Genomic DNA, 144,179 nt, shown 5'->3' on the forward strand with positions numbered 1-144,179 from the left:
GTAAATAGAGTACAATCTTTAAAAATTGTGAATCACTATGTTGTACACCTGAAACATAGGGTAAATCAACTATACCTCAATAAAATGTAAAACAAATGAACGAGCATAACAAAACAGAAATAGAACATATATACAGAGAACAAACAGGTGTTTGCCAGAGGGAATGGCCTAGGGAGATGAAAGAAATAGGTAAGTGAGATTAAGAGGTACAAATTTCACAAGAACAACAACAACAACAACAACAAAGAGAAAAAAATAAAATAAAATAATAATAAAAAAAAAGAGGTACAAATTTCCAGTTGCAAAGGAAATGAGACATGGATAGGAAATGTGCAGTGTGTGGAATATAGCCAATAACTATGTAATATCTTTCATGACATTGTAGCTAGACTTATTTTGCTGATCACTTTGAAATGTATCACCAAAGAAATATCAAATCACTATGTTGTGTTTCAGGAGCTAATATAAAGTTGTAGGTCAATTATATTTCAAAAACAAATAAACAAACTCATCAGGGGGGGGGGGGGGGAAGATTTGTGGTTACCAGAGGTTGGAGGTAGAGAGGGGAAAGGAAGGAGGAACTAGATAAAGACAGTCAAAAGATACAAACTTCTAGTTACAAGATAAATAAGTACTAGGGATATAACTTATAACATAATAAGTATAAGTAACACTGCTGTATATCAAATACAAAAGTTATTAAAAGAGTAAATCCTAAGAGTTTACATCACAAGAATAGAAAAGTTTTTTTTTCTATTTCTTTAATTTTGTACCTGTATGAGAGGAATGGATGTTCACTAAACTTCTTGTGATACTCACCTCATGATGTATGTCAATCAAATTATTATTATATACACCTTAAACTTACATGGTATCATATGTTAAATATATCTCAATAAAATTGGAAGAAAAAGAAACCACTATGAGATGTCATTTAGAATGGCCATCACCAAAAGAGAAAAGATAACAATTGCTCCCATGGATGTGGAGGAAAGGGAACCCTTGTGCTCTGTTGGTGGGATTGTAAACTGATACAGCTGGTATGGAAAATAGTATGGAGAATACTAAAAAGAAAAAAAATTTTTAAATAGAACTAGTAGGCGTTCCCTGGTGCCCTGGTGATTAATGATTCGGCATTGCTACTGTTGTGGCTTGAAGTCCATTCCTGGCCTGGGAACTTCAGAATGCCATGGGCATGGCCAAAAAGAAAAATAGAAGGACTGTACAACCCAGCAGTTCTACGTCTGGGAATATATCCAAGGAAAATTAAAACACTAGTTCAAAAAATATCTGCATGCCATGTTCATAGCAGCAGTATTTACCATAGCTAAAACATGGAAGCAACCTAATGTCCACCACTAGACAAAGGTTAAAGAAGTCATGATGTACATATATGCAATGGAATATTATTCAGCCATGAAAAATGAGGAAATCCTACCATTTGCAATAACATGGATGCACAGTGAAGGCATTATACTGAGTAAAATAAGTCAGCCAGAGAAAGACTAATAGTGCACGATCTTGCTTATATGTGGAATGTGGAATCTTCTGAAAAAAACAACAAACACATAGAAAAAGAAATCAGAAAATAAAATAAATAAATAAATAAAACCCAGGATTCCTAAAAAAAAAAAAAAAGAAAAGAAATCAGGGAGTTCCCACTGGGGCACAGCAGGAATGAATCCAACTAGTATCCATGAGGATGTAGGTTTGATCCCTGGCCTCATTCAGTGGGTTAAGGAGCCAGCATTACTGTGAGCTGTGGTGTAGGTTGCAGATGCAGCTCAGATCCCACGTTGCTGTGGCTGTGGTGTAGGCAGGCAGCTGTAGCTCCAATTTGACCCCTAGCCTGGGAACTTCCACATGCTGCAGGTGCAGTCCTATAAAAAAAGAAAAGAAAAGAAATCAGACTTGTGGTTACCATAGGTGGAGGTTCAGGTAAAAGGAAATTTTAGGAAGGTGGTAAAAAGGTACAAACTTCCGGTTATACAATAAATAAGTACTAGGGATGCAATGTGCAACATAATGACTATAATTAGCACCGCTTCCCTATGATATATAAGAAAGTTGTTAAAAGTGAATCCTATGAGTTCTCATCACAAAAAAGAATTTTTCCCTTTCTTTTTTTTCTCTTCTTATTGTATCTTTGTGAGAAGATGGATATTAGCTGTAGTAATCATTTCACAACACATGCAAATCAAACGATCATGAAGTATGCCTAAAACTTACACAGTAATAAATGTCAATCATTTCTCAATAAAACCAGAAAAAATTAGCATCATTTAGCTTTGTAAGAAATGGCAGAGGCAAACTTAATAATGGCTTTCAGTCTTGAAAGGGTTTTTGCCAAAAGTAGTAATAAATAATTCTGAATCTCTCGTGGGTGCAGAACAAGTGCTCAGTGCAGAAAATACACCTGTTACTTTTCCTTATGACCCTTTGCACAAAATAGTCTGATGTCCTTATCTGCAGTTTTCTTTATCCATACATTAGCTAATGTTTATTGGCCTTTTTAATGTAAGGATATTTGTGATGAAAGAGTAAATCCTATTCTGCTTCCCTCTTCTACTACTGTATTATGAAACACAGAGATAATTATAACGCATGTGGGTATGTGAGCTCTCTGCTGAAAGCCTGCATTTTCACGGTCAGGAGGACCCTTGTTAAAGGCCATCTCTAGCACTAAAAAGAGAGTTTAGGCTGACACCTCCCATACCAGACCTTCCCTCTTGACTTATGAGAAGGTTGACTAAGCCACACCCCAATAGGGAGAGCTTGAGAAGACTTTCCTCTTTTTACTCAGGATTATGAAGAGGAAGAGTCCACACCCCCATCATACTGGAAGAGAAGAAAAAGGAATACTTCCCTTTCATTCAAGTCATTAAGACTACCAACAGTCCTCACTGACTAGTGGAAGAAAACAGGCACTGGTCAAAGGTGGCTGCATAAAATACTACAGTGCATAATATGTGTCAGCCTTCACAGAAAGCATTACTCACATTATTGCTTCCAGTCCTGTCAATAAAACCTTATCAAGTAGATACTACTCTCATTTTATTACCGATGAGAAAGCTGAGACTCAAAATGGCTAAGTAACTTGCTCCAAGTCACAGCCAGAAAGAATTTCAGCTGAAATTCAAGGGCATGTTTGTCTTCTTAACTGCACCATACAGGCCCCCTCGTTCAGAAGGACTCTAATCAGAACCCTAGATCAAGGAAGCTACTAGAGCAGGACCCAGGCTCTAGGTGCCTGCATTCAGGGGCCAGCATGTACCAGCTCTCACAGAAAGGAAGCAGCACTTGGTTATCATGACTTCCAACAGCAAAGCAGAGACTAAAAAGCAAGTGTTTAACTATCCTTGCCTGAGGCCCCCTGCAAAATCCAAATCTAGGTAAGCAGGTCAGAGTGAAGAATTAAAAACCCTAGCACTAGGATCCTGGATGAGAAGAAAGCATGGAGTGGCCCAAGCTAAGTATTGCAGAGGGCAAGATTCAGGCTGACTCAAGGCTTAAGCCAACTAAGTGGAAGAGTTCCCACTGTGGCATGGTAGGTTAAGGATCCGACAGCAGCGGCTTGGGTCATGGCAGTGGTTTGATCCCACCCAGTGCAGTGAGTTAAAGGATCCAACACTGTGGGTTAAAAGATCTGGCATTGCAAAAAAAAAAAAAAAAAAAAAAAAAGATCTGGCATTGCTGCAGCTGTGGAATAGGTTTTGGCTGAAGCTCAGATTCCAATCCCTGGCCTGGGAACTTCCATATGCCTGGGGTATGGCCACCAAAATAAGAAAAAAGGAAAGGAAAGGAATGGAAAGAAAAGGAAAGGGAAGGGAAGTAAAGTGAAGCAAAGTGAAGGAAAGAGGGAAGGAACGATGGATGGAAGAAAAAGAGGAGTAGAACTGAGTTTAGACCTGTTTGGATCAGCATAAAAGACTATTTAAAAATAGAGGATATACACAGGGTAGTGACATTGGGCAGGACTGACTCATTATCCCAAGGACAGGGCCTTTCTTAAAGCTCTCACTTTAAGTCACTATTATATGTGGGTGAATAGGGCCAAGCCAGTGTGTTTAGCTATCAAATCAAGAAAAGGTTCTGTGTATGCCCATAAGAGCGGAAGGCTGGGTCTTTCATATAGGCATATTAGTTCTAATAGAGCTAATGTAACCATAAAAGATAAGACATAATAACCTGCACCATTTAGGGTAAAGGTACAAATAGTGTTAAGATAGATAGATAGATAGATAGACAGACAGACAGACAGACAGACAGTCAGACATAGCTGCAAACCCAAATGCAAGAGTACTAGGTTTCTTGCCCAATAGTTGCATCCATCCTCCACTCCTTAGTCTTTGTATATTTTCAGTTCAGAGCTCTGAACATATTGACGCCATCTTCCCTGCCAATAGGATTTTATTTATACCCTACATGCCTTCAACTGGAAAGAACGCTGAAGGATTTCTTCTGTTCAGTAGGTTGACTTCATTTTAGGTGTTAGTAGGAATACCTTTTATCCAAAGAAGTACACCTGGAAGAACAAAGTAAGCTTTGTTCCTCATCTGAACAAACAAGTCCTGTAAAATAATTTATTTTTGCTTTTCAGTTTATAAAACTTAACATTACCCTTCTCTTTTAAAGTGAATATTTTTTGAAGCCACAGCCATTGCAGCTAGTATGATGCAAGTTTATAGGATATGGGTGTGGAGTTTAAATGGAAGCCTTACCTCTGTTATCTCACTGTGCTCAGGCCAGGACAAGGAAGCAATAAACTCAGAAACTTATTTATCTAACAAGAGCTGGCTTTGAATTTATTATTGAGAATAATTATAGGGAGTTCCTATTGGGGCTCAGCAGTAATGAACCCAGCAGGTATCCACAAGGATGCAGGTTCAATCCCCTGCCTCACTCAGTGGGTTAAGGAACTGGTGTTGCCATGAGCTGTAGTATACATCGCAAATGCAGCTTAGATCCTACATGGCTGTGGCTGTGGTGTAGGCCAGCAGCTGCAGCTCCCATTCAATCCCTAGCCTGGGAACTTCCATATGCTGCAAGCATAGCCCTAAAAAAGAAAAAAAAAAAAGAGAGAGAGAGAGAATATTTATAATGCTTTAGTCTTGAAGATTATATATTTCCTATTTCCACCATAAATGTGCTTTATTTACTTTTATAAAGGTTAATTAGATCAACAAATGAATATATGAGTTCTTACTAACTATAAAGCACTATACTCAGCATTATAAAAAATGCATTATTCACTCATATTTCTGGCAAAAACTATCAATATTATAAAAGTTAAAAATTAATATCCTAGAGTGCCCTTGTGCTGCAGTGAGTTAAGGATCTGGCATTATCACGGCAGCACTTGATTTGCTGCTGTGGTACAGGTTTGCTTCCCAGCTCCGGAACTTCCACAGGCAGAGGGCATAGCCAAAAAAAAAAAAAAAAAAAGAGCCTATCCTTTAATTAGTAATTGAATTTCTAGGAAATCATATTACAAATTCATTAGTACCCATATGTAAAATTGTGTATATGACATTATTCACACAACAGTACTTGAAACAGCTAAAGATTAGTGCTGTTGATCATCAGTAAGAATTGGTTAAATAAATCAAACAATAGACAAGCCATGGAAGCAGCTTAAGTGTCCATAGATAGATGAATGGATAAAGAAAATGTGGTATATATACACAATGGGATATTATTCAGCCAAAAAATAGGAATGAAATCTTGTCATTTGCAGTGACATGATTGGACCTTGAGGGGATTATACTAAGTTAAATAAGTCAGACGGAGAAAGAAAAATACCATATGCTCTCATGGAGTCTAAAAACAAAAACAAAACAAGCTCATTGACACAGAGAACAGATTGGTGTTTTCCAGGGGGAGGGGTAAGGGTGGAAAAAAGGGGTGAAGAAGGTTAAAACGTACACATTTCTAGTTACAAAATAAATAAGTCACTGGAATATAATGTTCAGCATGGTGACTATAGTTAATAATACTGTATTACATATATGAAAGTTGCTAAGAAATTAGATCTTAAGAGTTCTTAGCACAAGAAAAAAAACTTTGTAACTATGGTGATGAATGTTTACTAAAATTATTGTGGTCATCATTTCAGTACATACAAATTTCGAATCATTATGTTGTACATTTGAAACTAATATATCATTATATTTCAATTAAGAAGAGAAAATAAATGGAGTTACGATTGTTCATGAGGTTAAAAAAAATGAGAGTGCCCTTCCTGTACTGACTAGAAACTTTGCCAAGATATAATGTTAAATGAAACAAGAAAGACTCAGGACAATCTGGATATTATGTTATTATTTGTGTTATATATGATATATTTGATAAGATGCAAAAGAAACTGATAACAATGGTTGTCTTCTGGAAGAAAATTGGACCACAAGCTTTTGACTGGATCCGGGGATATAATGTCCAAGTGGCTAAGATCATAGTTCTCATTATATAGTAGAGTTATTTTTTCTACTGAAAAGTAACAGAGGTTTTATTTCTATTCATGTCTCTCATATGTTTTTAGATGTGGGAAACCCCAATTTACTTTCCAGGCAATTGACAATTTATCCAGTCTTTGAATGGCTTCCAGGTCCTTTCCAATTTGGGCAAAATCCATGTGGTCACTAAAAGAAACCATTCCCTTCATGTTTGCATGTGTATCCTGTCAATTTTGCTGAGAACAATATTTTGTAAAATTAAATGTAATTTGTATGTTTTTCAAGGTTAAAATGTGATGGAAAGTAGATTGCCTGAGAGAAAACAAGACTGCAAATAAGAAGAATGAGGAGTTCCCATCGTGGCTCAGTGGTTAATGAATCCACTAGGAACCATGAGGTTGTGGGTTCAATCCCTGGCCTCGCTCAGTGGGTTAAGGATCCAGCATCACCATGAGTTGTGGTGTACGTCACAGACATGGCTTGGATCCTGCATTGCTGTGGCTCTGGCATAGGCCGGTGGCTGCAGCTCTGATTGGACCCCTAGCCTGGGAACCTCCCTATGCCGCAAGTGGGGCCCTAGAAAAGACAAAAAGACAAAAAATAAATAAAATAAAATAAAACAAAACAAAACAAAACAAATAGGATGAGCAAAAGAAAAGGAGTCAGAAAAGAATGGGTTAAAACCAATGATTAAGTTAGTTAAGGCCTGAAATAAGAAGGATTACATGTAGGCATTAAGAAACTAAAAAGCCATTAAAAACTAGTTTTAAATATTCCTTTGTGAAGAGGCAGGAGAGATTTAACACTGTAGGATATTAGCTTGTTTGTCTTTTTTTTTTTTTTTTAGGGCCACATCTGCGACATATGGAGGTTCCCAGGCTAGGGGCTAAATCAGAGCTGTAGCAGCTGGGCTATGCCACAGCCACAGCAACACGGGATCCGAGCCGTGTCTGCGACCTACACCATAGCTCAGGGCAACGCCGGATCCTTAACTCACTGAGCAAGGCTAGGGATCAAACCAGCATCCTCATGGATGGTAGTCAGTTTCGTTAACCACTGAGCCAAAACAGGAACTCCGGATGTTAGCTTGTTTGAGTTTTGTTTTGAGCTCCAGGGCATTCATCTTAAAATAGAGTATGTATCCTGTGGAGGAAACAAATTTATCCATTGGGGATACCAGATGACATGAGAATTTTTATATTTTTAGTTCAATTTTTGGATGTTTAATTATTTACAAAATATATCCTTTCAGTTATACATACTTCTTAGACACACACACACACACACACACACACACACACACTGAGATATTGGACTCTCAATCTTTCTTTGGGGGACATGACCAAAAAGGTTGGAGATATCTGGGCCCCTGCTCCAGACTAAGAATGAGAGAAGCCAAATAAGAATCTTGGACATTTTAGGAAGCCAGGCACAAATTCTAAGCCAAGCAGAATTCTATGGCTTTGATCATAATATAGTAAATTACACATGTTTATGTCCTGAAAACTCTGCGTACATTAGTGTTGTGGGTTTGCTTGCTTTGTTTGTTTTTACCCTAAGCAAACTTAGTATTATCCTGGTGGTAATTTGGGATCCAGGAACTTCAGGGAAAAGATCGAAGAAACAAGAACTGTACTCGATATTTTAGCCCCAAAGGAAAGACCATCTTCAATGTCTAAGGAAACAGAAGAAATTTGGTAGAAAAACAAGGAATATATTCTAATAGTTCCACTCACATTTCATGATTTATTCCATCAAAAATATTTATGGGGGTACTTCTACTTCCACCAAGATGGAATAACTGATAGCAGACTTGTTTTTCCACCGTAAACAACTGGAAAAGTGAACAAAAATATAAGAAACAACTGTTTTTAGACCGAATACAACAGACATTGCAGGACTTTCAGCACTGAGAAAAGAGAACAAAAGGAAGTGAGCCCTATGATCACTTCAGCTTTCTGTCTATAGGCATTTTCTAGTTCACAGCATAAGGAGAGGGGTCTGACCAGAGAACAAAAGGAGCAAGGACATAAAGAGAGAAGCATTCAAGGAAGTTGATGAAATGGCATCATCAGTTTAGCAGTGGGAAAGTCATAATATATAAAATCATTTCTTTAACAAATTATAGCACAAAATAAAGTCATATATGCATACATGTATTACAATAACAATGTCATTTTTGCTCATGTGAATTCTCACATACTTTCTGGAATGAGAGATAAAAGCACGGATTATACCCTCAGTTTATGTGGTTTTCATACTTGTGAATGTCACCCATTATGTATGTTGTGAAAAATCACTCTAAAAGACGATTTTTTTTTAATATTTTTAGGGCTGCACCCATGGCATATGGATATTCCCAGGATAGGGGCCGAATTGGAGCTGCAGCTGCCAGCCTACACCACAGGCAGATCTGAACAACGTCTGTGACCTACACCACAGCTCACAGCAAGGCTGGATCCTTAAACCATTGACTGAGTGGGGCCAGGGATCAAACACACATCCTCATACATACTAGTTAGGTTCATTACCACTGAGCCAGAAAGGGAACTACTGAAAGATGATTTGTAATGACTATAAAATATATCATCCTGAGTTCCCCTTGTGGCTCAGTGGGTTAAGAATCCAATACAGTGTCCATGAGGATGTGGGTTTGATCCCTGGTCTCAGACACAGCTCAGATCCTGTGTTGCTGTGGCTGTGGCATAGGCCAGCAGCTGCAGCTCCAATTCACCCCTAGCCTAGGAACTTCAATATGCTACTCGGCCCTAAAAAGAGTAAAACAAAAGGAAAAAAGAGAGAGAGAGAAAAGGAATCAGGATGTGACTAGCATTCATGAGGGGGAGCTGTTAAAGAGGAAAGGAACTCACACCCTGGGAAGCCACCTAACCAACGGGGAGATTGGCTGAGACAGAGTGACCTCAAAGTCACAGAGAAAAGCACAGCAGTTGGAATGAGGAGAGCAAAGCAGAGTGAGAGCTGCACAAATAATCTGCACCACTGCCTCTGGACACCACAGCCTGAGACACTTGGGCGGGAGTCTGGGTGCTGAGACTCAAGCTCTGGAGGTCTGTTCTGGGGAGAGGACTAGGGTTGGCTATGTGGAGACAGACTTAGGGGCTTGGGAATAGAGTGCCCCAAGCAGCAGAGCTGAGCACCACAGCTGAAGGAACTTGTGAGGAAGTCTGGGCCCACAGGAAAAGCAAGGCATCATTGTTGGGAAGGGTGAGAGGAAGAGGGGTGGACCACCATAGAAATACCTTTCCTTGCACATGCGCAAACTTTCAGAGGATGGGGTGCTACAGGTGGCAAGATGCCACTTGCAAGGGCTATGGGGGAAACGGCAACTCTTGTGTGGACTACACATGGCTGGGCACCTCTTGTGTGGGTTAAGGCCAGCACGGTGCTAAGCGTGATGCAGTGCCTCTGGTGTGATATACAGATGGTAGGGCGAAACCACAACAGTCATCTCAGACACCAGAGATGGGCATTTTCTGCCAACACTAGGGGGGTCTGTGAATAGGCTCCAGGTCCCTGAGAGGTCCATAAACAAGATGGCTTTGCAACTGAGCACCATCCATTGTTGGTCTCACTCCCCTGAGTACCCCTCCCACCAGCTGCTGTCATTGCCAAATGCTCCAGGCACCACCAACACCTGCCTGATGATTGTCACTCCCCATGGCCCTGCAGCTAGGAGCTGCATGCACCACCTTCCCATGGGTCCTTGTCACTGTCAAGGGCCCAGCAACCAAGCACTAGCTACTGGAACTGTCCATTACCTCCATCTGCCTGGAGGCATGCACAACATTCTAAAAATAAAAAGCAAGCTCTGGGAGTTCCCTTTGTGGATCAGCAGTTGATGAAAACAATTAGGATCCATGAGGATGCAGGTTTTATCCCTGGCCTCAAACAGTGGTTGAAGATCTGGTATTTTCTGAGCTGTCGTGTAGGCCAGCAGCTGTAGCTCTGATTAGACCCCTAGCCTGGGAACATCCATATGTTCTGGGTGTGGCCCCAAAAAGAAAAAAAGTAAGCTCTCACAAAATACCCAGCTCACAAAAAGCAAGCACTCACATATATACACAGACTTCCAAGACTACAGGAGTTGTTTTCCATAAACTCACAGAATAATAAAAATATAAGGAAAATGAAGAAGCTCAGGAACAAATCCCAGTTAAAAGAACAAGATGGAGTTCCTGATGTGGCTTAGCAGAAACGAATCTGACTGGTAACCATGAATGCAGGTTCAATTCCTGGCCTCACTCAGTGGGTTAAGGATCCAGCGTTATTGTGAGCTGTGGTGTAGGCTGCAGATGTAGCTCAGATCCCATGTTGCTGTGGCTGTGGCGTAGGCTGGTGGCTACAGCTCCGATTTGACCCCTGGCATGAGAACTTCTATATGCCAAGGGTGTGACCCTAAAGAGGCCAAAAAAAAAAAAAAAAACAGGAGAATTCATCTGAAGGAGCAAACAACAGGCACTGCATTGAAAAGGGAGATAGTGAAAATACTGAAGGAATTACAAGCGAATATGAAGGAATTGAGTGAATATGAACAGTAAGATTACTTTAGAAAGGAACTAGAAAATATAAGGAGGAACCAAGAAAAAATAGAAAATTCATTTGCAGAGATGCAAGCTGAATTAAAGGCAATGAAGAACAGAGTGAATAATACAGAGGAATGTATTAGTGACTTGGAAGATAGAATAGTGGAATTCACCCAATCAGGACAGCAGACAGAAAAACAAATGAAAAAACATAAAAGCAATATGAGAGATCTATGGGATTAATATATTAAAGTGGGCCAATCTATGCATAATAGGGATTCCAGAAGGAGAAGAAAAAGAAAGGGGGATTGAAAATGTATTTGGAGAAATTATGTCTGAAAACTTTCCAAATCTAAAGGAAATAGATATCAAGATACAGGAAGCTCAGAGGGCCCCAAATGAGTTGAACCCAAACAGGCCCACACAAAGACATATTATAATAAAAAGGGCAAAAGTTAAAGATAAAGAGAGGATTCGAAAGGCATCAGGAGAAAAACAAAGAGTTAATTATAAGGGAACCCCCATAAGGCTATCAGCTGATTTCTCTACAGAAACACTGCAGGTCAGAAGAGAGTGGCAAGATATATTCAAAGTTCTAATAGGGAATATTTGCAGCCTAGCATGCTCTACCCAGCAATAATATCATTTAAAATAGAAGGAGAAATAAATATTTTCTCTAATATACAAAAACTCAAAGAGTACAGCCATACTAAACCCATTCTAAATGAAATACTGAAAGAACTCCTCTAAATTAAAAAAAAAAGTAAGAAGAAATAGGATGGAGGAAATCACAATTGGAAAGCAATCACTTAAATAAGCCAGTACACAGATGTAAAAGGGGAAAAAAAAGAAAGAAAACCTACTGTAAAAGCAATAATAAACAAGGAATAGCAAAAGGACAAACATGAAGATGTTGAAAAATGACATCAATATCATAAAATGTGGGGAAAGAAAGTATGAAAATCTAGACTCCTTTTTTTTTTAATAATGCATTTGAGCCTAAATGACACTCAGATTAATGCAAGAAGGTAAAGGAAGGGGTTAACATACTTGAAACACAGGGAAACCACAAATCAAAACCAAACACCACATCCACAAAAACTGAAAAGAAGAGGACACAAGCATAAAATAAAAGGAAATCATCCAAAAAAAGAAGGCAAAAAATAGAAATATGCAATCGACTGGAAAAAAAGGTTTAAAATGGCAATAGACACATATCTATCAACAATTACCTTAAATGTCAATGGACTGAATGCTCTAATCAAAAGACATAGACTAGTAGATAGGATAAAAAAGCAAGAGCCTACAATCTGCTGCCTACAAAAGACTCACCTTAGGGCAAAGGACACATATAAATTGAAAGTGAGGTGATAGAAAAAGAAATTTCATGTGAAAGGAAAAGACAGGACAGCAGGAGTTGCAACACTCATATCAGATAAAATAGACTGTAAAACAGAGGCCATCAATCAAATGCTGAGCAATCTTCAACCAAATGGACTGGAAACTTTCAAAAAGATATCCTACTCCAGAAGACAAAGAGGAGGCCACATCCAGAGGTAGGAGGGCAATTACATGATGTAAGCAACCACAAACCTCCCAGGTGGGAAGCCCCACTGACTGGAAAGTAAATGTATCACAGAGACACACCTACAGGAGTGAGAGTTCTGAGCCCCACATCAAGTTCCCACACCTAGGGATCTGGAATTGGGAGAAAGAGCCCCCAGAGCATCTGGCATTGAAGGCCAGTGGGGCTTGTGTGCAGGACCACCACAAGACTGGAGGAAATGGAGACATGATTCCAAAAAGGCACACATAGACTTTCATGTGCACTGGGTCCCAGGGCAAAGCAAACTCTCCATAGGAATCTGGGTCAGACCTGACTGCAGTTCTAGGAGGACCTCCTGGGAAAACAGGGGGTGAATGTGGCTTGTTGTGGGAGAAGGACACTGGAAGAAAAGCTCTTGGGAATATTCATCAGCCTGCGTTTCTCTGGAGGTGGCTATTTTAGGAAACTCTGGCCCCATCCATCAGTGATGAGAAGCCCCAGGTCAAACAACAATCCAGGTGGGATCACAGCCCCGCCCATCAGTGAACAGACTGCCTAAAGACCCCCCAGGCACACAGCCACCTCTAATCCCATCCAGAGACAAAGCCCCACCCACCAGAAGGATAGGAATCAGCTCCATCTACCAGTGGGTGGGCATCAGGCCCTCCCATCAGGAAGGCTACAGCAAGCCCCTGTACCAACTTCAGCCCCAAGGGGTGCAGACACCAGAAGTTAGAGAAGCTACAACTCTATTATCTGTAAAAAGGTGTGGTACCAAAAACCTATAAAAATGAAAAGACAGAGAACTATAACCCAGATAAGGGAGAAAGAAAGAACCCAGAAAAACAGCTAAGTAATCAGGAGATTCTCAGCCTCCAGGAAAATGACTTTAGACTGTTGATGCTGAAGATGATGCAAGACTGAAAGACATTGGAAATAAACTGGAGGCAAAGATGCATAGTTTACAGGAAACACTGAGCAACGAGATACAAGATATAAAAGTTAAGCAAGAAGAGATGCAAAGTACAATAACGGAAATAAAAAATTCATTGGAAGCAGCCAACAGCAGAATACAGGAGGCAGAAGAACAAATAAGTGAGGTGGAGGACAGACTACTGGAAATCACTGATGTGAAACAAAAAAGAGAAAAAAGATTGAAAAAAAAATGAAGAGAATCTCAGAGAACTCTGGGACAATGTTAAATGCACAAACATCTGTATTATACGGGTGCCAGAAGGAGAAGAGAGAGAGAAAGGGACAGAAAAAAACATTCCAAGAGATAATAGCCAAAAAATTCCCTAACATGGGAAAGGAACCACTCACTCAAATCCAGGAAGCACAATGAGTACCATATAAAATAAACCCAAGGAGGAACACCCCAAGACACATATTAATCAAACTGACCAAAATTAAAGACAAAGAGAAGATATTGAAAGCAGCTAGGGAAAAGAAACAAATAACATAAAAAGGAACCCCGATAAGGGTATCAGCAGATTTTTCAGCAGAAAATCTGCAGACCATGATATATTTAACATGATGAAAGGAAAAAAGCTCCAACCAAGATTACTCTACACAGCAAGGCTCTCATTCAGATTTGAAGGAGAAATCAAAACCTTTATAGATAAGCAAAAGCTAAGAGAATTCAGCAACACTAAACCAGCTTTACAACAATACTAAAGGAACTTCTCCAGGCAGAAAAGACAGCAATCAGAAACAAAAATACAACAAATGACAAGGCTTACCAGTAAAGGTATATATGCAGTAAAGATAAGAAATCATCCATGCACAATTATGCCACCAAAATCAAAAATCTTGAGAAGAGGAGGATACAAATGCAGGACAATAGAGATGCACTTGCAATTAAGAGACCAACAACTTAAAACAGGCTCCTACATATATAGACTTTTATATCAAAACCTCAGAGTAACTGCAAACCAAAAATCTATAATTGATACACAAACAAATAAGAAAAATCAACTCAAATACAACACGAAAGATAGTCATCAAACCACAAGAGGAGAGAACAAGAGAAGGGAAGAAAAAAGGGCAACAAAAACAAATCCAATGCAATTAATAAAATGGCAATAGGAACATATATATCAATAATTACCTTAAATGTTAATGGACTAAATGCCCCAACCAAAAGACATAGACTGGCTGAATGGATACAAAAACAAGACTCATATATATGCTGTCTTCAAGAGACCCACTTCACTTCTAGGGACACATACAAATTGAAAGTGAGAAGATGGAAGAAAATATTCCATGCAAACGGGGATCAAAAGAAAGCTGGAGCAGCAATACTCACAACAGACAAAATAGACCTTAAAATGAAGAATACTTTAAGAGACAAGGAAGATCACCACATAATGATCAAAGGATAAAGCCAAGAAGAAGATATAACAATTTTAAATGTTTACGCACCAAACAAAGGATCACCACAATATATAAGGCAGCTGCTAACAACCTTAAAAAGACAAATTGACAATAATACAATAATAGTGGGGGACTTTAACACCTCACTTACAGCAATGGACAGTTCATCCAGGCAGAAAATCAATAAGGAAACACAGGCCCTGAATGAATCATTAGACCAGATGGATTTATTAGATATTTATAGGACATTCCATCCAAAAGCAACAGAATACACATTCTTCTCAAGTGCACATGGAACACTCTCTAAGATTGATCACATCCTAGGCTACAAATCCAATCTTGGTAACCTTAAGAAAACTGAAATCATATCAAGCATCTTTTCTGACCACAACACTATACAATTGGAAATCAACAACAAGAAAAACACTGCAAAAAACACAAACATGTGGAGACTAAACAACATGCTACTAAACAACCAATAGATCACTGAAGAAATCAAAGAGGAAATTAAAACATATCTAGAAGCAAAGGACAGCGAAGATATGACACTCCAAAACCTATGGGATGCAGCAAAAGCCATTCTAAGAGGAACATTTATAGCAATACAAGCCCACCTCAGGAAAAAAGAAAAAGCTCAAATAAACAAGCTAACTTTACATCTAAAGCAGCTCGAGAGAGAAGAACAGACAAGACCTAAAGTTAGCAGAAGGAAAGAAATCATAAAGATCAGAGCAGAAATCAGTGAAATAGAAACAAAGAAAACCATAGAAAAGATCAATAAAACAAAAAGCTGGTTCTTTGAAAAGATCAACAAAATTGATAAACACTTTGCCAGACTTATCAAGAAAAAAAGAGAGAGGACTTAAATCAATAAAATTAGAAATGAAAAAGGAGATGTTACAACAGACATCACAGAAATACAAAGGGTCATAAAGGACTACTACATGCAACTATACGCCAATAAAACAGAAAACGTAGAAGAAATGGACAAATTCTTAGAAAAGTACAATCTTCCAAGACTAAACCAAGATGAAATAGAAAAGATGAAAGGACCAATTACAAGAACTCAAATTGAAACCGTAATTTAAAAACTTCCAACAAACAAAAGTCCAGGACCATATGGCTTCATAAGCGAATCTTATCAAACATTTAGAGAAGAGCTAACACCTATCCTTCTCAAACTATTCCAAAAAACCTCAGAGGAAGGGACAATCCCGAACACACTCTATGAGGCCACTATCACCCTGATACCAAAACCAGACAAAGATACCACAAAAAAAGAAAACTAGGAGTTCCCATCATGGTGCAGTGGTTAACGAATCTGACTAGGAACCATGAGGTTGTGGGTTCGATCCCTGGCCTCGCTTAGTGGGTTAAGGATCCAGCGTTGCCGTGAGCTGTGGTTTAGGTTGCAGACGCGGCTTGGATCCCAAGTTACTGTGGCTCTGGTGTAGACTGGCAGCTACAGCTCCGATTAGACCCCTAGCCTTGGAACCTCCATATGCCACGGGAGTGGCCCAAGAAATGTCAAAAAGACAAAAACAAACAAACAAACAAAAACAAAAAAAGAAATTTTTTTTATGTTCATCAATTTCATTGATGAACATACATGTAAAAATCCTCAACAAAATACTAGCAAACCAAATCCAACAATACATTAAAAGGATTGTCCATCATGATCAAGTGAGATTTATCCCACGGATGCAAGGATTCTTGATATCCACAAATCAATAAATGTAATACACCACATTAACAAACTGAAGAATAAAAATGATATGATCCTCTCAATAGACAAAGAAAAAGCCTTTGACAAAATCCAACACCCATTTAGGATAAAAACCCCTCAGCAAGTGCACATAGAGGGAACCTACCTCAACATAATAAAGGCCATATATGACAAACCCACAGCTAACATCATTCTCAATGGTGAAAAGCTGAAAGAATTCCTGCTAAGATCAGGAACAAGACATGGATGTCCACTCTCACCACTACTCTTAACATAGATTTGGAAGTCCTAGCCACAGCAATCAGAGAGGAAAAAGAAATAAAAGGAATCCAAAATGGAATGGAAGATGTAAAACTATCACTATTTGCAGATGACATGATACTATACCTAGAGAATCTAAAGACTCTACCAGAAAATTGTTAGAGCTCATCAATGAATTTGGCAATGTCACAGGATACAAAAGTAATACACATAAATTGATAGCATTTCTATATACTAACAATGAAAGATCAGAAAGAGAAATTAAGGAAGCAATCCTGTTTACCATAACATCCAAAAGAATAAAATACCTAGCCTAGGAGTAAACCTACCTAAAGAGACAAAAGACCTCTACTCTGAAACTATAAGACACTGATGAAAGAAATCAAAGATGAAACACATAGATGGAAAGACATATCATGCTCTTGGATTGGAAGAATCAATATCATCAAAATGACTATACTACCCAAGGCAATCTACAGATTCCATACAATCCCTATCAAATTACCAAGGACATTTTTTCACAGAACTGGAACAAAATATTTTAAAGTTTGTTTGGAAGCACAAAAGACCCGGATCCACTTTTTTACAACAGTAAAACCAAAAATAAACAAATGGGACCTAATTAAACTTAAAATTTTCTGCACAGCAAAGGAAACCCTAAACAAAACAAAAACATGACCCACAGAATGGGAGAAAACCTTTGCAATTGATGCAGAAGACAAGGGATTAATTTCCAAAATTTATTAACACCTCCTACTGCTCCATACCAAGAAACAAACAACCCCATCAAAAAATTGGCAGAAGATGCAAAGAAGACATAATGGATGGCCAAAAAACACATGAAAAGATGTTCAACATCACTCATTATTAGAGAAATGCAGATCAAAATCACTATGAGGTACCACCTTACACCAGCCAGAATGGCCATCATCAAAAAGTCTACAAACAATAAGTGCTGGAGAGCATGTGGAAAAAAAGGAACCCTATGACACTATTGGTGGGATTGTAAATTGGTGCAACCACTGTGGAAAATACTATGGAGATTCCTCAGAAAATGAGAAATAGAACTACCATTTGATCCAGGAATCCCACTCCTGGGCATCTACCCAGAGAAAACCATGACTCGAAAAGACACATGTATTCCAATGTTCATGGCAGCAGTATTTTCAATAGCCAAGACGTGGAAACAACTTTATAAAGTTTATAAAGATATAAAGAAGGAACCACAACAAGACAGGTAGGAGGGGGAGTGCCCACTATGGTGCAGTGGGTTAATGATCTGGCATGACTCTGGATGCCCTGGTTTGATCCCTAGCCTGCTGCAGTGTGTTAATGACCCAGTGTTGCCACAACTGTGGTGTACCTTGCAGCTCTGGCTCCAATTCAATCCCTGGCCTGGGAATTTCCATATGCCACAGGGGAGGCTGAAAAAGAACAATGACAACAACAAAATAAAAGGCAGGAGGGGCAAAGATGTGGTAGAATTAAGACCCACACCCCCCAGAGTAGGTAAAATACAAAAAAGAGGATAATCACAATTGCATAAGTTCTCCCCCAAAAGCAAGGGGTCCAAATTCCACATCAAGCTCTAGCCTGGGGGTTTTGCATCAGGAAGATGAGTCCCAAGGACATCTGGCTTTGAAGGTTGGGAGGGGCTTTACATATGGGAGATCTAGAGGACTATGGAAAACAGAGACTCCACTCTTAAAGGATACATACAAAATTTCATGAAATTCTCACATGCTTGAGACCCAGCACAGAGGGAGTAATCTGAAAGAAGATTAAGTGATAAAGAAGAATGTATCAGCAAACTAGAAGACAGAGTGGTGGGATTCACCCAAGCTGATCAGAAAAAATAAAAAAAGAATTTTTAAAATGAGGATAGTTTCCTATGTCTATGAGTCTGTTTCTGTTTTGTACATTGGTTCATTTGTTCATATTCTAGATTCCAAAAGGGACAGAGTGGGACGGACTGGGAAGCTGGGGTTAGTAGATGAAAATGATTACCTTTACAATAGACAGACAATGAGGTCCTACTACATAACACAGGGAACTACATCCAATCTGGGATAACCATGTTAGAAAGTACTATTTAAAACAGAATATACATATATATACACACATATATATCTGTGTATATATATTCATATATATATATGAATGAGTCACTTTGCTGTATAGAAGATTTTGTGATGATACTGTAAATCAACTATACGTTAAAAAAGTTTTTTTAATGAGAACAGTTTGAGACCTCTGGGATAATATTAAGCATCCTAACATTCACATTGCAGGGGAACCAGAATGAGGGGAAAAAATGGGTCAGAGAACTTACTTGAAATAATAGCTGAAAACTATTCCTGTTGCGAGTTCCTGTTGTGGCAAACTGAAAATGAATCTGACTAGGAACCATGAGGTTGCAGGTTTGATCCCTGACCTCACTCAGTGGGTTAAGGATCCGGCATTGCTGTGAGCTGTGGTGTAGGTCACATGTGCAGCTCAGATCTGGCGTTGCTATGGCTGTGGCGTAGACCAGATCTAGCTGTCTCCAATTAGACTCCCAGCCTGGGAACCTCCATATGCCATAGGTGCAGCCCTAAAAAGCAGGGGGAAAAAATGCAAAGAACTCATTAAATTCAACATCAAAAAAACAAAGAAGCCAATTAAAATGGGAAAAAGACATGAATAGACACTTTTCTAAAGAAAACATACAGATGGCTAATAAACACATGAAAAGATGCTCAACATCACTAACCATCAGGGAAATTCACATCAAAACCACAATGAGATATCACCTCACACCTGTTAGAATGGCTATTATCCAAAAGATAAGAAATAACAAGTGTTGCTGAAAATGTGGAGAAAAGGGAACCCTTGCACGCTGTCAGTGGGAATGTAAATTGGTGCAGACGCTATGGAAAATAGTATGGAGGAGACTCAAAAAATTAAAAATGGAACCACCATATGATCCAGGAATTCCACTCCCGGGTATTTTTCCAAATAGAAGGAAAACACTAACTCAAAAAAATATATGCACCCTTATGTCCATTGTAGCATCATTTATAATAGCCAAGATATGGAAGCAACCTAAGTACACATGGATAGATGAATGGATAGAAAAAACTGTGCCATTTATTTAATAATAAATTTATATATTAATTTAATAATAAATTATTATCCTTAAATAATTAAATATTAAATTAAAATATATATTAACCATAAAAAAGAATAAAATTATATATATATATATATGCCACAAAAATGAATAAAATCTTGTCATTTGTAACAACATACATAGACCTATAGGGTATTAAGCTAAGTAACATAAATCAAAGAGAGAGCGATAAATATGATTTCACTTTTATGTGGAATCTAAAAGACTAGACAAATGAATAAATATAATAAACAGAGACAGACTCATACATACAGAGGACAAGCAGGTGGTTGGTAGAGGGGAGAAAAGAGACGGGATAAGTGAAATAGGTGAGGGAGATTAAGAGGTGCAAACTTCCAGTTACAAAATTAATGAGTCACAGTCACAAAATGTACAATGTGAGGAATACCGTCAATAATGTTATGGTAACTAGACTTATTGTGGTGATAATTCTGAAATGTATAGAAATATCAGATGACTCTGTTGTGCACCAGGAACTAACAGAGTGTTATAGGTCAACTGTATTTCAATAAAAAGAGAGAAAATTAGGCTGAGACAAGAGGCATCTAAACCAGGGCTTATGGTCACCTACTTACAAGATGAAATCTTAAGTGTGTAGTGTAAAATAATATAAAGCAGTCCATGGGGAAGGTGTCTCAACTGGTGTATGTAGTTGGTCACAATCTGACACCAACAAAATTGTCCCTGTTTCCCACTACCTTAAATCTTCCTTAAACTCCATGCTTGGAGAAGAGTTTCATAAAATACATAATGGGAAGAGGGGCATGAGTATATACAATTTCCTCTGGTTTCAGGGAAAATATCTCTGATTATACAGAAGAATCATTCGCACTTGATTTTACTGTTGGTGAGATGCTTCCAGTTTGGTCTCTCACACATGGACACCTATGAATGAGATCACTGGGGACTAAAACTAAACATTTCTGCAAATATGATCCATGTTTCATTGGATAAGCGTCACTTGCTAAATCTTCATTTTTCAAATGTTACCATGAAACAATGTGACTCTAATTATAGCCATTGATTTAAACTGGGTTCTACTATTTAATCAAACCAATAGGGGAGGAGATAGATGGACATGCTTTTGATCTCTTCTCTAGTGCAGCAGCTTAAATAATGAAGATAAAGTTAAGAAATAATAAATGAGACCTTTGACTAATGTCATAGTAAGCAGGCATGTCAGAATTTTAGAGCTGAATGGGATTTTAGAGATAACCTAATCTAACCCCTTAAACTGTAGGGTGAGGACACCAAGGAGTATAATGTTAAGTGGCTTATCTAAGGGGAATAGCTAGTGGAAGCTGAGCTGAGACAACTACCCACGTCTCTGACTCTAGTCCAGGGCTCTTTGTACCACAAATCAAAACCACATTTTGTGGTTGTTGCAAGGATGAAGGAAGTGACATTTGACTTTTCTATTTGGGGCAAGAAAATGTAAGTTATTTGTTCCCATTATAATATTATGGAAGAATAGTGAGAGAGAAGATGTTTCCAAACTTGCTTCTCATTAGATAATTGACTGGTACTTAACAAAAGAACCACGTAAACCCTATACTGAAAACACTGAAAAGAACAATACAAAAATAGGTTGAATTGAAATGGAAACACTCTACAAAATGTAGACTGATTATTGTTTTACTTCTTCTCTAGCAGAGACACAAATTCAGTTGGCCTTGACAGAAGGACAACAGTGAGTTGATTGATTAGTTTGTCCACTATGTCAGAGAGGACCAGAAAATTACTAAGGTTACTTGAGAAATAGAATTCCAAAATTATCTTAGCTGAAGACATTACCTTTTTGAACTAAGCTTTTCAAAATACAAATCTCCACCATTCTGTTTCTGGAAGACAAGCTCACTTTGCTCATCGCACTGTCAAGCAAATAAGCAGCCGGTATGGCTTGCCAATCACCCTTGAAGCATGATCCTAGCAAACAGCCTGTGCAATGAAATGTTGCTAAAGGCTGCACCAGCTATCACCAAACGCAGAGTAGAAAAGGAGGGTGTTTGTGAAAAGATTACTTGAGGGAAAAAAAATTCAGTGCAGCACTCGTGAAGGAAGACACAATTGCAGATCAAAAGGGGAAGAAGTACTTGAATCCTTCAATCCAGGATCCCTTTAACTCCATGCCTCTCTCACCCCTCTTCCACAAGGGGTGTCCTTCTCTTGTCATATTCTCCACAATGTTTCTCACAGCCCCATGCTGACCTGCATGTTCCTGGAACAATAACCTTGGGGTCATCTTTGCTCCAAGGCTCTGGGGTAGCAAAGGACCCCAGGTCAGAAAGAAGAAGTTGGTGAAGAACAGGATTATGCAGAGAAACATGACTTCATAAGCAATCTCATCTCCTTTAGGGCAAGGATCTCTCTGTGGTCCACAACTGTGTCTAAGCTATTAGAACAGTGTCTGATTCGGCAAATACTTCTAGTAAAAATTTAAGTGAACAAACTTCTGAGTCTTTAACACAACAGAACATGGAAAATTGCTTTCCCATCATCACTGGGCTCCTTTCTTCTTGCTCCCAGGTTTTCATCAAAATTTTGGTCATACCGTATGCTTCCCAGGAAATAATAATTTCCAGTCTATTCTGATCACTCTAGCCATCCTTGGTGGCCAAGCCTACAGCAGTCCTCTGAGGCCTCCAGTTGGCGCTGAGGCACTACTCTGGCTCAAATGGGGCAGAGGAACCTTTGATAAGGCCAGGAACCCTGGCCTCAGGTGCCTCAGGACCATTTCTTTGAGTCCAGGAAGCAATGCACCACTCTCCTGCCCAAACTGGGAGCCCTTGTTAATAAGGAGAATCCTCTCTTTCTCTTCTGCTTCTCCAAGCTTACATCCTCAAATTTGAGTCTTTCTCTAAGTTTTGAACCTTTGGAAATAAAAGCCACAAAAATTGCAGATTTGCACTTCTTCCTGACTTCCTCCAGGTGCTGACACACAGAACTTTCCATCAGCTTAAGTGGATAGAATGGAAAAGGGCAGAGGAAAATTGTTAAAAACCCATAAATATCTTAAAATATTATCCAGGCACACTGGTATGAGAGCAGGTGCATATTAAATCATTAAAGTTACTGAGAACCGTAAAAGTTATTCCACTAACTACAAAAGTAGCATAAAACAAAGAATGAACAGCTGCTTGTGTTCTTCTCTAAACTCCAATACAGAAAGAAAAGGCACATTTAGTAACAGGTTTTTTGGTTGTTTTTTTTGTTTCTGTTTTTGTTTTTTGTTGGTTTTTTTTTTTTTTTTTTTTGGTCTAACATCCTCCTACAACCCACAGCTTAAAAGAAACTAATCTCTTCTGGAAAAATGTCTGGATGTGAAGATGACCACCAATTCAAAAAACATCAGAGCAACTTCAATAAAAGGATACAGATTAGGTTGCAAGGCACTTGACCTACATAAATGTATACTGTTAATCAAATTTAATGGCCTTTCTTATGAGGAGAATGAGCCCTTATTAATTTTACATTTTAATATATGTCAGGAGCATGATAACTAGGATAATAAAAACAGCTTTCTCATATCTCACCTAATGCACAGAAAACTTCCTGGAAGAATCTGTTTGCAGTGAAAGGGGAGGGATTGGCTTGCAGGTAAAGGTGGGCAAGGGTGGGAGGATTCTTTAGATTTATGGCACTTGAGGAATATTGGCAACAGTGAAGACATGAGAGAGGATGAAATTATAAGGCACACTGCCTTATTAATTTTTTTTTTTTTTTGGTCTTTTTGCCTTTTCTAGGGCCGCTCCCTCGGCATATGGAGGTTCCCAGGCTAGGGGTCTAATCGGAGCTGTAGCCACTGGCCTACATCAGAGCCACAGCAGCGCCAGATCCCAGCAGCGTCTTCGACCTACACCACAGCTCACAGCAACGCCGGGTCCTTAACCCACTGAGCAAGGGGAGGGATTGAACCCATGACCTCATGGTTCCTAGTCGGGTTCGTTAACCACTGCGCCACTATGGGAACTCCTGCCTTATTAATTATTATGCAGACAACAAAGGCTCAAAACAGCCTTTAGAAATCATTCTCTTCTCAAGAAGTAGGAAACTGAAATGAAAATACTTTATTCAGAAAGAAGGCCATTGCTAAATCCTGAAAGTGACTTACAATTTCTACTTCCTGCTCCTAGCCACTCCTTTTTGCATCCTATGTCACCACTTATGTCCCAGAACAAACCTATACTTCCAGTCTCCAGGGGGAAAAAGGAAACATAAGTAAGAATACTATTTTGTAGTGATTATGATCAGAATTCCTCCTCAGGCTGCTTCCTGCTGTCATTTTGCCATGCCCTTTAGATAAGTTCACATTTTAGCCCCAGGCAGATCTCTGCTGTAATCAGAATATGTATCATGCCACAGAGACACACTAGAGAATTAAGTAGGAGTGCCTAACTGTTAACTGCTGGGCTTACTTTGTGAGAGACACTATTAAGTTTTACTCCTTTTGTGCCTTTTAAATGCTACTGTATTTATAATTGCTTACATTTAAAAAATCAAACTACATAAAACAGAGATCTTTTCAAAGTAAATATTTATATGGCACTTTGTCTCAGGAAAGAGTGATTGTGAAGTATATGTGCCCCTAATTCAAGGTCAGCTAACTTCAAGTTATCACAGTGGAGATAAAACATATTTTCTAAAATGCTTTTTAACACTTTTAAGCCAAAAAACAAACAAAAGACATCAAGAATCAACTTGTTGACTTTTCCTTAACTCAAGTTCCAGTGTCATAAAATTTTAGCCATGTATATAATTCTAAAGGTTTAGGAGTTCCTGCTGTGGCACATCAGAAAGGTATCCGACTAGTATCCATGGGGATGTGGGCTCTATCTCTGGCCTTGCTCAGCAGGTTAAGGATCCGATCGGGCATTGCCATAAGTTGTGGCGCAGGCCGGCAGCTGTAGCTCCAATTGGACCCCTAGTCTGAGAACTTCCATACGCTGCAGGTATAGCCCTAAAAAGAAAAAAAAAAATCTAAAGGTTTAAAAGTCCCACCTTCTTTAATTGGATCCATTTTTTGGACAAAGCTTCATTTTTTCCTTTTGACCTTTCCATTTGTCCTTTTGGCAAATTACAAAAAGTAAATAACTTACTGTCATTGAGTCACAATCAAGTCTCAGGTAGCACCTGCTCTACTATTACCTTCTCTACCAGACTTCATTATCTGTTCATGAAATACAACTAAATTTAGGAAGAGACCTAGCCAAGACATGGGAGAAACCTAGATGTCCATCAATAGATGAATGGATAAATAAGATGTGTTTTAGGAGTTCCTATTGTGTCTGCGCAGGTTAAGAACCTGATTAGCATCCATGAGGATGTGGATTCGATCCCTGGACTCCTTCAGTGGGTTAAGGATCTGGTGTTGCTGCAAGCTGCGATGTAGGTCACAGATGCAGCTTGGATCTGGCATTGCTATGCCTGTGGCGTAGGCCCCAGCTGTAGCTCTGATTCCACCCCTGGCCTGGGAACTTCCATATGCCACAGGTGTGGCCCTAAAAAGAAACTTAAAAATAAATAAATAACACACCCAAAAAGGAAAATGTGCTTTAAATATTCCACTATATATATGTGTGTGTAAAATGAAATAATGCTATTTGCAGAAACATGGATGGATTATCTAATCGAAGTAAGCCAAAGACAAATATCACTTATATGTGTAATCTAAAATTTAAAGAAAGATACAAATGAACTTATTTGCAAAACAGGAATCAACCCACAGACACAGAAAACAAACTTAGCATAACCAAAAGGCAAGGGTGGGAGGAGATAAATTAGGAGTTTGGGATTAACACGTATACACTACTGCATATAAAAGAGATAATTAACAAGGACTTACTGCATAGCACAGGGAACTACACCCAATATTTTGTAACAAAATCTATAAGGGAAAGGAATTTGAAAAAGTACATAGATAGAGACATAGATAGAGTTTAATTGAATCACTGTGCTGTACACCTGAAACTAATACAACATTGAATCAACTATAATTTTAAAAAAGACATCAAGCAGAACTCAAATCACCATAAATTCTAATCTCAAGTAAAATTTTTCTGTTTTTCAGCATCCACAAAATTTTTCCACTAAGCATAGGCCATTAAGTAATGGTGAAGCAGGTACATAGTTCTATAAGAAGTATGATTTCCTGAACTAACGTATCTATAAAAGCTACAGATAGATACCTGCCATATTAACCAGAAACCTCAAAAATGTTATACTCTTTGAAAATGTTCAAATCTTCCTGTGTTTGGTACTAAATAATAAGCACCATGTGCTGTGTGCTCAGAATTTCCTGCTACCTATGCTGAAATATGTCCCTAATCAAGGTGGTATGATTTTTGTGGGGTTTTTTTTTTTTTTTTTCCTCCAGGAGACTTGATCTTGATTTTATTTATTTTGTTCCCAGCCCTGTTGAGGGAGATCAGCATATTCTGGCCTAAAGGGGAGGATGGCAATGCCAGCAGTGACCCAGGCTCTGCCTGCCCCCTGCGCCCCCAGGGACCCAGAGCCTAAGCAGGGAAGTGGCATTCTCCCACCTGTCCTGCCCAGAACTGGATCTGAGCTCAGACCCAGATATTCTCTCCTCATTATCCTTAGATTCCTTAGCTGAAAAAAGACCTGGAACTCTTGTCCAGGCAACTGACCAGAGCAGAAGTTGAGGGTCTGAGCCATCAGTGTGCACATAATAGATGCACCCCTTTATGCACTCCATTGCTGCTGGGCATGCTTGCCCCTGCCTCCTGCAGCTAAACTGGTTATGATGCCAAATGTTAAGATACTTTGAACAGCAACATAAGAGTTAGAACATATCCTGCTTATTTTCTTCAGGACTAGATGAAACTGTAAATATTTTTTAACCTAGTATCTTTTGAGGCAGGAAGACAATGTTAGACATTCAATGAATTATATTCAATGTACTTTAAAATAACACTGTAATTGACAGGATGAAGGTATAAGATACAAAATCTTGTGTATGAGCCTGCCTTTTCCAAACAAACTTTTTTCTGCAACCTACACCACAGCTCACAGCAATGCAAGATCCTTAACCACAGAGCAAGCCCAGGGATCGAACCCTCATCTTCATGGATACTAGTCGGGTTCATTAACCACTAAGCCAAGACAGGAACTCTTTTTTTTTTTTTTTAAACACTTTTTTTTTTTTCTGAAAAATGTTTCTACCTTCAAGTGTTCATTTTCTTGAGGAAAACGCTATTTTCACTTTCATTATCAAGATTCAATTTGGCCCTTGCTAACACTAAATTAAATCATTCAGTTTATGTGCTTTGGGGAAAACAATGGTGGGATTTAGGATTATGTTACATAGCCTGTTGAATAAGTATCTAAAAATCCTATTGAAGTTACTCTTTGGCAATGAGAAACTCATTTCTCTGATTAATTACACATGCAAAGAAACTAATTTTTCAGTTTTGTAATGAAACTAATATTTCATTTTGTTAAGTGACCTCATGATGTAAGGAACTACAAAGGTCCTGTAGGGAATGGTTCAGAGCATGGCCCACATGCCTACTTTAGGATCAAGGCACTCAGTTCCCGGCTGCTGAGGGGCTTCACAGATGGACCCTCTTCTGTATCTTGCTCTCTGCCAAAGTCTTGCCCAGGGCATCCCACATTTAAGGACTCATCAATAACAGGGTGCAAAAGTCTGCCCCCTTGCCTCCATTTGGGATGACACTGAAAGGACATCTCAGCTCCAAAGGCCTCAATCACAAACTGTTTACAGGTCAACTCCTTCGGCCCAACCCTGCATCCATCACTCCATTAACAGATACTGCTGCCGAGAGCACACTCCAATAATTCTCCTGGACACAAATCTCCCACTGGAGTCTCTTTCCCAGGGAACTGGAAGTAAGACAGCTGGAACTGAAAGTGGTCCTAAAAATTAGATTCTAAAATGGAGTTTTGGAATTGGATCCCTTCCAGTTAGCTGGTGAATGGGGCACTGGCTTTCTGCCTTTAATTTATTAACCTTCATCTCATTATGGCTTGGACAAGACCGCCATCTCCTGGAGAAATAGTGAATCAGTATTCGCTGGGTGCTTTTATCCCCTATTCAGAACTGCGAAACTGAAAGCGTCTCAACGCCAACTCCATCTCGCTCCATGAAGTTAAACCAATTCCTAACCCCTCACAACCTCTCTGGACAAAATTTTGCACAGAACCAAGATTTCAAAGAACTTGTGCATCATAACATTTTACATGAACATTTAAGCAAAAGCCAACATTTTAGAACACTTACTATGTGCCAAGTACCTTACTTTTTAATCCTCACAACAGCTCTCTTAGGAAGGAACTATTATCATAAACATATCCGCGTTAAGAGGTAGTTTAAGGTACCTGGCCTTTAAGCGGAAACCCCACCCAGGCAGTTAGAACGGCTACCGTACAGAAAACGCACGCTCTGTAACTAAGTAACCACCGTGCCCAATGCGGGCATGCGCAGAAAAAACACGGAAGCATATTGTAGAAACAGTAGGACGCTGGCGCTGAAGGCTGAGTTGGGTATCTAAGGTCCCAGCATCCCCTTCGCGCCTCCGCCAAGATGGCAGCGCCCATGTTGCGGCGCGTTTCCCGCGGCCGGTGGCTTGGTACCCCAGGCCGGTCAGGAGTCTTGCCACTAGGGCTCCGTAAGGCCCACTCGGGCGCTCAGGGGTTGCTGGCGGTGCAGAAGGCTCGGGGTCTATTCAAGGAATTCTTCCCTGAAAGGGGTACAAAGACAGAGCTCCCAGAGCTCTTCGACCGTGGCTTGGCGGGCACCGTTCCTCAGACCATCTATTGCGGTTTCGACCCCACAGCTGACTCGCTTCATGTGGGGCATCTGCTGGCGCTTTTGGGCCTGTTTCATTTCCAGCGAGCCGGCCACAATGTGATTGCGCTGGTGGGAGGTGCCACGGCGCGCCTGGGAGACCCCAGCGGCCGCACCAAGGAGCGGGAGGCGCTGGACGCCGAGCGCGTGCAAAGCAACGCGCTCGCCTTGCGCCAGGGACTACAAGCCCTGGCGGCTAATCACCAGCAGCTTTTCACTAACGGGCGAAGCTGGGGCAGCTTCACGGTGCTGGATAACTCGGCCTGGTACCAGAAGCAGCACCTAGTGGACTTCCTGGCGACCGTGGGCGGCCACTTTCGCATGGGCACGCTGCTTAGCCGGCTGAGCGTGCAAAGCCGGCTCAAGAGCCCCGAAGGCATGAGTTTGGCCGAGTTTTTATACCAGGTGCTCCAAGCCTACGATTTCTACTATCTGTTCCAGCATTATGGATGCCGGGTCCAGCTGGGTGGAGCTGATCAGCTGGGCAATATCATGTCCGGTTACGAGTTCATCCACAAGTAAGCGCCTCTAGAGGAGAAAAATCCTAGAACAAGTAATGCACACACGAGCATAACCTGTAATGCATTGTCAGGATTGTGGAGTGATGCTCTTCGTTCCAGCCCTTGTTGATTTTATCTTCATTAAGGGGGATAAACTTAGTATCTCTGGCTAATGGAACTAAGGGGCTGAAATAATGGTATTAGGTGTGGGACATATTCCGGAGCTCTGCAGGATATAGACCACTGGTCAGGGTTTGGATTTTATCTGCTTCTCCTAAGAAGCTTTTCCTGTGTTTCTGATTTGAAAGACTGCTTTTCTTTGTGTATACTTAAACGTGACTGGGCCTCCTCGAGTAGTCTCTGCTTTTGCTCACCACCTTCTGTGAAGCTACATGTTAGTCATTGTAACGTGACTAAATGTTAGGCATTTCAAAAAAAAAAAAATTCAACACCAAATATTTGGAAAATAATGTAGATTTCAATGGCATTTTCCTGAGAGAGATGAATTATAGGACTAGTTCAGGTGCCACTCATTTTAAAAGTCCCTTTAAAACACCTCCTTAGTCTCTGCCTTGTACCTGTCCTCTCACCTCTTTCCACCCAGCCTTTAAAAATTTCTAGGCGGTAGTTATGCAGCTGTTGCCCTTGGCTTGCCCAGAGTCACTGGTTCATTTGCAGTTCAGAATGACAAAGGCCAAAATAGAGTGCTGTGAAAGCAGCGTGATGAACAAGAATCCAGGTTTAGGAAGTCAAGGAAGTTTTCTTAAAGCAAGATAGACTGAAGAGTGACCAAAAGTGATTAGCAGAACCTACCACCACCTGATCTTGAAGCACGTAATAAAGTTCTCTATGCATAGGGTGACTGGAGAAGATGTATTTGGCATCTCTGTTCCTCTGATTACAAGTACAACTGGAGCAAAACTGGGAAAGTCTGCTGGCAATGCTGTTTGGCTAAACAGAGAGAAGACATCTCCGTTTGAATTGTATCAATTTTTTGTCAGACTGCAAGATAATTTGGTAGAAAGGTGAGTTCTTAATTGTTTGCTGAGAAAAATGTAATAATGTTCATGATGTAATTTTAGCCATAGACTCTCTCTGTGCCTTCAACCCTTCATAGTTTTTTGTTTTAACTTAGATTCTCCTTAAGTCATAAACCAGTACATCATAGGACATTGTAGTTTTAACTGTTTTAAACACCTTAGGACGTTGTAGTTTTAACTGTTTTAAACACCTTTTGTTGGTTAAAGCAGAAAACCACTGTGGTTGCTAGATAACTTAGAGGCAAGTTTGTGATCTACATCTAACAAGTACTTAGGACGTTATTGTTTGCATATTCTAATTTTTTACTCCTTTCATCTTTTTTTTTTTGTCTTTTTTGCCATTTCTTGGGCTGCTCCCACAGCATATGGAGGTTCCCAGGCTAGGGGTCGAATCGGAGCTGTAGCCACCGGCAACGCTGGATCCTTAACCCACTGAGCAAGGCCAGGGATCGAACCCGCAACCTCATCGTTCCTAGTCGGATTCGTTAACCACTGAGCCACGACAGGAACTCCTACTCCTTTCATCTTAAACTTGACTAACTCTTTTTTTAGCTTTGTCTCTAAATTTCCTTTTCTTTAACGTAAAAGGTCCTTTTGAAGATCCTTATTGTAAGGCGGGTGTGGAGAAAAAGAGAACTTTGGTCAGGCAAAGAGAAGGAAATTTACTCAAGGGAAAAAGAGGGTGACCAACCTTTGTGGGCTAGTCCCCTGCCCTTCTGGCGGGTCCTTCTTATACCCCTTGGATGGAAAATTGAATCCCCTGAAGGGGGGTTGGTTTATCTTTAGCTGCAGCTGGACTCTGGTGGTCGTAGTCTTGAGAAAGCCAGAGGTGTCCCACTGTAGCGTGGTTTTCTAGTCTTGGGAGAGTAGCCGCTAGTGGCATAAACAGGATGTTGCTTGAGCAAGGTGGTCAGTCTCATGGGTCACTGTGACCTCATGCTTTATTTGTGAGGTTGGCACAATGAGCCATTTTAACAATGAGCCCCCATGTAGCCCCTAACACTTACTAAAAATGATTTTCTCAAAAAAAAAAAAAAAAAAAAGTTCTCATCGTGGCTTGGTGGCTAACGAATCTGACTAGCATCCATGAGGATGCAGGTTCTGTCCCTGGCCTTGCTCAGTGGCTTAAGGATCCAGCGTTGCAGTAAGCTGTGGTGTAGGCCAGCAGCTACATCTCTGATTGGACCTCTGGCCTGGGAACCTCTATATGCTGCAAGTGCAGCCCTAAAAGCCACAAAAAAGAAAAAGATTTTCTCATTAATTTGCAGTATCTTAAACTCTTGGAAGAATATAAGTTAATGAGAAGTACGCCTGCAACAAAGAAAATTAACTTTTTCGAAAAAGTATCATTTTGACATAACTATCATCAAAATAATCTAGGAATAATTTTTTTTTTTTTGTCTTTTCTAGGGCCGCATCCATGGCTTATGGAGGTTCCCAGACTAGGGATCTAATTGGAGTTGTAGCTGCCGGCCTACGCCAGAGCCACAGCAACTCGGGATCTGAGCCTCGTCTGCAACCTATGCCACAGCTCATGGCAATGCCAGATCCTTAACCCACAGAGCGAGGCCAGAGATCAAACCTGCAACCTTGTCGTTCCTAGTCGGCCTTGTTAACCACTGAGCCATGACGGGAACTCCTTAAAATTTTTTAAATGTCTAAGACTTTCCTGCAGAACACTAAAATTATTATTAAACAAAAATAAAGACCTACGTGAATGGAATGATCTCTTGGAGGGTCAAAGCTTGAGAATTGCCAGAGGTGACCAGAAATGGGATTTGGATGTGTGTTTAATAGTTGGTATATAGGATATAAAGACCCAGGGGGTGAAAATTAAGCAAGGTGATGGCCTGAGGCAACAATTCAGTCCATTTTGGGATGACTTGCCTGAGAGTAATTTAAGGCGTGTCTCTCTTTGAGGAGGCTAATAATGCTTAATGAGGCCAGCTGCCCAGGGCTATAGCCTGGATGGAAATTCAGAAGAATATTATGTTGGAGAGTCTATTGTTTAGTCTATGGAGAGGTAAAGGGGTCAGAATCAATAATGTCTGGCAATCCAAAGGAAATGAGAGCAAGTTCAGTGAGGAAAAAGAGTTGTAAGTAAGTCTTGATGATTATGAAAGCCAATCTGCAGGCCCCAGGAAGAAGGGGCAGCAGTTGATGAAATCCACCTGCCAGTGAGCATGGCTGGTCTCCGGAGAGCCTCCACTGTTTTGTTTGGGAGCAGAGAATACAATCGTCTGTCACAACTTTGGCTGCTGCTGAGGAGATGGGGAGTCCCCTCACTTGAGTCCAAGCTGTTACGATATGAATTCCTTAGTGACCCAAGGTTGGGCCCATTTCTCAGCTGGTAGGTGGGCTCTGGGGTGGGCAGAATGTGGCGGGCTGACTGCAGGAGTCTGTAGTACTGCCGAAAATGGTTTCCAGCATAGAGCAGGTAATGTGAGCAGAAACGTGAGTAGCAATGATAGGAACTGGGGACTTGTTCCTTGTCTGGGGCAAACGGGCTTGTCTTGTAAGAGAAAATTGTCCCTTAGCCACTGGCCAGACCAAACTGCAGTCCTGGCCATTGCCAACTGTTCTGTAAGTCTCAGCCTGCTAATAGTGATTCCATCAGCTAGAGATGCCTAGGGGTACTCACTGGGGCCCATGCTATGGTAGGAGCCGCCATAGACATTTCTGGACAGTGCTGTGGCTAGACCAGCCCTTGCTCTTGTTATGATTGCAAGATACACCTCGGTAGTAATCATCACGGAACTTTTAAAAAATAAGGTTTATACTCACGGGCACATGGCACTCTAAGGGCTACATAGTGAGGTTATGGATGGAGAGGGAGAAAGTGAGCATGGACCCAGGGCTCTGCCTTTATTGGGGTACCTACGATTTCAAAGGTTCATTCTTCACTGGCTAATTTAAAACATAAGAGCAAGAATTAGGGAGTGGGAAGGAGAAGAGGGGTCACTCCAGTGGCCAGTTATCTGGTTACCCAGGGTTTTTTGAAGGGGCACCTTCATGGGGGGGCGGGGGCAGCATGTTTCCTTATCTAGTTGGTTTGCTACTAGCTCTGTCATATAGCTGCCTGTATGTTTCTTTGAGATGGATGTCTTTGAAAGGGGTACCTTGGTCGTCAAAAACTTAATGTCAGGCGCTTTCAGTGCATTATCGGACCACTTGGAAAAATATGTCACTGTGCCTACTCAGACTGAATGTGCACATTACCTGTGCTCAGCAGTCCCTCCCTGGGCACATCCCTGACAGATGAGTAAACGTGTGCACCAAGAGAAATATATGACAATAGTCAAGGCAGCGCTCACTGTCCAAGAGTAGGAACACAGACATCCACGCTAGAATAAATAAACACATCATGAAATGTTCATAACATGGAATGCTGTCCTCAGCAGCCGTACACACAGCAACATGGGTGAATCTCCAACATAGTGATGTGCCAGAGTACCCAAACAAAAATATATTTTACATGATTCTGTTTATATAAAATCTAAATAAAAAGAGGCAAAGCTGAGTGATGCTCTTTTGGGAGGCATGCTGAGATAGTAAAAATATAAAGAAAAACAGGAAAGTGATTACCATGAGAGTCAGAAGTTTGAGGGACTGAGAGGATGTTCCTTGGCTATGAGCAGTGTTACATATCTAGACAGGTGATGGTTGTGCAGATGTTTGCTTTATGCTTCATTAAGCTACATGTCTGTGATCTATGTACTTGACAACACTTTACACCAAAAATATGATTTCAAGAGGATACATATAAGATATGTCTGTCTTTAAATTATACAATAATTTTTATTGGTGGGTACATACACAGAAAACAAAAGAAGGATGGTCACAAATTTGGATTAGTAGTTGTCTCTGGGGCAGGAAGACAAATATGTATGATGGGGATGGGGCCTTCATCTATGTCTTTTAAAATAAGACTCTGGGAGTTGCTACTGTGGCTTAACAGTAACAAACCTGAGTAGTATCCATGAGGTTGCGAGTTTGATCCCTGGCCTTGCTCAGTCGGTGGGTTAAGGATCTGGTGTTGCAGCGAGCTGTGGTTGTAGGTCGCAGACGCAGCTGGGATCTGGCAGTGCTATCTATGGCTGTGGTATAGGCTGGCAGCTAAAGCTCCAACCTGACCCCTAGCCTGGAAACCTCCATATTCGGTGGGTACGGTCCTAAATTAAAAAATAAAATAAGACTTGTAAACAAAGGTAGCAAAATAGTAACATCTTCAGTCAGGGTGGAGTGTGTCTGTCATATTATTTTTGGTACATTTCTGCATGTTTGTTATTTTCTTTTTTTCCATAATATTTATTGAGTCTTTTGATCATGAACTTTTTTAACTGTTATTTTTTTAAATTCAATGAATTTTATTATATTTATAGTTGTACAACCATCATCACAACCTAAATTTAGAATATTTCTATCCCAAACCCCCAGTCCCAGTGCCCCCCGCCAGCCTGTCTCCTTTGGTAACCGTAAGTTTTTCAAGGTCCATGAGTGTATTTCTGTTCTGCAAGTAAGTTCATTGTATCCTTTTTTTTAGATTCCATATATAAGTGATAGCATAGGATATTTGTGTCTCACTGTCTTACCTCACTTTAGCATGGTAATTTCTAGGTCCATCCATGTTGCTACAAATGCCATTATTTCATTCCCTTGTATGGCTGAGTAATATTCCATTGTGTATATGTACTACTGTTATTTTCATAATTAAAAGTACATTTAAAAGTAAACACAATGTTCTTTAAAGGGTAAGGGAGATAGAGATAAAAATTAGGTATGTTCTGTAAATCTAACAGGTTTGTTTTTTGGTCCTGAAGGTACCTGAAGCTCTTCACTTTTCTACCCCTTCCAGAGATTGACCACATAATGCAACTGCATGTCAAAGAGCCAGAAAAGCGGGGTCCCCAGAAACGACTTGCTGCAGAAGTAACAAAGCTTGTTCATGGACGAGAAGGGCTAGACTCTGCTAAAAGGTGGCCTTTTAAACTAATTAACATTCGATTAAGTTAGTTAAGACACTGGAAAACATTTGGAGATAGACTATTTTAGAGTTTTCTTTTACCACTAACAAAGACTCAATATTAACTGCTTTACAATAGCCTCTATTTATTGGAAAGAAAGATTATCCTGAATTACACTTATAAATTATACAAGATAGATGTTGCTGTTTCAAAAACCTTCTATTTAGAACATAGTAAGTGCCTCATAATTGGTTATTGGGTGTTAGAACATATATGTGAGTAAACACTCACATGGGGCGGCTCTCAAAATGTGTTTTTCAGGTGTACACAAGCCCTTTATCATAGCAGCATAGACGCACTGGAGGTCATGTCTGATCAAGAGTTAAAAGAGTTGTTTAAAGAAGCTTCGTTTTCTGAATTAGTACTTGATCCTGGAACAAGCGTCCTAGATACGTGCCGCAAAGCAAATGCCATTCCAGATGGCCCCCGAGGGTAAGATTATTTAACTTATAGGTTCACAGTTCATTCAGCATTAAATGTTATAATGCACAGCATGTTTCTAGAGAGGATGTCTTCCTGATGATGCTGTCTCATTCCTTGTAGCATTTAGATTAGTCTGAGAGTAAAGTAAAAACAGATTGCTGAAAATATATTTTCTGTAAAGTCTAGTATTACTGTACTCCCTTATTAAGTCTAACCTGGTCAGTGTTTTCTCCAGCATTGGAAAGGGCTTGCATTTAAGGGACCACTAATGGGAGTTTCCTGGTGGCTCGGAGAGTTATGGATCAGGTATTGTCACTGCTCTGGCGAAGGAAGATTTGATCCCTGGCTCACAAACTTCCACATGCCACAGATGTGGCCAAAAAAATTAATAAGGGACCACTATTGTACAAATACACTGGGATCAGTCAGCTCAGAGACGGTCACAATTTAAGATCACAAGAACAGAGGCCTAAGAAAACAGATTCATACAACCCCTCATTGTCTGCATCCTCTTGTGCAACCTATTTAAAATGTTACCTGAGTTTCTTAAATCTGCTCCTTTAGAACATTAAAGAGGAGGCAGAATTTAGTAAACATGAAGATACAGTTCAGTGCTAAATGGTTTCAACTGGAGAATCTCTGAAATTTAAATATAATGATGTATCTATAATATTGGGACTGTCAACAGTGATTGGATGTGTCTAGTTACTAAACATTTCTATTTTTAGGTATCGGATGATAACAGAAGGTGGAGTCAGTATTAATCACAGACAAGTAACAAATCCTGAGAGTGTTTTAGTTGTTGGACAACATATTCTTAAGAATGGACTTTCATTACTTAAAATAGGAAAAAGGAATTTCTACATTATAAAATGGCTTCAGCTATGATGAAAAATCCTTCTGGTGGTTCAAACTTATCCATCATTCATTCTCAAGACCTACATATCTATACCTTCACTTATGCAAATCAAAAGCAGAGAATGGAGTATACTCTGGGCCTCTCACAGTGTGAGTAATTTCATTATTTATATAGGTTATGTTTGTGTAACAATGGGGTATTTTATTTCCTCATCTTTAAACTTCAACAACTACCACAGAAAAACATGATTTACGGGGTTAATCTCTTTTAATAATTATACTTCATGAAAAACTAAATGCTGTCTGTCCTATCCTACCCTTCTTGCTCTCTTGGAAATGTGGAGGAACAGTGCTCGCTTCGGCAGCACATATACTAAAATTGGAACGATACAGGGAAATGTGGAGGAACAGTGAAAAAGACGTAGTATAAGGAATTGTGGATACTTTACAATCAGGTGTATATCTCACTGGATTTTGTTGTTGTTGAGGAAGCAACTACAGTTCTCCATAAAAGAGAAAAGTTAGAGGAAGCTACAGTTGGCATTTAAAAATTACAGTAGAAATAATTTCAAAGCGAAGAATCAATACTTTTCATTGTTTCTAATTTAATTTTCCAGTCCCTTGCCTGTTTCCACATAATTTAGTTTACCCATAGCCTTGTTTTTTGTACTCAGTGAAAAAGGTAGCAATGTCCTATAAATTTATCAACTTTTATATTAAATTTCAACTTCTGTCCAGCAGATTGCAACTTGAGATGAACCAAAAAGTTAAGTAACCAACAAGATAAAATAGAGATGAATACACTAAATATCCAGTCATATGGGAGTATCAACAGGTTTTCTTGTAAAGGAAGTTTTTAGGTCAAATTTCAGGTCAAAATTTATAATGTGATTATATTCTAAACGCATTTTAGAAGATTTGGAATCAAGACTTGGTTAAATTAATCTCTGTATTAGGCAGAGAACTCCAGATTCTCCAGAACTTATTTCTAACATCTAAAAAATCAAGGTAATAGCACCCCTATTTCCCATGACAATCAAGTGAAAAACAAACATATACACAGTCAGATTTGTTCTAGAAAATCTTATCGGCAGCAAAGCACAGCTTTAGAGTTCAAACTCTAGCTTTTTGCTACCTGGGTTACTTAGAGCAATTCATTATCTTCATGCAAAATGGAGATATAATAATGCCTCAGTCAGTTACTAAAATCTAAAAGGAAAAAGGTCATAAAACTTTCATACAGCATAAGCTGTCTTGCTATGTTTCAAAGTAGATTTATTTGTTGAAAATATATGGTTTATCTAAACCTTCTTCTGGGAATAAAGTCAGGAAAAATTAATTTACTGACAAACTCTAATGTCACTTCATACCAGCAATTTTATTTACATAGTAAGAACATACAAGTATCCATTATAAATGTCAGAGATCATTTCTACATTTCAGAACTTCACTCAGTTTGAGGGACAACAAAAGGAGATTTTCTCTTTTCATACCTATTTTGCCTTTGTTTTTCTTATACATGGTGTGTAGTACTAGCAAGTGCATTACCATAGCAGGTAATGTTTTCAGTCTGAAATTTGCTGGAGAAAGGTGCATTATAAGTCCCCCGCCCCTTACAAATTAAAAAAGCTAGAATAGAATGGTAGTCATCTGGTCTGAAATAAATAAATCATGGATGGCTATAATTTCAGAACTGATGTTTAATGATGGTAGAGTAATTTTAAAGTGTTCTGACAAACTTTTGGAAGCATGTATTCTATGAAGATGGTTCTGCCAACAGATTCAAAGTAGTACCATATCAATATTAGTCTGACTCTGGTTCGAGATCAGTTGCTGAGCCTGTTGCTTAGTAAATGGGTGCCATTAATTAAAGGTAACAGACATATTCATATTGTTCCTGCCAGTAGTCCTGCATAAATGTCACAACTTAAAAATACATTTTAATATCTGCAATATATAATTTATCTTAAAATTTATAATGTAATTCATGTAAGAATCACCTGGGGAATTTTAGTAAAATGTGTTTATATTCTAAACTTTACTCTTAACCCCCTGAAAGCCTTTAGGAGTTATGTGTGTGTTTGGATGTTTTTCTTTACATAATAAAGCTCCACTGTTTTATACCTCTATTGTATTTTGTTAGTGTGAAGCAAAAGTAACTATTACCAACTAATACTTATAGAAAGGAAATACACTTCAAAAATCAGCACAGTATTTGGTTTTAAGTCCCATCTCCAAGTGAATCCTGAAGCATGGTTTCAGTGCCCCAATTTAAAATGTATCTGAATTATTACTATTATATTTGAAAACAAGGGGAATTTACTAGGACTTTTGAAAACTAAAAGAAAATGGTCATTACCAAGCCTTACTAGATGATCAAGTCTAGATGGGTCATTTTTAATGGAAGAAAGCATAATTCATGCCTCAAGGTTTAAGTAAGATCAAAGAAGACATTTTAGTTTTTAACGCACTAGGGCAATGTGGACCCAGAAGTGGAAGGACTGTGTAGCTATACTTTATGCACACCACATCACTGTCAGGGTTACAGATCCTCTTGTGTGTTCAGCTTTTTTACTAACATATCAAAGGCTGCAGAGAAGCTCAATAAAATTAAATCAAAGGACAGGTGGAATAGTGACTACATGAGTAACTGTCAGCCCACCTCTTTCAAAGCCAGATCAGTTTATATGGTGCATGCATTATAGTTGTATGAAATGGTGTCTTGGTGCATTCTTCTCGAAGGACTACAGCAGCAGCCTTAAGATTACTAGCGGATTACACAGGTCGTCGTATCCACAAACTGCTTGTATAACTAGAACTATTAACAGTTCTTCTTTAAGTTCAAATGAAATTGTCACAAGACAGACTTGATGTATTTTATATATACCAGGAAATTTTAGAAACAGCCATTTATTATTTGAATTAAATGTGTGATTTGTTCAGCAATACAGCGTACAATTTTCAGTTTATAGCCAGTCTTCACATGAGCAGATTCATACCATTGCAATCACAGGGGTTTATAAATAAAATTCTACTCAAGTAGGCAGTAACTAGCAAGTCAGCAAAGTCTTGGTATTATATAGTTCTCTTCACCAAAGATGAGTCTCTCGGATTTCAGCAATAATTTGACTGGCTCCTTGTAATGCCTGCATTAAAGAAGATGATACAAATTATAAATGCTTAAGTTATAATATCAAGGCATATCAAAGAATCTGAATTAATGTAGGATAACCTCTCCACTTTATATGTGGTTGATTTATACTAACCGGTATCTTCTCTGAAATTTGAATCTAAACAACTGCCAACAGAAAAAAAGATTAGCCATCATACAAAGACATATATATCTGAGGATCAGAATGCATTTTAAATAAATGTTTATACCTGCAACCCAAGAAAATTTTTAAAAATTCACAGTAATACCTTCAGCATATCAGCTGCTTCTTTCCTGCGCTGTGCCATGTCTTCAGATTCAGTCAGAAGATCATCCAATAAGGACGATTTATACAGCTGTCCTACTAACTCACTCTGAAGAGTATCTTTCACATGATTAACCAAAAAATGCATCACTGCCTTTGGTACACTGTAAAACAAACAAAAAAAATCAGATTATCCATTTGATTTAGAATAAAAACGTAAATTTTTAAAATTATGTATTATTTTCAAAACAGATTATGGAATCAACCAGCAGTATTCTAGTCTGATTTATAAAACATAGTACTAACCTGTCTTGAATATTCTTTCTGACAATAAGAAAATATGACTTGATGAGTCGTTCAATAACCTCACAATCTCTCTGTTCACGGGCAGATAGTTTTCGTGCAACAGGAACTGGCTAAATGGGGTGAGAGGCAGAAGAAAGGTACTTTTGTGCCATTTTGAAATTACAACACTTAACATTCAAAAGTTCAATAAGTTTTTGAGATGTCAGTTCTTTTAGTCTTTTAAAGTGTCTTCCTGGTAATATGGTTATTTGTCTGTGTTTCTGTGGCTTACCACATCCAACAAATTCACAGCATGGCCTTTTTGTGGACTGGCGGGCATGATTGGAATTGGTTTTGATTTCTCCTCAGCTAGCAACTCTTCAGCTTTTGAAGTTTTCAGCATTCCTCTCCAGTTGCCTGTTGTTGGTTCCTGAACACCATCTCCAACCCCACCACCTCCAGATGTGACCTGAAAAAAAAAAATGTTCCAAAACCTATACCAACCATATCAAACTGACACTAACTAAACAAAGTTAATTTTCTTTGACAGTAGTCAAGGAGAATACACCTTCAGTACCCCTCTGCTATTCAGACAGAGAGTCAGAAAGAGATGATGGGTGGCCTATATAACTAAAACTCTGAGCTGTCTAAGTAAGAGGTACCATTGTAAATCGTTTGCAAGGCCTCAGCCAGTATATTTAAATTTCCTTTTTGCTTTTTTTTTTAGGGCCTCACCTACAGCACATGGAACTTCCCAGGCTAGGGGATCGAACTGGAGCTGTAGCTGTCAGCCACAGCAACTCAGGATCTGAGCCATGTCTACAACCTTCACCCACAGCTCATGGCAACACCAGATCCTTAGCCCACTGAGCAAGGCCAGGGGTTGAACCCATGTCCTCATGGATACTGGTCGGGTTTGTTAATGCTAAGCCACAACGGGAACTCCTAAAATTCCTTTTTTATTATTTGCTAACTTTTCAAACTTTGTCTTCTTCTCCAACCTAACACTAGAGACTGTGGGAGAAATATAAGCTGCCCTTTAAAACAAGATTGCGCACTAAAAGCACAAGGAAAAAAAGAACTGCTATTCACATTACTTCAAAGTAACTTTAAACACTGTTGAACTATGATGTCTGAAAGTTCTATGAACTCATGTCTCCAAAAATATATAATTTCTCAGGTCAGTTTATGTTCCTAATAGTCAATGCCATAGGATAAAAGTAGGAACTCTTTAATAACAGAAACAAGAACATACTCATGATTCTTAGGCTGACACTGATTTTAAGCTGCCTAAAATGTGGAATATGACAAACACAACATCAATTCCCTCAATGTCTATACCCTTGAGAAGGAATCTTCAGAGAGAAATCTAGCACCACCATTAATCACAAGTGCTTTCTGCACCTTCTTTTTTAGGGTATTTGTTAGTCTTGATTTCTAAAAGAAAAATGACTGTTTAGGATAATGGGGAAAACAGTAATTCATCAATAATTGAGATGTCTTTGAGATCTTAAAAATCTGGAGGTCCCATCATGGCTCAGTGGTTAACAAATCTGACTAGGAACCATGAGGTTGAGGGTTCAATCCCTGGCCTTGCTCAGTGGGTTAAGGATCCGGCATTGCCGTGAGCTGTGGTGTGGGTTGCAGACAAGGCTCAGATCCAGTGTTGCTGTGGCTCTGACGTAGGCTGGTGGCTACAGCTCCGATTTGACTCCTAGCCTGGGAACCTCCATATGCTACAGGAGCGGCCCAAGAAATGGCAAAAAGACCAAAAAAAAAAAAGATTCTAAAAATCTAAAATGGAGATTAAATGGCATCCAAAGTTATAGGTAGAAATAAAAGTAGCAGAGAGGGTTAAGCAACTGCTAAAAGATGTTCTGGTATCATTCTGAATCAAAACACTGGCCAAAATATTTGTCTCTACAATGTAGTTAAGATGAGGTATATCAAAATATAGGCAGTATATTTATATACTACTTTTTAAATGAGTAATTTTTAAATGCTTGTTAATTATAAATGAATGATAGATCATAGGAAATGTTAAGGAGAGTGAGCAAATTCAGGGTGATGCTATGAGTGAAATAAAATGTAAGCAGTGATTTAGATGGTTCTCTTACGATCTGAACACAGTGGGCTGAGAGAAGATAAGACATTTATTGGGTTTTATTTGATTGAATTTCAAATCTGGACAATAAATAAGGAGAGGAGCTAAATGGCAGAAAAACTAAAAATAAGAATGGGTCTGATTAATTTACAGATTATTTAATTTTTTCCTTAAAAGGTTATTAAGAATTAGCAACAGTCTTAAACTCTCAGTCCCCCGGTTTGTTTTGAAATTGCTTAAGCTGTTGAGGCACATGTTAAGCTACATATTTAGGGTGACAAATGCAAACTGAATGAAAGCATAAGAAAGAAGCATGAGAGGCCTGATTATCCATTAGTACTGGGCAGATCTCAGAATCTTTAAAGAGGAAAAGTCCAAAAGTACAATTTCCATTTCTGGAATCTTAATTCTCTACCAAAGTATTAAATTCACAACTATTCTTAAAGGTGATAGAAAACACTGAGAAAGCCTATTGTTAATAACTATTTCAAACAATGTTGAAACTAGAATTAATAAATCCATCTTAGAAGGGTTAAAGAAACATTAAAAACATAACACAGACAACAAGAGATTGATGCACTGTTACAAACAAGTTCTTCAATGGTTTTGAAGACAATGTTTCAGTGAGAACCAACATTTTCATTCTGAAGCAAGACTCACATTTTTAGTTTCTCTTCTGCTGTCCTGAATTAACTGTTAAAAGATACGTTAAAACATGCGGTTTAACAAGCAAAATTTAAATATTAATGACGATATTCAAAAAGGGCAGGATAATTTCCTCTTTAAATTCGTTTTCTGTGTGCATCTTCTATATTGCAAGCAAAAGTATGCCCACAATAATTTATAAGTATACACTGTTAAATGATTTTAAATTTCTATTAGATTGTAATCTGACCTCAGCACAACATCCTACATTAATATTCACTATTCAGCGTATAATTCCCAGATGATTATGTTGCACCAAACTAGGCATGCAGGCTTAGATTAAGAATCAGAACAGACCTTGCCATCAGCCTCAGCAGAAGCAGCAGGGGAGGGCTCCTGGGAGGCAGGTGCCAAAGCACTTGGAACTTTAGAAGACTAAAGGCAAAAAATGCAGGGAAAAAAAAATCAAGGATGCCAAAGATGCATTCAGAAACATTCTATAAGTATGAATTTTCCCCTCTGTATCAAAATGGTAAAATAACACGAAAAACAAAAGTAATCATGGGATATAAAATTAATGTATATTTTGCCTTATTTCCTATATTATTGTCACCTTTGTTTAAGGCTTTCTTACAATGAATTCCTAAGAAAACTTCAAAAACTTCATTTTGATTTTTGAAATTTGATAGAATCTTTTCTGGTAAAGAATTCAAGATAACAGATTTTTATACACCCAAAAATGTTAATATATGCAACTATTACAAGTAACTAAAACCTGTTGTGTACATACTGTCATCTTCCCTCTCCAAGAAAACCTTGTTATACTTGTTATTAGTAATTTTAGCTAATTTTACAAGGTAATGATAATGTGGCATATGTAAGTTCCCAGGCTAGGTGTCGAATCAGAGCTGCAGCTGCAGCTACAGCCTCTGCCTCAGCCACAGCAATGCCAGATCCAAGCCACCCCTGAGACCTACATCCCAACTTGCAGCAACACTGGATTCTTAACCCACTGAGCAAGGCCAGAGAGCAAACCCACATCGTCACAAGACACTATGTCGGGTTCTTAACCCTGTTGAGCCACAACAGAACTCCTAAGTAATTTTTTAAAGAGCCTTGATACGTAAACATCCAACTTTAAGCTTTCATTCCATGTATTCAAAAAGTATTTTATCTTTAAATTACTTGCAGCCTATTTTTAAAACTTGCATTTTACTCAAACAGTGAAATAGTGCCAATGGCATATTAAAGGGAGAAAAAGAAAAAATTACTCCTAGAACTGAGTAATATTCTGAGGCTTACCAATGCATCTTTACATACTGGGAATATGCTTTTAAAACATTGTTTTTTACCTTGTCTCGTGATACAGCTGAAGGTAATTCTCTTGCTAGCCTGTTTCTTCTTTGTTCCTATAAAACACAACCAGTCAGAAGATTAGTGATTATCAGAGCATAGAGATATAAGCCTACTAAAAAAAAAATATTCAGCTTAATTGAAAGGTGTGGAATAACTTACAGTATATCCTCTCATTGTTGGGACTCATGCCATAATTACATTTTTAAACAAACAAGAAATCATTTAACCCAATGCTTCTCAATCTTTTTCTGCCCCCAACACACCTGAAGAATACAATACAACATCAGTAACAGTGGCTTCTTGTACGAGGGATTCCCAAACGAGGGGCAGTGGACCAACAGCATCTCTGCCTCTCTCACTAAATTAAGAATCACTAATTTAAATGTTCCCACATAGAAATGTACATAAGCCTTCAGCATACCATAAACAATTTTAAGTACACAAACCACAGAAAACTTAAAAGCCTTTAAAAGTCATTCTAATCTGTACACTTCCGTTAAATTCACACAAAACCGTAATTTTAAGAAATATCTGTGAGAATATTGTTTTCTTTATTATAAGCTACCTCCAGGAAATAAATGTAGTGTTGAAAAGTGACAGTCCTTTTTGTAACCTGGCTAATTTAACAGACCTGCTCACTCTTGTAATTTGCTAACATTAGCAATATAACTCTGGTGTGGAGCTAAAGAAACTATAATAAATTCAAATCCATAGGTTCTGAATACCTAGGATTTTCAAACACCATGATAGGTGCAAGACTGAAAATACAGAAGGATGCAGGTGTTAACAGTGGTTCTCTCACAGGCAGCACCAAATACAATAGAATAAGATTTCGTGAACACTCAAATTAGAAAAAAAAAAAAATGTAACAAAGCTTCACCGTGATGTTTATGTGTAAGAAAACTTTTAAACAGAAAATCTGACCCACTTTTCATTTATCCAGTGATTAAAAAATATAGCCGGTGATAAAAGTATGTGGATTTTAACAATCTCCAGGATAAACAGCATTTAAATATACATTTTGAAGAACACAAAGCAAAAGATAGAGAAATCTTGGGCCAGAAATTCTCACCCTAGGAGTTCCTGTTGTGGCTCAGGGGAAACAAATCTGACTAGCATCCATGAGGACACAGATCTGATCCCTGGCCTCGCTCAGTGGGTTAAGGATCAGGCGTTGCTGGGAGCTGTGGTGTAGGTCGAAGAAGTGGCTTGGATCTGGCATGGCTGTGACTGTGGCATAGGCCAGCAGCTACAGCTCCAATTCAACCCCTAGCCTGGGAATCTCAATATGCCATGGGTGATGTAGCCTCAAAAGACACACACACACACAAGAAAAAGAAATTCTCACCCTTGTCTGTTACTATTTATAACCTTGGCTGTCCCTAAGACCTGTCTTTGGGAAGGTAACCAACTCTAAGGCATGGTTTCCTAGTCTGTTAACATTATTTACTGTCATAGGGTTGCTGTAAAGATTAAATGAGAATATGTACATAAAGTTCTTTGACAAAGAGCCATTAAAACCAGAGATACAGAGTTCCCGTCGTGGTGCAGTGGTTAACGAATCCGACTAGGAACCATGAGGTTGCGGGTTCGATCCCTGCCCTTGCTCAGTGGGTCAAGGTTCCAGCGTTGCCGTGAGCTGTGGTGTAGGTCGCAGACGCGGCTCGGATCCTGCGTTGCTGTGGCTCTGGCGTAGGCTGGCAGCTACAGCTCCGATTCGACCCCTAGCCCGGGAACCTCCATATGCCACAGGAGCGGCCCAAGAAATGGCAAAAAGACAAAAAAAAAAAAACCAGAGATACATTCATTTGTAAGAAAAATACTGATATGAAATCGTAAGTGACTTTGTCAATATTACAAAAACTGTTTCAGACATAAATTTTCCATGAAGTTTCAGTGTTACAAGAATGAAATCCTTACCCGAAGACAGTGTCTACCTACTAATTTTTAACATAATAACTTACCTAGTCCATTTTCTGAGTGTTGGTTTTTTGTTTTTTTTTTTTTTTTTTTTTTTGCTTTTAGAGGCCACACTTGTGGCATATGGAAGTTCCCAAGCTAGAGGTCAAATCAGAGCTATAGCCTCCAGCCTACACCACAGCCACATCAATGTAGGATCCAAGCTGCATCTACCAACCACACCACAGCTCACGGCAACACCGGATCTTCAACCCAATGAGCGAGGCCAGGGATCAAACCTGCACCCTCATGGACACTAGTCGAATTCGTTTCCACTTAGCCATGATGGGAACTCCCCCATTTTCTGAGTGTTTTAAAGTGCATTACTCATACACATTTTGGAATTTTTTTCTGGCAATAGAAGTCACTTCAACTATGTAGCTAAAAAATAGTTCCTAGGAGTTCCCGTAGTGGAGTGGCCCAAGAAATGGCAAAAAGACAAAAAAAAAAAAAAAAGTTCCTAATACTGTTAAAGAGAAGGTACTTTTTTCCTCTAACTGTGCCAGGCAAAATAAGCACTAAAGTAACAGCTATTATCAGCTGTGGGTTTCAGGTTCCTCATCTGTTTAACCAAAATCCTGGTCCCAGGGTCTCTTCTAGTTCCCAAATTCCATGTTTACAATTTTATACCCCATATGCTTAAGAAAGATATTTGATGTAGAAAGGGACTCTTAAGTCTTACTGGCTAAGGAGCAGCAGTAAAATGTACTGTTTGGATAAAAGTGGCAAAGAAAAAAACTGCATCCAGATAAATGGCTCTCTCCAGCCTTGGCTTCACCAATCTGCAGCATAAACTTCAAATGGCAAAAAAAAAAAAAAATGATCCATGAAATGCAGCAACCACAGCAGTGGTGAAAACATTACTCTGTTTTCCAAAATTTACTATAATTAGGTAATTCCTGGACTGTTTCTTTCACAGCTTTCAGAGACAAATGAAACCAATTTTAAACATCCACTTGGTTTTACATATTTCAGTCTAAATGCACTGCAATGACAATTACTGAAATGGAGCCAGGCAATTCTTCAACACTAAATCAATGTGACCCATATCCTCTGAGTTACAGTTTCACAAGCAGAAAATCAGAATCACCTCCAGGTGGTTTTGAAAATTAAACTTAAGAAAACAATGTAATGCCTTCAGCATGCTTCTTGGCATGTAACAGACAATAATATGGTACATGTATGTCTTAGAGTTATCTCTTGCTCAGTAAATTTGATATAATTAAATTAAAACAGATTTTCTCTCTCAAAATACAAATATGAACTGTATTTACCTCTATATTATTGTTCATTAACCCACAAGCATCAGCAAAGTCTGGATGTTTTGTGTTGATATAAGCCAATTCAATTGCCACTAAGTTATGTACCTAGAAAAAAAAAACAAAATTAAGCTATATTAAAAAAAAATGCCAACCTAATTTTACTTTAGAAAACATAAACTTATTAAACAGATAAATTTAAAAGACAGTATAGGAAACTGACCCCTAAATACTTGATAATTATAATCCAAAGGATAAATCTTGTAACCCAGGAATAATTTGCTCTGTCTTTTGAATTATTTATATTTCAGCTAAATGGATTTCTGATTTTAAAGTAGTTATAAGTATTTTGTAAGGAAAAAAAAAGTTATCCACCTGATGCATAGCTAACTTCCAAGGCTTTATTCCACTTTGCTATTAAAACCTTAGATCATCCACTATTCCAAATCAAATGTTGAGGTTCAACGATAAAACATTTCATAATCAGATATACATCAAAGATGTTAACTTCATTTGGGTAAAGGATACATTTAAAGACCTAAGATAATAACTGATTAGCCTTAATTATGAAACAAGTACCTCCTTCAAATTTTTAATTGGGGCAGCAATCAAAAAATTGAGGAGTTCCCATCATGGCTCAGTGGTAACAAATCCACTAGTATCCATGAGGATGCGGGTTCAATCCCTGGCCCCACTCAGTGGGTTAAGGATCCAGCACTGCTGTGAGCTGTGGTATAGGCTGCAGACACGGCTCGGATCCCGTGTTGCTGTGGCTGTGGCATAGGCCAGCAGCTGCACCTCCAATTCAACACCTAGCCTGGGAACTTCCACATGCCATGGGTGTGGCCCTAAAAAAGGGGGGGAAAAAAAAGGAAAGTTGAAATTCATTTCTCCAGCATTGTCTCTTGGAGAGCTTAAACTAACTCCTTTATCTGCTCTGTCCTGACAAATCTCAGGTATCAGAACAGCCCTAAAAGATCAAGAACCAATGAAAATGATCTATTTAAATGAAATTCAGTTGATTCTGTGATATCAGTGGGTAAAATCTAAGATCAGGCTAACCATGTTCTTACTCATTTCAATCCGGGGCTTATGCTTGCTAGGGAAACAGCTAAACAGCAACACTTACATTCTATACTTCCAAAGATGGTTTTGAACTCTTTAAGTAAATATCCATTGGGGCTCACCATCCTGAGCCAAGGACCCAAATGCACTTTCAGAGGTCAGAAAGAAAAAAAAAACAAAAACAAAAACAACCAGCCAACAATCAGAGGCATAAGGACAATTTCAAATGCTTATCCCATATTTCTGCCCATTTCAGGACTTTTTATCTTTAAGGACAGCAACCATGGTATTATAATATTAGATCATCAAACAAGCAAACTGTACAAATGGCCAAATTGCCCTTATGTACATCAGAGTTAAAGAGCTTGCTATCTAGGAGTTCCCGTCATGGCTCAGTGGTTATCGAATCCGACTAGGAACCATGAGATTGCGGGTTTGATCTCTGGCCTCACTCAGCGGGTTAAGGATCCAGCATTGCTGTGAGCTGTGGCATAGGCCGGTGGCTACAGTTCCCTAACCTGGGAACCTCCATGTGCCATAGGTACAGTCCTAGAAAAGGAAAAAAAAAAAGCTTGCTATCTAAAGGCACAGTTTACTGGATTAGAAGATAAAACTAATTTTGCATTAGGTCAATGCTGCTATGTAGTCGAGCAAAGCTATTCACAATCCTTAACGATAATTCCATTTTCAGGAAAATTGGTGGCCGCAGACTAATAATGATTAAATATGAAGAAAAAAGCATTTTATACCATAATTAATGAAGTTTCCTTTGAAATAAGACAAACTCATTTCTTTTTCTTCCCAATACAATGGTAAATATTATGCCTAACTCTAAAGTAATCAGAAAGCTGTCCAAAGTAACTTTTATTAACAGTATTATAATGATGATTTGTGAAATAACAGCTTACCATTTCATTTGTAACAGGCAACCGTTTACGAAGAAGACAAGTCACGACTTCAACTATGGCATCATGAAGTTTAGGGAACCTCAACAACTCCTATATATGATGGAAGAAAGAAACAGTCTATGCTGTTTAAAGGAAGATTAATCACTGAAATACTGAATCAGATTTGGAAGCTACATTTAACTATATTATTTCAAATTACTTTTATAAGGGAATTGCAGACTTTTAACTTTTAGCCTATTTTCTAGATTTCCTCCTACTCCAAGAAACCACCACCTCATGTTTTTTACTACTTAATCTGAAACCTGTTCGATTTCGCAATTACCTGTGTGCTGTAATTGCTACAGTGCTGAATGATCCTTTGCATTTCCTCATGAACCAGTTCCACACAACGGAGGCTGGGCTCTTCCAGACGTTTGATTTGCCGTTTGACCAGTAACTCAAATGAAACTTCAGGCACAAACAAAGCAGGACGAGGACCCTAAAAAAAAAAAAAAAAAATTGTGCGCTCTTATAGCTATATATAATTTTGGTCCTTCCCTAAGGGTTAAATAAGTCACATTTTGGGTATTTTTCATGAGAAGTACTTCCTAATTTCAAGAATGAGAGCAAAATAAACTGTTCAATTTGCTTAAAAAAAGATATATGGGTTAAAAAAATCTTTTAACCTCATTCAAAAAATTCTAAAAGTTAAGCATACTTACAGTTGCATTTCTAATGGCAGTCAAAATGTCAATAGTGTTAAGGCCACCTAGTGGATCAACGGATTCCAAGGTTCGCCCAAAAGTCTCATGGAAAATATAACATATTCTAGCACCACCACATCTGAAAAGCAATGAAGTAATATGTTAAAAGGGAAAGAAGCTACAAATTAGAAGTCTTGCTGTGAGCTTCAAGCTGGTAATTGTTTATTAGACAATTACATTTAGACCATATCCATGTATTCTTAATTTAACTCCAATATGAAAGTTTCTCTAATTGTTTTTTAATGGGAAAGGAGTCATTTCACAAAAGGCATTCATGTATGCGCATGCACACACAACAGAGTAACTGTTCCATCAGAAAACATCAGTTAACTAAGAAGTACTGAACATTTTTCTCTGCCCTAGTTTTCTTCAACTAGACTACGAACTCCTAAAGGATAAAAAATGGAGTTCCCGTCATGGCTCAGTAGAAACAAATCTGACTAGTAATCATGAGATTGCGGGTTCGATCCCTAGCCTTGCTTACTGGGTTAAGGATCCAGTGTTGCCGTAAGCTGTGGTGTAGGTTGCAGAGGCAGCTCGGATCTGATGTTGCTGTGGCTGTAGCGGTGGAGCAGGCTGGCGCCTACAGCTCCAATTGAACCCCTTAGCCTGAGCTCTTCCATGTGCCACAGTGCGGCCCTAAAAAGCAAAAAAAAAAAAAAAAGGATAAAAAACAGTCTTATTTCTATTTATTCACAATCCAGAGTAGAGATCAGCCAACTTTTCTGTAAAAGGCCATTTACAATTAAAACTTGTAAACATTTACAATTAAAACTTTTCAGTTCATACATTCTCTGTCAAAACCAGCCAATTCTGCCACTGAGCACAAACGCAACCACAGATAATATGTAAATAAATAAGCATGTTCCAATAAAACTTATGCACACTAAAGTCTAAATTTTATATAATTTTCGCATTATGAAATATTCTTTGAGGAGTTCCTATCATGGTGCAGTGGTTGACGAATCTGACTAGGAACCATGAGGTTAAAGGTTCGATCCCTGGCCTTGCTCAGTGGGTTAAGGATCTGGCATTGCCGTGGGCTGTGGTGTAGATTGCAGACACGGCTCGGATCCCACGTTGCTGTGGCTCTGGCGTAGGCCAGTGGCTACAGCTCCGATTCGACCCCTAGCCTGGGAACCTCCATATGCCGCAGGTGCGGCCCTAGAAAAGGCAAAAAGACAAAAAAAATAAATAAAAAATATTCTTTGAATTTGTTTCAACCATTTAAAACTGCAAAAACCATTCTTAGGCAATGGGCTGCAGTTTGCCCAGCCCTGCTTTAAATAAATTAAATGCCTGGGCCTAACATACTGGGCACCTTGTGTTTCCTATCTTACTGACTAGAAACTCGGTATTATCTTTTTTTTTTTTCAAGTCCAAATGAATTCTACAAATACTTTTTTGTCTCCCCAATTCTATCAGTTCCTCTCTATTTTCACCATCACTATTCATTACTTCTTTTACAGTAGTCTATAGAAGCATAAGTCACTTAACATTATGCTAAATGAAATAAGCCAGACACATAAGGACAAATACTGTATGATGCTCCTTATATGAAATATCTAGAACAGAGGAATTCATAGAAACAAAGTAAGAGGTTACCAGGGGCTAGGGGAAGAGGGGAACATAGAGATATTGCTTACTGGATATGGAGTTTCTGTCGGGGTGATAAAAAATTTAGGAAACATACTATTTGATGGTTGTACAATATTGTGACTATAATTAATGCTATGGCATTATATTTAAAAATAGTTAAAATTACCAGTAATTGGTCTTCTCCAAATAATTTCCATAATGACTAGAATTATCCTAAAATGGGTTACTCCTGTGACCAAGTGTTTAATTTTTTTACAGCAGGGAGTTCTTCAAATTATGAAGATATTAGACTTTCCATAGTCTTGTTCTTAGACACCCTTTCTGCCTTGCCTCCTGTAGCATCCTATCACTGTACCTGCCATTCTCCAAATTCATCCTGCATTATTCTTTGCTGTTTCAAAGCTTAAAATACCCTTCTACTTACTGCCTTCCCACATTCTATTCAGAGCGCAACCCAAACGCATTCCTAACTATAGAACTCTCCCAATTCTTGAAAGAAATGTAAATGATCTCTCTTCAATGTTCTCATAAGGCTTGATTAGGTAATTACAAAGATATTTGCTTAATTAACTATGTATAAAACTGTCCATATATGGTATGTGCACTTTCCTGAATATGTATTATATTTAATAAGAAGTATTTAAATAAAAATTACATGTTTGGCCACCTAATCAAGCCTCATGTTACCATGACCTACTTTAGCCACTGAGCTCTTTAAAGGTTCACCTTAGTAATCTTTACTTCTCTTAATATGCCATACATATAATAACCAATCAGTAATTACTTTGCTAAATATTCTAATGAGTTAACTCACATAGAAGGCAACCCGGGTCACATCAAGGTACATAGAACAGTACACACATGTATACGCACATATGCATGCGTGCATGCAAACACACACACACACACACACACACACACACACACACAAGTATAACTGGTAAAATCTGAATAAGCTCTGTGGATTGTACCAATGTCCATTTTCTTGCTGTTACTGTACTATAGTTATGCAAAATGTCAGTACCAGGGGAGGTGGGGTGAAGAGTGAACAGGACCTCCCTGCACCTTTATTTACAACTTCCTAGAAGTCTATAACTATTTTCTAAAACAAAGAGTTTTTTTTTTTTAAGGTGAGAGTTTAGAGAAATAGATATTCTTATATACCGCTAATAAAAAACACAATCTACTAATAATATAGCAGTAGACATTGAGGAAGTTATAGACCCTTTGATCTAGTAATTCCACTTCTAGAAATTTACCGTAACTGTTTACTTGGATACAGGCCCCAAAGATAGCCCATCACAGCACTGTTTATATTCGCGTACAAATGAAGCAAACTACCAATAGTAGGGACTGGTTCAACAAATAAAAGTATATATCTAAAACGTAAAATTATACATAAATCTTAAAATTGAGAATACAAATATATAATTACTACTAGTTGTTTGTGACATGTTGATTTGAAGAAACAATTCCATAGCATCTGCTTTTTAAAGATACGTACTACAGGAATTTATAATATGTTTAATAGATGCATAGAAAATGTTTAGGTTAATGCCAAAGTAACAGGGCTTATTTCTGGATGATGGAATTACAAGTAAATTTGTCCTTATGATTTACTTTTTTTACTTGCATTTTTGTATTTTTTCATGAATTATATGTTAAAGAAACAGCGAACATTTAAAAAGTTAAATTATGAAATTTTTATAAATGCTTATCAATTAAAGTCTTACTTAAAAAACTGAAACTTTTATCATACTTTTACAGTTTATAAACCATTTTAAACACATATCAGACATCATCAATCATTTCTACAATGTGATATTCCCGTTTTACAGATAAATCACAATGAGATAATCTCAGAGTAAAAGTCACTGTAACAAAATAAAGTAACCCATCAATCCAGGTAATCAAATCCATAGGGAAATTTCTTACTTACAGCTCTGAAGTTTCAATATATTTTGCAGTTCCTTCAATAGTGTTACAATATTCTGTGGCAAATTTGGTGATAAGCTGGAGTAAAGTAGCACTTTTATCATCCACAGGTTCACCATAGCTATTTAAGAGAGACTGATACTGAGCAGCAAGAACATTTATTCTCGTTTTCAGCTCTGGTAAGCAATCTCTGATGTGATGCATCAGTAACCTAAAAAGGTTAGAAAGAAAGGATTTTAAAGTAAAACTGTATTTTGAAGACCCAAGCAGTCAAATTTTTAAAATGTAAATAATGGGAAAACACGTCAAACAATCTGTTTTGGTGGGAAATAATGAAGTCTTAGACTAGAGGCAGATACTTAAGTCTGAAAAAAATGACATGAAAGAAACCATCTTGGTAAATGCTTTTTAAAGTTGCCTTCAACCCATCAAATTGTAGCAACTGCTAGAAAACTAAACATAAATTGAAAACATTTTTATATTATTACAATTACATCAAAGAAAGTAAGCTACTCAATCCAACTCTACCTACATAATTTTGTTTTCTGACTTATCTTTTACAATGGGTACACAGCACAGAGAAACTCAATCTTGTTAATATCCATGTCCTTCAGCCTATAATCTATTTAGGGAATAAACCAAAAGTAAAAGAAAACAGCTTTTACTTCAGTCATTCATATATTATCTAGAAAGGTCTTCTATTCCTGCTGCCATCAGTGGGTATTCAGAATTCAAGGTAAATAGGTTAAATTATTTTTATGAAAAGGAATAGAAGACATCTTAAATTAGGAATAGATTGTGAAAATTATGAATTTTAATTTAGTTCCAAAATCCAAAATGGAAATGAAGTTATCTGCCATCTAGCTTTATCATCAGGAATAAAACGACTATCAAGAATTTCATCATTTAAGGCATTTTAAAATTCACTTGAGCATTCCTAGATTATTCAATGATTTAATGCCAACCACTTCAATAAAAATAGATTATCTACATTTATAAGAACCTATTACACAAGAAGCAAAAAATGAAATTTTGCAAAAAATGAAAATTTGCGTTTTCATGTAAGGAAGTGATAATCAAATGTCTCAGACACCTACTGGCAAGCCAAAAACATCTCATTTTCCAAAAGGTAAAAAATGTTACCTGTTTAAAGTCCTAGCAAGATACTTTGTTCCATTTCTGTTAGCCAGAGATGGGTATTTCTTTTGAAGGAAAGCATATTCATCACGGATTGAATCAGTTACACTCTTCTTATTGTTAATATCTAGCTGGCTCCTAAGATTGGAAAAAAAGAAAAAAGAAAAAACTGTTCAACTCAAGTCAGCTATGGTCCTCTAAGTACTTTAGATGGTGATGGTGACGATGATAATGAAAGCCTAAAACTGATGACGATGATGGCGGCAACCAGGCACTGTCTATAATGCTTGACATGGCTTGTTTTATTTAACAATAATGATATGAAATAAGTATTATCCCATTTTACAGCAAAATAACTAAGGCCCAGGGAGATTAACTAACTTACCCAAGGTCATATATTAAGTAGTTCAGCTAAGATTCAAACTGTGTGACTTTTAAGTAAGCATTGCCTGAATAGTTTAGGTCTCATTATTACCATTAACTACAGTCAAAAGCAGTACTCTTAAGTAACAGGGATAGACAAGTGAAAAAAATATGTCTTAAACAACTGTATATTTTTCCATAGGCAGGCTAAATTCAACAGTAGCCATCTACAAATAAACAGTTTAAACCAGCTGTTTGCCTGAAAAGAGAGATAGTGAGAATTTTAAAAATTTAAAAAAAAAAAAAAGTAGGGTTGAGGGAGAAGACACGTAAATAGAAGCAGACAATTATAAAGACATCACTTAGCAACATTTTCATTTTAAAAAGTCTGAATCTCAAAAATTTAGGTGTCACTTAAACCTACATTATACTTAGTTTGTGGATGAACTAGGGCTAGAACCCAGATCTCATGACAGTTAACAGTGCTTCCTATTTTATAAAGCCTTTGGACTAAGAGAGCTCTTCACTTGGATCTGGCTCTGCTTTCACCAGCCATGCGACTTAGGTATAAATATATAACTTAGTAAGTTTTGTAATTATAAAACAGACTAATGTACATAACTCACAGGGATGTTTTAAGGGGTCAAAGACACCATTTGCAAATTTCGCATAATAGAGTGTCTAAAACATAATTAGATACTCAATACCAGTTAGTTTCCTTTCCACAATTTTTAATTCCAGCTACTCATAATTAGGATACCTTTAATAAAATTTCTCCAACTCACATTCTGCCAATTATATAGAATTACTAATGTGAGAAGCTAAACTGATTAAAATCCTACCACCTTAACAACTCTCTCTTGATTGAGTGCAAATTAAATAATACTTTTTTTTAAATCCAGTGCCTTCATACATAATAGAGAAGAAATTTTCAAGCCTGGCTATTAAGTTTTCTTCCATTTTGTGGCACTGCTTACTTTAGAAATATTTTCTATTTAAAAGTATCTACAGGAGGCTTTAGTGAACATCTACAGGAGGCTTTTCTCCCTTTGCATCAATGAATTCTTCAGCAATACCAAGATTATAATAACATGAACACTATATTATAGTGTTCCATTATATTATAATAACAGAACACTATCACATTTCAGACTGATTCAAAAAATTCAGATTTGCTTTTTTGCTTTTTTTTGTTCTTTGGCTGTGTCCACGGCATACAGAAGTTCCCAGCCTAGGTATCAAACCCACACCACAGCAGCAACCTAAGCCAGGTCCTTAACCCACTGCACCACAAGGGAACTCCAAAAAAAAAATTCAGTTTTCCTTTGAAATGAGAATGTTACAATTCTTATTCCATTCTTGATTGCTAACCTGTTAACTACTCCAATTATTCCAAGTTTGACTGGTATAACCCTTCCCATTAATACATCCATGGCATCAGTACCCGCATCCATGAGATCAAGTTTAGTGATTACAGCTAGGGTTCTGCGACCTGGTAAATGCAAAAAAGAAAAGAAACGACCCATTAAATTAAGCTATTAAGTATTAATAAAGGACAATCCTAATCTAAAATCCTACCTAACATTACCTCTGCCATTATTTTGGTAATGTTTTCCTTTGCTTACACATACTTTTTTAAATTAATTTTAATAATCGTATTTAATTTTTAAAATGTAACTTTTAATTCGCTCTTTTTGGGCTAACTTTTCTATTAGCATTTTAAAATTCACTCATGTATGGTATACAGGTCCATGAGTTTTGACAAACACAAAGGTATGTCACCACTTCCTCAAGATGAAACAGGTCCATTATCCCTCTGGCAAAATTTTCTTGTAACTACCCAAACTTGTTTTCCGTTCCTAGCTTGGCCTTTTCCAGAATTCTATATAAAATGTAATCATATACATAGCATTTTTTTAATCGTAAAAGTTTTAATTTATTTAACATATTCTACCGATAGAAATAGATATATCCTGTTAAATTTTTTTTTCAGGCATAGTTTTTATGTTCCAGTCTTGAGTACAAAGTTTTCAGTTGTTTCGACTAGTCAAAGTTTTCAACTGATTAAATAAGTCCCACCAACATTGTGGAGCATAATCTGCTTTACTCAAAGTCTACTGATTTAAATATTAATCACATCTAAAAAATACCTTCCCAGCAACATTTGGACTGAATTTGACCAAACAACTGGGTACTATGTAGCCAGTTAAGTTGATACCTAAACTTAACCATCACACAGTCCCTGTAATTATTTTGATGGTCTTGCGCTGTACAATGAGTTTGGCTTCTTTCACTTAGCATAATGCATTTGAAAGTCATCCATGTTGTTGCAAATATCAATGGTTCATTCCTTTTTATTGCTGAATAGTGTTCCATGGTATGAATACATTATAGTTTGGTTTTTCATTCCCCATTTGAGAAATATCTGTGTTGTTTTCAGTTTTAGGAGATTAAGAACAAAGCTAGTACAGATATTTGCATAAAGGTTTTTATATAAACATAGGTTTTCATTTAACATGGGTAAATACCTATGAGTGGAACTACTGATTTAACTTCTTTAAAAAGCTGTTTCCCAAAATGGTTATACCATTCCCATCAGCAATATATGAAAGCTCCAGCTGCTCTGCATAGTGTTCAATTTTACATATGACATTTTTCACTTATAAGCACTTTTCTGTTTTGGTCCTAATCTACAAAGTCATCCTTTTTAATGATTTCATCATGTTCTATTATTATCTTATCATTCCTACTGTGGGCCATATATTAGGTTGATTCTAATTTTTTTTATAAATAATACTGGATTGGATTATTTTCTTACACTACATTACTAGATTAATATTACTAGATCAAAAGTATGATTATATTTATGGCTCAAGGGTAAGTTTAAAATAGAATTGATGCATATAGAATTCTTAACAGTTTAATAAAAATAAAATTTAAATAAACCTTTCAATATAGTTTCTTTTAATCTAACTAAAATGAGCATTAATTCCTCATGTAATACATACATAAAACAACTTGAAATGATAAAAAAAAAAAAAAGTGTTTTACGAAATGACCTAGGAGTTCCCGTTGTAACTCAGCAATAACGAACCCGACTAATATACATGAGGATGCAGGTTCGATCCCTGGCCCTACTCAGTGGGTTGGGGATCTGGCATTGCTGTGAGCTGTGGCATAGGTTTCAGACACGGCTTGGTTCTAGCATTGCTGTGGCTGTGGTATAGGCTGGCAGCTCTAAGTCCCAATTCAACCCCTACCTGGGGAACTCCCATATGCCACACTTGCAGCCATAATAAATAAATAATTAACTAATTAACTAATTAAAAAATAAAGAGAGAGAGAAAAGAAAAGAAATGACACAGCCTGCAGACCCTCAATACTCAGGTGAAAAAAAAAATGGCTTCTGTATGGAGCAAAGCATACATTCATTAGCAGCAATAATAACTTACAAGTTGGCATCTGACATATACTAAGAGATGCACACCACAGCATTAGCGAAGTATCATATACTGACCCACAGTATGAACTATTTTTCTAAGGACTGGCTCTGCCTTAAACCTATCTAAATGTTTTCTAACTCTGAAGAATGTAGATACCATAATTATCTCTTATACTATAATAATCTACAATGATTACCTAAGATAAGTTACTCTTAGAAATCAGCCATTCAAAACCGAAATCATTTTATGTGTAAAAGCAAGAAACTCTTTGCAAACCATCTTATTATTTTAAAATCATTAGGTAGTCAGTACAAATATGAACATCATGAGAAGTATTTTTGCCTAGCCCGTACAGCAATTTATCCATTAAAACTTTATTTTCAATCAAAATTTGTTTGATATTGTATTAAAATAGAAGAGAATTATTTTTAAAATGTGTCAAAAGCTAAAGATATTCTTTTTAAAATTAAAACCCCTCCTTTACCATTATGAACCAAGCATCGCATTAGATATTAACATCTGTCCTTACCATCTGGATCTACCTCTCTTGAAATTTTAAGTGCCTCTGATGTTGCCATATCTGTATTAGCAGCAGTGACAGCGAGGATAATGGAATTGGGATTACTGATGAATCGAAGAATGAGCTCTCTGATTTGAAGCTCAATATCCTTAGGTTGATCACCTACAGGCACCTGAACCAAACAGAGATGATCAAGGAACTAGTGATAAAAACCAACTCAGCTTCCCCAACCCCATTTCCATTTACAGATGGAAAACAGGAAAAATGGAGACTAAGGGATACTTAGGTTAAATGTTATACTTTTAAATTATTGTTTTAAATTGGATTATGCTTTTAAGTTGGGTAATCAGGGGAACCTCACCCAGATAAAGACATCTGAGAGAAGGACTGGAAACTGAAAGAGATAAGGGAGATGTACATGCAGATATCTGGGGGAAGAACACTCCAGTAAAGGGAACAAAATGGCAGAAGACTAGAGCAGGAGTTAGAAGAATAATAGAGATAGACTGAGTAGATATTTTAGATCTCTTTAAAAACTTAAGCTTTTACTTGGAGTGAAATGAGAAACCACTGGAAAGATTTTGAGCCAAGGAAAGATGCAATCTAATTTTCACTTTAATAATATCACTCTGGCTGCCTAGTTAATAAATTATGAGGAAGACCCCTTAGGAGATTACGGGGGTAATCCAGCTGAGATGATAGTGGCTAGCTCAAGATGGTGCCTATGAATTTGTAAGACATGACAGAGTTCCAGATATACAGGCACACCTTGTCTTACTGCACTTTGCTTTATTGCACTTCACAGATATCACACTTTTTGCAAACTGAAGGTTTGTGGCAATCTTGTAACAAGAAAGTCTATTGGTGTCAATTTTTCCAAAAGTATTTGCTTGCTTTGTGTCTCGGTATCACATTTTAGTAATTCTTGAAATATTTCAAACCTACCAGCAAAAAGATTACATACGATTCCCTGAAGGCTCACATGATGATTAGCATTTTTTAGCATAAAGTATTTCTCAATTAAGTATTTTTAGCAATTAAGTATTTCTAACATTGTTTGTTAGACTTAATGCTATTGCACACTTAACAGTTGACTATTGACTATTGTACAGGTGACCCTTGAACAACACAGGGTTAGGGGTACTGACCCCTTATGGAATCGAAAAATCTGCTTTTGACTCCTCAAAAACTTAACTACCAATAGCCTCCTGCTGACTGGAAGCCTTACCAACAGCAGTCAATTAAAACATATTTTATATGTTAAATGTATTATATATTGTACTCTTTATATTAAAGTAAGCTAAAGAAAATGTTAATGAGAAAATTGTAAGGAAGAGAAAATATATTTACAGTACTGTATTGTACATATCAATACTTAAAGCTTATGTCATCTGTTTACAAGATAAATTGTAGGCATGGACATCAATACTGTTGTATGAGAAGTTCCCGTTGTGGCACAGTGGAAACGAATTCAACTAGGAACCATGAGGTTGTGCATTCGATCCCTGGCCTCGCTCAGAGGCATCTGTAGCTCCGATTAGACCCCTAGCCTGGGAACCTCCATATGCTACTGGTGCAGTCCTAAAAAGACAAAAATAAATAAATAAATAAATAAAGTAGTTCTATTTTTTAAAAAATACTGTTGTATGATACAAAACACTGTAGACATTATATGTTATTACTGACACTAGACATCAAAAATGAAAAGATAATGTGAAAAAGAAATTCATATTTATTTACAGATATAATGATTCATGCAGTGATAATAAAGAAGCAACAATGATTGCCTAATGCAACTGTTATGACTGCTTTACAGTAGCCTAGCCTATACACTGAGTGAATCATTACAAAATTTTTATAGCAGGAGTTCCCATTGAGGCTCCCCGGTAATAACAAACCCGACTGGTATCCATGAGGATGCAGGTTCAATCCCTGGTCCCACTCAGTGGGTTAAGGATCTGGCATCGCCATGAGCTATGGCACAGGTCACAGACACAGCTCAAATCTGGCATTGCTGTGGCTGTGCTGTAGGCTAGCAGCTGCAGCTCCATTCGAACCCTAGCCTGGGAACTTACATGTGCCATGGGCATGGACCTAAACAGACAAATAAATAAATAAATAAAATTTTTACAGCATACAGTATTACAGTCATATTCACAATATAGTATGGAAACCACTTACCTGTGATGGTAAGCTGATAGTTTCTCCAATTATGAGAGAAAGCATACTGTATGGTAATATAATTCTTTGAAAGCAAAGTTATAAATAAAACAGTAAGAAAACTAACACATTATTAATTTTATATTAAATATCACTCACCTTATGCCTATGTAAGATAGGCTATCCACTTTAATACAAATCTTTTGCATGATGTTCTACACAATGAATACTTGGGCAATGATGACAAAGATGGCACAAAAACATCTCATAGTTCTTGCCATACGGTTTCTAGATTTTCACATGAAGATGCTCCCACATATATATAACAGATAAGCTTATTAACTCTATGGCATGATGATTATTTACTATTCATTAGTAGATCATCCTTATCATCTTCACATCAAGTAGATGGAGGACGAGAAGGAGTTGGCCTGGCTGTCTCAGGGGTGGCAGAGGCAGAAGAAGAGGAGGAGGTAGAAGACGAGGCAGGAGAGGCAGGTACTCTCAGTGCAACTTGATGGAAATACATCATATGTAATTTCTGTCTGACTCTTATTTTTTCACTATAATAATGTCTCTATATAGTTCCAATCCGTCTTCCACCAAGTCAAAAGCAGTCTTAAATAACTGGAACTCTTCTGACAGATTGCCTAACATTAATTTGTTTTCTCGCACTGCTGCTTCTACATCTTCACCATTTGCCGCTGTTTCAGAAGCACTCATCTCATCAAGTTGTCTTGTTAATTCCTCTGTCGTAGTGTCTACTTTAGCTCTTAGATTTCTGTAAGATCCATATCTTGAAACCTTTTACTCAGCCACCCCCCCCTTTTTTTTTTTTTGCCATATCTACAATCTCTTTCATGATTTTCTCGAATGGCTCTGTCACAAATCCTAAAGTCATACATAACATCTGGACATAGCCTTCTCCAGTAGGAATTTATTGTTTCAGGCTTAAGGCCTTTTACAGCTTTTTAGTAATGACGACATCTTCTCCCTATCAGGGCTCTCTTCCATAGCACTGACAATCCTTTCCATAGAGTACCATGTGTAATGAGCCTTTAGGTCCATATGACTCCCTGATTTAGAGGGTGAATTAAAGACACTGTGTTTGAGGACAAGCAGACCACTTCAAGAGTGGTGCTGAACTCAAGGGGTTCTTCATGGCCAGAGGCACTGTCTAATACCAAAAGAACTTTAAAAAGCAGCCCTGACTTCAGGGACAAAGCATTGATGGAGCCAATCTAGAAAAAGTGTTCTCTTTGTCCAGGCCTTCTTTTTGGACAACCAAATCACTGGAGTTTATCTTTTCCCTTCAAGGCTCAGGGGTTAGTAGCTTTATAGATAAGGGAAGTCCTGATAATAAACTTGACTACATTTGCCCAATCCAGTAGAGTTGGCCTGTCCCTTCCTTCCTTAAATCCCGGTGCTCATTTCTCTCCCCTACTAATAAATGTCCTTTGTGGCATTTTTTCCCAGAATAGGACACTTTCAATTGCAGCAAAATTCAGGCAGTGGGAGGTCCCTGGTGCTCTAGTGGCTGTGATTCAGCACTTTCACCTCTGAGGCCTGGGTTCAATCCCTGATCAGGGAACTGAGATCCTACATCAAGCTGCTGCACGCTGCGGCCAAAAAACAAAAAGCAAACAAAACCCTGTTCAAGCATATACCCTTTCTCCTTGATTTTCTTAATGGCACCTGAAAACTCTGCTGCCTCCTGTTATCTTAACATCTTTTAAACCAAACTTTTCTAAAATTATCAACTACCCTTTGCTGGCATTAAATTCTCCAGCTGTAGATCTTTCACTTTCCTTTTGCTTTAACTTGTCATATAATGACTTCTCTTTTTCTCAAAGAGTGTTAGAGTCCATAGGCATGCCTTTCCTATAGCAATCCTGCAACCACATAAAAGCTGAAATTTCAATATCAGATAAAAAGGCATTTCACATAAAGTGCAAAGTTTTCAAGCCTCCTGGCATAGCTGCAGCAATGCCTTCCTAAATTTCCTTTCTTTTTTTTTCTTTTTTTTTTTAAACAATGGTTCTTAAACTGGATTCATTAATCTTGAAATGGTGGGCAACTGCAGCTGTAGACCTCCACCTACAGTGCATATCAAGCAACTCAGCTTTTCCTTGTATCGTCTTGACTTCTCTCTGCTTCTCGTACCACTATCAGCATTTCATATGGGTCTTGTGGTGTTATTCAAGCTTTATGGTATTGCACTAAACATGATGAAAAATATTCAAGAACCTCAAGATATCACTTTTTACCATGATATGCAATTTACTGGAGAGATGAACTGCCCATGCGGAGATGATTAGCGTCACACAGGGTTTTAACAGGATACCCACAACACCTGAGCTCAGCTCAATAGCAACAGAAGACGGCTATGAAATTATGTACATACTGTGATTATGTATGCATATTACAGTATGTACTACAAGTAATTTTATGCAGTTATGAGTAAATATGCATTCTTTACATTTGTTTACATTTCTTTCTACTTTAAATGGCACCATGTACAATGTGTTTGTGTGCATAAAGTTTGATAAATTTTAACTTTTTATAATAGACTTGTATATTTTTATTTTTTTGTTATTTCTAGGCTGTGTGGTTATCTGCAGTTTTTTCAAATTGTCACAAATCTCCAAAAAAATGTCCAATATATTTCTTGAAAAAAAATCCATATTTAAGTGGACCCATGCAGTTGAAACCTTTGTTCAAGGGTCAACTGCATAGTGTAAAAATAACTTTTATATGCACTGGGAATCAAAAAAATTTATGTGATTTGCTTTATTGCTATATTCACTTTAGTGGTCTAGAACCGAACCTATAATATCTCCAAGGTATGCCTGTATTTTAAAGGTAAAGCCAGGAGGATTTGCTGACAGAGAAAGTAGAGTATGTAGGGTAAGAAGTGTCAAAGAATGACTACAAGCTTTTGACTAAGCAACGTAGAAGAGAGTGGCCATTTATTACAACAGGGGAGACTATAGAAGGATCCAGTTAGGTTGAGGGACAGATCAGGCATTTGGTATTAGACACATCAAGTTTGAAATGCCTATTAGACATTTAAAGTATTTATGTCAAGTAGACAGTTGGATATATAGGATGAACACACAAGTCTGGAGATCTGGGAATGTCATCAGCATACAGACACTAATATTTAAAGGCATGAGATTGTATGAAATCATCAAGAGGTTAAGTGTACCCTCTCGACAAGAGATCTAAAAACTAAGCTTTGGAGCACTCACTGTTTCGACATTGAAAAGATAAGAAACAAGCAAAAGAGACTGAGAAGGAATGGCCAGTGACATCAGAAATAATCGTCTAGAGTGTGCTGTCTAGGAAGCAGAGTAAAGAAAGTTTCTCAAAGACAAAGGAAGGCTATGTTAAATGCTGCTAATAGATCAAGGTAATTGCCCCCCAAAAGGCTGATTAATCTATATGAGGTTAAGGAAAAACCACATTTGCTTAAGTGAAAACAAATATGACCACATGCACAATGAGTAGCAACTATTCTTACCTTGGTCATTCCTGGCAAATCCACAAGTGTCAGATTGACAACATTTGGTGAAAAAATCTTAAGATGAATTGGTTCAGGGCTTACTCCCTAAAAATAAGTTTTAAAATACCATATTAAAATCACATTAAGATTTTGATGAAATATAAGATGCTAAAGTAAACCTCATTTTAAGTAGGTATTATATGCTTTTAAATATTAACTAAACTATGATTCTAAAACATTCCAACAATCAACAATCAAAACCTGATGAAACATATAGGAAATAAGGCAGCCATAGGTCATAATCCTATCCAAACCTATACTATTAACATACACAATATATGTCCTTTATACTATTTCACATTCTTTTCTCCTGATTCTAAGCAGATAAAATTTCTTAAATATGCTTAACAGACTTAGCACTGAACAAAATAAGGTATCTTTATCCAAATTTAAGAAGTTCTTAATTTCAGAGAGTGAGACAGGTAACCCATTAAAACAAATCAGGGCAGCAGTAGCAGGAACTAAAAGGTTACCTGCTTAGAGTTCAATAATAAACAAAGCTCAGTCAATCACTAAAACAGAGACAAATATCCTGAATAGGCATAAAAAAATTAACATGGTTCCAAAAATGCCCTTCCGTCAGGAAAAACATCTCTAGCATAGTATCTGGCAGATAAAAGGACTTGATAAATATTTTTTTAATACTAGTACTTAGCAAAGGCCCACTTATAGATTTAAATATGTCCTTGTTAAGAATGGAGGTAAAAAACAAAAGGGAAGAGAGAGAGAGCAAAAAGTATCTCCTATAGTAACCATAGTTTGATTTTGCAATATGAGTTTGTTTATAAATAGGTTATTTTGTATTATTTTTATTAGATTCCACATATAAGTGATATCAGAGAATATTTGTCTTTCTGTCTGACCATGTTGCTAAAAGTAGCATCATTTCATAGACACCTAATTTATTTTAAATTCTCAGAATCTATAAAACAGTTATTAACATTACATTTTCACGGAAAAAAATTTCCCTCTCTTTCCTTTCATAAGTTAGTCTAGCCTTACCCAAGTCAGAAAAAGAGCTCTTCAAAATACATGTATCTTGGAGTTCCTCTTGTGGCTCAGCAAGTTAAGAACCTGACATAGTTTCTGTGAGGATACAAAGTTTGATCCTTGGCCTCACTCAGTGGCTTAAGGATCCAGAGTTGCCGCAAGGTGTATCAGATGTCACAGGTGCAGCTCAGATCTAGTGTTGCCCTGGCTGTGGCATAAACCTCAGCTGCAGCTCTGACTGGACCCTCTAGCCCAAGAACTTCCATATGCCGAAGATGCGGCCAGGAAAAAAAAAAAATACATGTTATCTTGTACGTGATATAATGCTTCTTGAGTTAGAGTACAATCAATCCATCAGAAAAAGATAACACTGTAGAAGTACTAAATAGAAAAAGTTATAGATAAGTGTCATATACATCTCAAGATCAAGAATAAACTTTTAGGAGTTCCTGCTGCAGCACAGTGGGTTAAGAATCCGACTGAAGTCGCTCAGGTAGCTACGGAGGCATGGTTTTGATCCCTGGCCCAGCACAGTGGTTTAAAGGCTCTAGTTTTGCCATGTGCCATAAAAAAAGAAAGATCGGTGTTCCTGCTATGGCTCAAACGAAACAAATCTGACTAGTATCCATGAGGTTCGAGCCCCAGCCTCACTCAGTGGGTCAGGGATTCAGCATTGTGATAAGCTATGGTGTAGACTGACAGCTGTAGCTCCAATTCGACCCCCTAGCCTGGGAACTTCCATATGCTGTGGGTACGGCCCTTAAAAAAAAAAAAAAAAAGGCAAAAACAAATAAATTCATGAGAAATAAACAGATAAATGAAATATTTGATATCTGATAGTATATAAAAGCTCTAAGAAATAAGAGATTTTGAAGTTTTTATATATTTGTGAAAATATTCCATTAGTTCAAAGACCAGAATACGCTCAATGATGTACTTATTGATGGCTATACTTTCCAGCTCTATAAAGATGCCTACCTTATTATTTCCTGAAATCCTCTCTGTTTCATTTTCAATTTCTTGACGAATTTCATCAAAATCTGTGTAAAGCTAAAAATCATTGAAATAAAAAACACGATATTCGAAACAAGATCAAAAGTTCTTAAGCAGGGTCTGATAAATTTCAAGAATGTCTATGAATCTACAAAGAGAACTAATAAACAAATTCTAATATATTTCTGTGAACCAAGGAGTCATACTTTATGAATTTCTCAGATGCCTGATTCCACAACAGTTAAGAATTTCCAAATTAAAAGAGAATAGGGTTCAATTTAAAGTGTTTTCCAAGTAAATGTTAGAAATGTTACCAAGATAAGATTTATTTTACAAGGAACAGCTGCTTCAGGATAACAATGCTACATTGCCAATCATCAGAAACTAAATTATCAACTACTTGTACAAAAAAAAATGTTTTCAACATGTTATTTCATGATATTCTTGTATGATTACCTTATTTTTGGTGTGAAGAAATTTACCCCATTCTTCTGCTTCAACTCCTGGAAAAAGAAAAACTCCATTTATTGGAAAGTATGGAAATTACTTTTTATCTTTAGAAATTCAAAAAGGCAACAAAGTATTGTTTGTTCCTATTTTGCCATTAACTACAAGTTAACTTGTATTTTAAGATCTGCTAAATTATACTTTCACATTTAAAAAACTGTACCAGGTATTTCAAAAACATGACTAATTTCAATGCTGCTCACAGGTCTTCCCACTATTTTGAAATCTAGATTTTATGAATAAATTATTCACCTCTCATATTTTGTATGTAATTATATCATAGTAAAATATATATTCTTTATTTTTAAATATCTTACATATAAAGCAGTTTGATGAAAACACTCAAGCTAATGGCTAAAAGAAGAAAACTTAAGGATCATACTGAATAACACAAAAAGCATGTATAATAGATAAACATATGCAATATGTGAATGAAACAGCTAACTTTTCAATCTATTTTGTCTTTTTTATTTTAATTTGGTATCCTGTTGGTAACCTATAAAGTCACAATTGGTTGTTATTTTAAAAAGCTCTCTCTGTAGTATGAAGCTATTCTGTAATTACATACATTTCAAGGTGATTTCTCCCCCAGGAACAAGACTGTTTTCCTTTGGAACTGAGGGTAGGAGGGAAATGAAATGGGGGGGTTGGGGGGACCTAGTATATGCATGCACTGTAAGGAGCTGCTACTCTCCAGTAGTTTCCAACAGGTGTGGTCCTCCTGCACTGGCTGAGAAAAGGAAAAATTATTCACTGTAGGCACTATTTTAAGTGGTCTAAAACTTGAAGAGCAAGTTTTATTCTAATTTTCTCAGAGAAGCTAGAAATGTTTAACTGTAGAAAGGTAAACTAACTTTGCCTCCCCTAAGCAGTTATTCTGCTCTTGCCAAACTCAGAGTTTTAAATGTCTTGATGATTAAGTTTAAGAATAATGCATATCAGTGACCTGACACAAAATTAAAATGACTGTAAGATATTCAAATAAATACTTATTGAGGAAAAAGTGGATCAGCTTCTTTGGTGGAATAATGATAAATAAACTGGATCCTTTTTGCAAGTAAAACGCTCACCTACTTGAAGCTTAGTACCTTCTTCCAAGAAGTCTCATTGGAGGACTGGAGTATTCTAAATAAATAGAACTCAGAGGCAGGTACTATATACCACAGGGGTGTTTTAAATTTACCTTATCATATAGAAGAGGCCTGGCTTCACAAGCATGTTTTTAAAAATAAAGATAAAATAAATTACATTCACCAAAAAAAAAAAAAAAAAAGCCTGCATTCTGACGCAATGCCAAAAGATAACAAGAACCACTAACACCTGCAATCAATCAATGTGGGTAGGCAAATAAAAATGGAAGAAAAAAAATGCACACAGCCTGTAAGAGTACAAAAGCACACATGCAGGCATAATAGGAAAAGTAGGGCCAAAAACAAATGGATAAAGGAAACCTTTAGAAAGGTGTCTTGAGTTTTTCCATGTAGCAGGGTCTGTAGTTAAAGAGAAACAGCACAGAATGATAAGTTTAGTGCTTATCCCTAATATTTCAAACCTTTCTAAAAAATCAAATGTGCAAAAACCTGACATTTCAAATGCACATAGCATTCAATTATTCAAAATTTACAACTATATAATTTCCATTATAATTAATTATAATTAGAGGGAAGTATATATATATATATATATATATATAATATTTTAAGTGATGGAAATGAAGTATATAGTGTGCCATACTTTTTTCTTCTTTTTACAGCCACACCTGTGCATATGGAAGCTCCCATGCTAAGGGTTGAATTGGAGCTGCAGCTGAGGCCTACGCCACAGAAACACCAGATCCGAGCAGCATCTGCAACCTATGCCATAGCTTACGGCAATGCTGGATCTTTAACCCACTGAGTGAGGCCAGGGATCAAATCCACATCCTTATGGAAACTATGTCAGGTCCTTAACCCTCTGAGTCACAACAGGAACTCCGAGTGTGCCATAATTTATTTTTATTTTCCATTACAACTGGTTTCTAATTCTAACACAAATGGATTTACTATTCAAAAAATTGCCTTAGATACTTGATAACTATGGGAAAAGTTAAATCACTTAGTCAAAAAGAATCTACAAAACATATCAAACACATCTTTTAAAATCTTAAAAATACAAAAGTATTTACTCTGTCTGCTAAGACTGAGCTTTATAGTGAACTTTTTTTTTTTCTCAATATATATTGAATTTAACAGAACACCGCAGAAACAGTTTTGGTCTTTAATTGGCATGCTACTCTTGGATTTTGTCCAAAAGGAAATCTGAGGGAGTTCCCACTGTGGCACAGTGGGTTAAGGATCCAGCACTCTCTCCACCGTGGCTCAGGTCACTGCTGAGGCACAGGCTCAATCTCCAGCCTGGCACAGTGGATTAAGGATCTGGTGTTGCCACAGCTGTGGCGTAGGTCACAGCTGCAGCTCAGATTCAATCCCTGGCTCAGGAACTTCCACGTGCCATCAGTGCAATCAAAAAATTAATTAATTAAAAAAATAAATAAATGGAGATCTGAGGAACATGACTTATTTTTCACAAATACATGAAAGGTAATCACGGAGTTCAAAATTCAAACAAAACCCCCATCCCACTTGAAAACAGTTTGATTTTGTTTTCAATGAGATTTTTATCAGGAAATTCTTTTACACTGGCAGAAGTGGGGGGCAAGATGAGATATGCTATAAATCTATACATGGCACCTCAATTTATCCTATGTAGTTGGCAGAATGAAGGATCTCATGTTAAATAAATTATCCTGATAATTAAATTACATATATTAAATATTTAAATATTTTAGTTTGGGCAGTTCTGGTGGACCTGAATCTAAAATAGATTATACTGTTTCCTGTTATGTTAGAATCCACTGTTCTTAAACTTACCTATTACTGGTAACTTAAACCTTTGTTACATAATACAGCCCTTTGAGACTACAAATTCCTATACAAAATGGTTAGAGACTGATATTTCTTTTTTTAATGTTCTCCTGTCTTTATGTTTTCCTCCCTTTCTCTTCTATGGTTGTCAGGCTGTCAGGTAGTTTATACTCTTCTGGCTAACTAAATGAATCCTGTTTTGTTGTTTCTAATTTCCTCTGGGGTAGAATGATTTATGATAGGTAGAACTGATTATCCTGAGGAAAAAGGTTCTGAGGAAAAACTAAAGAACTCTCCTAGTTATTAATAAGATACATGATATTTAATACTCAAATCATTTTGTGTTCTGGGTGGCTGAGTTGTCACTGTTAGTGAAGTTTTATGGTTTTTTTAATATAAAAAAAATAAGCACTAAGCTTGGAAAAAAATGTGTGTGTAAAGATATGCAGATCTACTGACCAACCACCAAAAAGAGCCATCAACAAAACAGAGTGGACATATAAGCAAAGAGATACTAAGGAACTGACGCTTCTATAGCTAAAATGTATACCCTTTCTAGAAACACTGCCCACATCTGCAAATACTTTTTGAGAGTCAGGATATCATGTGCCCTTTTCAAGGTGACTGAAGAAAATGAAGAGTTAAAAGAAAGACACAATTAATCTCATACAGTTTCTTAAAGTCTTAGTTTAAGGTATTTGGTAAATTTGATGATATTAGTGGGAATGAAATTTTTTAAATGTTATTCTATACATTTGAAACTGGACTATAAATTAGTCCAAAATGATTAAATTCAAGGTTCAGAATTTCAATAATAAAGACATATTACAGAAACGCAAGGTGATGAATAGTATACCAAGAAGCTACCTAGTATAATTAAAATATTTTATATATCCTCTGGTAGTATATCCAAAAATATTACTTGTTAACATCTACAGTTTCCTTAACTTGCTTCAGCAATTAACTTTCTATAGTCGTTAAAGATGCTCATGACAGGTTACCCCCCCATTAAAAAAAAACCCCACCAAGCTATCAACACCAAAGCTCCTATAAGTAGTGAAGGAAAAGATCAGACACAGAAATTAAAGTAACTTCAACTGCATCACACTATCATCCCATCTTAGATTAGAATATAAGAGGTAGACTGAAACTTCAATGAAAACAGATCTCTGCGGAATAAGAAACAAAGTACTCTGCTGCAAATGTAATTTAATAATTAGAACATTTTATAGATTTTTATAAAGCCAAACACTAAACTAAAAAAAGCAAGATTAAACATTCAAAATCTTAATATAAATCTATGATTAATATAGGATAAATATTTAATAAGCAATTTAAAATATGCTGATAAAGACAGTATGTCTTAAAATATTTTCAGCTTAACCAAAGAACTGCTATAAAGGGTATAACATATTATCTTAATACTCCATGTTCACTATTTGGGGGAAAGAAGAACCTAAAAAAATCAAAATAGTATGTGCCTTATAGGTATGCCTTATAGCAAGAAAAGGATAGTAAATACAATAATAATAAAAAAAATCAAAACTCTTTTTAAAAATAATATTCATCTTAGATTGAAAGGTCAAAGATTCAAAATTAGCATGCACACGGTAAGACCAGAAAAGGGAAAGTGAGATAACACTACCATGTTGAAAAGCTAAAACACTTTTATTTAAAATAAAATCTTTAAGCTAAAATCCGAAATATTTAAATTCTAAGAGTTCCCATCGTGGCACAGTGGAAAACGAATCCGACTAGGAACCATGAGGTTGTGCGGGTTTGATCCCTGGCCTTGCTCGGTGGGTTAAGGATCTGGCGTTGCCGTGAGCTGTGGTGTAGGTCACAGACGCAGCTCGGATCTGGTGTTGCAGTGGCTCTGGCATAGGCCGGCAGCTCCGATTAGACCCCTAGGCTGGAAACCTCCATATGCCACAAGTGCAGTCCTGAAAAGACAAAAGATCAAAAAAAATTTTTTTAATTTAAAAAACTAAATATTTAAATTCTAAAACAGAGTGAAAAATCAAAAACATTGTTTTAAACACTAGGAAAAAAGTTTAAAACAATACTACAAAAGACAATAACTTTAAAAAATAACTGATTCTGGAGTTCCCATCGTGGCTCAGTGGTTAATAAACTCTACTAGCATCCATGAGGACTCGGGTTGGATCCTGGCCTCGCTCAGTGGGTTATGGATCTGGCATTGCCCGTGAGCTGTGGAGTAGGTCACAGAAGCGGGCTCCAATCCCGCGTTGCTGTGGTTCTGGCATAGGCCAAAGGCTACAGCTCCAATTAGACCCCTAGCCTGGGAACCTCCACATGCCGCTGGTGCAGCTCTAAAAGACAAAAAGACAATAAATACATACATACATACATACATACATACATACATACTGACTCTTATTTACTGAGTATCACACTAGATCTTCCTTTAAATAGTATTAACAGTAGTTTACTAAATTACCAAAAAGGTACTATTTCAAACAAGTTGACTCGTGGTCCTCGAAAACAACAAAAATTACTTTTTTTATGTGAGAAAAGATGCATTCCGCTTTTCTTCAAAAGACTTCTGATTTTGCTACAACCACTAATTTCTGTCTAATCAATTCATATCTTTTTAAGACTGGACCAAAAATGAAGTTTTAAATGATTTTTATTCCAATTCTAAAATTTACCATTTTCTTCTCCTGATGTTTTTCGTTTATCTTCGGGTGAAACATGGACTAGCTGCAGAATGAGAGGTCTCCGGGTGACAATACCAGTGCCTCGGGGAAGCAGGTCCCTCCCCACTAGGCTTTCAAGCACTGAGCTCTTTCCACTGCTCTGAAAACGGAATACACAAGAGCAAAATGAGTTTCTTACCAGATTTTTTTCTAACTCAGTAAGACTATACTGTACAATTATTTTAAAGTTATTGCAGTCTCTTAAAATGAAAATTTAGTTATATTTTCTATTACATGATCTCTATTTCTTTGAAATAAAAAGTACAAAAAGAGAGAATATACATTCTAATGCAAAACCAATCACTTATGTGGTAACTATGATTATTTCATGGGATAAATAAAAAATCTATAACCCCCAAAAAAGAGAGAGAATATAAGTGTCCACTTCCCCCATAATCTTCCTACCTTTTCTGATACTGTCCTAACCATATTAGTGTATATATAAAATATATACCTATATATATAAATAAGGTATTTTTAAAGTCCGTATAATGTTATATATAAAATTATGCCATAATATGCAGATTTTTACATTAAATGAGGTAGTAGTATGTGTATTTTTCTCTAACCTGCATTTATTTTTAATGTAAGAGATATCATTCCATATCAATATATTAATTTCTGTACTTAATTGTTAAATAGCATTCTATAAGTAAAACCAAACCCCAATTGATGGATATATAAATGGTTCCTGCTACTATTAACAATGCTGCAACGAACATGCTTTGTACATATAACCTTACTCACTTTATCCTATTACCTAAGTAGATTTATTTGGTTCATTAAATGAAACTGCTGTGATTAAAGAGCATACTGATTTTAGGCATTCACAGGTACTGAAAGACTGCACACCGACAGATGGCAGGTACCAAGCTATGCTTCATGTATGGAGTTTCCACTATGGCTCTACAGTAACTAACCCAACTAGTATCTATGAGGATGTGGGTTCAATTCCAGGCCTTGCTCAGTAGGTTAAAGATCCAGCATTGCCATGAGCTGTGGTATAGGTTGCAGACATGGTTCACATCCCAAGTTGCTGTGGCTTTGGTGTAGGTTGGCAGCTGCAGCTCTGATTCGACCCCTAGCCTGGGAACTTTCATATGGCACAGGTGAGGACCTAAAAAAAAAAAAAAAAAAAAAAAGCTATGCTTCATGTTTAATTTGCTGTATCCCCATCAGCATTGGACATTATCACTTTTTTGAATATTTGCTGCTTTTTTTAACAGATCAACACCGACAATTCACTTAAATTTGATTTTACTATTCAGTCAAGTATCACTTTAAGGGCCTTTTGCATTTCTCCTTCAGTGATCTCCTTGTTCAAATGCTTGTATTTTATGTTTCTTATTAGTTTATATTATGTAAACTCTATTATATATGTATTATATTAATATAAACTAATAAAAATATTAGCTTATGTTTCTTAGTTTTTATCCACATAAATACTTCATTTTTGGTTGTTTTGAATATTTTCCCAAAACTTTTTATTTTGAAATTTTCAAAGCCACAAGAGTTACAAGAATATTAACAGTGAAAATCCATATACCTTAACAAAAGTACCATATACCTTATTAACATGTTGACACATATACTTTATGTTTCTTCCTATACACACAGTTTTCTTTTACTGTTCCTTTTGACAGTAAGTTAATATGTCATGATATTTCATCCCTAAATATTATGGCATATCTCTAGGAACAAGAGCATTTTTCTACATAACCACATTATAATGATCGCACTCAAGAAATTTAATATAAATACGACACTAATAAACAGTAGATACTCAAATAAACCCCTTGCCTCTATTATATATTTTAAATGTTCAGACATTTGCTTTTTCCCAACTTTGTAATTCATACGCTTTTCAGTACTGTATTTTTTTCTTAGTCAAACTAATAGGTCTTCTAATTTCATATTTTCTAAAAATGCAAAAACCCTAAACTCATCTACTATATCAGAAAAAGTCTACAGGAAGCAGATGGTCCACTCAAGTTAGATTAGTATAAGGGGAGTTTATTTACAAAGTTTTGGATGAGGCTTGGGGCGATCACAAGGGATAGTGCAATAACCCAGGCTAGTAAGGACAGAGAAAGCTCCAAAAGATGGATAAGGGCTTTCAGGAGAGGGAGAGTCAGCCTAAAGCACCTACACACAAGAAGTGAGTGGGAGGAATACATATCCAGACTTCAGTCTCCTCCTTTCCCCAATTCCAGCCAACGCCCCCCATTTCCAAATCCAATTAGAAGCCAGAGGACATAGGAGCCCATTCCTCATGTCCAGAAAGGTCTCTATGATGGAGAACAGCAGTGCTTAATGGATACTGAGAGCCAAATTTAAGATTATATGGTACATCTGGTATGTTAGGTTTTGGAGTCCAGATTTAGCCCTCTCATAAAGTAAAACAGAGTGCTTTCCATCACTTCTGTACTCTGAAATAATTTAAACAACAGGGGAATTTCCTATTCCTTATGTGCTTGATTAAAAACATATCCACAGGGAGTTCTAGTAGTGGCTCAGTGGTTAACAAATCCAACTAGGAACCATGAGGTTGTGGGTTCGATCCCTGGCCTCGCTCAGTGGGTTAAGGATCCGGCATTGCCCTGAGCTGTGGTGTAGGTCGCAGAAACGGCTCAGATCCCGCATTGTTGTGGCTCTGGCATAGGCCAGCAGCTACAGCTCCAATTTGACCCCTAGCCTGGGAACCTCCATATGCTGCGGGAGTGGCCTAAGAAACGGCAAAAAGACAAATAAATAAATAAAAACCTGTCCACAAAAAGTCAAGTAATTCTCCCAAATTTTCAAATTTATAAACTACTTCTTTATTTTTTTTGTCTTTTTGCCTTTTCTAGGGCCACATCCATGGCATGTGGAGGTTCCCAGGCTAGGGGTCGAATCGGAGCTGTAGCCACCAACCTACTCCAGAGCCATAGCAATGCGGGATCCGAGCCGCTCTGCGACCTACACCACAGCTCACAGCAACGCCGGATCTCTAACCCACTGAGCGAGGCCAGGGATCAAACCCGCAACCTCATGGTTCCTAGTCAGATTTGTTAACCACTGAGCCATGATGGGAACTCCTAAACTACTTATTCTTAAGAAACTGTTCACTTTTCTTATTTCTAGTATGTTGGCTTTATGTTCTTTTTTCTGACCAGATTTCCCAATTGACTATTATACTGATTTTATTGGTCAAATCTGTATTTTATTTATTTCATTTTGTAATTATTAACTTTTAATACTATTAATTTCTTGCTGAATTTTTTTTTTCCTCGAGAAGAGGGTTTATTTATCTACTCTTCTTTTTTAAAACTCCTGGAGTTAACTGTTTAACTTATTTCTCTATCTTGCCCAACCAACACTTGGCCCATCTACTCTATATACACAGATACCTCCCTCAATCTGAGTCATCTCTATCTTCATTTTCTATACACTAAAAATCTTGTTTCTCAAGGAGACAGTTCAGGGCAGAATTGGAAGAAAACACTCATTTGCTTTTTTTTTTTTTTTTTTAGGGCTGCACCTGCTGCATGTGGAAGTTCCCATGCTGGGGGTCAAGTCAGAGCTACAGCTGCCAACCTCCACCACAGCCACAGCAATACTGGATCCAAGCCACATCTGTGCACTATGCTGCAGCTTGCAGGAACGCCAGCTCCTTAACCCACCAAGCAAGGCCAGGGATCGATCAAACCTGCATCCTCTTGGATACTAGTCAGATGCATTTCCACTGAGCCACAAGGGGAACTCAATTCTTACCTGTTCTTATTATGTCAATTTCTATCAAATTCTTTTTACATCTCCTTCTTAACCCTTTTTAAAGAATAACTTTCTCGGAGTTCCCGTCATGGCGCAGTGGTTAACGAATCCGACTAGGAACCATGAGGTTGAGGGTTCGATCCCTGGCCTTGCCCAGTGGGTTGAGGATCTGGCGTTGCTGTGAGCTGTGGTGTAGGTCGCAAATGCAGCTCGGATCCCACGTTGCTGTGGCCCTGGTGTAGGCCGGTGGCTACAGCTCTGATTAGACCCTTAGCTTGGGAACCTCCACATGCCCCGGGAGCGGCCCTAGAAATGGCAAAAAGACCAAAAAAAAAAAAAAAAGTCTTTCTCTTTTTTAAGATTTTTTTTGTTTTGTTTTGTTTTTTTAAGGGCCACACCTGCAGCATATGAAAGCTCCCAGGCTAGGGGTGGAATCAGAGCTACAGCTGCCTGCCAGCAATGCAGGATCTGAGCCATGTCTGCCACCTACACCACAGGTCACAGAAACGCCGAATCCTTAACCCACTGAGTGAGCCCAGGGATCAAACCCGCATCCTCATGGATACCAGTCAGGTTCATAACCCACTGAGCCACACAGGAAGTCCCACATCTTCCTCTTTTAAAGTTATTGTCTGTTATGTTTATAATGCTCTGGTGTATTCCTTCTGTCATTTCTAAAATAAATTTTCTTTCAACTCTAATACATCACAAAGTTCTACCACCTAGCTTTTTCAAAATTTTTACCTTATACAAACTTGGTGTTTTTTTTTTAATGCCTTATTCTGATTAAATGATTTTGTCTTGTCTTTTGTCTTAATACCTAATGGTTTTCATCTGTTTTGTGAACATCTTTCTGGTATGCTTTCATTGTCTATAGGAATGCTATTATAAGTCCCATTTTTTTAAAAATACTTTGTATGAGATTTGACAACAATCATTTCATACTGCTGATATTTAAATGGAATTCATTTTCCTAAAGTTTTAGAAGGAAGCTTGGCCTAGAAGAGCTATCCTAATTTCCCATCCTAAAACTCCCTCTTATTGTTTTTGTGTAGTGTTTGAAAATAAAGTTCATTTTCTGAAATATCTTGGTTCTGTTCCTCTCTGCCACTTTAATCTGGACATTCTCTTTCCTTTGTATTCTTCAATGGATGTTCAACCGTATTGTCAGTTCCTTCTCATGTAAGGACTGGTCCTGGATAGGAGGCTTTGGTTGGTTTTAAAGGCTTCATGAAGGTACTCCAGTCCCTTAAGACTTTACAAGACTTTTTTCACTCATCCATTATGAGTGTGCACAAAACCCCTCCCAGTTTCAGCTGAGATTCTTAAACTCACCCTCCAGGCTTTCCAGTGACTGCCTTTTGGCTACTTTTTAATTCTCACATGTATTTGATGTTCCATTGCCTCCTTCTTCCTATGTAGATAATACACATGTCTTGGAGCTGTTAGTGGTCTGTTCCCCAACCTACTGGTATTTGAGGGTTTGTGGAAAAACATGGTCAACTAATTTTCTTGCAAATGTTGTTCATGGATTTTTGGTTCTCCTATCCTACTTGTTCTGAGTTTTTTGGGGTTTTTTTTGTTTTTTTTTTTCCTTTCTACGGCCGCTTCCGCAGCATATGGAGGTTCCCAGGCTAGGGGTCAAATCAGAGCTATAGCCACTGGCCTACACCAGAGCCATAGCAATAGGGGTACCCGAGCCGCATCTGCGACCTACACCACAGCTCAAGGCAACGCCAGATCCTTAACCCACAAAGCAAGGCCAGGGATCGAACATGCAACCTTGGGGTTCCTAGTTGGATTCGTTAACCACTGCGCCACGACAGGAACTCCTTGTTCTGTTTTTATGAGAAAGTCATGCGGGGACTAGGAAACTATTCTATCACTGTTGTCATCTTCTGAGAATTCCCATACAGATATTTAATCCACTTTGAAATACTGAAAATAATGCTTAGTTTTATATACACTTTTTATATTATTCATTCATTAAATGTTTTATAGCATTAAAAAGGAATAAAATACTGACGCATGCTATAACATAGATGAACCTCAAACACATTATGCTCAGTGAAAGAAGCCAGTCACAAAAGACCACATATTATTTGATCCTGTTTACATGAAATGTCCAGAACAGGCAAGAAAGAAGGTCAAGAGGCTGCCTAACACTGGACATAGACGAGAGTGGGGAGTGACTGCTAATAGATAAAAGCTTTCTTTAGGGGATGATAAAATATTTCGCAATTAGATTACAGTGATGGTTTGCACAACTCTATGGACATGCTAAAAACCATTTAACTATACATTTCACAAATTCCAGAAGAATTATAAATAAATGTGAAAAAATGACTAATGTGATTTCTAATGAAACAAAAAAATGACATATGTTTTCTAATGTATTACAGAATAAGAAAGTATTATAAGAATACTTTCATGACTTTGAGATAGGGAAAGATTAATACATAAAAAGTAAAAACTAGAGAAGAAAAGACTGATAATTCAACTACAGTAAAATTACAATTTATTTCTCATATAAAGTAAGTGAGGGAAAACATTTGTGATCCACAAAACTGACAAGGAATTAACAACCTAAATGTATAAGTAACTCCTGCAAATCAGTACGAAAAAGATGAGCAATCTAACAGAAAAGCACATGCAGAGATATGAACAGAAACAAACAAAAACAGAACCATAAAGGGCCAAGAAATAAGTTGCTCAAATCTATTAATTAGGAAGATGCAATAAAACCCACAATGAAAGACCATAAATTAAAAACGTGACAATACTCAGGACAGATAAAACAAACTTCAATCCGTTGGGTGGAATATAAAGGGTTACAAACATTCTGAGGAGCAAGTAGGAATATCAAGTAAAAATGAAAATAAATATGCTAGTCTAGTAATTCCACTTGATACTTCAGAGAAATTTTCAAATGAGTTCAATGAAGTATTTACAGGAATGTCCCCAGCACTGTCTACTAAAACTGCTATAGCAGAGAAGGAGAAACATTCAAATGCTCCTCAATAAGAGGATAAAATTTGGTATGTTCATAAAATAGACTACAGCAATATGTGAGGAAACTATGAATATTTTTTATATATGTCTGAGTAAATCTCACATGCATAATTGTTTTAAAAAAAAACAAAACACTGCAGAGGAATATAGACTATTTGAGACCACTTACTTCAGATGATTGTAAAATATATAAAACAATATACATTGTTTAGGTTTTCTACATATATACTATATGTAAAATGAAGTGCACAGGGCATGATAGACAACAAATTTAGGAAACTGGTTATGTCTATCTATAAAGAGGGAAAATTCATCTGAGTAGTAAATACTTTATTATTTTTAAACTGGGAAAGTAGAAACAATGGTGTCCATACTAGTCTTTGTACCTTTCTGACATTTTTAATATTTCAAAATAATTTTTCCAAGCCTCAAATGTGGAACAGGATCTCACATCAATAAGGTAATTAAAGAAGTTTTATCTCCACCTCCCTCCCATATAAGAAGACACTTTGGTACAGCCATACAAATCTTGGCTATTGATATAGGAATATAAACTATAGGTGTAGGTATATAAACTAGTACCTGTGTCCATCCTGGCCTCTGCACAAGGGATTTATACTAGGTTAAGTGTCCAATTCTGCTAGAAAGTTCAAAGTATTCTATTCAAGCTAAAACAGAGCTCTGGAAGCAATTTAGGTAATACTTCAATTTTATTATAAAATAAAATATTTTGGATAGGAAATGAAAGAACAATTTTTAAAAAAAAATTTTCTGTTTTCTCTTATTGTTCAGTTATTCATGTTTCACTGCATTTAAAGAATGGCTACCATATGTATGGATACAGCATTTTAATAATCTCAACTGTCCTAGGAACTCTAAAATTTTATTTTTTCTTTCATTTTTAATAAAGTATAGTTGATTGATTTACAATGTGCCAATTTCTGCTGTATGGCATCGTGACTCATACATTTATATACATTCTTTTTTTATATTATTTTCTATCATGATCTATCCCAGAAGATTGGATATAGTTCTCTGTGCAATACAGTAGGATATCTACTCATTGCTTATCCATTCTAAATGCAATAGTTTGCACCTACTAACCCCAAACTCCCAACCCATCCCACTCCCCCCTCCCTCTGCCTTGGCAACCACAAGACTGTTTCTATGTCTGTGAGTTTGTTTCTGTTTTGCAGATAGGTTCATTTGTGTCAATTTTAGATTCCACATATAAGTGCTAACATAGTATTTGTTTCTCTCTTCCTGACTTACTTTAGTATGATAATCTCTAGTTGCAGCCATGTTGCTGAGAATGTCATTGTTCTTTTTTTATGTCTGAGTAGTATTCCTCTGTATATAGGCACCACATTTTCTTCATTCATTCATTTATTGACAGATATATAAAAGTTTCCGTGTCTTGGCTATTATGAATAGTGCTGCTATCAACATAGGGCTTTCTGAATTATAGCTTAGCCCAAATATATGCCAAGGAGTGGGACTGCTAGATCATATGGTAATTCTATTTTTAGATTTCTGAGAAACCTCCATACTGTTTTCCACAGTTGTTGTACCAATTAATATCCTCACCAACAGTGTAGGAGGGTTCCCTTTTCTACATATTCTCTTCAACACTTGTTATTTACAAACTTAATAATGACCATCCTGACTGGTGTGAGGTGATACCCTGTTGTAGTTTTGATCCACATTTCTCTAATAATTAATGATGTTGAGCATCTTTTCATGTGCCTACTGGCCATCCGTATCTCTTCTTTGGAGAAATGTCTATTTAGGTCTTCTGCCTTCTATATTTTAAACATTTCTCCACATCATCTAGCATTTAGTGTTGCAGATCGGAAGTCTGATGCCAATCTGATTCTCTTTCTCTTTTAGGAAATCTGTATTTTCTTCCTTCCTTTTATTTTGACACTTGGAGAATTCTAGAGGTTTTTGTTTGGATTTCAAAATCCAACCAGGGTATGTCAATACTTTCAGTATTTGTGACAATCAATTAAATCTGAAGAAGTGGGCAACTTCAGCTCTGGGGAACTTCTGCTTATTGTTTGATTATTCTTTGTCCATCCACTGCAAGTGTTCTCAATCAATTATGACAAGGATTTTGGCTTTCTCAGCTCTCACCATCAAGTATCTTACCTCTAATAATAAATTTCATACATATGATTTAGATTTGTCTTTTAAAAGAATTCCTCAAATTGTTTTTCTATTTCAAAATTAGGTTTTCAACAATTTCAATGTGACTGTTGTTCCCTATGACCTCCACCTAGCATGGCATTTTCTTTCTTCTTAAATGAAATGTCACAAAGAATACTTTTTAACTTTCTTTCTTGAAATCTTACTAACCTCATTTTGTTAGTTTGATTATCTACTTAGTTTCCCGCTTTATGACTACTCATTTTCAGTTAGTTGAATATTTTTATGTATATACATGTAGGGTTTTTTTAAGATACGTTTTTACAAACTGAACTGCACTCCTCTCAAATCCTTTTTTTTTTTTTTTTTTGCCTTTTTGCCATTTCTTGGGCCCCTCCCGCGGCATATGGAGGTTCCCAGGCTAGGGGTCCCGCCGGCCTACGCCAGAGCCACAGCAACGGGGGATCGGAGCCGCGTCTGCGACCTACACCACAGCTCACAGCAACGCCGGATCGTTAACCCACTGAGCAAGGGCAGGGACCGAACCTGCAACGTCATGGTTCCTAGTCGGATTCATTAACCACTGCGCCATGACGGGAACTCCCCTTCTCAAATTCTTATTTGAAGCTCTAACACTTCTTAGAAAGTATACCTCAATATGTGCCCAAATTTGGAGACAGAATCTTCAAATAGCTGATTAAGTTAAAACGAGGCCATTCAATTGGGCTCTAATTCAATCTGACTGGTGTCCTTATAAAAGAGAAAATTTGGCCAGAGAAACATTAGGGCTGTGACACACACAGGAAGGTGCACATGAGGACACAGAGAGAAGGCAGCCATCTGCAGTTCAAGGAGAGAAACTTAAGAAAAAAACAGACCTGTCTATATCTTGATACTGGACTGCTAGCCTCCAGAACTGTGAGAAAATTAATTTCTGTTGTTTATGTGCCACCTAGTCTGTGTGGTTTTTGTTATGGCAGCCCTAGAAAACTTACAAGCAGAGGTTACAAACTTACTTGCCCACATAAGTAAAGCAGGTAATCTGAATAGGTAAAATCAACCCAGACTTCAGTCAAAATGATATCAGATCATGTTCTTCTGACATTCTGTTTGCATGTTAAAAATATAGGAAAATTTGGAGTTCCCGTCGTGGCGCAGTGGTTAACGAATCCGACTAGGAACCATGAGGTTGCGGGTTCAGTCCCTGCCCTTGCTCAGTGGGTTAACGATCCGGCGTTGCCATGAGCTGTGGTGTAGGTTGCAGACGCGGCTCGGATCCCACGTTGCTGTGGCTCTGGCATAGGCCGGTGGCTACAGCTCCGATTCGACCCCTAGCCCGGGAACCTCCATATGCCGTGGGAGCGGCCCAAAGAAATAGCAAAAAAAAAAAAAAAAAAAAGTAAAATTTCTAATATCTCAAAAAATACAGAAAAATATTTCTCAAGAATATTTAAAAGATAAGTATATTTCCCAGGTAGTCTTTAACTTCCTCTTTTGATAGAAATATGGACATAGGAAACATTTCATTGCCCTCTTCACACTATAAGAACAAGACATTATTATGATAAATGGCAACCAAGGAAAGCAACTGAGAGCAATGGGAGCTATGGATAACTAAATACAGTCTGACCCTTCTAAAGCAGGCATTTTTCAAATTCACTGGAAATGTGAGTCCAATAGTGTCAGATTTCCTGACTTTTTAAAGGAAAAACCAGAAACCTGGGCCTCTCCATTAAATCTACCAACTTTTATTTTTTATTTTTTGAATTTTTTTTGTCTTTTTTTTTTGTCTTTTTGCCATTTCTTGGGCCGCTCCTATGGCATATGGAGGTTCCCAGGCTAGTGGTTGAATCGCAGCTATAGCCGCTGGCCTACGCCAGAGCCACAGCAAACTTGGGATCCGAGCCGTGTCTGTGGCCTACACCACAGCTCACGGCAACGCCGGATCGTTAACCCACTGAGCAAGGCCAGGGATCGAACCTGCAAACTCATGGTTCCCAGTCAGATTCATTAACCACTGCGCCACCACGGGAACTCCGTCTACCAACTTTTAAACATTGACAACTCATCTTTTTTTTTTTTAAACATATTGTATGTATCAGTTCCAGTTCAAGACAGCAACATAGGAGGATCCTGATCTTACTTCCTGCCATGGAATTTAATGCTACAAATGGAACAATTCCCTCTGAGAGAAACTAAAAAATTGGCTGAGTAACTTCTACATATCAAGCAAATGACAAAACCCACACCAAAAAGGTTTGGAGAGACTGAGACACAATCTCACCATAAACCTCACCTTGGGTGTAGTGACCCTCAATCATGAGGGAACTCCCAACACACAGTCTCTCTGAGGAGCAAAGGATTTGAGCCCCAGATCTAGCACACCAGCTTTTAAGATCTGCACCTGAAAGATAGGCACCCAAAACATCTAGCTTAAAAGCCAACAGGACTTGGATCCATAGGATAAGGCATAGTGAACTAAGAAAGAGTTCTTCAAGAGCTCCTACAGACTCTCTGTGGCTAACCTTCCAGGACACAGTGAAAAGGGAGCAGACAGAAACACCCATATCCCAGTCTTCCCCTGAAAAAGATATATTTGCATATATTTGAAAAGTTGCTCCTGGAGCATATAGCTTTCAATCAAGCTAAATCTAGGTGCTAAGATCCTCCTTTATGGAATACTGATAAGTCTTGGTACACCCTCAACTAATGGGAGCCACTAGGAACAAAGCAGGTTGTTTGGACAATCACAAAAGTTTTGTCTCTCAAATCTTTTTTTTTTTTTGTCTTTTTGCTATTTCTTTGGGCCGCTCCCACAGCATATGGAGGTTCCCAGGCTAGGGGTCAAATCGGAGCTGTAGCCACTGGCCTACGCCAGAGCCACAGCAACGTGGGATCCGAGCCGCGTCTGCAACCTACACCGGATCGTTAACCCACTGAGCAAGGGCAGGGACCGAACCTGCAACGTCATGGTTCCTAGTCGGATTCGTTAACCACTGCGCCACGACGGGAACTCCTTGTCTCTCAAATCTTAGTTGAACAATAAGATTCTTCTTCTACACAAGGCCATTCATGTAAAGACTTGGAGAGATGGTGTTTATTCTAATGCATAGAAACCAACACAGAGAGTCAATGAAAATAAAGAAACAGAGGAATATGTTCCAAGCAAAAGAACAAGATAAATTTTCCGGAAAAAACTTTAATGAAATGGAGATAAGTGATATAGCTGATAAAATTCAAATAGTCATAAAAAGTGCTAAACGAGCTTAAGAGAACAGAAGAACAAAGACAGAATTTCAACAGAAGGATAGAAACTACAATAAAGTACCAAACAGAGGTTCAACAGCAGACTACATGTTCCTGTAGGAACATGAAGGAGCAGTAAACGGGAACAAGGAAATGGAACTCATCTAATCAGCAGCAAAAAGACAGTTTAAGGGACCTATAAGACCACTTCAAATGGACCAATGTTCACATTATAGGGGTCTCAGAAGAAGAAAAAGAGGGGAAATGGGCAGAACACTTCCCTAAGCTGGGAAAGATAACATTCAAATCCAAGAAGCTCAGAGAGATCCAAATAAGATGCACCCAAAGAGACTTATACCATTTATAATTAAAATGTCAAAATTTAAACACAAGGAGAGAATTTTTAAAACAGCAAGGAAAAAAAACAACTTGTTATATATAAGGAAACCCCCCCAATAAAACCATCAGGATTTTTTAATGTTAACATCACAGGACAGAAGGGAGTGGCATGACATATTCAAGGTGCTTCAAGAAAAATACTTGCCAACCAAGAAATTCTACCCAGCAAAGTTGTCCTTCAGGATGGAAGGAGAGAAAAAGAGTTTTCCAGTCAAGCAAAAGCTGCAGGAGGTCATCACCACCAGACTGGTCTTACAAGAAATGTTAAGGGGACTCCTTTAAGCTGAAACAAAAGAGAACAAACCAGTAACAAGGAAACACGAAGTATAAATTTCACTGGTAAAGATAAATAGGTAGTAAAATTCAGAATAATCTAATGTAAGGATGGTCAGTTGATCACTTATAAAGCCAGTGTGAAGATTAAAAGACAAAAGAAGTAAAAATAATTAAATAGCAATAATTTGTTAACAGATACACAAGATTAAAAAGATTTAAGTTGCAACATCAAAAACATAAAATGTACAAGGGAAAACAGTAAAAACGTAGAGCTTTAGAATGCATAGGAGGAGTTCCGTTGTGGCACAGCAGAAGTGAATCTGACTAGTATCCATGAGGATACAGGTTTGATCCTTGGCCTTACTCAGTAGGTCAGGGGTCCAGTGTTGCCATGAGCTGTGGTGTAGGCAACAGACATGGCTTGGATCCTGCATTGCTGTGGCTGTGGCATAGGCAAGAAGCTGTAGCTCCAGTTCAACCCCTAGCCTGAGAAATTCCATATGCCGCAGGTGAGGCCCTTAAAAAAAAAAAAAAAAAAAAAAGAATGCTTTGAAACTGAGGTTATCAACTTAAGACTGTTATAAATAAAAGCTGTTTTAAGTAAGCCTCATGGTAACCACTAATCAAACCAGTAGAAATGCAAAAGATTCCTACTCTATACCACAGAGAACTATATCCAATCTCTTGTGATAGAACATGATGGAAAATAGTATGAGAAAAAGAATGTATACATAGTATGACTGGGTCAATTTACTGTACAGGAGAAACTGACCCATCATTGTAAATCAACTACACTTTAGTTTTTAAAAAAAATTTTAAAGAAGTGCAAAAGATAAAGAAAGGAATCTAAACATACCACTACAGAAAATCACAGAAGAAAGAAACACATACACTACAAAATACCAGAACACAATTAACAAAATTCCAATAAAGGAGTTCCTGTTGTGGCACAGCAGAAACAGATCCGACTAGTAACCATGAGGTTGAGGGTTTGATCTCTGGCCTCGCTCAGTGGGTTAAGGATCCAGCATTGTCATGATCTGTGGTATAGGTCACAGATGCAGCTTGGTTCCCACGTGGCTGTGGCTATGGTGTAGGCTGGCAGCTGTAGCTCTGACTGGACCCCTAGCCTGGGAACCTCCATATGCCACGGGTGCGGCCCTAAAAAAAAAAGCAAAAACAAACTAACAAAATTCCAAGTACAAACCTATCAAAAATTATTTTAAATGTAAATGGGCTAAATTCTCCAAACAAAAGACAAAGAGTGCCAAAATGGATAGGAAAAAAAAAAAAAAAGACCCATCTATACACAGCCTAAAAGATACTCACTTCACACATGAAAGGATACACACACACTTAAAGGATAGAAAAAGATATTCCCATGCAAATGGAAACCAAAGAAAGCTGGAGTGGCCATACTTACTTCAGACTTTAAGACAAAGACTATATTAACTAAAAAAAAAGGTCTATATTAAGAGACAAAAAAGAGATTATATAATGATAAAAGGGTCAACTCAAAAAAGAATATAAAACACAGCATGGGAGCACAAAATATATAAAGCAAATATTAACAAGCCTGAAAGGAAAAATACACAGCAATGCAATAAGAGTCAGGGACTTTATGGGAGTCCCCTAGTGGTTTAGTGATTAAGACTCAGTGCTGTGGTCTAGGTTCAATCCGTGGTCTGGGAACTGAGATCCCACATTAGGCCACTGCACACTGCAGCCAAAAAAATAAATTAAAAAAAAAAATTTTTTTTAAAGAGGAGTTCCCTGGTAGCCCAGCAGGTAAGGATCCAGTGTTGTCACTGCTGTGGCATGGGTTCAATCTCTGGCCCAGGAACTTCCACATGCTGTGGGTGCAGCCAAAAAAAAAGACTCAGGGACTTTAACATACAACTTCCATAGATCATACAGACAGAAAGTCAATAAACACTGGCCTTAAATGACATGTGAAACCAGATGGACTATATATAAACAGAACATTCTACCAAAAGCAACAGAATACACATTCTTCTCAAGCACACATGGAACATTCTTCAGGATAGATCACAATTTAGGCCATAAGACAAGTCAATAAATTTAAGAAGACCAAATTCATATCAAGTATCTTTTCCAACCATAATGGTGTGAAACTAGAAATCAATTTTAAGAAGAAAATTGGAAAATCCACAAATCATGGAGATTAAACAATATGCTATGGAACAACCAATATAGGAAAGAAATCAAAAGAGAAATCAAAAAATATCCTGGGGAGTTCTCTTGTGGCTCAGCAGGTTATGGATCCAGCACTGTCACTGCTGTGGCTCTAGTTACAGCTGTGGCACTCATTCGATCCTTGACTTGGGAACTTCTATATGCCACAAGTGCAGCCAAAAAAAAAAAAAAAAAAGTCTTATAAAAAAAAATCTTGAGACGTATGAAAACAGAAATACCACATAACAGAATTTATAGAATGCAGCAAAAAAGCAGTTTTTAGAGAGAATTTCACAAAAGCAAATGGCTATATTTAGAAATAAGAAAGATCTCAAACAACCTAATTTTACATGTCAAGGAACTATTAAAAAACAAACTAAGCCCAAAGTTAATAGTCAGTAAAGGAAGCATATACCAAAGATCAGAGTAGATAATAATGAAATAAAGACTAAAGAAAATAATAAAGATCAATCAAACTAAGAACTGATTCTTTGAAATGATAAAATGGGCATACATTAAACAAAATGAGACATGAGAGGTCACAACACAGAAATACAAAAGATCATAAAGAGACTACTATGAAAATTATACATAAAAAACTATGCAACCTAGAAGACATAGGCAAATTCCTATCATTCAACCTACCAAGATAGAGTCATGAAGAAAAAGAAAATCTGGAGTTCCCATCATGGCTCAGCAGAAACAAATCTGACTAGTACTCATGAGGACACAGGTTCGAGCCCTGGCCTCGCTCAGTGGGTTAAGAATCCAGCGTTGCCATGAGCTGTGGTGTAGGTGGGAGACGCAGCTTGGATCTGGCATCACTGTGGCTGTGGCGTAGGCCAGCAGCTATAGCTCCAATTTGACCTCTAGCCTGGGAACCTCCATATGACACAGGTGCAGCCCTAAAAAGACAAATTAAAAAAAAAGAAAATCTAAACATAGCACTTACCAATAAGAAGACTGAATCAGTAATCAAAACCTCCCACAAGCAAAAGTCCAGGACCAGAGAGCTTGACTGCTGAATTCTATCAAACACTCAAAGAAGAATTAACAGTACTCCTTCCCAACCTCTTTCAGAAAAGAAGAGGAGGGAGCAATTCCAAACTCCTTTTATAAGGCCAGACACTGATTATCCTAATATCAAAATCAGATGAGGATGCCACAAGAAAAGAAAATTATAAGCAAATATCCCCTCATCAACATAGATGCAAATATCAACAAAATATTAGCAAATTAAATTCAACAATACATGAAAAGGATCATACACCATGATCAAGTGGGATTTACTCCAGGGATTCAAGCATGGCTCAACATCTGCAAATCAATGTGATACACCACATTAACAAAATGAAGGATTAAAAACATGATCATCTCAATAGGTGCAAGAAATGCATTCAACAAAATACAACATCCATTCAGAGTTCCCTTTGTGGCTCAGCAATTAACGAAGCAGACTAGTATCCATGATGATGGAGGCTTGATCCCTGGCCTCACTCAGTGGGTTAAGAATCTGGCATCGCCACGTGCTGTAGTATAGGTTGCAGTCACAGCTCAGATCCCGCATTGTTGTGGCTGTGGCATAGGCCAGCGGCTGCAGCTCCAATTTGATCCCTAGCCTGGGAACTTCCATATGCCACAGGTGCAGCCCTAAAAAGCAAAAAAGGAAGGAATAAATTTAAGAAAGTAAAACACCTCTACACTGAAAACTACAGAACACTGATGAAAGAAATTGAAGATAAAAATAAATGGAAAGTAATTCTATGCTCATGGATTGAAAAAAATCAAGATTGTTAAGCAATCTACACATTCAACTCAATCTCTATCAAAATTCCACTGGCTCTTTCCAAAGAAATAGAACAAATAACCCTAAAATTTGTATGGAACCATAAAAAAAATAAATAAATAACTAAAAGTCTGGAGTTCCCATCGTGGCGCAGTGGTTAACGAATCCGACTAGGAACCATGAGGTTGCGGGTTCGGTCCCTGCCCTTGCTCAGTGGGTTAACGATCCGGCGTTGCCGTGAGCTGTGGTGTAGGTTACAGATGCAGCTCGGATCCCGCGTTGCTGTGGCTCTGGCATAGGCCGGCGGCTACAGCTCCAATTCGACCCCTAGCCTGGGAACCTCCATATGCCGCAGGAGCGGCCCAAGAAATAGCAAAAAAATAATAATAATAATAAAAAAAAAAATAACTAAAAGTCAATGCAATCATGAAAAAGAACAAAGCTAGAAACACCATGCTTCCTGATTTTGAACTATATTAAAAAGCTGTAATAATCGAAACAGTATGGTGTAGATATAAACTAGCAATAGAGATCAATGGAACAGAATAAGAGAGCTCAGATACAAACCTACACATATAGGGGCAATTAATTTACAACAAAGGGGCCAAGGATATAAAATGGGGAAAAGACAGTATATTCAATAAATGGTGTTAGCAAACTGGGCAGTCACATGCGAAAGCATGAAAACTGGACCACTATCTTACACTATACAAAAAAATTAATTAAAAATGGGTTAAAGATCTGAATATAAGACCAGAAGCTGTAAAACTCCTAGAAGAAAAAAACGTAGGCTCTAAGCTCCTTGACGTTGGTCTGGGTGATGATTTTTTGGATTTGACACCAAATTAAAGCCAAATAAAGCAGAAATAAACAAGCAGGAGTATATTAAACTTAAAAGTTTCTGCACTGCAAAGGAAACCATCAACAAAATGATAAAGAACCTATGGAATGGGAAAATATGTTTTCAAATCCCTTATTCAATAAGGGGTTAAAAACCAAAATATACAAAGAACTCGGACAACTCCATAGTAAAAAACCAAAAAATCCAACACATACACGACCTGCAAAAGAAATGAGTTTAGGATCCAAGTACACATTTTCCCAAAGACATTCAAATGACCAATGGATACATGAGAAGGTGCTCAACATCACTAATTAACTGGGAAATGCAAACCAAAACCACCATAAGATATCACCTCACACCTATTAGAACAGCTGTTACCGAAAAGACAAAAAAATGTGTTGTTGAGGATGTGGAGAAAAGGGAACTCTCAAACACTGATGGTAGGAATGCAAACTGGTACAGCCACTATAGAAAACAGTATGGAGGTTCTCAAGAAATTAAAAATAGAGCCACCATACAACCTAGCATTTCCACTTCTGGGTATTTATCTAAAGGAAACAAAAACACGAAATTGAAAAGATGTATGCATCCACATGTTCACTGTAGCATTATTTCCAATAGCCAAGAAATGAAAATAACCTAAGTGTCCATCAGTGTATGAATAAAGTAAATGTGGTATGCATGTATACACATATACACACAACCACATACACACACAAACACACAACATACACACAGGAATATTCTTCAGCCATAAAAAAAGAAGGAAATGCTGCTATTTCCAACAACATGGATAGAACCTGTTAAGTAGAATAAGTCAGAGAAAAGCAAATATCATATAATCTCATTTATAGGTGGACTCTTAATTAAAATAAAACAAACAAAAAACAAAGTCATAAATACAGAGAACAGACAGATGGTTGCTAGAGATGGGGGGTGGGTAAAATGGGTAAAGGTGGTCAAAAGTTACAAACTTCCAGGTTTAAAATAAATAAGTCTTTGGGGTATAATGTACAGAATGGTGACTACAGAAAATAAGATTGAATATTTTAAAGTTACTTCTAGGGTTCTGATCATAAGAAAAAACACTGCAACTATGTGTGGTAACGAATGTTAACTAGACTTATTGGGGTGATTGTATACAAAGTATACACATATCAAATCATTATGTTATACACCTGAAATTAATATAAAGTTCTATGTCGATTAAATCACAATTTTAAAAAAATGTTACCCTGCTGTATAGCACTGGAAACTATATCTAGTCACTTAAGATGAAGCATGATAATGTAAGAAAAAACAATGTATACATGTATGTGTGACTGGGTCAACTTGCTGTACAGTAGAAAATTGACAGAACACTGTAAACCAGCTATAATGGAAAATATAAAAATCATTACAAAATTTTTTAAAAATGTTATGCATCAACACATATACCAAACAAACATATCTGTGGAATCCCAACTTTTACCTCAGGATTATAAACATCTTTGGTTTCTCTGACAACTGGTTATATCAATGCTTCTTTCCCCCTGGTGACTTAAACACTTTTTGTCTGTACTCTTTCCAGGAAGGTGAGTGGCTACAAGAGTTCCAATGTGGCAAAATCAGAGCTGGCATGCTCTGAAAATTAGGCTTTATTGGCACTGCAAGGTCTTCTGTTTTTTTTATTTCCGCATACTCCCAAAATTGATTCAATATCCTGTACATTTAAGGGCTAAAGATTTGTGTGCATGGTTTCAGTGCCATCTTTTGGTTTCTTCCCAATTACACTGTATTGAGATTTAAAGTGTTTTAAATTTATATTTTGAGATGGAGCATTAATGTTTTGTCTTATTTTTAGTTCTTTCTGATAATCAGCATCCATTGGGAGTTACGGAATTGTACAGTCATTCATGCCACATTAACCAAGGCTGATTCAGTTTCTAACTGCTAAATTTTTACTCTTCAGTGTATAAAGCAGATCTCTCAATTTTTTTTTGATGTTAATTTAACAAATAGAGATGTACATTTCCTTTTTTTTTTTTTTACATGAACAAGAGAAAAGGTTTATTTCTAAGCACACAAAAGCCGATCAAAAAAGTAACTAACATGCTTTATGGTGATAGTTAAAGGCTTATAAACCTAACTTAATATTGGAAACAGGGAGGGGAGAACTGGCTTCTAAGGGAAGAACAGATGGGTTTCTTCTGGAAAGACAAATGGATTCTTTGGAAAAACAATAGGATCTAAGAAAGTTTGTGATAATGTTTGTACACAGGGAACTGATCTTTGCATCTTCTTCAGGGTCACAGAACACCCCACAGAAGGGCTTTAAAGTAGTTACTCCTGGTCTGGGACTAGAAGGTCCCAGAGGAAATCCATAGCCATGGTTTCCCAGAAGCTTCTGCTTTTATTCCGATAAGGGGAGCTCAAAATAGGCTTTTGCTCTACATCTGTTGAATCTTTCAAGTATCATCAGTTTAAAAGGTCTTTTTGCCAACCCGGGATTCTCCCTGGCTCTCCATATCTCCAATATTGTTCTTTTAAAAATATCGAACATGGAGTTCCCGTCGTGGCTCAGTGGTTAACATATCCGACTAGGAACCATGAGGTTGTGGGTTCGATCCCTGGCCTCGCTCAGTGGGTTAAGGATCCGGTGTTGCCTTGAGCTGTGGTGTAGGTTATAGACACAGCTCGGATCCCATGCTGCTGTGGCTCTGGCGTAGGCCGGCAGCTACAGCTCCGATTGGACCCCTAGCCTGGGAACCTCCATATGCCGCAGGAGCGGCCCTAGAAAAGGCAAAAAGACAAAAAAAAAGAAAAAAAATTGAACACTTCATGAATTTGCACGTCATCCTTACAAAGAGGCTATGCTAATCTTCTTTGTATCGTTCTAATTTTAGTATATGTGCTGCCGAAGCAAGCAACATCTCCTAATTTTTTAACCCTTTATTTTGAAGTGGTTTTAGATTTAGACAGTTCCCTTAATATTTGTCTCATTTATTTTAAATAAAATATTTCTGAGTATCCTTAGAAATATTAACTTTATGGTCTTTTAAGTAAATTAACATTAACATTAACTGCATAGCTCAAACCCTCTATCTACGAGCATAATATAAATCTAAAGTTCAAACCACTTCAACTTATCCAGGATACAAACTTGAAAAATGCTGGAGAACGGTCTTTAGGAAGAAATTTTTTTCTTAGGTTATAAAATACAGGGCCCAATGCTGTCTGGAACATAAAAGAAAAGAATGACACCCAAATTTCTGAAAACCAAAAATAATACCCCTAAAAATCCCACTTTTTCCATAAGAGTAGAAAAACATAGAGAAAGTGACATGAATCTACATATTAAAGAACTCACAGAACTCCACCACAGGATAGGGTAAACACAAAAAGATCCACATGGAGATAAATTATAATCAAACTGCTGAAAGACAAAGACAAATACTGAAAGCAGCAAGAAGCAGATAATCCATATACAAGAGATCCTCAGTAAGATTAATACTACAATAGATTTCTCATCAGAAATTTCGGAAGCCAGAGGGACTAGCATACTTATTTAAAGATCTGAAAGAAAAAAACCTATCAACCAAGAATTTTAGATCTGATTCAATATTAAAGTGGCAATAGGAGTTCCCATTATGGCTCAGTGGTTAACGAACCCAACTAGCAACCATGAGGATGTGGGTTTGATCCTTGGCCTCACTCAATGAGTTAAGGATCCAGCATTGCTGTGGCTGTGGTGTAGGCTGGCAGCTACAGCTCCAATTCAAGTCCTAGCCAGGGAACCTCTATATGCCACAGGTGTGGCCCTGAAAAGACATAAAGACCAAAAAATAAAATAAAATAAAGTGGCAATACTCCCTAAAGTAATATACAGATTCAACACAATCCTGATCAAAATTCCAACAACCTAGTTTGCAGAAATGAAAATATCAATTCTAAAACTGCTATGGAATGAATGGCAAGGGACTCCTAATTGCAAAAACAATCTTGAAAACAACAAAGTTGGGAGACTCATACTTTCTGGTTTCAAAATACACTACAAAGCTACAATAATCAAAAAAGTGTGTGCTAGGAGTTCTGTGGTAGCTGAGCAGGTTAAGGATCTAATATTGCTCTGGCTCAGGTCACTGTCAGATATGGGTTCGATCCAAGGCCCAGGGACTTTCATATGCCACAGGCACAGACGAAAAAAATTTTTAACTTTTGTGCATCAAAGAACACTATCATGAAAGTGAAAAGACAACCTACAGAATGGAAGAAAATATGTGCAAATCATACATTGATAATGGTCTAGTATCCAAAATATATAAAGAACACTAACAACTCAACAATAAAAAGATAAACAGCCCAACAAACACCTAAAAAAACATTCACATCAAGAGTTCCCGTTGTGGCTCAGTGGTTAACGAATCCGACTAGGAACCATGAATTTGCAGGTTCGATCCTTGGCCTTGTTCAGTAGGTTAAGGATCCAGCGTTGCCATGAGCTGTGGTGTAGGTTGCAGATGCGGCTCGGATCCCACGTTGCTGTGGCTCCAATTGGACCCCTAGCCTGGGAACTTCCATATGCCATGGGAGTGGCCCTAGAAAAGGAAAAAAAAAAAAAGATATTCACATCAGTAGTGATTAAGGAAATACAAATCAAAACCACAATGAGATTTCATATCACACTCTCATCAAGATAGCTATAATAAAAAACACAGTAACAAGTGTTGACAAGGATATAAGTAAATTGGAACCCTAGTATATTGCTTGTGGGAATATGAAATAGTACAGCTACTGTGGAAGTTTGGTAGTTCATCAAAAAGTTAAACATAATATTACCATATGACCCAGCATTTCATTCACTACACCCAAAAGAACTAAAGACAAGTATTCAAATACTTATACACAAATATTCACAGCAGCACTACTTATAACCACCAAGAGATAGAAACAACCCAAATATCCATCACAGATGAATGATAAAAATGGTATACACACACAATGGAACAGCAGTCAACAATTAAAAGGAAGTACCAATACATGCTACAATATGAATGAACCATGTTACACTAAGTGAAAGAAGCCAAAGATAAATGGCCACGTATTGTATGATTCTGTTTCTATAAAATAGAACAGGTAAAGCTATAAAGAAAGAAAGAACACTGGTAGCCCAGGGACTAGGGGAAGGAGAATTACAAAGTGACAGCTTAATGCAGAGTTTTCTCTTGGGGTGATGAAAATGTTTCAGTCCTAGGCAGAGGTGATGGCTGCACAACATTATGTATGTACTAAACACCACTGAACTAGCAGAGCTTCATCGCCTGCCTGCTTGCATCTCTCAAAAGCATCCTATCTTAATAAATCTATTTCTTGCCTATCAAAAAAAAAAAACCACTGCACTGTACACTTTAAAATGGCTAATTTTATGCTACATAATTTTCACCTCAATACTTTAAAAAAATTTTTGTCTAAGGAAGCAGCACATGATCTACACAGAAACCAGAAAAGAAGAAAAAGAGAAAACACAGGTTTACTTAAGAATACTCACAAGAACACTGAAAGAATGAAAACTAAGATCAGTATGTGGCACCAAATTACTCAACTTAATGAAGCCATAATGTCTACAAACACAAGACAAATGTAGGCATATCAGAAAGGAGAAACCAAGATTTCAGAAGGAGCTAGTAGACTGTAGAAAACAGTGCTGCAAAAAGAAGAAGCGATGCGTGTGTGCTTTTTTAAAAAATATTCTAGAATGATCTAGCACTTTTATAAAAAGACAATCACAAGAGTTGGTAAGGGTGTACAGAAATTGAAACCCTCATACACTGACAGATGTCTGTAAAGCAGTACAGCCACTATGGAAAACAGTGTGGTAGTTCCTTTAAAAGTTAAACAAGAATTACCAAATGAAGCAACAATTCTACACCTACGTACAGTGGACCCCTTAACAGTATGGGTGGTTAGAGGCACTGACCCCTGCGTAGTCAAAAATCTGCATATAACTATACAGTTGGCCCTCTGTAGCCACAGTTCCACAGGCACAAATTCAGCCAACCCCAAAGAGTGTAGTGCTGTAGTACAACTGAAAAAAATCCACATGTAAATGGACCTGGGCAGTTCAAGTCTATGTTGTTCAAGTGTCAACCACACACACCCAAGAGAATTGAAAACATTATGTTCACATAAAAACTTGTAAACAAATGTTCATGGCTGCTTTATTCAATATAGCCAAAAAGTGGAAATAACCCAAATGTCCATCAACTAATGAATGGATAAACAAACTGGTATATCTATACAATGGAATATTATTCAGTCATAAAAAGTAATAAAGTACTAATATTTGGTATAACATGGATGAACCTACAAAACATCATGCTGAGGAGGTTCCCACTGTGGCTCAGTGGTAACGAGCCCAACTAGTATCCATGAGGATACAGGTTCAATCCCTGGCCTTGCTCAGTAGGTTGAGGATCCAGCATTGTTGGAGCTGTGGCGTAGGTCAGAGACAGGGCTTAGATCCTGCATTGTTGTGGCTGTATCACAGGCCAGCAGCTGTAGCTCCAATTCAACCCTATCCTAGGAACTCCCATATGCCACAGGTTAGGCCCTAAAAAAAAAGAAAAAAAAATATTGTGCTGAGGAAAAGAAGTCAGACACAAAAGGCCACCTATTGTTTGATTGCATTTATATGAAATGCCTAAAATAGGCAAATTCATAGAGACATAAAGTAGATTAGTGGTTGGCAGGGGCAGGAGAGACAGCAAAATAAGGAGTGACCCCTAATAGATACAGAGTTTCTTTTCGAGGTAATGAAAATATTCTGGAATTAGATAGTGGTGATGGTTGCATAACCTTGTGAGTATGCTAAAAACCACTGAATTGTACACTTTATAGTGTTGGGTTTTATGTTATATGAATTAGACATACATACATATATATATATATATATATATATATATATATATATATAGTGTGTGTGTGTGTGTGTGTGTGTCTTTTTAGGGCTGCACCCATGGCATATGGCTGTTCTCAGGCTAGGGATCTAATCAGAGTTATAGCTGCCAGCTTACACCACAGCCACAACAATGCAGCATCCGAGCTCTGTCTGTGACCTACACCACAGCTCACAGCAACACTAGATGCTTAACTCACTGTGCAAGGCCAGGGATCGAAGCTGCAACCTCATGGTTCCTAGTCAGGTTTGTTTCTGCTGCACCAAGATGGGAACTCCCAGATTGGTCATTTAAAAACCAAGATTCCTCTTTCTTCTGCATTTGCCTGAATGTCCAAAGATGGAGTGCTGAAATCACCAAAATAAAAGACAAAGTGAAAAAAGCACAATACTAGCAGCACTATACCATAGTCTCAGGTTAATGTCATCTGTACTGGGATTCCTATACTAGGTGGTAGTTTGGATTACATACCCCTTCCAATTCTCAACTTAAGAAATAGTGATTAAATTTCCCAAGTTGAGTCAAAAACATCACTGAAATCTTATCTCCTTCTCCACCTGCAAAGTACACCAGGGTCTAAATGTGTCAACCTTCTCTCTCCCCATTTTCTGTTCTTTGTACACAGAGGATCTTGTCTAGAGAATAAAGGAAAGTAATTTATTTAGATAAATAATGAACATCTCTCTCCTCAACTACTCCAACTCTCTAAGCCCCCAAAAAGTATTATTTGGGCAATTTAAGAAATTAAAGTTAAAACACTTACTAGTCAGCAAAGATTGCTTGGAAGCTGACACTTTGCAGCAAGAATGCCACCAAAATCAACATACTACTAAACAGCAGTATGCCCTTAGACTAGGCTTCCTAGCTTTTTCCAGTTTCATGAACTGTAAAATCAATGACTCACACTTTTCAATTTAGGATCTATAAACCATCTGCATCAGAATCACCTAAGGTGCCTGGCCTACCCCAGACTTACAAAATTAAAATCTTAGGGGATGGGGTCCAAGAAGCTTATTTTCAAAGTAATTATTACAACACACTCAAGTCTGAGAATCACTTTTATTTAAAAGTTCCAAAAAATGGGACCTGTGGCCATTTAAAACTGAGGTAATGTGTAAGATGGAGATTATATCTATACTAGGAAGACATGATCACTGCCAGTGATTGAGAAGTTTACCAGTGTGGAGTTCCCGTCGTGGCGCAGTGGTTAACGAATCCGACTAGGAACCATGAGGTTGAGGGTTCGATCTCTGCCCTTGCTCAGTGGGTTAACGATCCAGCGTTGCCGTGAGTGTGGTGTAGGTTGCAGACGTGGCTCGGATCCCGAGTTGCTGTGGCTCTGGCATAGGCTGGCAGCTACAGCTCCGATTTGACCCCTAGCCTGGGAACCTCCATATGCCGTGGGAGCGGCCCAAGAAATGGCAAAAAAAAAAAAAAAAAAGACGTTTACCAGTCAGAACTAAGTACAAAACATTTTCTATGTCTGGAACTCATGGTACACTAATCCATTAAATATGAATGTGAGGTGCTATACATATGTTATACAACATTAAATGGCCTAGATGACAAAGTAGTGGTGAATCTGTATTTAAAGTAGAAGAGGTTTTTTCCAACATACTAAGGAAAATATGGGAAAAAAGACATTGCTTCTATGCTCACTTATCTCTTCTGTACCTGAGTAATAAAGGACTGAATGTCAGCTAATAAGGACTTGAATGGAAATAACCTTAACTAAATCAAGCTTAAAAACTGAGTATTTCCCTTCCGAGTAATTCCAAACATCACCACATAAATGCAGCCTATAACTATCATTACTAACTAGTATGATTTTTGCTAGCACAAGTTAGTAGCTTTCACAATGGTCAGATCTTTTCTTTCATCTTTTTTAGGGATGCACCTGCAGCATATGGAAGTTTCCAGGCTAGGAATCAAATTGGAGTTGTAGCTGCTGGCCACAGCCACAGCCACACGGGATCCAAGCCATATCTGCGACCTACACCACAGCTCACTGGCAGCACTGGATCCTCACCCACTGAGTGAGGCCAGGGATCAAACCCGCATCCTCAAGGATACTAGTCAGATTCATTTCCACTGAGCCACAATGGGAACTCCAGATCTTTTCTTTTCTATCCTGCCCTCCTCTCCTAATTTTGCAAACAAGTTCACTCACTGAAATAAACTCCATTTTCTGCAAGAAAAATCCTTCTTGGGAGTTCCCACTGTGGCGCAGCAGAAATGAATCTGACTAGGTACCATGAGGTTGTGGGTTTGATCCTTGACCTTGCTCAGTGGGTTAAGGATCCAGTGTTGCCGTGATCTATGGTGTAGATTGCAGACACAGCTCAGATGCTATGCCTTCGGTGTAGGCCAGCAGTTGTAGCTCTGATTTGACCCCTAGCCTGGCAACCTCCATATGCCGTGGGTGCAGCCCTAAAAAGCAAAACAAACAAACAAACAAAAAAACCTGCTGGCTCACATCTGAGCACTGGCCCAGGAACTTCATAAGCCACAGAGCAGCCTAAAAAAAAGAAAAAAAGAAAAATCCTTGATTTTAAACTATATTGACACACTATAGCTGAGTCTTTTAATGCTTCATGCTTAAAAAGCATTGAGAATATCTTACAAGTGTATGGAAAAGTTTCTGGTCTACAGCTAGCAAACACTTCCAAATTACTACCAAAGAAGATTTAATTTATTTCATCTCCTCTAATTCTATTTACAAAACAGATCAGTTTTGATGATAAAAGCCCAAGTGTTTAAAAATACTACCTAGGAGTTCCCATTGTGGCTCAGCAGGTTAAGAACCTGACTAGTGTCCATGAGGATGCGGGTTTGATCCCTGGCCTTGCTCAGTGGGTTGAAGATCTAGCACTGCAACGAGCTATGCTGTAGCCCGCAAACACAGCTCAGATCTTGCATTGCCGTGGCATAGGCCAGCAACCGCAGCTCCAATTCAACCCCTAGCCCAGGAACTTCCATATGCCATGGGAGAAGCCCAAAATAAATAAATAAAATAAAATAAGTAAAGTAAAGCAAAGTAAAATAAAATAAAATAAATACTATCTAGTAACGCATTCAAAGTATTTATGGAGCACCTACTACATACTCCAGACTGTTCCAGGCTAGGAATAGGAACAAAGTAATGAACAAAATATACTCAAAACATTTCTCATAATTATGCTGATGATTCAGTCTCCGGTCACTATAAATATTAACATCTTTATAATTTATAATAATTTATAAAGACTACAATGTGTAGGCAGGATTGAACAGAATGTCAACGAAGTAAATTTGTTCCTGAAATAATTTCTACTGCTTTAACTACCTAAAAACCCCACACACACAGCCACCTTACAAAGGATGGCTATGGTTTCCAAGGTTTCCAGTGTCTGGACATACCCCATTATATTTTGAACATTAAATTTCCTCTCAAAATATGTATACTGTATATTTTAAAATTGTAGCAAGATGTAGCGATGCACCTCCTGGAAAGAGAGGAAAGTGTCCCCTTTCCAATAGAAAAATCATTAAAAAATGAAAGCACTTAATACAGTAAGCTCTTAAAATGCGTCTCCCCAATAAAAACGGCCTATAGTTGATTCCTCTTCAACCAAGAAAAGCAGGAGGCAGAGAAAATGAAACATACACTTCTCTGGCATTCTAGAAATAACATTTATTTCCTCAACACTTCTGCATGTAAAAATGTGCTATCTATAAGAAAAACAACATCAAAAGACCAGAGAACCTTGATGCCCAATTTAGATGTAAGACAAAAACCACAGCCTACGAAGAAAAACGGGATAACTCTTCCTAAAGTTGGTTTGGGTCTTTCTGTTTGTTTGTTTTTAACTGCTTCTGGAAACCTGAATTACACTGCAAGGAAACACTCAGGTGCCACACAAGCGGCCTTCTCGGTCCGGGCCCCGCGATTCCAAAACTGACTCCACAGCCCCTGACCAAGGCAAGGAGGGAAATACCCCAACGCCCTGAAACCAAACCACAAGGGACTACCCGGCCCCGCGTGCACAATGTGGCCTCGCGTGCCCCGCGCGTCCCCCAGGTGCCCTTGGAAGCAGCGGCCCGCGGGCGAAGCCGCGCCCGGTCCCCGCTGCCTCCAGTTCCGCCTGCAGGTCCGTCCCTCCCCCATCCCGCCCCCGAGACCCGCGGGACCCGCCGCGCCGGCTCCGCCCCTCGCCTCCCGGCCAGGCCCCGGACTCCAAGCCCTGGGGCACTGCAGCCCCGGGTGCCCAGGCGCGGCGGCACAGGCCGCGAAGGCCAGCCTGGGAGCCAGCGCAGCCGCAGCCCCGTCCAGGCCCGTACCCCAGGTTCTGGCCTGGGCAGAGGCCGCCTTCGTCCCTCACCTGCGTTCCCACCACTACGATCTGAGGCAACTGGATGATGTCAGCGCCCACAGTGTTGAAGACGTCCTGCAGCTTGTTGATAACAGGAATTAGTGCCTCCATGACTCGGAAAACACGGGACCCCCACCCGGCCGGCCGCGGCAATGAATGGGGCCGGGGCCCAGAGTCCTCCTTCCTCCTCTCCTCCGCCCTCTCCTCCGGAGCCGGCACCCATTGGACCCCGCCCGCCAGCTACCTGCCCCCTCCCGACAGACCATGCGCCAAGGGGGCGGTGCAGAGGAACAAAGGCTGCCGGGAGTTGTAGTTCTGTCACGGAGGACCGCTGGAGCCTACAACTTCCAGAACGCTGCGCGAAGCTGGAGGGACTGGAGCTGGGAGAGAAGGGCCCTTGGGGCCAGGATGCTTGGCTGACTTCTGTCAAAAGATTAGGGAGCTAGGCTCAGAGTCGGAAGGAAGAGATATATTTATGCCTGTCCTCGGAGCAAAATGGGTGTGAAAATTCCGGGCACGAATACGTACTAAGTATAGCTGAGTCTCTTGTTTATCCAGCACGTCTTTTCCTAATAAGGATGCTTTTTCGTGTGTGTGTGTGTGTGTGTGTGTGTGTGTGTGTGTGTGTGTGTGTGTGTTGGGGGGGGGAGAGAGGATTTGAAAGGCTTAAAGAATAGCTCTTAGCCTCACATACCCCAGACCAGGTTGGAACACGAGGATTCTCCAGGATATTTGTTGAAATGTATTCAGAAAGAATCTGAAAGTGTCAGAGTTTTAGAGGGGAAGGGCTGAGCCCTCATTCTCTATATTCTGTATAAATCTTTATTCACTGTGGCCTGATTCTTAGCAAAGTGGAGATCTGATACCTGCCTTACTGGCTGTTTGCTAAGTGTGTCTTCTGTTCTATTCCTAGATGTTTTTCTTGTAAAACAGGTATCTCTCATTTATTGTAAACCTTTGAAGTTTCCTCTCTCAAAAAAAAAAAAAAAAGGTGACATCTGAGCAAAGACCCAAGGTAGGTGAGGAGAAAGACTACTTGCCCACTTCATTTTTCTACATAGCATGTATCTCCATCTAACGTGCTACATATGCTACATACTGACCTTGTTTACTATCTCTCTCCTCTAGATTATTAGTTCCTAAAGACCAAGGACTTTTGACTGTTTAATTCACTGATGCATCCGTAGCCCCTGGAAGGTGACAAACACGATATTCCCAATCTTAGTACCCTCTTAGTTTACAGTCTAATAGAGGGTGACGCCATTATAGACAAATAGGTTAAGTGCTTTAACTGGGTATTATGAAATACTTTTTCTAGCCCGAAGGGGAAGTGAAAGTTCATGCAAGACTTCCTAAAAGTCATTAGATATAATCTCCTTTAGAGCAAGGACCACCTCCAGTAGTGGAAGTTGTGCTTCAGTGGTTAATAGAACTTTAGGGTACCCTTAACCTGCACAGCCATACACGGTAGCCCCAGGGGAGGGCATGCTTGATTTGTTCAGCAGAACACATGGTACTTAATAAATACTTTGAATAAATGAATTAAATATCATCTAAGCGAAGACCTAAAGGTCCGCTAGTGGTGTTTCTGGCATCAAGTCTCAGGAACATTTCTTCTAATTCTTTTTTTGTTGTTGTTTTTGCTTTTTAGAGCCACACCCGCAGCATATGGATGTTCTCAGGCTAGGAGTCTAATCAGAGCTGTAGCCAACAGCCTACAGCACAGCCATGGCAACGCCAGATCCAAGCTGTGTCTGCGACCTACACCACAGCTCAGGGCAGTGCCATGAGGGAGTGCCATGGCACTCCCACTGAGGGAGGCCATGGGTCGAATCTGCAACCTCACGGTTACTAGTTGGATTCATTTTTGCTGCACCACTACAGGAACTCCCCTAATTCTTTTTTTATTTTCAGAGACAAAATGAGACAAAAATTTCAGAACTCCAAAAATAGAAAGCAGACCAAAGAGATATATTCCAAGTCCTTTTATTTTCTACCAAAGATAATATTATATAACAGCCAGATGTTACCCACTTTGTTTCTCAATCCTCTGTTAATGGAGCTTTTGTTCCCTTCTTTTTCTCTGAGAAGTCAAAGAAGAAAAGGCAGACAAATGGAGAGGGTAGGCTCACAGTGAAGCTTAAAAGGCATAACCAGTAACTGCTTCATAGGGGCAGGATGCCCTGGGGCAACAACAATGCAACAACAACTCTTTTTCCCTAATTCGTGGCACCAAAAGACATAGTCTTTTTTTATTTGCTAATGGCAAAATTTAAAGAGCAAGAATACATATACTCCCAAAAAAAGATGTATCATGAATTTCGTATGGCATTATGTACTTCCATTTAAATTGTGAAATACCTGTTGGGATGGAACATACAAAGCCTTGTATTAACATGCCTCAGTAACAGTATGGACAGCTTTTTAATTCCATATTTTTTAGGAGAAGGAAGAATGATGAAATGGCCAGTGCTCAAAAGTCCTCCTACCCCACCATCAGCTAGGTTAAAGCAGGATTGTCCAATACTTGTTTAGATTCTAGAGCCCTGAATTCATTGTACACAGAGGGGAAAAAAAAAAAGTGTTTGAGGCTGCATAAACAGAAGTGGTGAGGCCTTGAAAAAGAGTGGCTCTAAGTTGATGACATTTTTTTTTGTGTCTTTTTTTGCTATTTCTTGGGCCGCTCCCGCGGCATATGGAGGTTCCCAGGCTAGGGGTCTAATCGGAGCTGTAACCACCAGCCTACACCAGAGCCACAGCAATGTGGGATCCAAACCACGTCTGCAACCTACACCACAGCTCATGGCAACACCAGATCCTTAACCCACTGAGCAAGGGCAGGGATTGAACCCGCAACCTCATGGTTCCTAGTCAGATTCATTAACCACTGTGCCACGACGGGAGCTCCTGATGACATTTTTTAAAAAAAAACCCAAGTTACTCTACGTGCAGTGTGTCTCACTGGAAACAAGCAAAGCAAATCTATTGGAGTTTTCACATTTTAATTTCAGAGCACTCTTGCTTGTGGGAAAGCCACTTAGCCAATAAGTACGTCTTTCCTCATCTAAAGTAGGATAATAATCATGTTAAGCCACTGTCTTCAAAGGCTTTACCAGGACTTAGAGGAGTTCCCAGACCAGGGGTGGAATCCGAATGGCAGCTGCAACCTTCCCCACAGCTGACACAAAACACTGGGCCAGAGATGGAACCTGTGCTGCACAGAGACAATGCTGGATCTTTAACTTACTGCACCACAGCAGGAACTCATCTCCAAAGGCTTTTAAAAAAAATTCTTCTCCTTCAGCCATCCCCCTCCTTCACTGTAGGTTTATGATTAGGGAGAACAGCTTAGTTGCAAGTCACAGAAATTTAACTCAAACTAACTGGCTCAGAAAGAGGAATTAACTAACTTGTATAACCAAAGGGCTGGCATGGCCTTAGCCTCAAAATATAACTGGAACCAGGGGATCAAGCAGCATCAGACTCTCTGCCTCTCATCCCTGTTTTCTCTGCATCATCTGCTTCATTCTCTCAAACCAATTTATTCTTGTGAATTAGGAGGGTGGCCGGTGGGGGAGGCTGGGGTGGGTGCATCTCACTGAGCAAGCTGCCTCAGGGCAGATGAAGCTGAAGGAACCTGGGGAGGAACTGAAACTAGGTTTCCACCCTGTTTCCCTGGTGTATAAGTTTCCTATTGCTGCCTTAACAAATTACCACAGACTTAGTGGCTTAAAACAACAAAAATGTATCAGCTTACAGCTCGGTGGGTCAGAAGTCCAACACGGATCTCATGGGGCTAAAATCATAGTCTCATCAGGTTGCCTTTCTTTCTCTAGCGGTTTTGCAAGGGTCTATCTCCTTGCCTTTTCCAGATTTGAGATCTATTCCATTCCCAGCTGTTGACCCTCTTCCAGCATCCCCAAAGCTAGCAATGTCACATCTCTTTGACCCTTCTTCTATCATTGCATGTCTCTCTGACCACAGCTAGGAAAGGTTCTCTGCTTCTTAGGAACTCAAGATTATACTGGCCCACCTAGATATCCTAGGAAAATCTCCCCGTTGTGAAGTCTGTACCTTTCATCATATCTGCAGGGTCCCTTTTGCCATTTAAACTACACAGGTTCCATGGTTTAGGGTATGGACATGTTCGAGGGGCCATTATTCTATCACATCACGTTAAGATGATTGGTCTAGGGATGGACCTGATGCAAACAGGGCCTTTGAGAAGACATCTCTGATCATTCTTAAACTTGAGTTAACCAGGTAATTTATCCTCTCTCCCTCCCCACCCCCCTCTCACTATGGAACTGTAAGTATGTCAATCACTGACTCCAGAGATCATGTTTTTCCTATCACATGGAATAAATTGGTTTTGGAGAATAAAGTAGAATCCTCATTCACTGAAAAAAACAAATCCCCAAATCCAGTAATTGTCCCATACTTCTAAATGTACATATATAGGTCATAATCTAGGAATTCTAATCCCCATTGCTAATCACTCCCTCTTTTCTTTGTTGCCCTTTACACAAAATATTATTAAACTATTATTGAGTGTGTACTGTATGTAAGGCACTTTGCTAAGCATTTTACAATGTAGAAACTTAGCCTCCAAGTGTTTAAATAAAGTAGTATGGGAGTTCCCATTGTGGCTCAGCAGTAAGGAACCCAACTAATATCCATGAGGATGCAGGTTTGATCATTGGCCCCACTCAGTGGGTTAAGGATCTGGCGTTGCCATGAGCTGTGGTGTAGGTTGTAGACACAGCTCAGGTTCTGCATTGCTGTGGTTCTGGCTGTGGCATAGGCCAGTGGCTACAGCTCCGATTCAACCACTAGCCCGGGAACTGCGGGTGCGCCCCTAAAAAAATAAATAAATAAAAATTTAAAAATAGGTAAAGTATTATGTTTACATAGCTAGTGTGTGGCAGAGCTGGGATCAAAAGGGGCTATTTGGCAAACTCTTAACCTCTACACGTTTCTTCATTCATTCTCTCATTTATCCAACACACATTTACTAAGTACCATAAGCATATGGATCTTAGGCAGGCACTCTATTTGCTAAAGGGAGGGGGTACTATGGCCATGACAGTAACATGCCCTTCCCCCTTAGCCAACAGTGAACTCATAGGATAGGAACAGTGTCTTATTTAGCTAGTTATTGCAACAACCTAGTATGATTCTTGTTACATAGTATAACTCTACCACTCTAGTGGATTTGAAGTTTCCTTTTATTTCCCTTGGAAAGACTGGAATAGCAAGGATTTAGCCAGTTCTGGATAGGTACAATTGCAATTAGGATTTGCAGGTAAATCCAGCCAAAGCATATGAAGCTGGCCTAGCATAGGGCTCCTCATCGGAATAGCCACCAAGTTACTTTGCTAGAAGTATGCTGGCTTTGTTCTAACTGAAAATACCTATGATGGGATGATAATGCTATAAAATTGGGTTGTGATAATTGTTGTACACCCATAAATGTAATAAAATTCATTAAGTAATAAAAAAAGAAAAGATGCTTAATGAGAGAAAGTTCATTTTGAATTAAATTAGTAACTGGAAGTGATTTTAATAGTTCTGACAAAAGATTATTCAAACTATTTTTAATAGCCTATGCCTCCAATATCATTTTATGCCAACATTTGGTCATCAGTCATAGCCAAGCTTCCATTATTAGGGTCTTCAAATCATAGTGGAATGTACAGATCTAATGTTAATATAAAATAAATAACTGACAGAGAAGCCTCTTTGTCACGTTTTGGAAACTGCCCTTATTTTGCAAAGACAATAAGGTAAGCAGTTTTAATCAATCTGCACTAATCCCTAGGCCTCAAGCTTAACACATACTTTGTCGGCAGGTGTGGGGAGATTGTCTACAGGTGGAGTCAGTCAAATAGATCAGAAGCTGGCAGTTGAATTAGGAAAGATACTGACTGCCCATTAGAGGGCAGTGTGAGAACACAAATAGGTGAGTCTTGTCTCTTCTCCCTAGACCATTTTTTTCCCTTTTGTTCCACATCCATACACCAGGGGAACCTTTCCTTAAATCCTCCCACCCTGAAAACATGTGGCATATTAACTGTTTGAGATAATCGAGTGATTTTACATCATGATAATACCAACAACAAAATGTCATATGTTAATGAAACAGTTCTTAAATTACTTCACCTACCCTGACTGTGGCAATTTTTCATTAGCCCTTTTAGAGCTCCATTCTAGGTTCCCAAAATATTGTTTGGGGAAACTCTTCAAATCGCCTTTCTCCTCTTTTCTTCAGGCTTTCTTTTTGTCTCCCCTGCACCAACTCAGAGCCTCCACTTTACAGTGAAGAGAAATTTAGCTTTTCAACCCTAACCTTTGCATATCCAAAAGCTCACTAGTACCCTGTGATAAACAAAAGGGATGTCTACTCAGGGCTTCTTCCTTCAGTGGCTGGCCCTAGGAGAGACTTTGAACATCTCTCCTTTCTAATTCCCCAATCAGTCCATATAACCAGTTGTGGGCAGCGTGAGGCAATTTGAGTTTTAGGAACCAGTTTTCTAGAAATGCAATTTGATTGTGATGCATGATAAGACTTACACATCAGTGATACAGCAAAATTAGTAAATAAGGTAGCATATTATGAAGTATTTAGTATATAATATGTATAAAGGTTTATTCAACAGTTGATTTTTTGTTTCTTTCAGATGGCTTTTATTTGTTCTCATACCGCTTTAGTTACTGAATGTTTGCCCATGAATGGATAGGAGTATGTGTGAATGAATGAAGGAATGTTTTGCATATTAAAAATGCTTCATATAGGCTAGTCAGGAACTAAAATGTTGTTATTTACTTAGTACATCATTAAGGTAAAAATCCTGAATTAATCATCCTTTTCATTTTTTTAAATAAAATATAGTTAATTTACAATGTATCAATTTCTGCTATACAGAAAAGTGACTCAGTCATATATGTGTGTATATATATATACATATATGTGTGTGTGTAAGGTATATATATTCTTTTTTATATTATTTTCCATCATGTTCTATACCAGGAGATTGGATATAGCTCCCTGAGCTGTGGAGTAGGACCTTATTGTTTATCCATTCTAAAAGTAATACTAACCCCAAAATACCAATTGATGCTACTCCCACCTCACCTTTGGCAACCATAAGTCTGTTCTCTATGTCTGTGAGTCTGTTTCAGTTTTATAGATAGGTTCATTTGTGCCACATTTTAGATTTCATGTGTAAGTGATATCACATGGTATTTTTCTTTCTGAATTACTTCACTTAGTATGAGAATCTCTAGTTGCCATGTTGCTGTAAATGGCATTATTTTATTCCTTTTTATGGCTGCATAGTATTCCATTGTCTATATGAACCACATCTTCTTAATCCATTCATCTGTTGATGGTCATTTAGGTTTCTTCCATGTCTGCTATAGTGCTGCTATAACCATAGGGGTGCATGTACCTTTTTAAATTATAATTTTGTCCAGATATGGTAAAACTCCATGTTCCCTGCAAGCCAAGATGGCACAGGAGGATGTGGGTTTCCACCAGGAAACAATGAGGAACTGGAAAGAACCAAAATGAAAACTGGGTCCCACAGCTGATGCCTGAAGCACATTAGATGCTGAGCTGCCTGAGTGTGTTTGGATGAGCTGAAGGACACTTCTGTCTCAAATCCTGAGTGCACTCAGCCCAATGGGAGGACAGACATAAGCCAAGAAACAAATCCTGGGGTGATTCCTGGCTCCACCACCAAGTAGTCACATCGTCTCAGATATCTAAACTGGAGACAGGATAAAGATGGTGGAATAGAAGGACTGGAGCTCAGCCTCTGTCATAAAAATGACAAAATTACAACCAAATGCTGAGCAACCTTCAACCAAATGGACTGGAAACTTTCAAAAAGATATCCTATTCCTGAGGGCAAAGAGGAGGCCACATCAAGAGGTAGGAGGGGAGATTACGAGATATAAGCAAACCCATACCTTCCAGGTGGGAAGCCCCACAGACTGGAAAGTAACTGTATCACAGAGACTCACCTACAGGAATGTGAGTTCTGAGCCCCACATCAAATTCCCACACCTGGGGATCTGGCACTGGGAAAAAGAGCCCCCAGAGCATCTAGCATTGAAGGCCAGTGGGGCTTGTGCACAGAAGCTCCACGGGACTGGGGAAAATGGAAGCCCCATTCTTAAAAGGTGTACACAGATTTTCACATGCACTGGGTCCCAAGGCAAAGCAAAGACTCCATAGGAATCCGGGTCAGACCTGACTGCAGTTCTTGGAGGACCTCCTGTGAAAACAGGGGGTGAATGCAGCTTGTTGTGGGGGAACGGCATTGGAGGCAAAACTCTTGGGAATATTCATCAGCGTGGTTTCTCTGGAGGTGACCATTTTGGGAAAATCCTTCTCTATCCATCAGTGCTGAGAAGCCCCAGGCCAAACAACAATCCAGGTGGGATCACAACCCCACCCATCAGTAAACAGGCTGCCTAACAACCCCCCCAGACACAAAGTGGCCTCTCATATCACTGGAGACAAAGCCCCACCCACCAGAGGGATTAGAATCAGCTCCACCTACCAGTGGGCAGGCATTAGTCCCTCCCATCAGGAAGCCTACAGCAAGCACCCATACCAACTTCAGCCACAAGGGGGGCAGACACCAGAAGAGAGGCTACAACTCTATTGTCTGCAAAAAGGTCACCACAACAAAAACCCATAAAAATGAAAAGACAGAGAACTGTAACTCAGATAAGGGAGAAAGGAAAAAAAACCCAGAAAAACAGCTAAGTGATCCGTAGATTACCAGCCTTCAAGAAAAAGTCTTTAGACTGTTGATGCTGAAGATGATGCAAGACATTGGTAATTTTGTCCAAATATATGCCCAGGAGTGGGATTGCTGGGTCATATGGTAATTCTATTTTTAGTTTTCTGAGCAACTTTCATACTGTTCTCCATAGTGGCTACACCAATTTACCTTCCCACCCGAAATATAGGAGTGTTCCTTTTCTCCACACCATCTTCAGCATTTTTTTTTCTTTTTTTTTTTTTTTAGGGCTGCACATGGAGGTTCCTGGGCTAGGGGTCAAATTGGAGTTACAGCTGCTGGCTTATGCCACAGCCACAGCAATGCTAGATCTAAGGTGTGTCTGTGACCTACGTCAAAGCTCACAATGATGCCACTGATTGAAGCCAGGAATCAAACCTTCATCCTCATTGATGCCAGATTCATTTTTGCTGAGCCATGATGGGAACTCCCTATTTGTAGACTTTTTGATTCTGACTGCTGTGAGATAAGGTCTCATTGTAATTTTGATTTGCATTTCTCTAATAATTAGTGATGTTGAGCATCTTTTCATGTGCCTCCCAGCCATCTGTATGTCTCTGGAGAAATGTCTGTTTAGGTCTGCTGCCAAATTTTCAGTTGTGTTGTTGAGTTGTATAAATTGCTTGTATATTTTGGAGATTAAGCCCTTGTTGAATCATTTGCAAATATTTTCTCCCATTCTGCACATTGTCTTTTTGTTTTGTTCTGGTTTCCATTGCTGTGCAAAACATAAGTTGGAGTTCCCCTTGTGGCTCAGCAGTAATGAACCTGACTAGTATCCATGAAGATGCGGGTTCTATCCCTAGCCCTGCTTAGTCGGTTAAGGATCCAGCATTGCTGTGAGCTGCAGTGTAGGTTGCAGATACAGCTAGGATCTGATATTGTTGTTGCTATGGTGTAGGCCAGCAGCTGCAGCTCCAGTTCAACCCCTAGCCTGGGCACCTCCATATGCCACATACACAGCCCTAAAAAGACCAATAAATAAATAAATAAATAAAAATAACAAAAGCTTATAAGTTGATTGGATCCCATTTATTTATTAATTTATTTTATTTCTATTGCTTTACAAGCCTGACCTAATAAAATATGTGTACAGTTTATGTCAGAAAATGTTTTGCCTATGTCCTCTTCTGGGAGTTTTATAGTATCCTGTCTTATGTTTCAATCTTTAAGCCATTTTGAGTTTATTTTGGTGCATGGTGTGAGAGTGTATTCTAGTTTCATTGATTTACATGCAGCTGTCCAGTTTCCTCAGCACCACTTGCTAAAGAGACTTTTTTCCTGTTTTATGTTTTTGCCTCCTTTGTCAAAAATCACTTGACTATAGGTGCCTGGATTTATTTCTGTTTCATTGATCTGTTTGTTTTTGTATGATTGCCACACTGTATTGATCACCATAGCTTTGTAGTATTGTCTTAAGTCTGGGAGAGTTATACCTCCTGCCTTGTTATTTTTCCTCAGGATTGCTTTGGCAATTATGGGTCATTTATAGTTTCATATAAATTTTTGGATTACTTGTTCTAGTTCTGTGAAAAATGTCATGGGTAATTTGATAGGGATCACATGAAATCTGTAGATTGCTTTGGGTAGTATGGCCACTTTAACGATGTTAATTTTTCCAATCCAGGAGCATGGGATATTTTTCTATTTCTCTGAATCTTCTTTAATTTCTTTTATAATGTTTTAAAGTTCTCAGTAATTTTTTTTTGTCTTTTTTTTTAGGGCCGTACCCACAGCACATGGAGGTTCTTAGGCTAGGGGTCCAATGGAAGCTGTAGCTGCTGACCTACACCAGAGCCACAGCAACTCGGGATCCAAGCCCCATCTGTAACCTACACCACAGCTCATGGCAATGCTGGATCCTCAACCCACTGAGCGAGACCAGGGATTGAACCACATCCTCATGGATGCTAGTTGGGTTCACTAACCACTGAGCCATGACAGGAACTCCCCTCAGTTAATATTTTATAGTTCTCAGTATCCTCTTTAAGAATCTATGACCTTACTCCCAACCCTAATCTAGAAAAGGAATAATAATATGATCGCAGAGGATGTGACATAGTACCAAAACAAAAGTAAGTTTCTAAGCAACATTAACAGTACAAGTTAGTTAATCCAAAGATAGAAAATGATGTGCCTCAAAATTCCAACAGGGATCTTAAATTTGTGCCCTATTCAATTCATACCAGTAGTGAAAACAAAAGCCAATAAAATGAAAATGAAAACAGAATTACTGGAAATTACTAGAAAATGAAAACAAGAATTACTAGAATTACTATATTAAATACTAAAGACACAAAGGTGAACAACACATATTCATCAGCATTCCTCAAAGCTCCTTAAATCTCCTCTCTTCTCATTCTCTCATTTCAAAAAGAAAATCAGCAAATAACCAAAATGAATGTGGAACTCAGCACATATGAGAAGGACCTAGCCTAGACTTACCAGATTAAAGGATGAATTGGAGTTGACCTGACAAAAAGGAATGGAAGGAACTTCCAAAGCAGACTGACAGAGCAACTTGAGCAAAAGTGAAGAAAAAGGAAAGCGCATGATACATTCTGGATGCTTTAGACACTTAGTGTGGCTCAGTATGGGGTATGTGGTTTATGAGGGAATGGGGAGTGGCAAGGCTAATAGCTGGTCAGTCAGAGATGATCTCGAGTGAGGATCTAGAGATGTATCCTGAAGGTACTGGAGAAAATCAGAAGAATGGACAAAGAGAAGTTCCCTGGTGGCCTAGCAGTTAGAGGATCCAGCATTGTTACTGCTGTGGCAAGGGTCACTGCTGTGGTGAGGGCTTAAGCCCTGCAACTTCTGCATGCTGTGGGAGAAGGAGAAGGAGAAGGAAAAGTAGAAGAAGAAGAAGAAGAGGAAGAAGAAGAAGGAGAATTCCTGTTGGAGTTCCCATTGTGGCTTAACCATAACGAATCTGACTAGTATCCCTGAGGATGAGGGTTTGATCCTTGGCCTTGCTCAGTGGGTTAAGGATCTGGCATTGCCATGAGCTGTGGTGTAGGTCACAGACACAGCTCAGATACTGTATTGCTGTGGTGGTGGCGTAGGCCAGCAGCTACAGTTCCTATTCAACTCCTAGCCTGGGAACTTCTGTATACTGTGGGTGGGGCCCTAAAAAGACAAAAAAAAAAAAAAGAAGGAGGAGGAGAAAATGAAGAGACACAAGATCTTATGAATTTTACAAATGTCACCGCTGTCCCATTGGATTGGGATGAGGTAAGCGAGAACAGGAAACCAGATAGGGAGCACTGTGGTAATTCAAGTCACGGTAACCTATATACTAGGGTGGTAATGATGGACATGGAAACACCTAGACAGATTTAGAATAGGTGCACCAGTCTAGAGAATATAAAGAAGAAGAAAAATGACCAAGGGCAGAATGGGCAATATAAACAGTTAAGAGAAAACAGAAGGATGTTAAAGAAATAAATCATAAAACAGTGACCAAAAAGATACAGGAAAAAGGAGAAGAGAATAGCTTGTTCAAAATGTATTTCCAGGGCTTTATTTCTTTCTTTGATTCAGAGCTAAAAAACAAAACACTGCTTTTCCCAACTCATTAGCACCTAAGAACTCCAGATATAATTTTGGTTCCATAAAACAGATATATTCACTCAAGGCTTAAATTCTGAACTAAACTGTGAGAGGATGAAGGAATTACACACAGCATCCATTTTGCTTGTGCAGATCATGGGAAACACGATGTGGTTTTGGAGTTGACATTCTTTTTTTTTTTTTTGTCTTTTTGCCTTTTCTAGGGCTGCACCTGTGGCATATGGAGGTTCCCAGGCTAGGGGTCTAATCGGAGATGTAGCCGCCGGCCTACACCACAGCCACAGCAACGTGGATCCGAACCGTGTCTGTGACCTACACCACAGCTCACGGCAATGCTGGATCCTTAACCCACTGAGCGAGTGGGTTCAAACCCACAACCTCATGGTTCCTAGTCGGATTCGTTAACCACTGTGCCACAGCGGGAACTCCTGGAGTTAACATTCTGATGCTGCTTTCCTGAGTCTCAGATAGTGGCTGAGGTGAAGAGATCCTGAGTCAGCTCCTGATTGTGGTAAATATATCAGTAACTCTAGTATCCTAACTGTCCTGAGAGTAATTCCTGGATGTCTACCCTAGAGCTTATTTTTTCAGTCATTCTAACAGATTCTTAAGCACCTAATTCCATGTATTAAATCTCTTTCTGCATTTGATAGAGAAGTGTATTCACTTCCTAGGGCTGTTCTAGCAAAGTACCACAAACCAGTTGCTTTAGAACAACAGAAAATGTGTTACTTCACAGTTTTAGAAGCTAGAAGTCCAAAGACATCCCCAGGATTGGTTTCTTTGGAAGGCTGTGAGGGAGAATCTGTTCCATACCTCTCTCCTAGCTTTTAGTGACCCCAAGCATTTCTTGGTTTGTGGCAGCATAATTCTAATCTCTGTCTCTTTCTTCACATGACAGTCTGCTCCCTGCATGTGTTCACATCCTCTCCCTTCTGTGCATGTCTCTCTCTGTGTCCAGATAGTCTTCTTTTATAAAAAAACACCGGTATTGAAGTTCCTGTCGTGGCTCAGTGGTTAATGAATCCGACTAGGAATCATGAGGTTTGATCCCTGGCCTCGCTCAGTGGGTTAAGGATCTGGCGTTGCCTTGAGCTGTGGTATAGGTCACAGACGCAGCTTGGATCTCGAGTTGCTGTGGCTGCGGTGTAGGCCCGGCTACAGCTCCGATTCGACCCCTAGCCTGGGAACCTCCATATGCCGTGGGAGTGGCCCAAGAAATGACAAAAAGAGAAAGAAAGAAAGAAAGAAAGAAAGAAAGAAAGAAAGAAAGAAAGAAAGAAAGAAAGAAAGAAAGCAAGCAAGCAAGCAAGCAAGCAGCCTAATCCTGATGGACACATTATTGGAAAAGTTTCTGTCCTGGGACTTCAACTTGTGTCCTGAAGTAGGCTTTTTCATGCATCTGCTTGAAAAGAGAAAAAGAAGGAGTTCCCATCGTGGCGCAGTGGTTAACGAATCCAACTAAGAACCATGAGGTTGCGGGTTCAATCCCTGCCCTTGCTCAGTGGGTTGAGGATCCGGTGTTGCCGTGAGCTGTGGTGTAGGTTGCAGACACGGCTCGGATCCCGAGTTGCTGTGGCTCTGGTGTAGGCCGGTGGCTACAGCTCCGATTGGACCCCTAACCTGGGAACCTCCATATGCCACGGGAGCAGCCGTAGAGAAAGCAAAAAGACAAAAAAAAAAAAAAAAAGAGAGAGAGAGAGAGAGAAAAAGAAAAAAAAAGGGGGGGGGAGGATGTGTCTCTCCTGGCAAAGGATATCCAAGGATGACAATATAATAATCTCTACATATGTGTATTAATCTACTCAAGCTGCTATAACAAGATACTACATGGAGTTCCTGCTGTGATGTAATGGAATCAGCAGCATCTCTGGAATGCTGGGACACAAGTTCAACCCCTGGCCCGGCATAGTGGGTTAAGGATCCAGTGCTGGCACACCTGCAGCATGGGTCACAACTTTGGCTCGCATTTGATCCCTGGCCTGGGAATTCTATACACCACAAGGTGGGCCAGAAAGGGGAAAAAACAAAAACAAACAAAAAAAAGGAAGAACAAGATACTAAAGACTAGGTGACTTAAGCGACAGACATTTATTTTCTTACAGTTCTAGAGGCAAGAAGGCCAAGGTCAAGGAGCCAGCAAGGTTAGTTTCTGGTAAGACCCTTCTTTCTAACTTATAGATAGATACCTTCTCAATATGTTTTCACAGAGCCTTCCCTCTGTTGGAAAGAGAGAGCTCTCTGGTGTTCCCTCCTCTTCTTATAAAAACATCACTCCTATCAGATAAGGGCTTTACCCGTATGACCATTGAACCTTGATCATCTCTTTACAAGCCCTGACTCCAATATGGTCACACTAGGGTTTAGGGCTTCATTATACAAATTTAGGGGAGAACAGTTCAGACCATAAAAATATCATTAAATGAATGATGTAAAATATAAAAAACTCACCACAGTGTTCTCCAGATAAGAATCACTGCTCAGTTTCTTTCTGTTCACACTTTGCACTATCCAGACACAAAGATACTGTATAAAATAGATCACACTACACATCTAGTTCTACTTTTTTACTTGTAGTGAAAAAATTCTTTTTATAGTTTTTTGTCACATATTTCTATATTATAGAAAGCTTCCTTATTGGTACATAAAAATCTCAAAATCTCATATTCTTTCCAATGAATATGATAACTTATCTAACAGTTTTTCTCTTGGTATATCTATCATCTACCAGGAGAAACCTACCAAACATATTGATAGTGATCTATCATCCACCATCTATCATCTACCAAGAGAAACCTACCAAACATATTGATAGATCACTTTGAATTTCTTATTATGGACAATGTTGCAGAAAATATCCTTGTACATGTGTATATTCATACTTACGTTAGTATTTCAGCACTTCTATTCTTACAAGTGAAATTGTTAAGTCAAAGGGTATGCATCTTTAAAATCTAAATAGGTATTGTGTGCCTGTTTATACTTTTAGTAAAAGTATTTAGATGGACCAATTTCCTCATACCCACTCTTGGGTGGTATCAATAATTTTATTTCATTTTTTTATCAATTTTTAAAATAATTAAAAAAAAAATTTTAGTTTCACTAATTTAGTAGATTAAAAAGCAATCATTATTTCTATTTCTATTTCATTATTAGTGAATTTTTATATTTGTCCTTCATATTTCATTTTGCATGAATTATATATTCATATTCTTTGCCCATTTTTTCCATTTATTGATATTTTAAAATGTTAATTTGTAAGAGTTCTTTACATTTACTATGGCAAGTAAACTTTAGTACATATATTTAAAATATTTTCTCTCAATATATACTTTTTTTTTTTTGTCTTTTTGCTATTTCTTGGGCCGCTCCTGCGGCATATGGAGTTTCCCAGGCTAGGGGTTGAATCGGAGCTGTAGCCACCAGCCTATGCCAGAGCCACAGCAACTTGGGATCCGAGCCGCGTCTGCAACCTACACCACAGCTCACAGCAACGCCGGATCCTTAACCCACTGAGCAAGGGCAGGGATCGAACCCGCAACCTCTTGGTTCCTAGTCGGATTCGTTAACCACTGCGCCACGATGGGAACTCCTCAATATATACTTTTTTTGTGTGTCTTTTTAGGGTCGCATCTGCAGCATATGAGGGTTCCCAGGCTAGGGGTCAAATTGGAGCTGTAGCTGCTGGCTTACAGCACAGCCACAGAAACACGGGATCCGAATTATGTCTGTGACCTACACCACAGCTCATGGCAATGCCGGATGTTTAACCCATTGAGCAAAACCAGAGATCAAACCTTCGTCCTCATGGATGCTAGATAGATTCATTTCTGCTGGGCTACGATGGGAACTCCTGCACTTCGTTGTTTGATTTTGTTCATGGTATTCTTAACTGTATGAAAGTGAAGTTACAGGGTCAAATCTGACCTATCTACAGGTAGATGGAAGAGAACATGCATTTGGAGGTTAGGAATCAGCCTCCGGGTATAGGAGTCGGGCCAGGGCAAAAATGGCCACTACAATTACCTTCTTGATGCCTAAGTTCAATGCTTAGAATTCCTTATCTAACAATCAGCGTAGCTTATTTGCCTAACTAAAAACTGAATCTTGAAGAGATTTTTATATGCTTATTGGCACTAATGCTGAGCCCACCATCTACCTTGTTTGTACTCATAGGATCCACTGATGCTCGGGGGCTTTGGCTGAGAGGTTGAAGTCTTCTGGATGAACAGGAATGGAGAGAAGACTTGGTCTACAGCACTAAATTGAGGAAGCACTTGAGGAACATTTAAAAAGAAGTGACTATGTATATTCATAACTATAATACATTACACTTGCATATGATACCAAACATAGGCTTTCAAAAAAGCAAGAAGAGGAGTTCCCGTCGTGGTGCTGTGGTTAACGAATCCGACTAGGAACCATGAGGCTGTGGGTTTGACCCCTGGCCTTGCTCAGTGGGTTAAGGATCTGGCATTGCCATGAGCTGTGGTGTGGGTCGCAGACGCGGCTCGGATCCCGCATTGCTGTGGCTGTGGCTGTGGTGTAGACCAGCAGCTACAGCTCTGATTCAACCCTTAGCCTGGAAACCTTCATATGCCTCAGGATCGGCCCAAGAAATGGCAAAAAGACAAAAAAATAAAGAAAGATAGAAAATAATTAAAATAAATAAATAAATAAAACAAGGAGAATTTTATGGGAACAATGAATAATAAAAATATAAATGGGAGTTCCCATCGTGGCTTAGCGTTTAGCGAATCCGACTAGGAACCACAAGTTTGTGAGTTCGATCCCTGGCCTTGCTCAGTGGGTTAAGGATCCGGTGTTGCTGTGGCTGTGGTGTAGGCTGGCAGCTGTAGCTTCGATTAGACTGCTAGCCTGGGAACCCCCATATGCCACAGAAGCAGCTCTAGAAAAAGGCAAAAAGACAAAAAAATAAAATAATAAAAAAATATATATATAAATGATAAGAATCTTTTTTTTTTTTCCCACTGTACAGCATGGGGACCAAGTTACACATACATGTATACATACTTTTTCCTCCCATTGTTGTGTTGCGATATAAGTATCTAGACATAGTTCTCTCTTATCCTCACAGCAGGATAAGAATCTTAAATGCTAGAGCCTAAAGGAGCATTAGCAATTTTCATGATTTTAAATTTTAGTCTAATTTACCAATAAGGAAACCAAGGCTCAGAGAGGCAAAATGTGTTCAGGTTTACAGCTACAGTTACTAGCAGAGACAGGATTAGAACTCAGTTCTATTGATTGACAATTTGACAAAAATCTCCCTGATTTAAGAGTTCCCTATATCTCTGGATTAGCAACAAAAATACTCATACTCTTTAAAACGTGACTTTTTTTTTTACAATGATTGTTATTTTTTTCTGTTATAGCTGGTTTACAGTGTTCTGTCAATTTTCTACTGCACAGCAAGGTGACCCAGTCACACATGCAGTATACATTCTTTTTCTCTCACATTATCATGCTCTATCACAAGTGACTAGATATAGTTCCCAGTGCTATACAGCAGGATCTTATTGTTTATCCATTCCAAAACAATAGTTTACATCTATTAATCCCAAATTCCCAGTCCATCCCACTCCCACCCCACCCCCGGCAACCACAAATCTGTTCTCCATGTTCATGACTTTTTTTTTTTTGTCATTTTGCCTTTCCCAGAGCTGCTCCCATGGCATATGGAGGTTCCCAGGATAAGGGTCTAATCGGAGCTGTAGCCACCGGCCTACACCAGAGCCATAGCAACGCAGGATCCGAGCCACATCTGCGACCTATACCACAGCTCACGGCAACGCCAGATCTTTAACCCACTGAGCAAGGCCAGGGATCAAACACGCAACCTCATGGTTCCTAGTTGGATTTGTTAATCACTGCACCACGACAGGAAGTCCTGTCTTTCTCTTTCTGACTTCACTTAATATGAGAGTCTCGGAGTTCCCGTCCTGGCGCGGTGGTTAACGAATCTGACTAGGAACCATGAGGTTGCGGGTTCGGTCCCTGCCCTTGCTCAGTGGGTTAAGGATCCGGCGTTGCTGTGAGCTGTGGTGTAGGTTGCAGACTCGGCTCGGATCCCACGTTGCTGTGGCTCTGGTGTAGGCTGGCAGCTGCAGCTCCGATTCAACCCCTAACCTGGGAACCTCCATATGCCGCGGGAGCAGCCCAAGAAATAGCAAAAAGACAAAAAATATATATATATATATGAGAGTCTCTAGTTCCATCCATGTTGCCGCAATGGCATTATTTTTTCTTTTTTATGGTAGAGTAGTATTCCATTGTGTATATATACCACATCTTCCTAATCCAATCATCTGTCGATGGACATTTGGGTTGTTTCCATGTCTTGGCTATTGTGAATAGTGCTGCAATGAACATAAGGATGCACATGTCTTTTTCAAGGAAAGTTTTGTACGGATATATGCCGGGAGTGGGATTGCTGGGTCATATGGTAGTTCTATGTGTAGTTTTCTAAGGTACCTCCATACTGTTTTCCATAATGGTTATACCAATTTACATTCCTTTTAGTAGTTCCCTGGTGACCTAGTGGTTAGGGATTCAGTATTGTCACTTCAATGACAGTCCCTGGCCTGGGCACTTCTACATGCTGTAGGCATGGCCAAAATATAAAGCTAAAAAAATAAAATATGACTTTCAGCAGAATTAAAATTTGATAAGTTACTAATCTGGCTCTGTCTAAGACTCATCTGAACTCATTGGTAGGAAGTGAACCCCAGCCCTGCAGCTAGCTCAGAGCCCCAAGAAGCAGCATCCCAGAGTTCTGCTCACAGGCTTTGACTATACCTTTAGTTTTTTAGATTACTTTTATCACACCTAGGATCCAGCTCCCAGGATCAGACACTCAGAGCCATTCAAGGTTTAGACCTCTGGCCTATATACCTAATCTATAGGTTCTCTAAAAGCCTCTTTCCCACCCTCACTCCCACCCACCCACTTTGCCAATGATGTTTCAGAGATTGCACACCTAATTCTCCAGGTCCTGCTATAAGACATCAGCATGTTGGAGTTCCTTGGTGGTCTAGTGGTTAAGGATTCAGTGTTGTCAATGCTGTGGTACAGGTTCAGTCCCTGGCCCCGGGAACTTCAGCATGCCACAATGCAGCCAAAAACAATAATAACAATAATAATAATGATGATGATGATGACTAACACCAGTTCTCTTTCTCTGCTGTATTTACAACTTTAATAGGAACATGAATCATAATGACATGTTGTGGGGGTGGGGAATTGTTTATTGGAGACTCTGAATCATAGTCCAAAGAAATGGCCAAGCTGAGAAATATTCTAAGAAAAAAACTAGGGAAATGGAGATTTCCCCAGAAGAACAAAGTTTAGCCATTATAGTTGAAGACCATTTAAGGGCAATGTCCAGGTATTTCAGCTATTCTTGTCTTTCCATGAATTCCCAGACTTCATAAATGAGATTAGGAGTCACTTTTCTCGAGGAAACACAACTACAGACTGAGAACATAGGGAAACTACTTGAGAATCAGAAAGCCTTCTGGTTAGTAGAGCCCCTGGTCAGGGGGACAGAAGGAAAAAGAAAAGGGTTGTTGGGCTTCTCAATACTGGCCCTACTGACATTTTGGGTGGGACAATTCATTGTTGTGGACACTGTCTTGTGCATTGTGGGATGTGCAGTGGCATCCATGACCTCCATGCACTAGATGCCAGTAGCACTCTGCCCCTTCCATTGTGATAACCAAAAATATCTCCAGATTTTGCCAAATGTCCCTATGGAGGAAGAAGGAAGGAGATCGAAAACCAGGTTTAGAGCCACTGTTCTGGAGTGTGAGGAGGCAAAAAATAGAAAAATACCTTGGCCACTCCCTGATTTCCTTTCTCCTTGAGGAACATTTTGCTGCTTTGGAAAGGCTTCTTACAGATCCCTTAACTCTTCGCTTTTTCAGTTGGATAGCTATTTCCATTTTCATTCTTGTCAACCTAGGACAGGTTGAGACTTACCCCAGAGACCCCTGGTTAAGCCCTGTACAGCTGCAAGGAGGGCAGGAAGGTGTGAGGGCACAGGAGTCAGCCAAAGATAGAAGTCTCCTCTGGACAGGGCTTGTAGTATCTGGCCTAAGCCCAACACTGACGACTAACAATATTTCCACAATTTTGACTGTCACAGTGGCTCGTAAAGGTGGGTGGGGAGTGGTAGAGAAAGAATGGGATGAATCAGAATAATTTTGGAGAAAATTATACATCCATGTCCATCCCACCAAATGGCATGTATCCCCAGGCATATATAAATGCAGCAAGGCGTGGGAGAAGTACACAGGTTTGGGACTTCAATACCCAATAACATTCAGGTGTTACTCCTCCCACCCTTTCCTTTCTGTTGAACTACCTGCCTAAGACATTTTCTGTGAGGTCTAACCTCAATCACAAGTGAAACTCTCAGTAGCAAGTTAAAGGTGTTCCTATTGCATTGCGTTGCATTGCATTGTCTTTTTAGGACTGTACCCATGGCAAATGGAAGTTCCCAGGAGCTACACCTGCCAGCCTGCACCACAGCCAAAGCAACTGCTAGATCTGAGCCCTATCTGCAAACTACACAGCAGTTCATGGCAATGCTGGATCCTTAACCCACTGAGCAAGGCCAGGGATGGAACATGCATCCTCATGGATACTAGTTGGGTTCTTAACCTGCTGAGCCACAATGAGAAATCCAAGATGTTCTTTTTAAATTATTTTTTTTAATTTTTAAAAATTTGTATTGAATTATAATTGATTAACAATGTTGTGATAATTTCTGCTGTACGACAAAGTGATTCATTTATACATATACACACAAACATTCTTTTTCAGATTCTTTTCCCATTACAGAATATTAGGTAGAGTTCCCTGTGCTGTACAGCAGGTCCCCACTGACTATCCCTTTCATATAAAATAGTGTGAATATGCCAATCCCAGAGCCCCAGTCTATCACTCCCCCTATCTGTCCACTTTGGTAACCATAAGTTTGTTTTATGAAATTTGTGAGTCTGTTTCTATTTTGTAAATAAGTTCTTTGTATCATTTTTTAAGATGCCACAAGTAAGTGATATCATATGATGTTTGTCTTTGTCTAACTTACTTCACTTAGTATGATAATCTCTAGATCCATCCATGTTGCTGCAAATGCCATTATTTCATTCTTTTTTGTGGCTGAGTAATATTCCATTGTATATATACCACATCTTTTTTATCCATTCCTCTGCCAATGGACATTTAGGTTGCTTCCATGTCTTGACTTGGAAATAGTGCTGCAATGAACACTGGGGTACACGTATCCTTTTGTTGTTGTCTTTTCAAGGCCGCACCCACAGCATATGGAAGTTCCCAGGCTAGGGGTAGAACTGGAGCTATAGCCGCCACCTACACCAGAGCCACAGCAACACGAGATCTGAGCCTCACCCACAATCTAAACCAAAACTCACAGCAACACTGGATCCTTAACCCACTGAGCAGGGCCAGGGATTGAACCCTCATCCTCGTGGACTCTAGTCAGGTTCATTACTGCTGAGCCACAGTGGGAACTCTGCATGTATTCTTTTAAATTATGGCTTTCTCCAGATATATCCCTAGGAGTGGGATTGCTATATCATATAGTGACTATATTTTTTAGTTTTTTGATGAAACTCGATCCTGTTTTCCATAGTGGTTTTATCAATGTACATTCTAGGAGGGTTCCCTTTTCTCTACACCCTTTCCAGCATTTATTGTTGTTGTTTAATAATGGCCATTATGACTGGTGTGAGGTGGTACTTTGTTGTGGTTTTGATTTGCATTTCTCTATTAATTAGCAATGTCGAGCATCTTTTCACGTGTTTTTTGGCCCTTTATATACCTTCTTTGGAGAAATCTGTTTAGATCTTCTGCCCATTTTTTATTAGTTTTTTTTACGTTGGGGGCATGAGTTTTTGGTATATTTGGAACATTACTCCCTTGTTGGTTGCTTCCTTTGCTAATATTTTTTCCCATTCTGTGGGTTGTCCTTTTTGTTTTTGTTTATGGCTTCCTTTGCTGTGCAAAACCTTTTAAGTTTAATTAGGTCCATTTGTTTATTTTTGTTTTTATGTTCTAGGTGGTGGGTCCAAAGATAGTGGTATGATTTATCTCAAAGAGTGTTCTGCCTAAATTTGCCTCTAAAAGTTTTATAGCATATAGTCTTAAATTTGGGTCTTTAATCCATTTGTGTCTGGTGTTAAAGAATGTTCTAATTTAATTTTACATGTAGCTATTAGTTTTCCTAACAACTTGAAATGCTTGTCTTTTATCCATTGTAGGTTCTTGCCTCCTTTGTTGTAGATTAGTTGACTCTAAGAGCATGAGTTTATTTCTGGGCTTTTTTTTTTTTTTCCTGTCTTTTAGGGCCACAGCTGCAGTGTATGGAAGTTTCCAGGCTAGGGGTTGAATTGGAGCTATAGCTGCCAGCCTACACCCCAGCCACAGCAACATAGGATCCAAGCCACATCTGCAACCTACACCACAGCTAACGGCAAACCTGGATCCTTAACCCACTGAGCGAGTCCAGGGATTGGACCTCCATCCTCATGGATACTAGTCGAATCATTTCTGCTTGGCTATGACAGAACTCCCTTTCTGGGCTTTTTATTCTGTTACATTCATCTATATTTCTATTTTGTGCCAGTACCATACTGTTTTAATGACTTTAGCTTTGTAATATAGTCTGAAGGTAGGGCGATTGATTCCTCCAGGTCCGTTTTTTTCCTCAGGAATTCTTTGGCTATTTGGTGGTCTTTTGTGTTTCCATACAAATTTTATTTTTCTTGGGTTTTTTTGGCTGTATGCTCAGCATGTAGAAGTAGAAGGTCCCAAGCCAGGGATCAAATCTGTGCCACAGCAATGACACAAGCCACTGCAGTGACAACACTGGATTCTGCTGTGCCATAAGAGAATGCCCCCGTGCAAATTTTAAAGATATCCCTTGAAGCATTATTTAAACTAGGGGAAAATGATGAAAACACTAATTTGAAAAGATGTATGTACCCCTATGTTCATTTCAATATTATTTACAGTAGCCAAGACATGGAAGCAACCTAATCATCCACTACAAATGAATAAATAAATGTGATACATATCTATATAGATTACACACACACATGCACACACACACACATGTAATGTCACTCTGCTATGAGAAAATGAAATCTTGCCATTTTTGACAATTTGGATGAACCTAAGGATATTATGCTAAGTGAAATAAGTCAGATATAGAAAAAAAATACAAAAACATACTGGATAATTTCACTTATATGTGGAATTTATTTTATTTATTTTTATTTTTTTGTCTTTTTGACATTTCTTGGGCCACTCCCACGGCATATGGAGGTTCCCAGGCTGGGGATGAATCGGAGCTGTAGCTGCCGGCCTACGCCAGAGCCACAGCAATGCGGGATCCGAGCCGCGTCTGCAACCTACACCACAGCTCACAGCAACACCGGATCCTTAACCCACTGAGCAAGGCCAGGGATCGAACCTGCAACCTCATGGTTCTTAGTCAGATTCATTAACCACTGAGCCACGATGGGAACTCCTACATGTGGAATTAAAAAAAAAAAATAAATGAACAAAACATAACCAAACAGAAACTTCATAGATAGAATAAACAGGTAGTTGCCAGAGGGGAGGGGAATGAGGGGAAGAAAGAAATAGGTTAGGAAGATTAAGGGATACAAACTTTCAGTTACAGAATAAATGACTCATCTGTATGAAATGTACAAAATGGGAAATATAGTCAGTAATCCTGTAATATCTTCTTTGCATGTTGACAGATGGCAACTAGAATTAGGATCATTTTGAAATGTATAGAAACATTGAATCATGATGTAGTGTACCAGGAACAAACATAGTTTTGTAGTTCAATTACATTATAAAAACAAACAAACAAACTCATAGAAAAAGAAATCAGTTTTGTGGTTACCAGAAGTGGGGAGTGGGGTGAGGGAGAATTGGAGGAAGGCAGTCAAAAGGTAAAAACTCTCAGTTATAAGACAAATAAGTTCTAGGGATGTAATGTATGATAAATGTAATTAATATCACCATAGGTTATATATGAAAATTGTTAAGTGTTCTCATCACAAGGAGAAACATTTTTTTCTAGTTCTTTAATGTTGTATCTATATGAGATGATGGATATTAACTAAATTTATTGTGGTAATCAGTTCACGATCTGTGTAAGTCAAATAATTATGCTATATACAAACTTAAACAGTGCTGCATGTCAATTATATCTCAATGAAACTAGAAGCAAGGGGATGAAGATGGCAGAGGAGTAAGATATGGTGCTCACATTCTCCCACAAACACAACAACAACAAAAAACATATATGTATAGAAGGATTTGCACAGAACAGCTACTAAATGCTGGCAGAAGACCTTAAGCCTCCAAAAAGGTCAAGAAACCCTCCACATAACTGAGTAGAACAAAAGGAAGAAAAAAAAAGAGAGAGAGAGAGAATGAAATCAGGATGGGACTAGCACTCCTGAGAGGGAGCTATGAAAGAGGGTAGAAACCCAAGCCCTGGACAGCCACCTAACTAACAGGAAGATCAGCTGAGATGGAGAGACCGCAAAGCCTCAGAGAAAACATGGTAGCTGGACTGAGAAGTTTAAAGCAGAGAGAGAGCTGCACAGACCATTGGTACCACCTCCCAGGACTCTTGGAAGGGGGCTGGGTACTGAGACTCAGGCTCCAGAGATCAGTTGCAGGGAGAGGACTAGTGTTGGCTATGTGAGGACAGTCTGAGGGGCTAGGGAATGGTGCACCAAGGGCTGGGGAGCAGAACACCAAAGCTGAGGGAAACTGGGAGGAGGTCTGGGCCCACAGGAGAAGCGAGGCATCATTGTTTGGGAGGGCAAGGGGAGGAGGGGTGCACCACCATAGGAATATCTTTCTTTGCACACACAAACTCTCAGAGGGCAGGGCTATGGGCAGCAAGGCACCTCTTGCACAGGCTATGAGCAATTGGCCTCTTGTGTGGTCTACAAGTGGCAGGGGCAAACAACTGTAGTCATCTCAGACTCCAGAGGTGGGCATGGCCTGCCACCACTAAGGGTCCATGAACAAGTACTACCTGTGGCCCCAGTCACCTCAGAGGTTGTCACATAGGAGGGCGCTGAAACTGAGCACCATCTGTTGTTGCTCTCACACTCCTGGGAACACAAATACCCTGCCACTGCCAAATGATTCAGGCACCCTGCCTGAGGGTCACTGCCACTCCCCATGGCCCTGCAACTATGTGCAGTCTGCACCACCTTCCCATGGGTCCTTGCTACTGTCAAGGCCCAGCAACCAGACACTGGCTACTAGCCCTTCCAATTGCCTCCATCTCCCTGGAAATGGAGAATCCCATCAAGAGGGTAACAGCCTGCACACACTGAGGAAACAGCAAGCATCCAAACCAAAAGCAGCCCTCATGCCAAAAATAAATAGTAAGCCCTCACAAAATGCCCAGGGGCACTCATGCATATAAATAGTCATCCAAGACTACAGTAGTTGTTTTCCCTAAACTCACAGAATGAGAAAACTATAAGCAAAGTGAAGAAGCTCAGGAACCACTCCCAGTTAAAAGAACAGCAGAATTCACCTGCAGGAGCAACAGTGAAAGAGACCTCTGCAGTTTAAGATACAAAGTTCAAAAAAGGAGCAGTGAAAATACTGAAGGAATTCAGAGTGAATATGAAGAAATTAAGAGTGGATATGGACAGTAATGCATATTACTTTAGAAAGGAACTAGAAAATATAAGGAGCAGTCAAGAAAAATTAGAAAATTCATTTGAAGAAATGCAAGCTGAGTTAAAGGCACTGAAGACCAGAATGAATAATGCAGAGGAACGAATTAGTGACTTGGGAGACAGAATAATGGAAATCACCCAATCAGGACAGCAGACACAAAACCAATGAAAAAAAACATGAAAGCAATATAAGAGATCTATGGGATAATATAAAGTGAGCCAATCTATGCATAATAGAGATTCCATAAGGAGAAGAAAAAGAAAGGGGGGTTGAAAATATATTTGAAGAAATTATGGCTGAAAACTTTCCAAATCTAAAGGAAACAAGATATCAAGATACAGGAAACACAGAGGGCCCCAAATGAGTTGAACCCCAAAAGGCCCACACCAAGACGTATAATAACAAAAATGGCAAAAGTTAAAGAGAGGATTCTAAAGGCAGTGAGAGAAAAATAGAGTTAATTATAAGCCCCATAAGGTTATCAGCTGATTTCTCTGCAGAAACACAAAAGAGAGTGTCAAGATATATTCACAGTTCTAAAAAGGAAAAATCTGGATACTCTAGAATACTCTACCCAGAAAGAATATCATTTAAAATAGGAGAGATAAAGAATTTTTCCAATAAACAAAAACTACAGTATTTAGCAACACTAAACACATTTTCTAAAAGAATTACTGAAAAGGCTCCTCTAAATAAAAAAGTAAGAAGAAATAGGATGGAAGAAATGACAATTGGAAAGTAGCCACTTAAATAAGCCAGTATACAGATCTCAAAGGAAAAAACAACAACAAACAAACAAACAAACAAAAACCCCCAACCTATTGTAAAAGTGACAAAAAACACAAGGACCAGCAAAAGGATATCCATGAAGGTGGTAAAAAATGACATCAAAATTGTAAGATGTGGGGAAGGAAAGTAAGAACGTCTAGACTCTTTTTTCTAGAATGTGATTGAGCCTATATGACTATCAGGCTAAAGCAAGTATATAAGGAAAGGGTTAACATACTTGAAAAACAGGGCAACCACAAATCAAAACCAAACAATATATTCACAAAAACTAAAAAGAAGAGGACACAAGCATAAAATAAAAGGAAATCATCCAGCCAAAAAAAGAAAGGCACAAAGGAGAAACAGAATCAACTGAATACAAAGTTTGAAATGGTAATAAATACATATTTATCAATAAAAAAATTAAATACCTAGGAATAAAATTGACCAAAGAGGTGAAAGACTTATATGCTGAGAATGATAAACACCCTCACACTACGCACAAAATAAACTCAAAGTGGCTTAAAGACTTAAACATAAAACAAGTCTCCATAAAACTCCTAAAAGAGAACATAGGCAAAACATTCTCTAACATTCACGTACAAATGTTTTCTTAGGTCAGTCTCCCGAAGCAATAGAAATAAGAGCAAAAATAAACCACTAGGACCTAATCAAACGTAGAAGCATTTGCACATCAAAGGAAAGCTAAAAAAAAAAAAAAAAAAAGACAACCTACGGAATGGAGAAAATAGTTGCAAATGATACAATCAACAAGGGCTTAATCTCCAAAATATACAAATAACTCATACAACTCAACAGCCAAAAAACAAAAATACAACCCAACTGAAAAATGGGCAAAAGACCTGAACAGACATTTCTCTAAAAAAACATGCAGATGGCCAACAGTCACATGAAAAAATGCTCAACATCACTAATTATTAGAGAAACGTAATTCAAAACTACAATGAGGTACCACTTCACACCAGTCAGAAGGGCCATCATTAGTAAGTCTACAAATAACAAACACTGGTAACAAACACTGGAGAGGGTATAGAGAAAAGGGAACCCTCCTACACTGTTGGTGGGAATGTAAATTGGTACAACTACTATGGAAAACAGTATGGAGGTACCTCAGAAAACTAAATACACTCCTGGGCATAATATCTGGACAAAACTTTCATTCAAAAAGACACATGTACCCCTATGGCTCACTGCAGTACTATTCACAATAGCCAAGACATGGAAACAATCTAAATGTCCATCAACAGATGAATGGATTAAGAAAATGTGGTACATATACACAATGGAATACTATTCAGTTATAAAAAAAGAATAAAATAATGTCATTTTCAGCAACATGGATGGAACTAGAGACTCTCACACTAAGTGAAGTCAGAAAGAGAAAGAAAAATACCATATATCACATATCTGGAATCTAATATACAGCACAAATGAACCTATCTACAGAAAATAAACAAATTGACATACAAGGAGAACATACTTGTGGTTGCCAAGGGGGAGGAGGAGGGAGGGGACGGGCTGGGGTTTTGGAGTTAGAATGCAAACTATTGTATTTGGAGTGCACAAGCAATGAAATCCTGCTGTATGGCAGAGAACTATATCTAATCACTTAGATACTTAGATGGAACATGTTGGAGGATAATGTGAGAAAAAGAATGTATTTATATATAGAACTGGGTCACTTTGCTGTACAGCAGAAATTGACAGACTACTGTAAGTCAACTATAACAAAAATTTAAAAAAAGAAACGAAGAAAAAAACCTAAGTAGTAGATAAAATCGTTGATAGAGATTTTTAAGCCTCTTAGAGACTAATGTAAACAATTTTAAACTAGAAACTGAGAGGGAAAAGTAACTTCTATTAAATATAGGATACCAAAAATGATTTAAAAAGAATAGGAGGACTTCCCTGGTGGCCTAGCGGTTAAAGACTCAGCACTGTCACTGCTGTGGCTCAAAAGAATGAGAAACTAGGGAGTTCCCGTCGTGGCGCAGTGGTTAATGAATCCGACTAGGAACCATGAGGTTGCGGGTTCGATCCCTGCCCTTGCTCAGTGGGTTAATGATCCAGCGTGGTGGCCATGAGCTGTGGTGTAGGTCACAGACTCGGCTTGGATCTGGCATTGCAGACGTGGCTCGGATCTGGCGTTGCCATGGCTCTGGCGTAGGCTGGCGGCTACAGCTCCGATTAGACCGCTAGCCTGGGAACCTCCCATATGCCATGGGATCGGCCCAAGAAATGGCAAAAAGACAAAAAAAAAAGAATGAGAAACTAGAAAAATATAAATAAACCGTATTTGGAAGCATTGTAGAATAAACTAGTGAACAACAGGAAATGGTAGTTTTTCTAAATTAATTGTGGTGAAATTTAAATGAAATAATTCGCATATAGATACTAGAATAGTACCTAGCCCATAGTAGGCCTCAAATGTGGACCATTACTACTAAAAACTGCTTTTGAATATAGAGAAGTGCTTAGAGTATGATGTTAAATGCCAGTAATAAGACCACCAACTATTAACAGTGGACTCCTATTTTATAAAGAGATACCTATAATTTGGGGATCAAGACTGAGCTGTGAAGGTCTATCCTTTGGATTCAGGTGCACATACCTGAGGACTTTGGTGCTTTTAAGGGAAGGAGAATAAAGGGACAGAGTCAAAGGGGCAAAGGCAACTGTGAGGACCATAAGGCAGCTGCATTGTCAACTGTTCTTCGCAGCAGAGCTGGGTAAAGGTGTGGACCAGCAGGGGAGCTGCCCATGCTGCCATTGTGTAGGAGATGCTAAATTATCAATGGGTACAGTCATGGTGGAAAATAGTGATATGGAAATAACTGTATTTACCAGAATTCCTCAAGAAACAGACTGTGCTAAACCATTATTATTATTATTATTATTATTATTATTATTTTGCACCTGCGGCATATGGAAGTTCAGGCCAGGGATAGAATCCAACCTGCAGCTATAACCTATGCCACAGCTGTGGCAATGTCAGATCCTTAACCCCTACATCACAGGGGAAATCCCTCTAAGCCACTTTTTGGTGAAGCTGGGTCCAGCTGATTTCCATCTTTTTATTTTGTGAATGTAAGTAGTACATACTTACATCTCTTGCCAAAACTGAAGAACCCAGGATGCAGTAGAAGAGGTGGTCAGCTACCCCCAGAGGTTTTATTATTTGACCTTTTTTTTTTTTTTTGCCACACCCACAGCATTCAGAAGTTCCCTGGCCAGGGATGAAACCTGTGCCACAGCAGTGACAATGCCAGACCCTTAATCTGAGTCATGAGGGAACTCTAGCACTAATTTTAAGAGGCATCAAATTATTACTTTATCTGGCAATCTGTATATCCCATCCAGCCCTCATCTCTAGCCTCCTTCAGAGCTCATAAAGAGCAGATTATTGGCAGAAGCTGGAGGAATTTTTCTTTGTTGTGTGCTGGTTGTTATGTTGGCCAAGAAATCTGTCGAATACTAAGATCTAAGCAGTGCGTGTCCTATACTGCGGCTCAGGTGACAAATAGTAATGCAAAGTGGGGGATTCTCTCTTCTGTGTGGAACCCAGTTTAACTTCTAGATAACACCCTGAAGCCCAGAGGAAGTTTGGATCTGCCCTGCTGCCACCACTACTAGCAGACAATGGCATTCTTACCCATTCTTAGGTAGAGGCCAGCAGTTCCTTAATAATGATATGTTTCTTCTTAACTTCTAAACATATTTTTAGACTTCAGGGAAAATGGAAAATGCAAAGAAGAAAGTTTAAGGAAAAAACCACCTAGGATTCCACTGATGTTTTGTTTGGTTGTTTGGGGTTTTGTGTGTGTGCATGTGGTTTTTCTTTCTTTTTTTGGCCTCACCTCCAGCATGTGGAATTTCCTGGGTTAGGAATCGAACCCATGCCACAGCAGTGACAATGCCAGATCCTTAACCCTCTGAGCCATCAGTGAACTCCCCATTATTTTATTTTTAAACTTCAGATATTTATCTTCGCTTTGGCTGCCTGAAGTCTGATCTTTTGCTCTAATCTCATATGGGTTTCATGGTTTTCTTGCTTTTGCTTTCTTGAATCCCAAAACATGTAACTTGTCTGTTGCACTTTTCCTATTGTTTTTGAAAACAGTAGAAGAAATTCTGTGGAATTGGGGGTTTTAAAATAAATGAAAATACATTAAAAAATTTCACTTGCGGAGTTCCCGTCATGGCGCAGTGGTTAACGAATCTGACTAGGAACCATGAGGTTGCGGGTTCGGTCCCTGCCCTTGCTCAGTGGGTTAACGATCTGGCGTTGCCGTGAGCTGTGGTGTAGGTTGCAGACGCGGCTTGGATCCCGCGTTGCTGTGGCTCTGGCGTAGGCCGGTGGCTACAGCTCCGATTCAACCCCTGGCCTGGGAACCTCCATATGCCGCGGGAGCGGCCCAAGAAATAGCAACAACAACAACAACAAAAGACAAAAAAAAAAAAAAAAAATTCACTTGCGTGGCCCTTGGTCTCTGTATAAGAACATCAAATACATGAAGGAGCTCTGGAACTTGGAAAAGTCAGAGTTCTTCTCAACTTGTTATCTTTTATTCTCACAGAATTTTTCTTTCTCAAAAATCTATTAGCATTTCTTGGATTCCTTAAATAAATCAATCATAATAAATATCATAATAAATAAGAAAAGTTACAAATACATTACAAAAGATCTATTTTACACTTCACCTAGTTTCTCTATTAACTTTTACTTCATTCTTAGTTATTTTCTCTTTCTTTCATCTCTGAACCATTTAATAGTAAATTGCAGATATGATGACTCTTTACCTAAAAATACTTGTTTATTTTCTAGAACAATGACATTCTCTTACATAACTACATTGTAATTGCTGAAACAAGAAAATGAAAAGATACAATGTGATTATCTAATCTATAGATGCTATTAACATCTTACCAATTATCTCAATTATGTCCTTTAAAATAGAAAAAAAAAATATTCTGGCCTAGGTCCAACACAGGACTGTATACACTTTGCATTTAGTTGGCATGTCTCTTGAGTTCTTTATTCTGGGGAAGTTCCTCAGTCTGTCTTTTTCATTACCTTAATATTTTTGAAGGGAGTTCCCGTTGTGGCTCAGTGGGTTACGAACCTAACTAGTATCGAACCTAACTAGTATCCATGAGGATATGTGTGTTCAATCCCTGGCTTCATTCAGTGGGTTAATGATCCAGCTTTGCCGTGACATGTGGTGTGGGTTGCAGCTGCAGCTCTGATTTGACCCCTAGTTAGGGAAATTCCATACGCTGCAGATGTGGCCCTACAAAATAATTTATTGTAAATTTGTGTGTATATGTTTATTTTTGAAGAATATAGACCAGGTATTCTGTAGAATATCTCTCAGTTTGGGTTTGTCTGATATTTCCTCATGATTAGATTGAGATTCTACACTTTTGGCAGGATAACCACAGAAGTAATGGTTATCCTTAGTGTTTCAGATCAAGAGGCCCATGATACCAGCTTGTCCTTATTGGTTAAGGTCCTTACTTACCTACCTTCCTACTTACTTACTTAGTTGCTTTGGTCCCTACTTACTTTGGTTAAGGTGCTGTCCACCAAGTTTTTCCACTGTAAAGTTATTATTTTTCCTTTTGTAACTTATATTACAATTATTAACCTGTAATTTATAGGAATTTTGTGGGGAGTTCCCATCGTGGCACAGTGGAAACGAATCCAACTAGAAACAATGATGTTCCGGGTTCGATCCCTGGCCTCACACAGTGGATTAAGGATCTGGCGTTGCCGTGAGCTGTGGTGTAGGTCAAAGACGTGGCTTGGATCCTGTGTTGCTGTGGCTGTGGTGTTGGCCAGCAGCTGATTTGACCCCTTAGCCTGGCAACCTCCATATGCCGCAGGTGTGGCCCTAAAAAGGAAAAAAAAAAAAAAGAATTTTGTGGGTACAGCTTTGAGACTATGTAGACATACTCACCTTTAAGAATTTTTTACTCATTAATTATGTCTATTGATTACCTGTATTACAATGTATTGTCAAATGTTAATTTTTTAACTTTGTTATTTCTTCTACATTCTTCTACATGTATTGGTTTCCATTTTATTATAGTGAAGAATTTTTCCTTTTTCTTCACTCATTCATTCCTATCAGTTTGAATCATATGTTCTTATTTTTATTCAATAGATTTCAGCCCATTACCATCATTCCCCCCAGCTTCATTGACAACCAACTTCATTAACATTTTCTTTTTCTTTCTTTCTTTCTTTCTTTCTTTCTTTCTTTCTTTCTTTCTTTCTTTCTTTCTTTCTTTCTTTCTTTCTTTCTTTCTTTCCTCCTTTCTTTCTTTCCTCCTTTCTTTCTTTTCTTCCTCTCAGGCTGTGGCATGTGGTATCTTACTTCTCAGACTAAGGATCAAACCCAGGTCACAGCAGTGAAAGTGCCGAATCCTAAACACTAGGCCACCAGGGAACTCACCATTGCCATACAATTAACATATAACTATCTTTTTTTTTTTTTTTTTAATGATCAACTGTCCCAGATTTTGCCATTAGGAGCCTCTTCAAGCTGACTCCTGTTTGTCCTCACATGTCCCCATGATTCTCCGGGTAGTTTTTCACATTCAGGCATAAAATGATATTCCAGGGTTATGTTGAATTTTCTCTGCTCTAGCTTGGGAATCAGCTCATTTTTCAAGGAGCTCTGGTTCCTTTCAGTGGAAATGGTATTTAGAAATCAACATAGGTATGCTCATTGCTACTGGGGTGTTATTGCTTCTAGACCCTCATGGCAGACTGCTGGGAAATATATGCGTGTGTATACATACACACACACCTATATATCTTATGCATTATAACTATCTCTACCCAGTTATCTAGCTAACTTTATAAAATCTTGTGTTCATAATGATACCTGTAATTCCAGTCTACTGACACAGAATTCATTATCACAGTCCCCCTTTTCCAAATTTGGCTTCCTTTATACTCAATGTGTTGCTTATTTGCTCAGTCCTAGAGCTCAATAAAAGTGTTAGAAATGCTAAGTCATACCACTGGGTAAAACAAATCCATGACCTAGAATTCAGTATTTCCCTTTTTGGTCATGCCCACAGCATGTGGAAGTTCTGGGGCCAGGGATCAAACCCATGCCATAGCAGCAACCCACATTGGGACAGTGACAATGCCAGTTCCTTAACTTCTGAACCACCAGGGAACTCCAAGAATTCAGTATTTCTTTATACTTCTATTTGCCTTTAGCATAGTTGACACCGTGTTAAAGAGTATGCAGTAGTTCACAAGTTTAAAGAGTTATTCATTTATTATTACTTGACATGTGATTTGTTCATTTGTATTTATATTCCATTTCAGGGGTTTTTTTTAGCATTTAAAAATTTTATTGTGTGTGTGAATGGCTCAAAAGTCAAAGCTCAACAAAAAAGACACACACACACACACACACACACACACACACACACACAAAAGATACACACAGAAAAGCATCAAGACTCTTTTAGGAGTTCCCCTTGTGGCTCAGTGGTTAATGAATCCGACTAGGAACCATGAGGTTGAGGGTTTGATCCCTGGCCTTGCTCCGTGGGTTAAGGATCTGGTGTTGCCGTGAGCTGTGGTGTAGATTGCAGACGCAACTCGGATCCCGCATTGCTGTGGTTCTGGCATAGGCTGGCGGCTACAGCTCTGATTGGACCCCTAACCTGGGAACCTCCATATGCTGTGGGAGTGGCCCAAGAAATGGCAAAAAGACAAAAAAAAAAAGAGACCCTTTTAGCAAGAAATTTTCCTTTATTGAGGGTTCCTTCCCCTATATTTAAAATTGTAATCCTGTGAGTTCTCTGGTAGCCTAGCAGGTAAGGATCTGGCATTGTCGCTGCTGTGGCATGGGTTGGATCCCTGGCCTGGGAAATTTCACATGCTGCGGGCATGGCCAATAACAACAGAAAAAAAACAAAAAACACCCAAATCTTTGAATGAACCGTTTTCTTCATTCTCCCTACATTCTGTGCCCGCTTACTCTCCACTCCCCAAGTGGGCGCGCACACACACAGACACAATGGAAAAGATATTCAAAAACTACAAGATGATCTTTAGGATTAGGTATGTTTCTTCCACCTTTGGACATGATTCTACATAGAAACAATATTTTTAATTTTTTCACAATTATTACCTTTGCTCAGTGTACGATCACCATATATTTAAGCAATCTGAACATATTGTTTCTTGTGAAAATATCATAATGTACTCTTCCAATCTTACTGTATAAAAGCAGTTTCCTTTACTGAGACAAAGCAAACTGGCTTTGTTTTTACTTAAATACAAGATCAAAACAACACATGAATCATTTCCTTTGTGAAAGAGGGACTCCAGATTAGGCTCTCATTATCCGAACCCAGTGGCAGGTCAATTCTGCCAGCCACACCTCCTCAGGATGTGTGTATTTCACCACCTCCAGCTCCTTCTGGAACTGTGACCAGCTGCCTCTAATTTCCTCACAGACCAGGTACTGTGGTGGTAAGAGTGGGTTGGGATTGGTTTTTTTTTTTAAACCCAGAATCCATCCTGCAAAGGTGGACTAAGATTTTCATCTCTGTCTGTCTGTCTGTCTGTCTGTCTGTCTCTCTATCTATCTATCTATCTATCTATCTATCTATCTATCTATCTATCTATCTATCTATCTATCTACCTATCTTGCTTTTTAGGCCCACACCTGTGGCACATGGAAGCTTCCAGGCAGGGGTTGAATCAGAGCTGCAGCTGCTGGCCACAGCCTCAGCAATGCGGGATCCAAACAGCATCTTTGACCTACACCACAGCTTATGACAACACAAGTGGGTTAAGACCCACCGAGCAAGGCCAAGGATCAAACCTGCATCCTCATGGATACTAGTCAGGTTTGTAGCTCGCTGAGCTATAACAGGAACTCCCCATCATTTTATTTCCTGACTATGTTTTAAACACCTAATCAGGAATCTGCCTTTGTTATTAAAATAATTTAGTTACAGAAAATGTCCATTTCTTTTCCTCTCAGTCTCTATTCCAAAGGTCTGTACCCATACCAATTTGAGACTTTGGAAGAAGAGTTCTGTTCATTTGTTATTTTATATCACTCAGATTGTATATCCAGTCAGTATTTATTTATTTATTTATTTTATTATTTTATTTTCTGTCTTTTTTTTTTTCCTTTTCTAGGGCCACTCCCACGGCCTATGGAGGTTCCCAGGTTAGGGGTCCAATCCGAACTGTAGCCGCCAGCCTATACCACAGCCACAGCAACTCGGGATCCGAGCCGCCTCTGCAACCTACACCACAACTCACGGCAACACCGGATCCTTAACCCACTGAGCAAGGCAAGGGATCGAACCCAAAACCTCATGGTTCCTAGTCGGATTCGTTAACCACTGAGCCACAACGGGAACTCCCAGTAGTCATTTATTGAGTGCCTACAATGTGCTAAGCACTCTCCAGGGGGTTGGGGACGTCAATGATCAAAACTGATAAAAATCCTTACCTTTATGGAACTTATGTTCTAGTAGGCACAGACTGTAAAAAGTAACGGCTCATTTAGTTTGTTACAAGATTCTAAGTGCTAAAGGGAAAACCAAATCAAATTAAGGAGGAATAGAAGTGCTATGTTGGTAGTGGAGACAATTTAAAAAAAAAATCTCGGAGTTCCCGTCGTGGCGCAGTGGTTAACGAATCCGACTAGGAACCATGAGGTTGTGGGTTCGATTCCTGCCCTTGCTCAGTGGGTTAACGATCCGGCACGCGGCTCGGATCCCGCGTTGCTGTGGCTCCAGCGTAGGCTGGCAGCTACAACTCTGATTGACCCCTAGCCTGGGAACCTCCATATGCCGCGGGAGCGGCCCAAAGAAATAGCAAAAAGACAAAAAAAAAAAAATCTCATGATGAGATGAAGTTGTGGTGGTGAGATTTGAGCAGAACTGGTAAAGGTGTTGTTCATGTAGACCTCTGGGGAAGGAGAACTGCAGGAAGGAACGGTCACTGTGTTAAAGGATGAAGTATATTTTTTTCTTTTAAGGAATTGCAAAATGTATGGTATAGGGGAGAAGACATGGAAACAGGTGAGGCCAAAAGACTTTGGGTTTTATTGAGTGAAATGAAAGCCCCTGGAGGGTTTGGAACAGAGAAGTAACATAATATGTTTTGTGTTTTAACAGACACCCCTGGTTGCACATTTGACAATGGAGTGGGTGAAGGAGGGCTCAAAGACTTGAGAATTAGAAAGCTGTTGCAATAACGTAGCAAGAGATGATGCCTGTTTGGGCCAGAATGGTAGCTTAGCAATGGAATGGATGAAAGAGAATTGGATGCTAAATTCACTCTGAAGGTTAGTTAATACAAATTCCTGATGTACTGGCTATTTAGTCTGAGAGAGGAGTCAAGAAGAAAGTTTTTGGCCTAAGCAACTTGAAAACCAGAGTTGCATTTAACTAAAGATGGAGAATATTATGGATAGAGCAGGTTTTATGGGGAAAGATCAGCCTGATTAGAGTACATTCTGGAAAGAATGGTGAGAGAGGAATCAGAGACAAGTATAGAAAACTCATCTATTGCTCTGAAAGGAAGATGGAAATGGGTGCTACCTGCTAGCTGAGGAAGTGGAGTGAAGAGGTTTATTTAGGTTGGGAAAAATTATAGCAGATGGGCTTTCTGATAGAAAGATCCAGCAGAGAGTGAAAACTGACACTGTATGAAGAAAGGATAATGGCTGGAGCAGCATCCTTGAGGTGAATGGCGGTGGGATGTGACACAGAATTAGAGACCAGATTTAAGTAGGAACATGGATGGGCAGGAAGATAGACTATGTGGAACATGTGGTGGTAGATGGCTAGTCATGGTTGTGGGAGACTGTGTAAGTCCCCTGCCAATTAATTTTCTGAGTAAAGTAGGAAAGAAGGTCATCAGCTGGGTGGAGGACGAGGGAGAAGGTCTTGGAGGTTTGAAGAGAAAGGTTTGAAATGGTAATCTGGTAATGAATTTAGAATGAGACCAGGGAGTTCCCGTCGTGGTGCAGTGGTTAACGAATCCAACTAAGAACCATGAGGTCGAGGATTCGATCCCTGGCCTTGCTCAGTGGGTTAAGGATCTGGCATTGCCGTGAGCTGTGGTGTAGGTCGCAGACGCGGCTCGGATCCTGTGTTGCTGCGGCTGTGGCATAGGCCAGTGGCTATAGCTCTGATTTGATCCCTAGCCTGGGAACCTCCATATGCTGCAGGTGTGGCCCTAAAAAGACAAAATAAATAAATAAATAAATACATTTTAAAAATAAAATGAGACCAATCAGGAGTTCCCTGATGGCTCAGCAGGTTAAGGATTCAGTATTGCCACTGCTGTGGTATGGCTTTGGTATCTGGCCCAGGAACTTATACATGCTGTGGGCATGGCCAGAAAAAAAAAAAAAAAATGAAGAGATGTTATTCAAAGTATGAGAATTTTCCTGATGGCATCTGAATGGCAAAAGTTCCCTAGGGAGAACACACATACAAAAACCATAAACTACAAAAAATAATAAATTGGACTTCATCAAAATAAAAAAAAGTTTTTTTTAAATGAGGAGTTCCCTCCATGGTGCAGTAGGTTAAGGATCTGGCATTGGCACCGATGTAGGTCTGGTGTAGGTCACAGCTGTTAATCAGGTTGATTTTTTTTTTTTGTCTTTTTGCTATTTCTTGGGCCACTCCCGTGGCATATGGAGGTTCCCAGGCTAGGGGTCGAATTGGAGCCGCAGCCCCCGGCCTACGCCAGAGCCACAGCAACGTGGGATCCGAGCCACGTCTGCAACCTACACCACAGCTCACGGCAACGCCGGATCGTTAACCCACTGAACAAGGGCAGGGATCAAAGCCGCAACCTCATGGTTCCTAGTCGGATTTGTTAACCACTGCGCCACGACGAGAACTCCCAGGTTGATTCTTTGCCCACTTCCATATGCCATGGGTGCAGACAAAAAAAAAAAAAAAAAGACCAATCAGTGTTGTGTTCATTCTGTTTAGCTGCATGGCTATAGGGATAAAGAAGACAGAGTTGAGTAAACCAGGTTATGGTTTTGCCAAACAATCAAGACACGGAAGTTGGGTGAATTGAATGCAAGGGAGTTATAGTGAGTGAACATTTAGTGTTTTGATTTGGGGGGGTGGGGACGACACTGCACTCACAGCATGTGGAAGTTCCCAGGCCAGGGACTGAACCAGAGCCAAAGCAGTGACCCAAGCCACAGCAGCACCACCACCAAATCCTTAATTGCGAGGCCAGTTAAGGAACTCCAATGATTGACATCTAAATCAGGTAAGCGAATAAGGGACGTCATAAGCTAAGGGACAATTACTAACCTCTCCAAACCTGCTTCCTCATATGAAAATTTTAAAAGTGCTACTGGGAGGCTTATGTGGGAAAATGTGTGTAGAGAAGGCTTAACATGGGACCAGGCACTGACTGAGAAAATGTGCAATTGGTGTGTCTCAAATGAGGTTTCCCAGCAAAATCACCTGAGGAATTTTGGAAAACACCAATCCCCACAGCCCAACCATCACACATAGAATTTCTGAGGGCGAGGCCAGAGAATGACTTGGTTTAACTCCTCCCTAGGTGATTCTAATGTATAGTCAGGGACACAAACTTCTGTGTTAACTAAGTGACTTTATTTAAAATATTAACAATTATTGACTGTCTCATATGGACCAAGTAATATAATATTGTTTCACATAAGTAACTTTTCAAGTAAGAGTTTTAAGTAAGAGTTTGTGCCTAAAGTGACAAACAGTAAGTGACAGAGCCAGGGATTTCTAGCCAGCTGTCTACAACAAAATCCTTTCCACTACAAGCTTGCCACTCCAAGAACGGTTTACGGAGTATTAGCATCACCTGAGAACACTGTTAACAAGAATTGCACTAGCACTGACCTTGCTAAATCACAATCTGTAGTTGACTGAGATCGTCAGGTGATTCCTGTGTACATTAAAATTCAAGAAGCCCTGAATTGGGCCACACTGGCTCTCTCTACCATATTTCCACTTTGGTGTAAGATGGACCCAAACAAGTCATATCCATGGGCCAAGGGCAGCATTTCTATCAAGCAGTTCTTCAGGTGATGCCAACTGCTTGTAAATATCAATAAATTAATTAGTTCTCTAAGGTCTGAAAAGGTAATAAACCTCTAGAAGGGATTATCTCTGGAAATGTTTTATTTATAAAATAATACTGAAAGTCACTGAGAATTCTTTTGGAGGTACCTTTTATTTTTATGTAAAATTTTTTATACATTTTAATTTTATTGCTTTTTAGGGCCGCGCCTGCGGCATATGGAGGTTCCCAGGATAGGGGGCAAACTGGAGCTACAGCTGCCAGCCTACACCACAGCCACAGCCACGCAGGATCTGAGCTGCATCTGTGACCTACACCAAAGCTCACAGCAACGCCAGATCCTTGAGCGAGACCAGGGATCAAACCCCCAACCTCATGGTCCCTAATTGGATTTGTTTCCACTGAGCAATGACAGGAACTCCAATTTTATTTTTAAAATTTATTTTTTGGCCACCTTGTGGCAAATCTGAGCTGCAGTTGGGACCTATGCCATAGATGCACCAACATTGGACCCTTCAACCCACTGTACCAGGCTGGGGATTGAACCTGCTCCCTGACATTGCAGATGCCACGGATTCCATTGTGTCACAATGGGAACTCCTCTTGTATTTTTTAAATCAAAGGCAGTGAAGTGTTCCATGAAGTGAAGTGTTCCATGAAATCTATTTGTATAATGGTTTACAGTTACCAGGTGCCTTGAAATGAGTTTGTCATTGGGGTTCAGGTAAATTGTCCACGGTCACGTAAGAGGTAATAAGACTCAAACACAGGTCCTTTGACTTCTGTTTCACTATATAAGAGTGAGCAATGTAGGTAAATACCATAACTGTGCAGTTCAACAGTCACTTCAAAGAGAACGAAGCAGTGCTTTCACCCGTTGAACCAGCTGAAAGAGATCTAGTCTTAGAGTTACCAAGAGAAGGGTTCCCCCATCTTTCTAACTGGGAGAATCCTGGCTTCTGTCACAGGCTTTAATATTCCTGAAAGATTCATACAAGTTTAGGTGGGACTGGAGGTGGGATTGGAGGTGGGAAGGAATATTGGTACCCTAGGAGTAACTTCCTTTCTTTTTCTTTCCTTCCTTCTCTTTCTTTCTTTCTTTTCTTCTTCTTTGCGGGCGGGCTGGAGGGGCGGGAGTGGATGGAGGGAGTTGCGGGAGGGAGGGAGGGGAGGGAGGATGGAGGGAGGGCGGAGGGAGGGAGGAGGGAGGGGATGGGATGGAGGGAAGGGAGTTATTTAGGCGGGCTTGCGGGAAGTGAGGTGCGGTCGGTATTGAGGGGATGATGGAGTGCGAGGGAGGTTCGGGAGCATCTGTCTCTCTCTCTTTCTTTCTCTCCTTCTCCCTCTCTTTCTCTCTTCCTTCTTCCCTCCCTCCCTTACTTCTTCCCCGCCCCCCCTTTTTTTTCTTCCTCTTTTCTTTCAGGGCCACACCTGCAGCATATGGACATTCCCAGGTCAAATTAGAGCTAAAGCTACTGGCCTACACCACAGCCACAGCAATGCCAAGCTGAATGGTGCCTTTCACTACACCACAGCTCACGCCATGCCGGATCCTTAACCCACAGAGTGGGGTCAGGGGTCAGGGGTCAGGGGTCAGGGATCGAACCAGAATCCTCATGGATACTAGTCGGGTTTGTTACCACTGAGCTACAATGGGAACTCTCAGGAGTAACTTTTTTTCTGAATCAGAACCCTAGGAGTAACTTTTTTTCTGACAAATCATTGTGAACTGAACATACATAATCCTGGTTGAAATAACATCTAAGTCTTTAAAATTCATTTAAGGATGTATTTATTTACAAGATACAAATGCTTAATATTTAATAGGAATTAAAGTGCTTAATTTTACAATGTT

The 144,179-nt window shown here is 38.8% G+C and overlaps 2 protein-coding genes and 1 non-coding gene across 10 annotated transcripts; 1 reads left to right on the forward strand and 2 right to left on the reverse strand.

Moving 5' to 3' along the window:
• Positions 1 to 28,603: 28,603 nt before the first annotated feature.
• Positions 28,604 to 50,074, forward strand: YARS2 (tyrosyl-tRNA synthetase 2). Of its 2 annotated transcripts, XR_007135854.1 has the most exons (6): positions 28,604 to 29,422; positions 30,262 to 30,429; positions 35,265 to 35,420; positions 35,730 to 35,900; positions 36,620 to 36,899; positions 49,764 to 50,074. XR_007135854.1 is itself a non-coding variant. In XM_047787249.1 (5 exons), the coding sequence occupies exons 1-5, from the start codon at positions 28,641 to 28,643 to the stop codon at positions 36,777 to 36,779; spliced, it is 1,437 nt and encodes a 478-aa protein (XP_047643205.1). In that variant the 5' UTR covers positions 28,604 to 28,640; the 3' UTR covers positions 36,780 to 38,872. The 2 variants fall into 2 exon arrangements, 1 of the variants encoding a protein (XP_047643205.1); XM_047787249.1 differs by lacking the exon at positions 49,764 to 50,074 and having other exon boundaries at positions 36,620 to 38,872.
• Positions 39,644 to 102,541, reverse strand: DNM1L (dynamin 1 like). 7 transcript variants are annotated; one of them, XM_047787247.1, is made up of 21 exons: positions 102,281 to 102,498; positions 73,277 to 73,424; positions 69,153 to 69,191; positions 67,651 to 67,697; positions 67,180 to 67,251; positions 65,170 to 65,256; positions 59,496 to 59,658; positions 56,895 to 57,015; positions 55,167 to 55,298; positions 54,028 to 54,234; positions 50,448 to 50,568; positions 50,069 to 50,224; positions 49,747 to 49,836; positions 47,789 to 47,881; positions 44,552 to 44,608; positions 43,557 to 43,634; positions 43,215 to 43,247; positions 40,743 to 40,919; positions 40,472 to 40,581; positions 40,170 to 40,329; positions 39,644 to 39,895 (listed from the first exon to the last, which is right to left on the reverse strand). In XM_047787247.1, exons 1-21 carry the CDS (start codon positions 102,380 to 102,382, stop codon positions 39,839 to 39,841), a joined length of 2,250 nt encoding a protein of 749 aa, XP_047643203.1. In that variant the 5' UTR covers positions 102,383 to 102,498; the 3' UTR covers positions 39,644 to 39,838. The 7 variants fall into 7 exon arrangements, with proteins under 7 accessions (XP_047643203.1, XP_047643198.1, XP_047643204.1 ...); XM_047787242.1 differs by lacking the exon at positions 69,153 to 69,191 and having other exon boundaries at positions 102,281 to 102,537; XM_047787248.1 differs by lacking the exon at positions 43,215 to 43,247.
• Positions 93,787 to 93,893, reverse strand: LOC125131913 (U6 spliceosomal RNA). Its single transcript, XR_007136088.1, has one exon. It is a non-coding gene; the product is annotated as a U6 spliceosomal RNA (small nuclear RNA).
• Positions 102,542 to 144,179: the final 41,638 nt, after the last annotated feature.

The sequence above is a fragment of the Phacochoerus africanus genome, chromosome 7 (genome assembly GCF_016906955.1).
Source record: "Phacochoerus africanus isolate WHEZ1 chromosome 7, ROS_Pafr_v1, whole genome shotgun sequence".
NCBI classification, from domain to species: domain Eukaryota; kingdom Metazoa; phylum Chordata; class Mammalia; order Artiodactyla; family Suidae; genus Phacochoerus; species Phacochoerus africanus.

Excerpts from the sequence above, each read along its gene's own strand:
- YARS2 (XM_047787249.1), top strand. The coding sequence starts at position 28,641 with ATGGCAGCGCCCATGTTGCGGCGCGTTTCCCGCGGCCGGTGGCTTGGT. Across the intron at positions 29,423-30,261 it reads GGTTACGAGTTCATCCACAA|GGTGACTGGAGAAGATGTAT; the intron begins GTAAGCGCCTCT and ends CTCTATGCATAG. Across the intron at positions 30,430-35,264 it reads CAAGATAATTTGGTAGAAAG|GTACCTGAAGCTCTTCACTT; the intron begins GTGAGTTCTTAA and ends TTGGTCCTGAAG.
- DNM1L (XM_047787247.1), bottom strand. The coding sequence starts at position 102,382 with ATGGAGGCACTAATTCCTGTTATCAACAAGCTGCAGGACGTCTTCAAC. Across the intron at positions 47,882-49,746 it reads TGCCTGTTACAAATGAAATG|GTACATAACTTAGTGGCAAT; the intron begins GTAAGCTGTTAT and ends TTTTTTTTCTAG. Across the intron at positions 39,896-40,169 it reads AAGCAGCTGATATGCTGAAG|GCATTACAAGGAGCCAGTCA; the intron begins GTATTACTGTGA and ends TCTTTAATGCAG.